At 43.0% G+C, this 140,565-nt stretch overlaps 14 protein-coding genes, 2 long non-coding RNA genes and 1 pseudogene across 23 annotated transcripts; 8 read left to right on the plus strand and 9 right to left on the minus strand.

Annotated features, from left to right (window-relative positions):
- Positions 1-3,719: 3,719 nt before the first annotated feature.
- On the minus strand, positions 3,720-8,629 carry LOC133912970 (uncharacterized). Of its 2 annotated transcripts, none has more exons than XM_062355979.1 (10): positions 8,343-8,629; positions 7,448-7,640; positions 7,209-7,366; positions 6,954-7,099; positions 6,097-6,159; positions 5,883-5,975; positions 5,164-5,325; positions 4,912-5,009; positions 4,665-4,837; positions 3,720-4,461 (listed from the first exon to the last, which is right to left on the minus strand). In XM_062355979.1, exons 1-10 carry the CDS (start codon positions 8,530-8,532, stop codon positions 4,139-4,141), a joined length of 1,599 nt encoding a protein of 532 aa, XP_062211963.1. In that variant the 5' UTR covers positions 8,533-8,629; the 3' UTR covers positions 3,720-4,138. The 2 variants fall into 2 exon arrangements, with proteins under 2 accessions (XP_062211963.1, XP_062211964.1); XM_062355980.1 differs by having other exon boundaries at positions 4,677-4,837; positions 8,343-8,628.
- Positions 8,630-12,313: 3,684 nt separating this feature from the next.
- Positions 12,314-17,248, minus strand: LOC133912971 (chlorophyll(ide) b reductase NOL, chloroplastic). Its single transcript, XM_062355982.1, has 13 exons — positions 16,920-17,248; positions 16,504-16,572; positions 15,965-16,026; positions 15,740-15,826; positions 15,311-15,378; positions 15,173-15,221; positions 14,992-15,077; positions 14,404-14,461; positions 13,883-13,933; positions 13,612-13,662; positions 13,484-13,525; positions 12,641-12,751; positions 12,314-12,538 (listed from the first exon to the last, which is right to left on the minus strand). The coding sequence occupies exons 1-13, from the start codon at positions 17,170-17,172 to the stop codon at positions 12,491-12,493; spliced, it is 1,035 nt and encodes a 344-aa protein (XP_062211966.1). The 5' UTR covers positions 17,173-17,248; the 3' UTR covers positions 12,314-12,490.
- Positions 17,249-24,183: 6,935 nt separating this feature from the next.
- LOC133910696 (uncharacterized) lies at positions 24,184-25,300 on the plus strand. Its single transcript, XM_062353004.1, has 2 exons — positions 24,184-24,705; positions 25,280-25,300. The coding sequence occupies exons 1-2, from the start codon at positions 24,184-24,186 to the stop codon at positions 25,298-25,300; spliced, it is 543 nt and encodes a 180-aa protein (XP_062208988.1).
- Positions 25,301-32,751: 7,451 nt separating this feature from the next.
- On the minus strand, positions 32,752-35,309 carry LOC133912972 (plant cysteine oxidase 2-like). 2 transcript variants are annotated; one of them, XM_062355984.1, is made up of 5 exons: positions 34,769-35,309; positions 33,981-34,111; positions 33,660-33,819; positions 33,342-33,542; positions 32,752-33,091 (listed from the first exon to the last, which is right to left on the minus strand). In XM_062355984.1, exons 1-5 carry the CDS (start codon positions 35,019-35,021, stop codon positions 32,961-32,963), a joined length of 876 nt encoding a protein of 291 aa, XP_062211968.1. In that variant the 5' UTR covers positions 35,022-35,309; the 3' UTR covers positions 32,752-32,960. The 2 variants fall into 2 exon arrangements, with proteins under 2 accessions (XP_062211968.1, XP_062211967.1); XM_062355983.1 differs by having other exon boundaries at positions 33,342-33,545; positions 34,769-35,308.
- A 4,076-nt stretch (positions 35,310-39,385) lies between these two features.
- Positions 39,386-42,317, minus strand: LOC133912973 (membrin-11-like). Its single transcript, XM_062355985.1, has 4 exons — positions 41,919-42,317; positions 40,034-40,154; positions 39,797-39,946; positions 39,386-39,680 (listed from the first exon to the last, which is right to left on the minus strand). Exons 1-4 carry the CDS (start codon positions 42,218-42,220, stop codon positions 39,519-39,521), a joined length of 735 nt encoding a protein of 244 aa, XP_062211969.1. The 5' UTR covers positions 42,221-42,317; the 3' UTR covers positions 39,386-39,518.
- Positions 42,318-51,975: 9,658 nt separating this feature from the next.
- LOC133911180 (dehydrin HIRD11-like) lies at positions 51,976-52,730 on the plus strand. Of its 2 annotated transcripts, none has more exons than XM_062353387.1 (2): positions 51,976-52,420; positions 52,562-52,730. In XM_062353387.1, exon 1 carries the CDS (start codon positions 52,100-52,102, stop codon positions 52,379-52,381), a length of 282 nt encoding a protein of 93 aa, XP_062209371.1. In that variant the 5' UTR covers positions 51,976-52,099; the 3' UTR covers positions 52,382-52,420; positions 52,562-52,730. The 2 variants fall into 2 exon arrangements, with proteins under 2 accessions (XP_062209371.1, XP_062209370.1); XM_062353386.1 differs by having other exon boundaries at positions 51,978-52,420; positions 52,553-52,730.
- Positions 52,731-59,454: 6,724 nt separating this feature from the next.
- LOC133910697 (protein FAR1-RELATED SEQUENCE 5-like) lies at positions 59,455-62,851 on the plus strand. Its single transcript, XM_062353005.1, has 2 exons — positions 59,455-59,791; positions 60,740-62,851. Exon 2 carries the CDS (start codon positions 60,749-60,751, stop codon positions 62,849-62,851), a length of 2,103 nt encoding a protein of 700 aa, XP_062208989.1. The 5' UTR covers positions 59,455-59,791; positions 60,740-60,748.
- A 721-nt stretch (positions 62,852-63,572) lies between these two features.
- On the plus strand, positions 63,573-64,402 carry LOC133912975 (uncharacterized). Its single transcript, XM_062355987.1, has 3 exons — positions 63,573-63,736; positions 63,825-63,956; positions 64,030-64,402. Exons 1-3 carry the CDS (start codon positions 63,575-63,577, stop codon positions 64,234-64,236), a joined length of 501 nt encoding a protein of 166 aa, XP_062211971.1. The 5' UTR covers positions 63,573-63,574; the 3' UTR covers positions 64,237-64,402.
- A 33-nt stretch (positions 64,403-64,435) lies between these two features.
- On the plus strand, positions 64,436-65,515 carry LOC133912974 (uncharacterized). Its single transcript, XM_062355986.1, has 5 exons — positions 64,436-64,653; positions 64,727-64,855; positions 64,942-65,072; positions 65,155-65,230; positions 65,320-65,515. The coding sequence occupies exons 1-5, from the start codon at positions 64,489-64,491 to the stop codon at positions 65,491-65,493; spliced, it is 675 nt and encodes a 224-aa protein (XP_062211970.1). The 5' UTR covers positions 64,436-64,488; the 3' UTR covers positions 65,494-65,515.
- A 169-nt stretch (positions 65,516-65,684) lies between these two features.
- Positions 65,685-67,542, minus strand: LOC133912976 (uncharacterized). The gene is made up of 5 exons (XR_009908933.1): positions 67,045-67,542; positions 66,774-66,928; positions 66,498-66,679; positions 66,125-66,243; positions 65,685-66,018 (listed from the first exon to the last, which is right to left on the minus strand). It is a non-coding gene; the product is annotated as an uncharacterized LOC133912976 (long non-coding RNA).
- Positions 67,543-67,606: 64 nt separating this feature from the next.
- On the minus strand, positions 67,607-72,360 carry LOC133912977 (uncharacterized). The gene is made up of 3 exons (XR_009908934.1): positions 72,254-72,360; positions 71,999-72,164; positions 67,607-67,720 (listed from the first exon to the last, which is right to left on the minus strand). It is a non-coding gene; the product is annotated as an uncharacterized LOC133912977 (long non-coding RNA).
- A 6,411-nt stretch (positions 72,361-78,771) lies between these two features.
- Positions 78,772-81,038, plus strand: LOC133912978 (protein VAPYRIN-like). The gene has a single exon (XM_062355989.1). It carries the CDS (start codon positions 79,043-79,045, stop codon positions 80,705-80,707), a length of 1,665 nt encoding a protein of 554 aa, XP_062211973.1. The 5' UTR covers positions 78,772-79,042; the 3' UTR covers positions 80,708-81,038.
- Positions 81,039-99,525: 18,487 nt separating this feature from the next.
- On the minus strand, positions 99,526-102,224 carry LOC133910698 (pentatricopeptide repeat-containing protein At3g16610-like; annotated as a pseudogene).
- Positions 102,225-109,510: 7,286 nt separating this feature from the next.
- Positions 109,511-120,057, plus strand: LOC133912979 (protein FAR1-RELATED SEQUENCE 5-like). Of its 3 annotated transcripts, XM_062355991.1 has the most exons (4): positions 109,511-112,250; positions 112,341-112,405; positions 117,500-117,620; positions 118,967-120,057. In XM_062355991.1, the coding sequence occupies exons 1-4, from the start codon at positions 109,844-109,846 to the stop codon at positions 119,485-119,487; spliced, it is 3,114 nt and encodes a 1,037-aa protein (XP_062211975.1). In that variant the 5' UTR covers positions 109,511-109,843; the 3' UTR covers positions 119,488-120,057. The 3 variants fall into 3 exon arrangements, 2 of the variants coding, with proteins under 2 accessions (XP_062211975.1, XP_062211974.1); XR_009908935.1 differs by having other exon boundaries at positions 109,511-112,405; positions 117,418-117,620; positions 118,967-118,994; XM_062355990.1 differs by having other exon boundaries at positions 109,511-112,405.
- Positions 120,058-123,219: 3,162 nt separating this feature from the next.
- Positions 123,220-128,845, plus strand: LOC133912980 (5-methyltetrahydropteroyltriglutamate--homocysteine methyltransferase 1-like). Of its 3 annotated transcripts, none has more exons than XM_062355992.1 (14): positions 123,220-123,374; positions 124,495-124,848; positions 124,937-125,024; positions 125,819-125,946; positions 126,027-126,218; positions 126,320-126,519; positions 126,603-126,766; positions 126,887-126,967; positions 127,058-127,224; positions 127,302-127,407; positions 127,557-127,807; positions 127,889-127,961; positions 128,046-128,174; positions 128,252-128,845. In XM_062355992.1, exons 2-14 carry the CDS (start codon positions 124,499-124,501, stop codon positions 128,618-128,620), a joined length of 2,298 nt encoding a protein of 765 aa, XP_062211976.1. In that variant the 5' UTR covers positions 123,220-123,374; positions 124,495-124,498; the 3' UTR covers positions 128,621-128,845. The 3 variants fall into 3 exon arrangements, with proteins under 3 accessions (XP_062211976.1, XP_062211977.1, XP_062211978.1); XM_062355993.1 differs by having other exon boundaries at positions 123,265-123,374; positions 124,499-124,848; XM_062355994.1 differs by having other exon boundaries at positions 123,298-123,480.
- Positions 128,846-128,981: 136 nt separating this feature from the next.
- Positions 128,982-129,961, minus strand: LOC133910699 (inactive protein RESTRICTED TEV MOVEMENT 2-like). Its single transcript, XM_062353006.1, has 2 exons — positions 129,841-129,961; positions 128,982-129,721 (listed from the first exon to the last, which is right to left on the minus strand). Exons 1-2 carry the CDS (start codon positions 129,959-129,961, stop codon positions 129,081-129,083), a joined length of 762 nt encoding a protein of 253 aa, XP_062208990.1. The 3' UTR covers positions 128,982-129,080.
- A 4,152-nt stretch (positions 129,962-134,113) lies between these two features.
- On the minus strand, positions 134,114-135,762 carry LOC133911181 (inactive protein RESTRICTED TEV MOVEMENT 2-like). The gene is made up of 2 exons (XM_062353388.1): positions 135,341-135,762; positions 134,114-135,191 (listed from the first exon to the last, which is right to left on the minus strand). The coding sequence occupies exons 1-2, from the start codon at positions 135,561-135,563 to the stop codon at positions 134,305-134,307; spliced, it is 1,110 nt and encodes a 369-aa protein (XP_062209372.1). The 5' UTR covers positions 135,564-135,762; the 3' UTR covers positions 134,114-134,304.
- Positions 135,763-140,565: the final 4,803 nt, after the last annotated feature.

Genomic DNA, 140,565 nt, shown 5'->3' on the forward strand with positions numbered 1-140,565 from the left:
CAGAATCCGAAGTTTCTAGGTTGACTCAGATACTCCAGGTTCAGCAAAAAAGAACTTAAAACTAAATTAAAATATGTATAAAGAGTTCTAGTTCAAACTAAATAAAGTCGTGTGTTTCAAGTGATGATTTCAAGTAAATCCACGAAGTACCTGCAATTAATTTCACATGAGCAAGTAGACTGAGCAATATGCATAAATATTGAACGATAACACAAGAATAAGAAAATAAGAGAGGAGACACAAGATTTATTTTCTGAAGTTCGGACTCCTCCTCTAGAGGTTCCTATGTCTCTGTTGATAGGCTCGATCACACATAAACCACGATCACACATAAGCCGGGTCTTTTTCAAACTTTTTTCTCTCCAAACTCGGTCACACTTGAGCTCGACTTCCACTCTCGATTTTTCACTTCCGGAGACAAAATTGAAGCGTTCACAAACTTCTCACGGCACACCACAACCTTAGATGCTCGTTGACAACGCCTAGTTGCCTAAGGCCAACTCCAGCAGTGGAGGTATCCAGTGCTACAGTACTCCGTAAGTACTGCACCTCTGAAAATTGGTCTCCAGCAGCTACCTCATCCAGTGCTACAGTGCTGTGCCAAACAGTGTTGTAGCAGTACTGTAGCAACACAGTTCACTGAGGCTGACAGCGGGCCTGGAGAGAGAAAAGGAGGAGTAGAAGGTAGGAAATGGGGTAGCTGCTGGAGATGAAAAAAATAAGGGATGCTGTAATAATGATAGGGGATGCTGTAATAGTATTTTTGATGATGAAAATTTGAGGTAGCTGCTGGAGATAGCCTAAGAGCTCAAAGCTCTAAGAGCAACAAACGCTTCATAAACTTCTTGCCGATGAACTTGAGTGCTCAAGATAGGAGATACGCTCAATTGCACTCGAATTTACAATCTCTCAACCTAACTCACTTTTTTCTCAAATCACACACTAGATTGGAGTGGGAGGGAGTTTTTTTTTTTACTCTAAAGATGTTCTTTTTCATGCTTTTTCAGCAACAACAAAGAATAAGGTGAGAAGGTATATATACTCAACCCCCAAAACTAGCTATTACACAGCTTTTTTACTGACCTGGAGTATTCGGACCAACTTAGAGACTCCGAGTTGACACTAAAACGCTTAACCGAAAACCGTGGCTGGAGCTCATCCCGGAGACTCTGAATAGAACACCAGAACCCGGAGTATCCGAGTAAAACACTTAGGCCCTAATAGGCCATCTGGCTCGGAGCTAAACCAGAAGACTCCGGTGAACTCAGAGTATCCGGGTCAGCCCGGAGTGTCCGAGTTCAGCACAACTGACCATTTGAAAACGACGATAACTTTTGATCTCGAAGTCCGATTTTGACGATTTTGACGATTTTAGAATCTATGGAAAGTTTATTCAGATGGCCACACATCCCAACTGAATCCATGATCTCAAACACATTGGATCAAATTAGGAACACTCTAAAACCCAATTCAAACACTTTCACACTTTCCGCACCGGCCTCCTTAAGCTAACTCACTTTGTGTTGATTAGAAAACTCTTTAGCACTAAGACACAATAATTAGCTCTATGTTGCATCCCTCTTAATAGTATGATATACCTATACTCAAATTCAAATGTAAAACTCGTTTGAACCAATTTGAGAATTTGAATACTTTCAAGTACCGCTTCTTTCTTTCAAACTTTGAGGGTTGCCAACTTCCATATAATCTTCACTCTATCTCCTCTTGATTCTTCATATGATTGATGCAAGTCACCTATAGCTTCTCATGGCCTCACACGGTTCATTGGCGCAAAACCTTCACTCGCTCTTCACCATCACCTTAGTCCTTCAGCGTCAAACCATTTGCTTGCCCTTCACCACCAAATGGTCTATCGTAGCCGAGTCTTGCTTGCCCTTTACCGTCTTGCCATAGAAAACCATTTTGTATCCAATATTTACAATAAATTCACTTTATCATATATAGAGTCTAATCTTGTTCTTCACTCTTGGTATGTATGATTTCAATTCAACTTATACCTTCTTATGAATCCTAACCCAACCCACTCTTAAGTATAAGACACGTGGGTTAGTCCATAAAACTTTATTGACAATGACATATCTTTAATTACTTGATCTCCATAAGTAATTTAGTATTCATGCTTATCGTCAATCTTATATGAGTTTTTCTTTCTTTTTATGAGCATTACTAAGAGCTCATTCATCTTGATGCATATATCTCCTCCATGCATCATCTATGGAACAACTTACTAACGAACTTAACAATATTGTTAGTCCATAGGTATTACCATTAATTACCAAAATCACACATAAGGGCTAGATACACTTTCAAAATGCTATAGCTACAAAGAAATTTAAGAAACAATAAGAGATGCAAGCAGATACTTTTTCACAATGATTTACCTGTTTATACATCTTTGCGATGATATTAAATTTGTTCAGGATGATTAGTCTAATGTTTTAATTCTATTAAGGGCATGTTTGAAAGAGCTCCCAGAGCAGCTTCCCGGCTGGAATCAGAGGGGAGCTCTGCCAAACAGTAGCTTTCAGCTTTTAGCTTACTGAGTGGAATCCGTGGGAGTGATTCTCTGAAATGAACTAAAAATTGGGGAGCTGAAAAAAGCAGTTTCCGCTGATTCACTTTCCGCAGAGAATCACTTTCTCTATATATTGTATTTTAGAGAATCACTTTCAGCCACAGAATCACTTTCTCCAGAAAATCACTCCCTACAAAGAATTTGAATTAGAGAAAACTCTACCAAACATGCCCTAAGGCTGCGCCATTGGGTGCATCAACCATGCAATATCGTTCCGATCCTATTTATGCACCAGATTGATGTGGTCCCTTGTAAAATTATATGCCTCAATATTGTTCTGAATTAAATAGATCAAGTTAAATTCATTTGTTTCAATCCATGCTGCTATGCATGGCTCAATTGCAGCGCATCCTCAAATTCAAATAAGTTGCATGCAGTGGATGATGCATTGCATGTTTAAATTCAATCTAGCATTCAGGAACACCAATCGACATTGTTGTATAGGATAACGACTGATTTTACAAAGCAAATAGATAAATGGTTAAGCAAATAGACAAATCAATCCGTTGTGGCATTCAATCTATGGCATCCCTTGTCTTCATCGTCTCTTCGTCTATGCCTCGTTCTCTCCATCCCCAACCGAGATCTACAAGAAAAAAGTGCAAGGAGAGGAGGAACCCTAGTGGGGGCAGCAAAGGAAGATGTGGAAGACTCACATCTTCGCTGGCTAGACAGATGCGGAGGTGGAGGTGAGGGTGCCATAATGGTCGTGGAGGTGGAGGCGACAGCCTTGCTCACTTGCGTCATGGACCACAATCAAGTGGTGCGAGCGCAATAGGGAGCAATGCCCTAACCTATCTAGACAAGGCACGTTTCCTTGTGGAAATCGAGTGGGTCGAGCCAAAGAACCCGTGAAAGGAGCTGGTTCATTAGCCCGTGAAAATCTTCCACACGGGCTTCCTACCTGGGGAAAAGACCGGGAACCCGACGGGGTTGTGGGCTTCCAAACTAAGCCTTAGGAATTTAAAGTTGTGGCGTCCAAGAGAAGGATATCTAGCTCTAATATCATATTAGAAGTAGCAACTTGTATTCAATTACAGTCCTAACGAGATAATATATATAGTATATGAGAAAGTACAGGAAAATGACTACTAATATATACGTAAATGATAGACTATATATATTCCTGACAGCAACAAGACATGCTAAATGACCAAACTTTCAACAGGATCAGCTCTGGCCGATCAAATCGTCATAAATTACATTGGTTAAGCCCTCTGATGCATAAACTCTAAAGAACTACCAATCCACAGATTACTGACAACAAGCTAAACCTAGCATTAGTTGATTTGAGATGCTTAACCAACTACTGTCACCGAGCAGAATGAACCGTGGCAACAACAATGGAAACAATTAAGTGCTACCAGCCTATTCTCTACTGCTAAACTAGTTCAATCGCCGCCTCCTACTTTGCACACCATGCACAACAGCAGCACGCTTAGATTCTTCCTTTAGTTCAGATTCATCGCCGCTTCCTACTTCTTCACACGTGCACGGGTAGCAGCATGCTTCTTACTCACTCTTATAAGTTCAATCAGCATGCTAGGCCCACAATCTGAACAGACCAGGAGCTTTATCGGCTTCCTCCCCAGTTTCTTCCGAGGAGTTTGAGGAGCTCTCGATGGTGTCATCCTCCAAGTCGTCATCATCTTTCTCTACTTGCAGCCGATGAGCATTGTCAGCGACCCACTTGGCAAACTCTGGGGTTCCTGTGCATTCTGCCAGTGCCTTTCTGGTCGATTCCTGGGTGAAGTCGTTCCATTCTTTCTTTGAATATTTCCGAGGTTGGATGTTGTGGAAGGTGGAATAGTGATCTTCATCTTGATTAGGTACCACCCGCCTTGTAAGTGTTGAGGGGACCAATCCTGCAAAAACCATTACTAAGTCCTGTCAAAAGCTACAATGTGTCAAATTTTAATCAAGAAATCACGCCTAAAAGAGCATCATTAGCTCTTAGACAAACAAAAACAAGATTTCAAACATGTGAAGATTTTTACAACAATATCCTACAAAGAATGTGGTGACTATAGTCCAATAAAAAGAAAAAGTTTCAAGTTGTAAACAATACCAGTTATGTTACCTCCATTGGACAAATTGCTCCAACCATACTGTGTGGCTGAACTTCTCGATGCGGTTCTTCCGATATCCATCCTAGAAGATGGACTTAAGAACTGGACCTGGGTATTGGGTGATCCTTGAGTATACCTTGGCTGAGAAGAAGCCTTTGGCTGCTTTTGCTTCCTGCAGAAGAACCGGTATACTCAGTACTTTAAGTACACACACAAAATCAATGACAACTAATTGAAGGGACTTACGGTGTCATTGCCTTCTGAACTTTGTTTGCTGTCAACAAAAAGCAAACCCACCAGCAAGCAGCTAGAGCAACCAGTGCTAGAAGAGGATCAAGTGTGCTCTGGAATGATTTTGTGCGCGTAAGAAAATTCGAAGAACTGAACAACACAGGTAATCTAATTCACGCAATAACCAAGATTCAAGTGTGCTCTGGAATGATACATGGCATGAGAGGAATACTAGGCATGGGAAGGGAAAGAAAAATAGAACCAGACCTGCATAACAAAGAATGTAGCGACAACACGCATAGCCCACTTCACAAATTGTGCTATCCCTGCATCTACACTGCCATCTTTTGAAAGGATAAATCTCCTGACCATCCAATAGCCAAAACCAGCTCCAGTCAAGACAATTGCTACCAGCAGGAAGATTGAAACCTGTAATTCATCATTAACTTCCATTAGTTGAAGAGCTTAAAAGTTGGATTAGGTGGCCTTACTGTAATTTTGACTTGTGACTTGGAAACACCAAAAGTGGCATAATATAATGGGTATAACAGCACAACTCTGTCGATTAGAAGCATGATGCACCAGAACAAGTAATGTAAAGGCATTACACCATACAAGTCAACAAGTGCAACAGACTGTTCTTACAAAGATAGCTATTGAAGATACACATATGGCTATGTGCAATGGTGTTACATTACGTTTGCTAATCAACAAACAGCCAAGCTTACCATGTGCCAATCGAATCCGAATTATAGGGTTCCATAAAAAGGCATAAAATTACATTTTTAGTACATTATGCCTTTTCAGAGACGGTAGGTTTTACATGCATGAAATAAAGAAAAAGATCTCTGAGCATAATAATATTTCCCACAAATGCACTAAACAGATAAACAGAGCAATGGAGCCTGTGGTTATTGCTTTTCCATGAAATATAAGCTCTACAAGACAAAGTATCAAACTATTAGACAGTTCGTACATGTACTTACAGGGTTGTGCATCTCTTCACTCAAGCCAAAGTTTTCCAGAATAGAAGTAACCAATGTGGAGAAGTAGTGTACAGCATAGGAACCAATACCTAACTGAACATCAGGAGAAGAGAAAACAAACAAGTACAACGGATTGGAGACAACTGAGAACTGCCCAAACAAGTGTTTCAAATAATGAAATAACAGCAAAATGGTGTGGGCATAAAAAACTTACCACAGATCCATACACTGTAAGGTAAAATAAACTTTTCTTGCCCATCGGTAGCAGTTTCATCCCCTATAACAAGGCAAGGTCAGAGCATCAATACCATATCATAGAACATGGTGGCCCATCAACAAATAAACTGAAAGTACATTGAATTGACTGTTCTTTATCAGTATTTAATAACTAAGCACTATGGGCTAATCCAAGCAGCACATGACTACATGTTCAGACTGCGGGGGGAAATGCAATGAATTAGAAAACTACATTGTATCACCACATTGTGGGACCACTGAATACCAGAGCAGACAGCAAATTTATTTAGCAAAAGTGCAGGCATGGAGGTAACATCAGTGCCAAAATGCAAATAACAAGAATCAGGGACATTAACTGATCATTCTTGAAGTTCCAATAGTATTATATTCTAATGCATGGATCTATTTCACATGTTATCTGATGATTATAGGCAAGGATGCAAGGTGGATCTCAAACGGACCAGAAACTAGACAGCGAACAGCATCAAGGCAATATCAGTATCTAACAAGCAACCAAAAAACATAAATTACTAGTTCATCCCTCCACCATAATACGTCACAAGGAGCTGCTGAATCCATTAAGACAGTAAACTATGTTTATCTAAAAACTGAAGCAAAATTTTGGAAAGAATCACAACATTTGTAAGTTGAAACTTGAAATATTTCTTGAGTAAGGTCTGCTAAGGGGCTAGTAAATTAACATAATGTTATGACGCAATCTCTGAGGCAATAAAGCACTACATTCCAATTATTTTAATAATGAAGCGGTCATGTCTGCAAGTATCAACGAGGATAAATCATTGAAAGATATAAATGTGTTTGAGAAAAACATACCTGAAAAATGACAATCAGAACAACAAGCATGATTCCAAGAGCCATAGAGCTGCTATAGTAAAAGGGTGCCCATTTGCTAACAATGGGTGACAGGAATAACAGTACAAATCCAATACCAAGGCAAGCTAAACGCCATCTCTGAAACTCTGCATGGATATCCAGAACAAGAACAAATAATTTTAGAGAAAGAATAGGATAGATGCTCTTGGTTTAATACTGACAGAAAAAAAAAACAATTTCACAAACAATCCTGACCTTCCTGAATGGAAAGAGTGAAGCTAGAAGATTTCTTATCAGCTAGTTTCACATCAACATATTTGTTTCCATATGGAGACTTTACACCATTCCACATGCCATTTTGCAAAACATGCCATTCACCCATCTCACATTGGCATAAACCCATAGAGATATTCCTGCAAAGGTAATTTGCATCAACTTTCTGAACACTAAGAATGCCTACATTTGAAGTCTGGAAGAATCAAAACATGACTTACCGATGAAGGCAAACCTCTATTTTCCAATGGGACTTCTCTGGCATTGATTGAGAAACATTCATTCTAACATGCATTTGACTTGCGTAGCTTCCCAGATGCAACCTTGGTATTCCAGATAGGCGGATTCGCTCACAAAATTGTCCACCCATGGATGAGGGAACAAATGTAACCTCTGGATTTTCTAAACTAACATCTGTAGCAATAACCAATTAATTAAACAGCGTTAGACAGAAGACTATCAAAGACAATACAAGAAAACAGATATCCGAAGTTATCAACAAGAATCTCATGAAACCATCAGACACCAATACAACTTCGAGTGTTAAGCTGGAAGGAGCAGATAAAAAGCAAAGAGGCCATAGCCTCTAGCTATTAAGACATGCTATTATAGAGAAACCAATCTATTAGCATCTAACACTTAAACACCCATACTTGAGATATATCGAACTCCAGGGCACCCTGAGACAATTAAACACGACAACATTTAAGATGCTAGCACCAGAACGAATCCAGCACTTGATCAACAGGCGCCTCCCCACTATGCGGTCTACTTCGAAGACCTTTTGGGGTGCGGAACGGAAATCGAACTCCCGCCGGCTCCCTCCACCCATGGAGTTTTGCCACTGGGCTACAAGCCCGTCCGCAGATCCGCAACGATTAGCTCAGCAACAAAGCATATTACTGAATATTTCTTCAAAAAACTTTCACATCATTGAAAACTAAACCAATCGCAAAATTTAAAGCTCTAACTAGCTACGGGCCACAACCGTACAATCTAGAGACAAGCCAACGCAAAGCCCTAAACCCTAGATGACGCAATCGCCGCGCCCTCACAAACACGAGCCCAAGTCCCAGTATAGAGAAAGATCACGGAACAAATTAGAGCGTATGGTACCTTTGAGGGGCTGCGCCGCGGCGTCGTCGCCGGAGGACAGGATGAGGAGCGCGGCGAGGGAGGCGAGGAGGAGCAGCGTGGTGGCCGGGCGCCGGGACGACGGCGGCGAGGGCGAAACGGAGGCGCCGTCGTCCGCGCACGATGTGGCGGGGGGCGCCGCCGACGAGGAGGCCGCGGCATAGGAGGCCATCTCGCGCGGCGGCGCTCTGGGTCGGCGTGTGCCGTGCGGGTGCGGCGCTTCAATTTTAAGCGAGCCTTTTGTTCGTGGAAAGCGTGTGTAATGAAGGGGCTTGTTTTTTTGTATACGAAGAAGCTTAGGTGCGAAGCCTTAGGAGGCACACTCTGACGGGTGGGTCCCCAGTGTTGCTGACATCGTTTGTTTGTTTTTTTTTCGACAAAATTCCCACTGGTTTTAGTTCGGGTTTAATTGCGGGAAAACAAGCAAAGTAGGCGGATTAGCGTGCCTACGTCACGCTTATTTTTTTTCACAGAATATAATAAAAAAAAATTAAAAAAATTATGTTCATCAATTTTAGTATCTCAATATTTATTTATAAATTTATTAATATTTAATACATTTATTTAATTACAGTGAAAATAGTATTATTTTTATACATACACATAATTTAATATGTAGACGATAGTAATACGAATCTAACAAAATTTGTTTTATATTTTTTTGAGTTTTAGATATTTTTCTGTGCATTTTAGATTATTTCAACTGATTTATCAATATAACTATTATACCTTTTGCTATATTTTTAGATTTTTCCAAAAAATTATATTATACATGTAAATATACGGATACTGTCGGAGGGTGAACTCCTGTTGCAGGGATTCGGAGGGATCCTTTTTTGAGATTCGGCCGGGGGATGATTCTGAACATGTTTACGGGAGAAATAACTGGGTGTAAATGCGATGGCAGGTGGGATGGAATGATCTAATGCAGAAAGAAGTAAATGCACTGGAGGTTTTTAGACAGGTTCGAGCCGCACTGAGCGTAATACCCTACTCCTGTGTGGACACTATAAATGCCCTGAGAATGTTCCTTTGGGATGTTGCTGGTTACAAGAATGTTTGCCTATCCTAGAGCTTCGGGCTCCTTGTTCTTCGGTGGTCTCAGCTTCTATGCTTGTACTGAGGTGTTCTTCTGTGTATCTGAGCCTTTTAGCCTCTGAGAGTCCTCTGATTTGTCTGTGCCCACCGGTTCTCTTAAATACCCGCCGGCGGTAGCGTACCCCGAAAGTGAGGGCACGAGTTCCAAAGCACCATAAATGGAAAAGCGGTCACCATGGGCTGCTGCGCGAAGTGACGGGGGGTTGAAAACACGCCCCTCGCCCGGTCTCGGACGTCATGATGGCGTTCCGCAACGGGCGCCGCGGAGAGAGCCCACCGAGCAGCCACCGAGCGGCTCGGCGTGCCCGTTCGGTCTTGTACGCCTGCTACAGCAAGGCGGCAGGCGGAGCGCCTCGGGCCTCATGATGTTATCCCGAGGCGTGCCGGATGACGCAGGATGGGGCCCGCGCATTAAATGTCCCCACGCTCTTCTGCCAGGATACGACAGGGACTGACACCGAGCATGGCAGGAGCAGTTGGAGGTGACAGGCCACGCGCCCTCTTAAATACGGCATCGGGCCTTTCTTTGGCTGACACCTCACCGCCAGACCCCTGTGGGGGCCACCGACGAAGGACTTCTTGGGCCGTCGGGGAACCGAGTGCTCGGGAGTCACTGTTCACACCCTCGAGCACTCTCTCCCAAAAACGCCCTCTCTTAGTCCTCGGGGAACCGAGTGCTCTGGGGCCATTGTTCACGGCCCCGAGCACTCTCTCCCGGAATTGACTGTTCGGATCCTCGGGGAATCGAGTGCTCGGGGGCCGCTGTTCGCAGCCCCGAGCACTCTCTCCCGGAACTACCTTCCTTGGGTCCTCGGGGTACTCGGGTGCTCGGGGGCCACTGTTCATGACCCCGAGCACTCTCTTTCCGGCACTTGGTCTTCGCAGATCATCGGGGAAGTCGAGTACTCGGGGACCACTGTTCATGGTCCCAAGCACCCCCTCCCAGGACTTAGTTTTTTCGTACCTCGCGGAGATGATCCCCGCGGGAGGGCGCTGCGTGGCGGATTGCTGACCTGGTCTCGGAATTCGAGGACCTCTGGTTCCTGATTCACCGACAGATATGTATATACATACATACACGTATATGTACATATATATATACATATTAGTATTCGTATATATACATATATATAGACGCATGACAAAAAATAGTAGCTACAGTACCTTGGACCCCTAGAATCACTCCAATTCTTGGAGATTTAATATATAGCATTGATAAGCATGACATCATGCTTGAATTCAAAATTTAAATGGAGTATAAAAAATGTTGCTTAGGGCAACTCCAATGTATAGAATCCACATTGGTTCTAAGGCGGGTCTATTTTCTTGCAAAAATTACCATAATGTATAAAAACTATCTGCATCTCGATTGAAAGATAAAAAATATCCTTATTGTATGCCACTGAAAACTAGTTTATCTCTTCAGTGCCACTCTTCTTAAATTCTATACCCGGAAATACCACTTTTGATCATATTTCAACCGACGGACGTGGACATGTGAAAAGACCATTTTGCCCTTGGACCCACATGCCAACAACTTTTTTCCTCCTCTTATCCTTCACTGCCTGGACACAGGTTCTGCATGGCGACGGTCGTGGATGCTACAGGCTTGTCGTGGCCACGTGATCGAGTCGCCCACGTTGGAATTGAACACATGGCGCATGTTCAAGGCCAACCCCATCGTGTCGCAGGTTCAAGGCATGTGGACGAGTCCGAATAGGGCAACCGCACGGCGTGAGCTCGATAGTAGCAAGTGGCGCAGCGCGTTGGCTGAGAAAAGTGGCATGAGGACGAGCACGCGATAGAGAGCATGTCGATGTGGGTCTTGCCGACGACCCCGACCGAGGTGGCTGGCGTCGAGCGCCCAGGCGCGGCGATCCTCGGCCGACGCTGTAGTCAACGCCGACGACAGGCCTAAGGGAGAACAACACATGCTTAAGCAAACACAGATCATGAGGGGACTCACCACGAGTGGGATTGAGCAACAGAGCAACGGGGAAGTGGCGTGACGGTGAGGGGCGGAGATGTGGCCGGACTTGAGGAAGAAGATGCTCGGGGATGACCTTAGAGTCCCTCCTCCCTGCTCCTTGAGGTCAGCGGGGGTGGATCTGCACTCAATGGTTCAAGATTTGCTGCCACCGGTGCTGAGCAGAGGAGGTGGCAGGAGGACGTTCCTCGTGAATGTGCTCACGTCCATCGCCCTCCCCGACTGCGTCGCCCTCGCCTGCTCCTCAATCATCGCCATGAATCCAATGTATAGTCGCCACTCCTACCCAGCCGGGTGCACCGTGTTGGCGGGCCCCAGCCCCGACCGCACGGCATCAGACACCATATTCACCACGTGCACGTCGAAGGGCCGCAGCTCCACGCGCAGTGCGTCAGTCGCCTCGTGCACCACCCGCCTTTGACGTGCAGTAGGGCGCCGCCCAGGGCGTGGCCACTTTCCCTACCATGCTGCCCATGTTCACCACACGCCCAGAGCGTCGCGCCACCATGTGCGACGCTATGACACGCACCATCCGAACTTAGCCTAGGAAGTTTACGCCCATGCCGCTCGATCATCGTGGAGAGGTCAAGCTTGATGGTGGCTGAACCCTCCCTCCTCTCTCTACCCCTCTCTCTCGGTTGGTGTCGTGCTGATTCAAAATGAGGAAGAAGAATAGTCGGAGGTAGGATTGGTATTTTTAAGTTTGACTAATGGTCTAACTAACAGATCTGACAACAGTAACATTTCCGGCCATCAAGTTTAAAAACAATAGCATTTACAAGATTAGCCAGTTTCCAATAGCATGTTCAGGATATGGGCATTTTACAGTGACAAGGAAGTAATTGTTCCAATGATTTAGTATAGGATGGAAGCTTTAATGAGGTAATCAAATTGATAGTACTGTACAGAAGAGGAGTACATCACTACGTTTTCTCGAGATGCCATTGGCAATACATTCAATCTTTAAGAAAAAGAAGTGACTCAAAATAGATAATGAAAAAATTGTTCCTAGTCTCTTCACGTTGGAAGATGGAAGCAAGGACAACTAATCCTCAACAACATATTTATTTCTTCGAGCACCAAAAGCAAGTCTCTGCAGGAGAAATCAGAGAACCATCAAATGCAGAATAATCTGACATTGTCGAGGATATAAAAAATAATTAAAGACAGCACCCATGGCCCAGAGAGTTCTTACCGAAAAAATTCTTGAATAGGCTTTCAAGCCCGTGAGAAAGCGAAAGTAGGTTGGCTTCATGGATTGATTGGTAGGGATTGTTCTGATGTTTGGAACAAGGTAATCTGCAACCTGTTATAACAGTGAGACAAGAGTAACTACTAATAGAAATCAAGCGAAAATGAGCCTAGATTAATATCTGGCACAAACAAACCATGCATGTTATGGTCCATGGATACCTTGTTAGCTTAAGTTCAACTGAGCTACACTGAACACTGTGAAAAGCTAAATTTGCAAAGTTACACCTCTGGTCTGATTTACTTCGTTTAAAACGTCAATGCAGTATCCACCCAACCCACTTTTGACCATTATTTTCTAAATATATGTCATCAAAAATCAATAAACTATAATGACATAGGCGTACTTTTGACAAGGGATAATTAAGTAATTTTCATGTGACAAAGCTAAGTAAGTAAAGTTTTGAATGTTTGACTACATGTATTATATGATGAAATCTATATTGGACCCGAGAAAGTATATCATACGAGCTACCTTCTACTGGATGTCTAAAATAAACATGTCCAGTATGCCCTTATGGCATCATATTAAGAGGTCAACAGATGCATATGCATGATGAAACTCGCTACTTACTTGCATGTTTAGACTTATGTAATGCAAGCAAACATAGCAGGATAATTAATCTGTTCGTCAGTAAACTGTCTCTGAATTGGTTGGACATTTCTGGACAACAAACAGATACAGGGATACAACAGGTGATAAATGATTGCTAATTTGTCCATATGGAAGCTATCGAATAAGAGCCAACACTGCGCTGGGAAAACGAAATAATGATAAAGCTCTTACCACATCAGGAGGTTCAGCTAATATATTGATGAAAAATTTGGCCTGCCATCAGTAGAATTCATAATTTAGTAACCCTGAATTCTCTTATTAGCAATGGTGAAAAGGAAAGGAGATAAGCTGATCCTTACTTGTTTTGTTGTAGCACCAGACATAAGAAGATCTGTTGTAACCATGCCAGGCTGCACAGAATATACATATCATTTGCATAATTGCTCTTTCAATGTTATTTATAGATTATACAAGCAGAATGCAGTCCATTAGTTATGCATTTTTGCATGGCCCAAAGCCTACAGAAACTAGCTAGTTAAACTACTTCCATGACTAAATGTCATTCAACAAGGGACTGATGAAGAAGTCTGGAATATTCATGGCATGAGAAGAAATGGTGGAGTAATGTACCGATAAGTTGTGCACCATGACATTATTCACTTCATTCATCTGCAACTCAGCCTGCAATTATAATCAAATTATTTTGCCCCCCATAATTCTAATAAAACTGGAAGGATGTGATTTCTATAACTACAACTACCTATTGCTATCAACATTGGAAAAATAGTGCAAAATAAAGAAAAGAAGCCACTGTAATGAAAGTTGTGAAGGCTCAGGGAAACTCTAGTCATTCAAGATATAAAGAAAATACAACTCCAAGGGCACAGCAATAAATATCTTCTCATTTATACGTGTATAATTACAGTTCAGCTACTACTTTGTACCGACTGACTATTTTGATAAATCTCAGAAGATTCAGGACATTGAGAAATAGTTGCAGTATAGTGATATAGTCCTCATGTCTCAAGGCAATCAACAATTCTATGAGGCCAGAATAATCAAATGGTTCATCATGACTAAATACTTCATTGGGAATTTCAAACAGAAGCAAAGCACTTGAGGTTGTTACCCTCATAAAAGGCTATCTTTACCTGTAGTGATTTTGTAAGATGCACAACACTTCGCTTTGTTGCACCATATGCAGCAAACCTGGTTATTATCGATCAAAATCTGGATCATATATCTGTGAGGCAGCAACCTAGAATTCTAAGGTACCATTTCACAAAAGTATTAGGCGTCAACAGACAAATGAGCCTAGCTCAGTTGGTTGAGGGTGTGTATGTACGCCTAGACCACCCAAGTTTGAGTCCTCTTCGACGGGAATTTGGGTGCCTATTTCTTCTTAATATAAAGTCACCTAGTTCCTCCTTGGTTGGTCTAGGAAAAAAGTTCATTCTTAAATGATATTTGTCTTTGTCCACAACAAATTCACTACATCCAAATTGCTGATCCCCTCATATGGCTGTCAAGTATAATATTGTCAATTACAACACACACATGTGGAGAGGGAGGGAAGGAGTTTCTCTCCCACCAGCAAATAAATTCAGAATATCATGCACTATATCAAACTCCACAGCATCATGCTATTTGAGAATTCAAAGAAAGCTGAAATCATGCAACAGCATATTCCTCAGCTGTGTGTCCACATTACGCTGCAAGAGACAAATAAAAACACATACCTTGGGGTTGGTCTTCCATCAGAACCAGCACCATCGATGTTAAATATGTGACCGCCTCGAGATTGGTTCCGCATCATATTTATTGCCTAAGATGGAAAGAAGATGATGTTCGGGAAATGATCATTCATTCTCATCATAATGGATGCAACAAAGCTAAGCTAATATTGAGCGTAATTAATACCTCACGACAACATATCATCAATCCGAGGGTGTTAGTGGTGATGACCTCCCTAGTAAATCAGAGAAAAGGGTCAATTGATCATTGGTGCTTGAATAAAGATGTGCTTGGCCAAGCTTCCCCAAATAGGACAAAACATACATGAGTGCCTCATCAGAGGTCTCCACCAACGGTTTGTAAATATATGCATTTGATCCAGCATTGTTGATCTGCGCCAAAATAAAAATATCAAAAGAAAGACATGGTTTCTGTTTCTGAATTCAGATTTTAAAGCAAACTGATTCAATAGGACAGAACATAGCACTTTTTAATTAAATAAATGAAGTTAGAACAATCAAGAAGGCAAGCTGAAAAGACATGCATATGACAGGGGTGTGCCATACACAAGCTGCACTCGTGTTTCATATCTCATGCACAGGATAATGAAATATTTCGAATATGGCAGAAATTATGCAGCAAGCATCAGTATCATTTCATTGAAAGCGGTTGTCATGTTTGTATATTGAAAAGAACAAGCATGAAGATGAGTTCAGATGCAACTATTTTGTGAGGGAGGGGATGGACGTGTACCCATATATCAATATACTTAAGTTTGTCACGTGCAAACTCAACAAGTGCTTTTACATCCTTTCCTTCTCTAACATCACAGACAGTTCCCTGTAGTAATAAAAATGTCAACAATTCAACAAGTAAGAAGCAAAATGTGCAGCTCTGTAATATTTTCAAGCAGCAAACATCATTTGTGAATAGAAAATTCAATGAAAAATAATAACCAAGTAGCTCAGTAGTAGGTACCCACACATGTTGCTCTCCATATTCCTTGTTCAAGTCACCGACCACAGATTCTACCTTTTTAGCTGTAGAGGATAGACTACATGTCAAGGGAAGACTAAACTGGTATCAATTGTAATTGAATGCTCTCTCTTTCATCCTCTTTTTTAGAAGTTGCTTAATAACATTCGAGCATTCCCTTTATTTCTTCATTAAAAAATTCCATTCATGACTTCTTTGACAGATCAAACAACAAAAACAACAGCCTTTGTCCCAAGCAAGTTGGGGTAGGCTAGAGATGGAACCCACAAGCTTTGTCTAAAAGAGCTGGCACATACATCGACTGCCTCTTGTGACATGAAACCAGAATAGTGCACGAAATGTTAAATGGCAATAGATGGGTCATACATAACTAATGATAGATCAGTATACCATCAAAATGAAAATAAGTGGAAAAGAAAGAGATAGGCAAACATGAAAATCAATTTGCGAACTGTAATGCATGTTAGGCTCAGTTAAGTAACCGTTTCAATGCATAATATCAATGACAGTTCCTTCTATACCTGATCTTGAGCAGATTATAACATTATCACCGGCCTCCAGAAACTTCTTTGCCAGCGCATATCCTATACCTGCGTAAGAATACATAAAATAATTGAATAAGATCCTGTGAAGAGCGATGAATGAATTATACCAAAGACAGGTTCTCCCCTCATATACACTTCCTTTGATTTGTTTGAAACCAGTTCTCACAAGGGAAAGTAATTAGGATATGTCTGTACTGACATATTGTGATTTATTTATTTATTTGCAAGGTGTATCTAAGATTTCTTTTCCTGCAAACAGAGCATCCAATTAATCGTTCTAAAGTTTCAAGCTCAAACTTGCACCGATTAAGAGGTCAAGATTGCAAGCATTCATTTTGATAACTCCGACTACAAGCATGGGGGAGAAAAATTGTAAGAACAGAACTGCTCACCTTTCGTGGAACCGGTGATGAGGACATTGAAAGGAGGCACCATGGGCTCCCTCCTTCCCCCTCCCCCTCCTCCGCCGCCAGAGGTAGCCTCCGCCTGGACCCCGGCAAGTTCCCGGCCGCCTCTCGCCGCCAGCCGGCGCGGCTCCGGCCGGCTATGTAACCTGGTCCCCGCGGCGACGATAGACGGCCGGAACGGCGCGGGACCCACGCGGGCGGGGGCTCGGAGTGGACGGTGGGCCGCGACGGTGGCCATTGAGCGCGGCCGCCCGTGCGAGCGAGGGCGCGGAAGTGCCTGCTGCGGTTGGGGGTTTGCGAACTGCGATGATCGCAGCGCCGAGTGTTCTTGTAGATAACGAGCCAGGGCCACCTGTCAGGGACGCAGGCTTCGATCTGCAAACACGGTATTAATGTTTTAAAAAAAGTAATTGAATTGAACTGTTTCCCGTAAAATTTCCGAAAAAATGTAATGTGAACTAAGGTGTTAACTAACATGATTTGTCACTCAATAACTTATTATATTATTTATACATATAGCTGTGTTGATAGCAAGTACGTTCAGATCTTATATGTAATGATAATATATTAAGGATTAGGTAGTTATTCGGTGGTTTGTCATGAATTTAGGTTTTTTCTAAAATTATGTTATTCAGTTGATATTAGCAGTTGGCCCCTCAAATCAAAACCACTTATACGTCAATTGAAAAGCTAACAAATCACTATAGCATCTGAATGTCAAAGCATAGATTGCTTCATGTTTGGCTCCCCTCCAACTTAATAAATGTAAATGTTTACCCATAACAGTCGTATGTGAAAAAAAAAATTCCATAAATGAAGCTCCGTTCCAAGAGCCCAATAATGCACTAGACCGGCCCGGTGAACAAGTTGTGCAGGCAAGAAACACTTGGGCACGAGCTCTGGACCGTAGCGTAGTAGCCAGTTTGTCGTCGTGGACAGATTACGTGTTCCAGCGGTGAAGGCGGGCATCAAGATCGCTGTTGCTGTTGCTTCCGCCGAAGCGCGAGTAGCTAGCGACACACTAAGGACTGTTGTTTTATATTTACATCGCGAGAATTCAGTTTAATCTGTAGAAGCCTATTTTCATCAAACTGTAGATTATAAGATTTTATAGTAAAAATTGAGTTATAAATTATGAGAATCAACTTTTATATTATAAATGTTTATTTTTACTTTTATTTTTAAAGCTAGAATCTATAATTAGAATCTAAAACAAATATGGCATAAATCCTTTGAGTTTTGATCGCGTTCTCCGTGAGTTTTGCATTGCTTGATTGCTATGGTCAATTGTGTGCATATGTAGGGACGGATCGATAGGGCCTCAAGAACTCTAGCCCCAGGTGTACCTCGGAGCCTCCTTTATTTTTTAAGTACAGAAGGAAAAGTAGAAAAAAAGAGAAAAAAGAAAAATATTTAAAAGAGAACACTTACGTGGTTTTGGATCCGTCACTATAGATATGCATGCCGGATAGATGCAAGGTTTTCCTTCTCACCAGCTTCGCTTTTCACGAGCAGGTGTGCACTGACGTGCTGCTTCCTCCTTGCGTGGCCTTTTTCTTTCCCTGCACTGGCCTTGCAAAATCTGTCCATTGCTTCAGTTGCGACGTGGCTAGTACGTGATCGATCTGCATCAGAAACTTCAGCACATCTTGTGCACGCATGGTGCAGTTGCTGCCTTGCTGCCTATGTTACTGCGAGCATGTTTGACTTGCAGCCACAAGCTCCATTTCGACACTGTTCCGCAGCTCACACGGGCCATGCATGGCCAGGAATCGCGAAAAGATTACACATGATAACGAGGAATTATATATACGATTGTCAACTCAAACAACACGAGAGGTTACCTACTAGATCCTCGGGCATGGATATTTACACATAACCTGCGAAGGTGCATGCTACACAAGTTTATTTAATTTTGGAACATTGTCACCGTCGTCGTCGATCTTCACGTCATCACTGCTACATTCTTATTCAGGGCGCAGACGCAATTTGGATCGGCACCAGAGAGCTAAACGAAGGAAGGAATCGGCCGGGCAGCCAGCCGAGCTTAGACGATCGGCGAGCCCCGGTACGGCGGCAAGTTGAAGATCCTCAGGTCCTAAGACCATCTCCAACCATATTCCCTTCATTTCGTTCCCTTCCCGATTCCCTTTCCCGTTCTCATTCCCTTTATTTTCTCTCATCTCCAACAGCTTCCCCTCGAGGGGAATCGCGAAGGGAAAGGAGAGAGAATCCCGTCCTGAAGGGAATGACCCTGGGAATCCCGTCGTGACGGGAACCGTGAAGGGAATCCGTTGGAGCGCTGAAGGGAACGAAAATCCCGTCGTGAAGGGATTTTGGTCCCTGAAGGGAAACCGTTGGAGATGGTCTAAGGCTCGCCGAGGTCCTGCAGCCACGCCAGCCGGCGCTTCTCCTCCTCCGTCACCTCGCCGCTCACAGCATCTGCCAGCGACAAATAAATTCACAAGAGCTCATACACAGGGTAATAAATAGCAAATAGCGGGCTGGTAGCGGATTGATATCGGGTAGTAGATTGCGGATAGCGGGTGATATTGCGGATGATAAGTTTCAATAGCAGAATTTTAAAAATACTCACAATTTTAAGTATAGATCATGATATTTAACTTAATAATATAGTAAAATAGCAATTAGCAACTAGAAAACATACGGTGACAAATTAATACGAAGTTACGAATGTAAGTATATAACTTAAAAGAAGAAACAAACATCAAGTTTTCCTCGTAAGTCACAGTAATGGAAGTGCTAAGTCCTAAATCCAAATATGTAAAGCCAAAACAAATCAACGGTATCTGGAGACCGGAGTTGACCCCGCAATAGCGGCCTGCTAACTGTTATTGCAGCCCACAAAAGCGCTCGCTAACTGCTATTGCGGTCACTAAGTTACAGATTGCTATATTTGATCCACTACCGCAATAGCGGGAGCTATAACGGCTGCTATGAATGTTATTTGTTACCTTGCTCATACACGTTACCACTAACATCAATTTTCAGAGCGTTTGCACATATTCATTTTTAACTTTTATTTCTCAGAGCTCGTAGATTAGGTACATTCTTCCCTGAACTTACAACTTCTAGAACCTTAACAACTGATTTGCATGTCTATTTTCCACTGGGACATTAGATATATGATCTTCTCCCATCTTCTTTACCTGTATTTCAGTCATAACAATGTGGTTTATACTCGTCCAGGGTTCAGGACGTAATAGACTGCGGCCTCGGAGCAGTTAGAAGTATATTCTATTTAAAGGATTCAAGAAGGTATGAAATTAAAGGTATCGTTTTATTTATCTTGATGTGTGGTGGCCAAAAATATGATGCAAGATCAATAAAGCAAAACCAGATTACAAATACCAATTTTGATAATATGATGAAATATATAGTCATTTCTCAACATTGTCTATTTACGTCACGTAATTATTGTGTTGCGTTTTTAGGTATATATATATATACTACAGATCCGGCCTTGCTACACATGTTCTTTGCGTAATTGCACGAATAACCATATGAGAATTCCTGTCCTGATCACACCAAACATACAAACTCTTTTCTCTCTCTCTATATACTCCTATAAAATATACGAGTTATCGTAGAATCAGAGAATCTCCACTGTTCACCCGAGTTGATCAAACACTCGCCGTGCAAAGATTCTCCCTGTTACTCTCTACTGTGTAAAGCAACAATTTCATTCCGCTCTGCCCAACTCATATCATACGTAGGATTCGCGCTTTCCGCTCTGCCCAACTCGCGTCCAGTGCGAGATTCACACGGGGGACGCCCCGCCACCTGGGTGGGATTTGTGTGGGGTCTCGTGTCACCGCCAAGCCGTCTTCCCCTTCCCTATTCTAGCTCCATCGTCGTCTCACCAACCGTTGGATCCGCCATTACTTCATAGGCCCACTGCCCCACTCATCGGCGTCTTCGGCCACATCGTCGGCCCGCCACCGCACTCCTCCATGTCTCAGGCCTCGCGATGGTGCAGGGAAGATCCGCCGTCGTGGGACCATGGACATCGTCACCCCGCTCATCTGTGTCTCCGACCCCGTCGTCGGCCCACCATCGCTCTGCTCGATAACACAGGATTCGTGCAGGGGCATGATTTATGACGGTTGTTTCAGGTCATAGCGATGTGCAGCTTCTGGCGGTGCCAGATCCACCCGCGTCTAGTCGTTTTGTTGCGTGCAGGAGGAGGAGGTCAGCCGCATTATCCAGCCATGCGACGTCATTGCTGAGTGGGTTTGGCGTCACACCGAGTTCGCCGGTTAGGAGCGGAGGTCTAGATGGGTGGCAGGAGAGGACCCTGGGACGATGCCGAGTGGCGGTCCATCAGGGTTGGTGATGGAGGGCACGACGACAACATTCGTGCCCCTAACGGTGGTGGCCTCCTCAAGCTTGCAAGATCCCGATCGCCATTTCTTCTTCCTCTCATTTTCCCTTCCTCTTATTCTTTTTTGGGCCATCAGCTCACAAGATCCCGGGCGCAGCTCATGGAGCTTGGGCGGAATCCGGATGTGAATCAGATGGATTCAATCTACATCCATATCTCATACCCTCTCGTTCGGCCAACTAGGGTGCAACATCATGTGCAGGGGTGTGCCAAATCCACCTGCAAGCCACCCGCCCCTTCTCCAGTGGCTTGCTCCTGTGTGGCAAGCCATCGTGGTGGTTGCTCGCTTCATTGCGTGCTGTAGTGCAGTGATATCATGCAACACATTGGCCAGAGAAAAGAAGCGCTTCCTTTTCTCCTTGCCCTGACTCCTCACTCCTGCCGCTATTCTGGCCTGGCTTGACACTACTAAGTACAACACGCCCACATGTTGCTTTGTTCCCTCCCTACATCCTCCACAAATCTCTCAAGAGTCAAGAAGCTTCATGATTGCATTCTCTGATAGGTAAAAACAAGATACATCTAGATTGCATCCTCAAAGAGTTATTGCAATAAAGGTAGGATGCCATGAGATTATGCAAATGCTTATAGAGGACTGCATCAAGTAAGGGAAATGTTTTATCAGCTAACATGTTATTGCATGGAAAGATTCTTTTCTCATCTGTGTGAGTGGTAGATTAGTAATAGAAGTCTCTCTTTTTTTTCAATTTATCAAGTTGATATGATGCATCTATGATTTCAGTACATGTAGCCCAACCATAGGAACAAATATAAGCTCTCTATGTGCATTGATATGCAAGTGCAATTATATACTCTCTATTTGCATGTCCATGTAAGTAAAAAAAAAAAAAGATTGTATTGCCATGAATTCTGAACTATTTTTTGGCCACTTTGATTGGTGTTACTTTTCTGTCAATAGCTTTGTGTATATTCATCTAGGTTAATATCATGTTGCTTCTTACATCCAAGTACCTGAGCTTGACTAATGCTTAAGGACTAAAGCCTTTTGATATGATCGTTGAGTTATTCTACTATTATTGCTACTAATTATTGGTGAATTCTTACATTTGCCTACTATCCAGTTATAGATCTACCGACAAGAATGCTACTTAGGAAGTGTTAAAACCATTTTAACATTATGTCTGATGCATGTTTCAGGTGCTTAATTTATCTCCCCATCTTCGAGTGTCATTTCGATGTCGGTATTGGTAAGGCAGTTTATGATTTTCCTCATGATCTTGGCTATTTACTCCTATTCCAAAGGTGGAGTTCTCCGATTCCATTGCAAATGAAAGCAAATATATTGTAATAAGTTTGTGTTCGGCAAAATACCGAGGGCTCCTCTCTTCAGGTATTGGGAATATATGTCAGATAATCAGGAGTCATTATGGTAGTGATGTGTATCTATTATGGTGTATGAAATTGCTAATTACTCGACTCACTGAATCGATGGTTCCTCTTCTGTCGTCAGGTTGAGGTCACCATGAACGTCACTGGCCTGTATTGTTGCATCAACGAGAATAATATCCATGGCTACTGTAACACCCTGAATTTTAGCATATAAAGATATAGCAAAATTCGCTCCAAATTAAAACTTTTTCTAATTATTAAACCAGTATAAAATCAAGGATATATATATTTGATGTATATACTTGTATGTATATATTCAAATATATTATTTTGGCTAAGTATTCCAAAGATCACTAAGTTAATTTCTAAATTAATCGTTGCATAAATTGAGCATATGCATTTTGGTTTATTGTTCTTATGGTTCTTTGTGTGACGATTCGAGTGTTGTATGCTTCTCAGTTCGAATCTATTCTAGTTCTTCTCGGTAATTTCCTAATCCAAATCAATTCGTAAAGATCGATCTTCCAATCCAACTCAAATCTATAATTCAATTATTCAATTGAGTTATCCCCATTTAATTTTGTTCGACTCGAACTGAATGTCTCTCAAATTCGAATCTCAATATTTATTCTTATCAGCTCAAATACAAATTGAATTCAAGCCTCTCTCAAATACCGAGGTTTCCAGTTCAAATCTTTCTCCTAATTCAAATACCCTTATTTGAATTAATGCCAAACTCATATTCGAATACTTCTATTTGAGTTTAATCCTATATATCTCAAATCCATTTTCAATTCGAACTCGTTTTGAATTATCACAAATCCATTCGATTCGATTGCATTCAAATTGAATCACTCAATCTCAATTTGAATATTTCCAAATCCTATTACCAATTAAAACTATTCAATTTGATTCCTTGCAAATACAAATACAATTCAAATATATCTATTTGAATTATCACACATTTCATTTACAAATTCAAATATATCTTTTGCAATTCAAATACACAAATATCTCTCACCATCTCTCCCTCTCTCAGATCTTTCCCTCTCTCTTTATTCTTCTCATGCCCATCCCCTCCCTCTGCGCTCTCTCTCCCTTCCCTGGCACACTGCGCCGGCCACCATCAGCCCATGCCGTGCTCCCGTACCGGCCTACTCCCTGATCTCCACCGAGCAGCAAAAGCCAATCGGCCAAGCTCATCCTCCTCTCAAGCCTTCTCATGCAAGCAACCGACCACCACACAGCAGCACATCTCTGCACCTGCACATACATGCATACACAAAGCACAGCAGTAGCACCTTCCTTGCTCCTCTCTCACACGAGCATTCATACACACAAGCATACATACACACAGGTGCTCAACCATGGCTCCTCTGCCTCTCCTCTTCGCGCCCGTGCGTCCTCCCGCACCGCCGCGCTCAGCTCCTCCGCGCCGTCTCGGCCGCTCGGCCACGTCCAGCCAGTGCGCCACCCCGCCGAACCGAGCCCGCCATGGCGTCAAGCCGCTCACACAGAGCCGCCGTGGCCCACCTCGACTCCAATCGTCCGCACCGACCCAGCCGCGCCGAGCCACCCTGCTCACCGTCGTCGTGCTCGGTGCCGGACGCGCCACCGTCGTGCCCGCGCGCCTCGTCATGCCGCACCGCTGCCGTCACTCAACCACGTCGCGCCGTGCGCCGTCCAGGTGAGCTCCCTGCTCGGTTCGCCTTCCCCCTCTCTCTGTTCAGGGCAGCCGCCCGCGCGTCTCCCGCACCGTCGTCGTTGTTCGCCCGTGCGCGTCGGCTGCCGACTCACGCCACGTCGCTCGGCCACCGTCCGCGCGCCGCGCCGCAGCTGGTCAGCGCGCCGCCCGTCCGCGCCAGTGTGCGCCGCGCCGACGCGCCGTCCCGGCCGCCGTCGCCGCCGCCACCCTCTGCGCCCGACCGTGAAGCCCGAGCGCCCTGCTCGCTGCTCCGCCGCCGCCAGGCCGCCGCGCTCTCCCTCCCCGAGCTCCGGCTCCCTCCTCCTTCTCCGGTGTTTCCCCCTTCTCCCTCCGGCGCCGCCGCCGCTCCCTCCGGTGCCGACGCCGCCGCTCCCTCTGCCTCTCTGTGCCGCACGGGAAAAAGGCCGATCGGCCTTATCCTTTCCCCCACCGGCCATGGTCCGCGGTGGACCGCACACCCGCAGCCCACACCGGTCCACGGACCATGAACTGAGTCCATTAGCCTCTGGTGCACCGTGAACCACCCTCAGAGCCGACCACGGTTCACCAATCCCGTAGACCAAGTCCACAGAACAGTACTTATTTTTAATTTCCTGGAATTATCCTTTCCGGCAAATCTTCCGTCGTCCGTAATTCATCCGTTTCAACTCCGATTTTGGTGATTCATTCGCCAATATTCCTCTAAAATCATAATCTATCTCCATGCCAAATCTTGTAAATTTTGGAGTTCGTTTAATTCTCGTTTGGTAATTATTTGTATTGCAGCATTTGATCTAGATTTAGATTTTCTCCTTTAATAAATAAAGTCGAGTTTAGATAATTTCATAAATGTGTTTGAGATATAATCGTATTTAAGTTGCTTATATTAATCTCGCTTAAGTGTAGGTTAATCATCATATGAGTTAAAGGGTAGGTTTTAGATTAATCTTTTAATCAATGTTGCAATGTATTGTTATTTCATGTGATATTTCATGTGATGGCTTACAATTAATCTTAGCTCAATTAAGGTAATCAATTAACTCGTGTAAATGATAGATAAATAGATATTAGTCATTAGAATGTGATAGAATAATTGAACATTGGTAATTAATTAATTGAATAAACTTTTGATAATTAATTAATTAGATTCAAAGAATAGATTAGCCAAATTATTAATTGCATGTATGCTTTTATGATAGCAATAATACTGTGGCAATTAAACAACATTAAGTAATTAAATTAGTTGCTAAATAACCAGGTTTAATGCTATAGATTAGAATAATTAATCTCCACACTTAAGCACAGATAATCATCTAGAGTTATACTTATGTATATATGTATATATGCTCACATACATATAGGCGTAAGTATTACACATACGTTAGGTCGATACACGTGCACTCACCTACTTATAGAATCTCTAGCTGTCGTCCTTCGACAGTTAATTTAATAAGAGTTCACCTAGTTAATCGTGATTTGTTCAGGTTTTCTCTTAAGTTGATAAAACAACTAGGTTATCAGCTTATCCTAGCTTCGCTAGATTATCCTGTTTTTCTCTGTGTACTAGCTTCATGTTGATTAGAGTTGCCGATCGTCTTCTGCTAGGTTTAGCTTCTGTCGTTTTCTCCGTTGTTTTTCTTCCGTTTTGGTATTTCTTGGTTTTGTTCTGGTGTTCAATTGCTTAGTCATTGTGCGCTTTTAATCGTTAATATGCGTAGACTCGAAGTCAAGGTTCAAAGCAAGAATGCGAGGAAGGAACTGAAGGCAAGATCCAACGATGAAGAAGAACCCGAAAGATGTGAACGACAAGACCAATCGTGAATTGACCCTTCAAGAAGGCAAGTCCTATTTCTTTGATCATATTGAACCTATGTTTTCGAATAATATACATGATCAACTAAAATCGGACTTATTATCGCATGTGCTATATATTGCATTTTCCTTCAAACTATTTGTAGTAGTTAATCCTATCAACACTGCCATGCCATACATGTCATCATCCAGAATACATATCACCCTAGGAATACCTGTTGTTAAATATATTAACGATGGACGACGTCTTGATATCTAGCATGCTTAGGATTGAATACATCTCCCCGGAGATGTCGCTTTTAAAATACGTCTCCTCGGAGATATTCCTTTTAAAACACTTCTCTTCGGAGATAAGATTTACTGTTATCAACAATAACTCATATACCATGATTCCTTGATGGTTGTGAATTCCGTGATTGTGGTGAAATCCTTGATGTCGGGTGGGACATGGAAGGTGATGTGTAAAAATAGGTGAAAACTGTTTTGGCGTGGGCAGGTAGAGTGGTCCTCCGGGGAGGATGCTCTTGGGGGCTTGAGTTACACGGTGGTATTCATTGCCCAGGAAGATGCCTAGCCCGGCCGCTTAAGGACCGAGTCTTGCGCCGTCATGCTTAGCCACCCCGTGCAACCATGCGTCATGTATGGGCAGGACTTGACTTCTCCCTTCACCAGACTGGGTTGGGCATAATACCAGGAGACTGAGAGCAACGAGCAGTCAAGTGACTATCCTGTCAGCTGTTTGGAGGTTTCAGGTACCGACTTAGGCTTAAAAAGGGATGCTGGCCTTCGGAACATACAGCTCTGGTCCTTGACGCACGTCGTGGAAAAGCCCGGCAGGGAAGGTGTTGGAAAGGTCTCGGTATGATTCGCTCCTCCCCTTGCAACGGATGGAGGCTGAGCATATCGCATGGGTAAAGCTGTACAACCTCTGCAGAGTGTAAACCTATTCGAATAGCCGTATCCGCGGTCATGGACATGCGAAGGCATGGTCACGCTTGACTAGACTCAGGGTGCATGTGTTTTGATGAGTGAGTGTGTGGACTAGATGTCCGTGTGATGTGGTTCCTGGCTCGATCCACCAGAAGCTGTGTGGTACTAGAGGTACATCAGATGTGATAAAAGGGACTGCGGAGTGAGGTATAGCCCCTCCCAGGACTGAAAACCCCCAGATACAAATTGTTACCCTGGTTTTGGTTTTAAAACTATTTCGACAGCTTTGCTACCAGGTCACCTTCTAATACGTTGGGGACTTGAGGTGATACTCAGTACCAACAGAAGATGCCTGAACCGTTTTACTTCTAAACCGTTTTGAAAGCTTTGTTATCAGGTTACCTTCTAATGCGTTGGAGACTTGAGGTGATACTCAGTACCAACAGAAGATGCCTGAACCGTTTTACTTCTAAACCGTTTTGAAAGCTTTGTTATCAGGTTACCTTCTAATGCGTTGGGGACTTGAGGTGATACTCAGTACCAACAGAAGATGCCTGCCTTTGTTTTCAAAAGCTTTGTTACATTTATTTCAAAAAGGTTAACGGTGGAGAATATAACTGGATATCTGCATAAAACCTGCTTTACGCTTAAAACTATGCCGTAAAGCCTTATCCTTGAAATATTCATTATGCATCTATCAACCCCCTTGAAGTAGTATATGACTTATTGAGTACCTTCCGTACTCAGTCTTGATGCTTTCAGATTGTTGAGTTGGAGATCAACCTCAACCCAGATGAATTCGAAGAGAAGAAGTCTAAGGTCGCGTCCGCACCCGAGTTGCCTGTGGCATTGGGTTGCATCGTCGTTTCGCTCCGCTGCACTGTAGGCTCTTCTGCCTGGCTGGTCTGCTGTGGATTCTTGTCTATCAGACCATCTTTTCTCTTTTCAGGTATTTATTTTACTTATTTATATTCGAAGTATGTATTTGATATCATTCTGTTGAATTCTGTGCGTATCAGCTACTTGATCCAGGAGGCACAGGGGAACCCGGGATCAGGGTCCTGACAGCTACCACCTACAGTAATTTCTCCACCCACTGCAGCAAACTCAAGAGGGGGTGTGACCACGAGGGCACCATGGAGTTTGACAATCTGAGCAGGCAGAACGAAGAAATCTACTCATACATCGACGAAAATGCCACCGTTAGTACTCTACCTTCCTCTCCTTCAAAGTACTATTCCTATGCTATATGTGATAGTTTTGCTTCAAATTAGGGTGCGGTTAAGTCTTACAAGCATTGTTGAGTCATCTCCTCTTCCATCCCGTCTTTTAGATTGCACATCGTTGTTGAGTCATATATGTTACAAATTTATACAATATTGGTCAAGAGTCTCAACTATTGATCTTCATATATGCAGTGAGCAACTAGCAAGCATTTATTTCTCTACCAGTCTTTACTTAAAATTCAATTATTTTTCCTTTTTTAAGTAATACTCCTAATTTGTTGCAATTATGATCTGCGCTTGCCTTACTTCTACTTCTATAGCCTTTTTGTCCCAGTCTTCTAATTTCATTGCTTATCTCAATTGTAGCATTGATCAAGTAAGACCCTTTGCTATTTGCAGATTGTGTAAACCTTAAGTTCACTGTATGAATTTGGAAACTAGGCTGGCTAATTGCCAATTTGGAAAATTGCCATGGTGGGATGTGCCTTCAGCCCCTTCAAGCAACCGTGGAAGCTGTACAATATGGCAAAGAGGGTGAGAAAAATGAATTATCACATATAAGAAAAAAAATATTCATACACTTGCAAAATAATTTCATGTGAAAGAACTGGAACACGATGTTACCATTCACCCCCATATTCTGTTTTCATAAAAAATGCATTCTTCATATGTAATATCTTTTTTGTTTGCTCAACTTCTATTTTTTGTCGGTCTGCACACTATCACTTATGCAAAGTTCAATTATCTTTTGCAGATATCTGGTCGCACGACTAATCAACTTTAGAAAATATACGTCTCTAACAGTTATATCCCTCACGGGGTCCATTTACTAGGATACCACTTTACTCAATACACCGACAATACTGCTAAAATTTTAGTCATTTTTTTGTTTATGTTATGTAGATCTCACATGTTAGTGATCTTTTTCAAAATTAGATATTCGGTTCTTTTCCAAAAATTATAAAATTTTATCAAAATTTCGATAAAATTTTAATCGCTAGTATGCACCTTAGGGTAGAAAGATCATCTCACAATCCGTAGAGTAAACAAGAAGGGGAAAAGGACAGTACCCACCCCACCCAGCACCCACACCTACAAAGCCTTGGCAAAATTTGGTAGGAGATATGAGCCGTCGGGTCCGGTGGTTGAGGGACTATTTTAGTTCTCAACTTTAAAAAGTCAAGTCAAAATTTGATCATGTTAAAATTAAAGTTCTGTTAAAATCGGAGCAATTAGAATAATGTTTAGTTTAAAGTCAAGCTAAACTTTGATAGGTCAAAATTCAGGACTGCCATTTTGTACATTAAAATTTACCTAGCTTTGCGATAAAAAAAATCTAGTCGGCTAAATTTTTTGAGGCACAAATAAATTTTGATTTTGATCTAAATTTTCTAGACGTGATCAAAGAGCCAAACAGCCCCTGACTCCACCGAGAAGAAAAGCTAGAGGGAGGAGCCGGAAGGCGTGCTGCGGACGGCCGACCCATGTTTCCTACCCCATCCCATACACGGGAAATCTCTCTTTTTTTATTCAACGTGAAAGTATCTAAAGTTCAGGCACTAGCATTCTGGATTTGGGCCAAAACAGAGTCTAGAATATACTTAGACTCAAAAGTAAATGTTTACAACATTAAAAAACATATATCAAAATAGCTCATTGTATGCATCCGATTTCAAAAAGATTCTAGATCTATAAAATCGAGTTTCCCACCTCTAAATACAACATCAACCACCCTAAACAACTGCAACATCCAAAAATTACTATTGCAACATCTCAAAACACATATTACAATATCTCAAAGCACCTAATTCAACATCAGTCCAACCAAATCACATATAGTAACATCTCCAATTATCTATTACAGCATCCTCAATTATATATTGCCACATCCGAAATTATCAGTTGCAACATCCCAAACACTTGAGCTCCTTTACTTCATTACTATTGATTTTTAAATATTTTACTTAAAAGCTATTTATACAAAAGAGTCGTGTTAACATATCATTATCAAGTCTTCATAGGTATATTATTTTATCATGCTTGCTGAGTATGATAAGTGATGATAACAGATCATAGACTGATTAGTTGTATGAATTGAAAGAGAAAGACAGAAAAAGAACATCAAAAATACCAATATCCATCTTGACAGTGAGAAAGAGTCACGGGAGGAAACGAAGGGGAAAAGATAAAGGTAAAGAGAGCGTTTGATTTTCTTTAAGTGGTTAGGGGCATGGGAGCCGAAAAGTCCGATATTTTATGAACGTTGGACAGCCGGCTAGGAGCATTCCCGAATCAAGAATGATAGCGAAAGAAACCAGGGAGCAGGCCGCACGCCGGATTGCCAATTCCGGGAAACCATGCATGCGCACTGCTCACCGTACAAGAAAAGCAGCCATATTATAATGTCAATCCACTTGTAGATTCGGCGAGCAGAGCACATCGAAGCAGTGTGCCCAACTGCTGATCCGTGCATGAACCCACGTGGATAACAGTGATGTATCCGTTGCAATTGGACAACCCATCTTGTTTTAAAAAAAATCTTATGAACATAAGACTACTCTAACTATATTTTCTTCATTTCGTTCACTTTTCGATTTCCTTCCTGTTTTCCTTCCCTTTATTTTTTTCTCATCTCCAACAACTTCCCTTCAAGAGGAATTACGAAGGGAACAGAGAGAGAATCCTGTCCTGAAAGGAATAACCCTGGGAATCCCGTCGTGAAAGGAACCGTGAAGGAAAACTGTTGAGAGCGCTGAAGTGAACGGGAATCCCTTCACGACGAGAATCTGGGTCGTGAAGGGAAGCTGTTGGGTTTGGTCTAATGGTAGGAGCTTATTTAATTTGCGTCTAAATTTATCATATTTATGGCTAAATACATAAGATTATAGGCAACTGTCTAGTTAATTATTATAACTATAATAAGTTCATACTTTATTAGCTTTCTGATCATATATTTAGTTTTTTTAATTAATTTTACCACACTTGTCACTAATAATTTGTTAGCTATATTTTTTTATAATAAATCATACTTGACTAATCTTAGAGACGATAAATTTAAACGTGAAACAAACATTCCCAAAGTTAGTTAGTAATAGAAACACCCACTATGGATGGAGGATAACAAATTATAAATTAAAACCTATCAGTTTGGAGTAAAGCAAACTGTGGGCACCGAGTCCTGGAATTTTCCCTTGGTCAAAACAGCAAACAGACGCGAGGCACAATGCTAGGTGGCCTCACCTCGGGCGTCCAACTGCTGCGGCCCACCGACGCCTGAAGGGACACCGGACACGAACGCGGTTTCGCAGCGAACGGCGGGTGGTGAATGGGCCCCAGCTCCACAACAAGCAGCCTGCGCGCCATTACTGCTGCAAGGTTCCATCCAGGACTGAATGATTTGATTGACGGAGCTGGAGTGGCAACGCAAACCAGGCCTCAATCACTTAGGTCCTGTTTGTTTCAGCTTCGGATTCTGGCTTTCAGCTTTTATAATCCGAAGCTGAAACAAACAGACAGCTTTTGGTTATAGTTTTTTAAAATCTGTTGGTTGGATTGCGAGAATTTGAGAAGCTGATTTTCCTCAGTTTTTGATAGATTGTGAAAGTCTATTTTACTAAACTGTCCATTAAATTTTTTTAGAATCTACAGTCTAAAAGCTTTTCATAATCCAGCTTTTCACAATCCAGCTTTTTACAATACAGCTTTTATAAGCTACTTTTCAGAATCTCTAGCTAAAACAAACAGACCCTTATCCTCCTGTGATCACACACAAATCACTCAGCAATTACTTTAAGGGACGATTGTCACCCTGCCATTAGTAAAATTGCACTCTGTCAAAATATACACATAGAAGTGGCACAACAAATACCCAACATTAGGTCCGGTATATCTTTATTTTTAAAAAATATTATACAACTCGTAGATACATGTATATACTTATATCATTGTTAGATATAAATTGTCCACGAGACTGTTATAAGTAAGATAAGATTAGTTTTTATTTTACCTTTAAGATTATTTAAAATCTAAATAATCATATACTCTATATAAACAACTCACGAGACCCATAGAAATAATCCGCTTAGGTCAGACACATGGAGCCAACCGAAAGCAAACCATGCATGCGCACTGCGAAAAGGAGCCATATTATACTGCCGCTGCGTGTTGAGACGATCAATCCACTTGTGGATTCCGAAAGCAGAGCAGAGCAGAGCAAAGCGAAGCAGTGTGCCCAACTGCTGATCCGAGCATGAACCCACATGGACAACAGTGATGTATCAGCTGCTTCAATTTTGTTCCAGGCAAAACACTCGAGCCAAGTCAAGTTTCTTAGAACGCAGCTGCCACGCTAGCTACATACGTTGACAATCAGCTCAGGTTCGGAGCATGCATGAGAATTCATACTTCAGCTGAGAGGGGCAAAAGAACAGTGAATATATGCACAGTCCAGCTGTGCCCGTACTTATCTACTTATTTACCAACAAAACAACCGATTGGACGATTGGTCCAGACATTTGCACTCACAACCAAACTGAAGTATCTGCAATACAGAAATGTTAATGAAGACGCGAGTACTGCATCTGCTGCATCATCTCATCTCTGCTACCAGGCCAGTTCTTCTACAACATCAGAGGTCCTCTGTATGTCACTTCGTACATCTTCAAATCCTGGGGCTTGACCGTCTCCTTCAGCCATCCCAGACGGGCCTTCTGCTCATCCGTGACATGTACGTCGCCGGTCTCATCTGCGCCTGTAAAAATAAATTTCGTTTTACAATTTTTTCCGGCGAAAAGAAATTTCGGTTATTTTTTCGTCGATGCTCCGTAGGTATATCAATTAAAGAAAATTTTATAATTAGATATTTCGTTTCTCTTTGAAATTTCGGCGACAATTTAATTCCTGATTGACATTAGCTCATGTTCTTTGTGATCTCCATGATGTAGAAACAAATCTCTGTGCTTCAGATTGTGTTCTGAGAGGACCAGGAAGGAGTAGCTTACTTGGATCATGGTGGGAGTAAGGGAAGTCCTGGTAGTAGGTGCAGTCTCGGTTCTCGGAGTACGGCGGGCCGAGTATGTCGAGTACCGCGCACGGCGTGGCCGCCGTGAACCGGTGCATGTTCCCGCCGGACTCCGGGTACAGCACCAGGGCGTCGCGCGGCGCTACGAGGTCGGCGTCCAGCACCAGCTTCGCCAGCCTCACTGCTGCCCATGTACATCAAGCAGAACTCAGGCGTACTGTGCAATGTGCAGTGCAAGAACGGGCGGCGTTGCAAGATTGCAAATGGATGCATGGATGGATCGGGCGGAGAAGCTTACGGCGATCGTCGGGGGTCGAGCCGCCGACGACGACGGGAGGGTCGGCCCAGTCGTATGACTTGACGTGCATTGATCCGAGCAGCAGCTTGCTGAACACCGTCATCCCCGGGTGGTTGTGGAGAGGGATGACAGCACCTCGGGGCAGGAAGAAGATCACAATCTGCAGAGTACCGATCGATACAAAGGAAAAAGAAAGATCATTGTGAGTACGTGCAGGCTTCAGAAAAGTACTAATATCGCGATTCAGCATGAGTGAGTAAAGCATAGTTCTTATAGAAAAGACAATGTCAGACAATGATCAGACATCAGTTCCTTTCGTACCGAGAAGTTTCTGCATTTGTACATGGTAGTCATTGTGATTATTGTCGGATTCCTCTGAAGGCTATAGGCATCCGTGGCCTTGACGATCTTGCTCCTGGCTCTCAGATTCACATCTTCAGGCCCGATCTTGTCTGCAAATGTCACAATTAGCGGAGTAAAGGCCGGATCACTAAGTCCCAATCTTGGCGCAACGAACAACGCGTACCGAGAAGTCCCAAAACACTCATATAGACTTCTAGTAGACCAGTATTACCAATCAAATACTGAATCAAAATTCAGATTCACCACCTAGTACTATATGCAACCTTGGCCATACAAATGTTTGTTAAGAATATAGAAGTACTCCGTACTTCATAGGATCGGAGCACGCCCTTCCCAATTCAGAGTCACAAATGAGATCAAATGTTAGCCGGTACAGACAAATGGAGCCACAGAAAAGGAAAAGACACCGCGCTGGTCCAAAGCAGGGGGCGCCAGCAAATCTACGTTCTGAGATCAACATAGTACTCTCACACAAGAACAGCTGAGCTGTGTATATAGGTCGATTCAAGTTAGCTCTCCAACAAATCAGTAGGCAAGTTTTTCTTTCTGAATTCTAGCCTAGTACTCCATAAGCATATGATTGCAACTTGGCATGAACGATGTTGCTCTTCTTTTTTTTTTTTTTGAAGTGTGAGACCGGAATGCACCACTGAGGACTCAAGGCTCAAAGAGTGAACAGATTCACTGGATTGAGAACCATGCAATGCAATGGTAGGAGTGGCGTACGTACGCAGCCACGTACGTACCGAGGATGCCTCTGATGAGATCGACGTCGGCGGGCGCCGGCACGGTGCCTGGTCCCCCGAACGCGGCGCGGCACGCCGCGAGAAGCCGCTGGAGCGGCGTCGCCCTCGCCCGCGCCCGCGCCGGCGCGGTCGCGTCAGCCTGGACGCGCCACCTCGTGCGCCGCCGAACGCTCGCGCCGCCCTCGCCCCGGGGCCTAGCCTCCTCCCCTCGCCTCTTGGCCGCCACCGCGCCGCCACTCTCCTCCACCTTCATCGGCTCGATCGATCGCCGAGAACGCTTCGCCTCCGTTCAGAACCAAATCCTGCAAAAATCCAATCTTGCGGCGAGGTAAAGACCAGCCCTTTCCCACAACCCGTCGCGCCGACGATACCAAAACTGCGGCGCAGCAAGGAAGCTAAATGGATAAGGAGCGTGCAGGGGAAGCAGGGACGTATATACACAGCTAGATGCACGCGATCCCGCGGCGAAAAACCATGGGCCGGGAGAGCTGGAGAGGGAGAAGGTCCACAACGACGCCGCGCGCGCGTACATACCAGTGGATTCCAAGGAACTGTGTACGTGGTCAGGAGGAGGCTTTGGTTGGTCGCTCGCCGCCCGCCTTTTCGCGGGGAAACCGCTCGCGAGAGCCTGTCGTGCTTGGTGACTTGATCGACGGTCAGGATGTGCTCGTCCGGAGGAGGACGAACGACAGAATTTGGTTGCTTGTCACTTGCCATGTCACACGCCACGGCTAGCTCCGTAGCTCCGTTATTTCTTTTTTTAAATAAAAATCTTGTTAGGTTTGAACACGCTGGATGGTTAAGTTTTTTATGCTTTATCATTCACTAAATGAATATATAGTGAAGACACACTAGAGCATCCTACAAACCAAGCAACATTTTTTTTTTTGAAATCTTATTCATTGATTTCTAAAAACCTTGTATCAATTTCTAAAACCTGCCAACAATCTTGAAACTTAGTTCAACATTTCTTGAAAATCTATCAACAATTTCTAAATTTAGTTCAACAATTTTTAAAACCTCATGGCAAAAAAACCTAAAACTTATGAACAATTAATAAAATCTACTTAAAAATAATTTTGAAGAAATATCACGTACAGCCTACTGTGTTGTGGGATGCCCTTGACTTTCCTGCCTCCCACCACATTATCTCAGGGTATGTTTATTTTTTACTGTAATTATCACAATCTATAATATAGATTGTTAGAATCTAGATTGTACAATCTAAAATAAATAACATCAGATTATTAGAATCATTCATCTCTCTCTGGAGTCTCTCTCTGCTTACGACATTGGTGGCTGAGCGCGATGCCGATGGCGTTAGTGACAGCAGCAGCGCCAGTAGCGAGGCTCGAGCTCAGGGTCGACGGATAGGACTGAGGCGGACTTGCCGGTGGTAGTGCGGTTGCCAGAGCTCGCTGAAAACTGACGGCGCACAAATTGAGCAGCAGCATGAGGGCTCACACTGCCAACATGCTGGGGACTTGCGCAAGCGAAAGGGGTGACATCATGGGCTTCAGTGAACTGTCGTGAAGCTTGTGGAGGTGGCAATTTAGTCGGACGAGCTTCGAGGTGTGACGGCGATGGTAGACCCAATCGATCGAAATATAGGAAGCCACCGTGGATAGCCTTCCATGACGTGTCATAGTGGTAGCAGAGTTTAGGTAGACTCTTGGGATCATGTAGACGGTGTTAGAGTGAGTAATTGGATGGCGGTGGCTCCTGGCGGTGACGCGATGACGGGCGATGGTGGTGGGAAGCAGGCGCATGGTGACGGCTCACCTCAATGACTTGCAGGGAAACCGATCGTGAATGCACAAGAATCAGCCTGACTTGCTTTGGGGAGGAGGCGCACCGGCGGCTGCAGTGCGTCGGTGACCTGGTAGGGAGGAGAGGGCGACGACATGGAGAAAGAAGTGAAGGGAGAAAAAAAAAGAAAATGTTATTTTGTAATAGTATGGTGGGTAAATATGTGTCACAATCTATAATTTAGAAACAATCTTTTTTAAGATTATAGGTTATGACAATCTTGTCATAGATTATAGATTCTGGATCGTAGAATCAACATGTTTATTTTCAATTTTGATCTTAAAAACTAGAATATATAATCAGAATAAAAAACAGACAGGCTCTGTCTATAAAAGGCTTTACCTACACACACCGAGAGGGAACGATGATGCAAAAATAGCATCATCATATTACTATGCTTTCAATGAAAAATGTTTTGATGTGCCTCCTTCCAACATATGCTTTAGTTATAAATGTTGCATGAAACTCTTTATTCTTGTTTTATACTTGAGAATCATATATTTCATCATTACATCATATTTGGATTATTATTTATTTATTTATTTCATAATAAAGTTGCTATGAACTTTCATGGACCAACCACGATGAACGGAGTTAAGTTGGAGCGAAACCATAGGAGTTCCGAGCGTCCAAAATGCTACTGAAGATTATTTCATTTATTTGGGTCCCGTAACGAATTCAAATAAAAAATTCGCAATATAAAAATTGTAGACCTCGTCAAGAGGTACAATATTTATAAAAGAAATATCTCCATGCTGCCGCGCGATGGAAATAAAAAAAATGAGAGCTGCCCATACCAGCTCGTACCAGGGGTTGGGAGCAACCCTAGAAGGCCTGTATCTTCGCCATGTCATAAATATTATTCTCTAACCTTACCAAATAAGCTATTTTTCTATCTAAGTTTCTCATATAAGCTTATAATAAGATATAACTAATATATATCATATCATTTTTTTCTTACTTTTTTATTATATTTTAAATAAGTTTTAATGGCATATCAATATACTATTCTCTCTTATATTTTTTTCACAGGATTTTAGAGGAGTTTTTCAGCAAGAAGTTTACATTACGGACAATTGATCAAGGAGAAGTGTTATAAATAGATATCTTTTTGGTGTTAGTCATATGATCAATTATCAATAATTGTATTTATTAGGAAAAGATGTATTCCAATAAATATATCATTTCATTATATCCATTCAACATATATAAATATATAAATACCCTATCTACTATCTACTATGTTCCACTTTCTACTCGTAACAAATACATCCAAGATGGTCGGGTGAGCACTGCACGGAGCGGAGCTCAAACACAGGTGGGTTGGAACGCCACGCGTTCTTCCTAAACGAGCTGCAGCTCATTCTCTCAATTTATTTTCTTCCTTATCTCCAAGATTAACTCCTTGTTCAGGTGGGCAAACGTATCTAAAAGAATAGGAGGCTCCAGCCATGCTACTTGATCTGGATGCATACCAAATTTTTTACCGCTTGCATGAATATTCTCGCAACTTATTTTGCTTTGCATACATGCTGAACTCCTAACTTGTTTGACCTTGCTGCATACAGGTATATCACGTCCTCCTGACTCCCATGTAATATCCACACCTCGCATATGCGCACCTCCTCGCGCATAGCAGGCAAATATATGTGCATTCCTCCTTTCAAACAAAATTCTGTAAGTAATTCATGTGAAACAATATGTGCACAAGAACTAAATTTGGAGACAATTTTTTCTAGTCTCAGTCACACCACACATACCCCCGCATGATCGGGAGAAGGAATTATGTATACGGACTCACCAATATCATTTCCATACAAAGACTTAAAATCCATAACATAAAGATCAAAAGATCAAGAAAGGGACTATAGTTGTTATGACGGTGTCACGAGACACGACGACTCACTATTTTCACAACTTTACAGCGTCTATAGCGCGCGAGTGGCAACACCATACACATATTATCGTGATAAATACACACATTATAATCTAAGATACGATCATCCACATTGATATCTTCTTCCTCTCCCTCTTTCTCATCTTCTTCATCTGAAAAAATAGTGTGCAACTAAACTGCTATGTGCTAACCGCTATATGGCTGCAACTTAGAGCTTGAGCTGAACTAGTGTGCTAAGTGCTAACTGCTATGTGCTAGTGTGCTACAAAGCTTGAGCTGAACAATAGAGCTTATCTAGTTCTGAAAGTAGAGCATAAAGCCTTAAACACTTGAGCACAGTAATACAGCACAACAGAGCTTGAAGCATTGAACACTTGAGCAGATCAGGGCAGAGCAGTAGAGGTTGAAGCTTTCAACACTTGATGTGCAATAATGTATTATGAGTAAAACAAAAGGAAAAAAGAAAACAAAGACTAAAAGAGCTAATAAGTGGGTTGCCAGGACCATCCAGCCCACTTAATCAGCCCGCAAAACCAAACCCCTCACCTCATTCTCTAACCTTAGCCCATCCAGCCTATGTTAGCTACCGCTCCTCCACTCACGCATGCAGCAAAATAGCAACCGCCACTCATGTTAGCCACCCCTCCACTCACATACACGCACCTGGGCAGGAGAGGCAGGCAGAGCGACTGGCCAGAGATCAAGGCGGAGCGTAGAGGCGAGGTGGCCGGAGATCCGAGGCGAAGGGAGATCTAGGCGACGTCTCGGCTAAGGTTACGCCTGGCATCCCCGTGACAAGACACCATTCTCCATCACGTTGATATATCTACGTATCTCGACACCATGACAAGTATGCACGGGATGATCAAATATTGCTCTGACCTAACCAATATAACGTACATGTATTGTGCTGGAAAAATCACTTTTTTTGGACAAAAAATTATGTACACCCATGTCCATATGCTTGGGCTGGCCTTAGAGTGACTGTTCCCGTGATTTACAAATATATCTCAACTAGAAAGATATAACAAACACAGTGCAGCACTAATGTGTTAACCGCCAAAACGCAATCATCACCACTACGGTGATGATCATACCAGCATATGCAATCCACTTGTCGACCCGGTGCCGCCTCTCAATAAGCTTCAGAACGGAGTTTGATAGACCGACAGTATTCAGGATATCCAAGGCTTTCCTTTGAGCACTCTGCAAGTCAGTGACGCCATGAAGATTTATTTTTGTGGACCCAAAAAAAAAAAATGCCATGAAGATTGACTGCCTTCAGCAATCTCCTGTACACCTTCAGTATATATTTTCTTTACCTTAAGTCGGTCCCTCTGGTCTGCATACTTATGAAGGATAGCCACGCCTGTCTCATAAGCTTCTTCAAGCATACGTGAGGAGCTGCTAGCCGATTGCATTGCCTGGGCTTCGTCATCAAATATTCGAAGGACATGTGAGGACTCACCATTCTGCAACAACAGTTTTCGATTCTTTTATCAGTTGAATTTATCATACAGAAAAGAAAAAGATTCTAGTTTGCTTGAAGGATTTCTTACAGCTCTCTCAAACAGCTCTGCCCTTTCTTTTGCTTCCAGAATCTGCTTTTGTTGACGAAAGGAATGCCTGTTAAGGGTTTCCTTCAGTGAATCAACCTCTTCAGACAGCTGCTCCACTTTTCTGCCAAGACAGCACAAAACAATGCGTCATAATCTTGAAACAATACTAAGAAGCTCCTAGCATGCAACTTCACAAACACCGAACTTTCTGCATGCAGCAGCACTTGATGAAATTCACAACCTAATGCATATCCTAGAAGATTTCTCTGACATCCAACACATCAAATGTTAGGCTCAGCAGGACCTCAAAAGCATGACACAAAATGCATCCTTAAGTTCCAGCGTAGTATTTCAAAAGTAAAAAAAGAAACAAAAACATATTTCAAAAAAGGGGGAACCTACTAAACTAGTTTCAGGACCCAGTGCTTGTCTATAAAGTTTTCCAACTTAGAATGTTAATGGGACAGGGATAGTCCTCCTGACAGTAACGTTGTTTCTGATAAAGGTCAGGACCGGCAGTATGAACAACTCAGGCAACCCTGTTATAGACAAGCCATGCAGTATTGTTCTACAAGGCTTAGCATATCAGTTTAGTATAGATTAAAGGTTCTAAAAGGTCGTAATCTGTATTTGTTCAGTCCGACAGCCACCCACCTAGTATACAACAAATCAATGTAAAGCACTGCAACAAGATCCTATAAATCGTTAGATCACTCTCACATGCAATTTAAGGTCCAATGGTACTATTTAGTAAAAACATGAGGGTAAAATTCAAGGGTGTATAGTATAGTGCATAGTTAAAAAACATTTGTATCACATCCTGGAGATGGAGATACAAAAAAGAGAACTGCTAATCAATAAGTGATTAGGAAATGTCTGCTTGCAGAGTCGGCCATGTCAATTTTTGTAAAATTAAGTTAAATTTGCTGATATGTGCTATGAAGTTAAAATACATCAAATATTTTTGTTTACTGGTTAATCTGAGAATTAATCAATGTAAGAAGAAAGAATTTTGCACATTGTTCGCCTTATGCTGCAGAGCTAAAGCACTACCTGACATAGACTCTAGACCAACACTAAAAACAGATCCACTCGGTGGTGGTTCTCACGCTGGATCAGTAACATTGCAACTTTGATTTGGCATCTCACGTTGAAGTTGACAATGTAAATTGCTAGTGCTCAGTATTGACACAGCATAAATATTGCATAGGATGTGCTGGTAGATTGAGATTCTATGAGTAGTTGTCCCCCTGGCAGACATCTCGAAGAGCAAGATCGAACTTGAGAATGATGATAATAGGCACACTACGAATGGATTCAACAAGCCGATTCTGTTAAGAAAATTACAGTTCTATAGCAGCCGCCTACATGGCATGCCCTAGCACCTAATTGTTGCCTAGACAGGCTAGGCACCCACCTAGCATTAATTAGGCGTTAGAAGCCGACCCACTACCCGCCAAGAGCCTAGCGTTATTTAGAACACTGATGAAAATATTTGATCCATGCATAATGAAAAAATTCATTTAGCTGCACAAAAAGTTAAACAGCAGCCTACCAAGTAGAACTCTACCTGTCTACAATGCAAGACCAACGATATGTGTAATGACTCGCAGAAATGCCTAAGGGAAGTTCATACAAATAAGCTGCAGAATACAATTTGCAGATTAAACCTCTTAATCATCACCACTGACACAAAAATTCGCGCTCAACCAACCGAACTAACAGATATGACGATAAAATGGTCGTGCCATCAAGCTGTCATCTGCGCCACACCCAGAACCCAAGCACTGCGAGATCTCTCTCATCACATCATCAACTCACGTTGCATACAACCAATTATAACCTAGCAGCGGTAAGTCGGTGATCTATCTAAGGAGATCCTCACCTCTTCCAGAGGTCGCGCTGGCCCTTCGCGGGGATGGACCGCCAGAGCCGGTCCATCTGCGCGCACAGCGCCTGGATCTGCGCCACCTCCCTCCGCACCCCCTCGGCAGCTGACGGGTCCCCCGCAGCGCCGCCCCCGACGAGCGGCGCAGAGGAGTAGGAGGACGAGGTGGGCACCGAGGCGAGGCGCTCGACGCGAGCCACGCCATCGCGGGCCGACAGCAGCAGCCGCCTCGCACTCCGGTACATCTCCGACAGCGTCGCGTCGCCGCCGCCGCCGCCGCCGCCACCGGAGAATTCCATCGCCGCGTCGGTCGGGATCGAGGAGGAGGAGGGGTTTCTTCCTCGCTTTTCTCCTCTCTTTTTTCCGCTTTTGTTTTGTTTTTTTGAATTAATCTGGAAGGGAGGGGAATTGGTGGGGCCATCATGGCGCTATGACGTGGGAGGCGACAGCTGGCGAGTATCCATTGGCGCGCCGCTTGATGCAATCGGACGACGGGGTGGTGGTGCCGTGTGGGCCCCTTGTATGGCTGCCTTCCACTCGAAGTCGAAGGCACGGGCTTGAAACCAGGCCTTCTTGACTGAAAAGCGTATTTTGATAGCCTCATATATTCGGTATTCGCTATCTTGCTGCGAAGACGTATTGTATAAGGTAGAGCAGAGGCTGGTAAGGGTAGGGAATCCTTTCAACACACAGGGCAGTTTCGAAAGTTTACTATTAAAATTGATTTCAGTAAATAGCTAACGTATCCTAACTAACAAGACCGAGAGATAGGGTAAGGCGCAACCAACACATGGTTGCGGTCCCGAATCGAGCAGCGTCATGTAAATAGGAGGGTCAGGCACCTAGCGGGCTAATCAATCTCGTGAGGTTTAAAACGCCCTAATATCTTCTTCCTGATCCTAAAGAGGCGCTAGATCAACTTGAAGGTCATCGTCGCCGCTGTTTGCGCTGCATCAACCGAACGGCATCGACCTCCTTCACCAACACGTACGACTATATGAAAGGGATAATGATGTCGCCTAGAGGGAGGGTGAATAGGCGTTTTACAAAATTTGTCCACTTTTACCGTTGGCCTAAACTTGCAACAGAATATAAATTAACGAATTTTTCACAAGTGAGAAACCTAAATATGCTAGGCTCAACTAGTGCACAATCACCCTAAATAAGTGTGGAAATTACAATCCTAAGGTGACAAAATTACTCTTATCTAGCGAGAGATATACAATAAAACTTAAATTGAAAAAGGCTGAAAATACTGTTCACATGCCTGAAATTACTGTTTATCCGAATACTCCGGTGAAGGCCAGAGTCTTCGGGTTGTACAGGTCCGGAATCTCCGGTAAAGTCCAGATTCTGTACAGAACTGAACTCGAAACTGAATATAAAGGATAGGTAGAGAGTTCTAGCTCAAACAAAGTGATGTCGTGTGTTCCCGGAGATGATTTCAAGTAGATCCACGGAGAACCTACACTCCAATACATACAAACAAGTAGATCAAGCAATATGCATAAAGATTTGAATAAAACTCAAAAGTAAAGAAACAAGTGAGGAGACACAAGATTTGTTTCTCGAAGTTTGGATTCACCACCGTGAATCTTATGTCTCCGTTGAGGAAGGTCCAACGAGTCAGGTCTCTTTCAACCGCTTTCCTCGATCCACTCTTGATTTCTTCCCTTGCGGAGGCGAAATCGAGCCCTTCACAAACTTTCGCGGCAACCCACAACCTTGGGTGCTCGTCGGCGACGCCTAGCCGCCTAGGAGGCTTCACCTCCAAGAGTAACAAACACGATGACGAACTTCTTGCCGAGAACTCAAGTGCTCAAGATTGGATTTTAGCTTACTTGCACTCAATCTTCCAATCTCTCAATCCAACTCACTTTTCTTCTCAAATCACACACTAGAATGGAGTGGGAGAGGTTCTTTTGGCTTAGAGGATGTTCTTTTCGTGCCCTTGCAGCTGCCCCAAAGGATGGGATGAGTGGAGTATAAATAGTCCACTTCAAAAAAACTAGCCGTTAGGCTCTTTTCTGGACTTTACCGGAGTATCCAGCCTACACCGGAGTCTCCGAGTACAACACAACTGACCTCCGAAAAACGGCGATAACTTTTGATCCTGGAGTCCGATTTCGACGATTTTAGACTCTATGGAAAGCTTATTCAGAGGGCTACATATCCCAACTGAATTTATGACCTAAAACATATAAGATCAAATTAGGAACACTCCAAAACCCATTTTGAACACTTCCACACTTTCCGCTTCGGACTCTTAACAAGAAACTCTCACTTTGGGTTTGGTTGTGAACTCTTGAGCACTGAGACACGACAATTAGCTCACGTTGCATACCTCTTAATAGTGCAGCATACCTATACTCAAATTCAAAAATAAAACTCATTTGAACCACTTTGAGCTTTTGAAAAACTTTCAAGTACCGCTTCTTTCTTTCAAACCTTGAGGGTTGCCAACTTTCATATATTCTTCACTCCATCTCTTCTTGATTCTTCATATGATTGATATGAATCATCCATAGCTTCCCATGACCTCGCACGGTCCATCGGTGCAAGGCCTTTACTCGCTCTTCACCACCGCCTTGGTCCTTCGGTGTCAAGCCATTTGCTTGCCCTTCACCACGGATGGTCCATCGCAGCCGAGTCTTGCTTGCCCTTCACCGTCTTGCCATAGAAAATCACTTTGTATTCGACATCTTCGAGGAATTCATTTTATCAAATATGGAGTCCACTCTTGTTCTTCACTCTTAGCATATATGATTTCAATTCAATCCCAACTCACTCTCAAGTGCAAAGCACATGGGTTAGTCCATAAAACCTAAATGACAACATTTATACCTTAAGTTACTTGATCTCTACAAGTAACTTATTAGCCTTCATGCATATTGTCAATCTTTATATAGAACCTAACCCCACTCATTCTTAAACACATAGCACACGGGTTAGTCCATAAAACTCTATTGACAAGTCATACCTTTAGTTACTTGATCTCCACAAGTAACTTAGCCTTCAAGCTTATTGCCAGTCTTATTGAGCTTCTTCTTCTTCTTCTTATGAGCATCACCAAAATCTCAATGACTTTTGATGTAATTCTTTGGACTCATGGCATTTCTCAAAGAATCCATGCTTCATCATTTATGTATCTCCTATGGAATAACCTAATAGCAATTCTCAATATGATTGTTAGTCCATAGGTATTGTCATCACTTACCCGAGCATCACCTAAAGCTCATTCATCTTGATGCATTTTCAATCTCCCCATTTACCTAGAGCTCATGCATATCTCTTATTCATGCATCACCTATGGAACAACCTACTAACAAACTCAACACCATTGTTAGTCCATAGGTATTGTCATTAATTACCAAAACCACACATAGGGGCTAGATGCACTTTCACTATATCAAGTCGGCCACTTCAACTACACCGACCGATCACGCTCCTCACCTTTATCTGATGGCATCTTGGAACGCTGGTATGTCTACACGCTTTCGCAAGATGTGCCTGTCTTAGAGCTAATGATGATTTAAGATGAACATAAGTGCATAACAATAGTATTAGAGCTAAATTAGCCCCATAATCAGACCTAATTAGGCTTAATTAAGGCTTGGCCATGTTTAGATGATGCCAATTTGTGAGTAATAAGGCTTAATCATGTTAATTAGTGGTAAATTGCTCTAATTGTTCTCAGTTTGAGTGTTTTACTTTTGGATTAGATGCAATTATGCCTAATTTTTGTTTTGGCTCATGATTAATATTGATGAACGCCGTCCCACTTATGTTCAATTAGGTTTGGATTAATGTGAATTAGTCTCAAAGTAATGATGTTCTAGCCCTTTATGCCTCAGATTAATGCAATTTCCACATATGTTCATGAATTAGGAGTTTAGGTTCGAACTATATGTTTTTAATGTATGTATGTGTGCTTGTGTGTTATTTTGGACTCGGGATTGGATTATTGTGCTCGGCGGGGTCCCTTTGGTCTCGGACAGTAGTTAGAAGAAGGGGATTTTAGGGAATCCGAAAGAACCCTAATAAAAAAACCTAAGGAAATTCCATAAATCTCCAAATTTGAGCCCTTTTCCATAATCCCGAAGACCTAAACCCGCAAATCCCCAAAATTGGAACCCAAAATCCCCAAATCTTGCCCCTTTTGGACCATAGCACTCGCCCCCATTCAAACCTAAGATCTAGAGGGAGAAGGAGGGAGTTCTTATGGATTTTCTTTGTTCATACCGTCGTCGTCGGAACTTTTGCGAAGCTCCTTATGTCATTGGCCATGTGCGGATGCCTCAGCTCTATCATGCTTGTGCTCCTCTGGTATGCGCCTTCCCTCTTGCCGCATGTGCACCACCTTCTCCGCGCACCACCGCAAACGCACTCGACGGAGTCGCGTGCAATATCAATCGCGCGCATGCGCCGGTGAGCGAGCCCACGACAGCGCCGCTCCATCTCTCCGGCGTCGCTATCCCTCCGCTCAGCTCCGTCTCTCTCTCTCTCTCCTTCCCGGTAGCCGAGATCTCCTTGTCGTTGCTATCACCTCTCTCAGTTAGCCATGTTTTTTGGAAGGGAGGAGACGAATTGGATAGGGGTAAGGTTTCTATGGAGGGATCTATACCGTCATGGTCGTCACCATAGCTTGAGGACGAGTTGTCTTGCAAGGAGGGGTGAAGTTGTTATGTGCAAACGTTATTGTCCACGTGCAGGAATTACTGTTCACGCATATAAATGGTGCCAACAGTCTTGTATCATGAGTTATGTTATGGCAGGAGATCAAGACTTACCATTTAATTAAGAGATAAGTTTGGTAGAAGTTAGATTTGCTTTGAATGAGGAGATAGAATTTGATTAGTTTTCAATTCAGCTAGAGATAAATTAGATATGGTAGGATTTGGAGTTGATTTAGGATTGTAATCTCCTCTCTCTATATAAAGGGGCATCTGCACATCATTATACGCAAGCAAGAAGAATATATCTAGTTCTCAGTCCACTTCTCTAGTCTCCCCTAATATGATGTCTCTTCAATCTATGGTGTAATCCCTCTAGTAACAGCTGACGCTGTCCGGCTATCCTTCCAATGGATATTTACCCTAACATTTGGTATCATAGATGCCAGATTTCGAATCCAACGAGGGTTCAATTGCTCAAGCCGTGGAGGGATTTACACCGTCACTGCCATCACCACAGCTCGAGGACTAGCGGTCTTGCAAAGAGATCTGAAGCTGTTATGTGCTGGAAATATTGTTCACGGATGTGAACAATAGCATCGGCAGTATTGTAGCGTGAGTTTAGTAGATGTTGTGGCCGGATATACAAGCTTGCAATTTAATTAGGAGATAAGTTTGGTATGAGTTGGATTTGATTTAGTTAGGAGATAAGTTTTATTCAGTTTTTAATTTAATAGGAGATAAGTTTGGTAAGTTAGGATTTTGAGTTGATTTAGGATTGTAATATCCCCTCTCTATATAAAGTGGCAGCCGTGTATCATTGTAATCAAGCAAGAAGAATATAATACTATCTCCTTAATCTATGGTATAATCCCTCCCCTCGCAGCTGACGTCAATAGTTTTAAACTAGCTTAAATTAAAAATGAGTTCCTATATTATATTTTGGATGCAAAAAATCTTTTTTTTTTGTTAAGGTGCCCTTTCTATATTTCCCATATCCAGTTTGTTTTATTGAACTCCAGCCAAATCATATCTCATTACATTAGTGCTATGGGTGGACCATACCGCTGCCAAAGGTCAAGTGCATAACACCTATGCCCTTAGGTCGTGATGTATTACATGATAAACATTGTTGGTGAAAGCTTAAATAAGTTATATTTGTTTGCTTCGTTTCGAAGTAGTTTAAGTGTTAAATGCGGTGGCTAAATAATCTACAGCCTCACCATGGAGCCTGTTAATGGCACCTTCTAATTAATTTCTTCACCTGTATCTGCATTTTAGTTTGAAATGTTGTGTTCTTTCGTCTATCCAGTCATACCTAACGAAAAAATCACTTGCAGAGGCCTCAATGGATTCAGATGATGACTTTGATGGGGTATGAACCTTTTTTGTTTAGTTGGATGCAGTGCTTACCTGTAGCCTAGAGGTACTTATTGAAGTTTTCACACTGTTGCAGGCAAATGAAGGAGAAGAAAGTAACAGTGATGACGGAATGCTTTGTGAGTGCCCATCTTATACTCGAATACCACACCTAGGTTTTACTTCTTCTCCTGCTGCTTTATCAAACTTAGACCAGATGTTTTACTAACGTGTAAATGACTTCCTATAAACAAAGTCTATCCACTAGGCACTAGGCCTAACATGCATGTCCTGCTCTTTTCATGGCTATTACCCCGCCCGCCCGATCATAAATACTTGTCATTTTAATTGAGATTCGATCAAATTTTTAAAATTTTGATCATCAATAATTTTTAGAATAATTAGTTTGGAAACATAAAAATCATACATGTAGTTTTATCTTTAAAAATATTTTCATAATAATATTTTTTATTAGATATTATAATAATATTTTAATAGAAAAAGTCGTACATCGAAGACCGTAAAAAATCAAAAGCAGTATTTATGACCGGTGAGATTATAAGCTAATTTTAGGTGGGGGCATTTTGATTTGGATTTTTCTTTCAGAGTCTTACCAGTTTTCTTATTTATTCCGTTATTATTTTCATCTACTACATGGTAGTAGGGTACCTCTGTTGGAATTGGTTAAGGAGCTCCTTTTTTCAGTGCCTACACTCTACACACTTCAGAGTTATAAGATATTTAAATTTTATTTTTGTAAACTTGTTAACGATCTTACGTTCTGACACCTACCTAGTCGACTAAACTAGTAACCAGAGCTTCATGCTTCTAACACCTTTATTTCTTTGCAGATCTCCCTGACCTTGCAAAGTTAAGAGGCAAATGACCTGGCTGCTTCAATGAAGGAAGCATATTTTCAAGTGACCGTTGACGTGACAGAGTAGGCCCGTAATTGACGTAGTTGGTGTTACCTGCTAATCATCTGTGATGGCATTAGACTCTTGGCAAGGCCCTAACTTGCCTGGCATGTCTTTAATCTTTGGAGTACTATTTTTGCTACGTCTAAGTTTAGTCAGTCTCAATTTTGTAAGACAGTGTTTGGTTACCGTCATCATTTCATTTTACCTAACTTTTTAGCCTCATACCCACTTATCATAGACATAATATTTTGTCAAAATTTATCTAAAATTAGTTAGTCAATTTTCTTATCACAAAAGTATAGTAAGACTAAACTTAAGTAGCAATATGTAACAAAATTACTCATGAACCAAATTGGCCCTAAGTTTACCCATGAGGTGGCCCTCAAGAAGAAAAAAGAAATTTGGTATGAGATCTGTTGTTTTCGATCTATCTGCTCGAAAATAGCGTGAAGCTAATATCACAATGCATCATTATGTTACGGAGTTGTGAATTTTGAGCACCTTTTGCGGCCTCTCGTATCTTGATACGAATTTCCATTGGCAGGCAGTATAAGTGAGGCATATAGGTCACTTTGTTGATGCACCGAATAATGTTTCTATGCTTAAGCATTTATTGGGCTAGATTTCTCACAAATGGAAATATCAAGACTTGGCTTGCGCGCGGGCCGTCGGATCTAATCATCTAAAGTTGGATATTTAGCCATAAATAATGTTGCGGTGTTGCGCGGGATTCCGTTATGGATGGATATATCTTTGAGAGTCAAATGCATCATACATGTCGACATGCATCAGATTCCGTTCTCCAATTATTATATAGTAAAAGGTGTGTGAGATGTAAAATTGGTATCAGATCATCTTCGGTAGATATTTAAAAAATTATTCTCTATAACACTATTACAATATCCTCTATTTTTTTTCATCTCTAACAGCTATCTTATTTTCTACTTTCTATTACTCTCCTCCTCTCCTTAGACCCACACACATACTCTGCGAACAATGATATAAGCTCCTCTTTCCATCCGCAAAAATGCCGCCGATTTTGCTGATCCGGCTCTCATCCATATCCCTGTAGAGTGAAAACCGATACTGCTGGAGCTAGATACGAATAGGAAAAATTCGTACAGCACAGTGATACGGCTACCTTTACCGTTTCTGCTGGTGATGTCCTCATGCATTTTGGCGGGAACCCATGTCTCGAGACTACCATCTTTGCTTCATGTTTTTGGCTGGAGTGGAATCAATCGTCCAGGAACGGTTGTGTCTCTCGAATAAATTGGACTGCCCTTTTTTTTATCACAAATTCACAGTATGATTACAATGCTCGGGATTTATTGTACTTTAGAATTGGTGGAGACTTGCAGCTAGGCTAGGTATACAGCAGCACTTCTAGCCGTCTGACCACAGTCCAGCTTAGAACAAGTTACGTACCCAAGTAACACTGACACAAGAATTGTTGAGCAAACAATTTGACCATAGATAGCATCCGACGATTGATAGGAATAGCTTGCTCTCTCTTCGGTTTCGTAGCAAATCGACCTGTGATATGAAAGTTTTAGATGCCGTCATTGATAATAAAACCCAGTGTTTGTACCTAGTGCCACGTTACCCTAGATATAACATTTCACAAAGCCGCATGCCAACCAAATCCCCTAGCTTTTATGTAAATTCGTCAGAACCTACTGCAGTTCAGTGAACTCAAACTCTCATCAATAACATTTTACAAACTTTTTGCTACCAAAATCGCCCCCTTCTTCCTCTTTTTTAAACATCCAACTCAAACCATATTCCTAATCGGCTTGAATCTTACTGGCTTGGATTTTGTGTAATTAAATCAGAACCTAACGCTATGCATCTTGCGCGGTGACCGTCACAAGGCTTCTGTGGTTCTTGCACCTCCTCGGCTTTCATTGATGAATGTGCAAATATGCTCCCGATTCTTCAAACATAGCTGAAGAGAGAGAAAGGACGGTGCCACCGCCGGCGCCGAGTCCACGCAGATAACGTGATGCCCACACACAGGCCGACGGCTACTGGCCGGCACCGCCTCGACAGGACGGCAGCTGCACGACCCCCGGCCCCGGCGCAGGACGGACGGCTCCGCTTCCCCCAACCTGCTGCATGCTGCCGACAACGCCGTCGGAGTCCACGCGGCGCACGTCGCCGGGCGGCCGGTTAACGCGGTGGGTGTTCTGGCTCTATATTGTGTCCCACTTGGAGGGAGGAAAACGCTAACCATCCCCCATGTCACTCTTGGGCGATCTTTTCTGGGTTGTCGGGGATAATTGCTCAGTTGCCACTCTAAAGAAGTGATAATTGCTATTGAAAATGACATACGGACCGTCCTAAGTCTATACGTATGGGGGCATGGTGGCAAATGAGCGATTACCACTTTCTCAGAGTGGCAAAAGCGAATACCCTAGGTTGTTGAGGCTCGACTGGCTGCTATATTCCACTTGCGCTGCTACCATGTTACTAGCTTTCGAAGATGAGCGAGAATTCAGCGTCGTGGATTAAGGTCCCGATCAAGCTTGATGGCTCCCAAGTAGCACCCACAATTTAAGTGTTAATTGCTTGGCGTCGTAGCAACGTTTTCTAGTCCAATCAAAGAACAAACCGATGGTGATGGAACATGTTAACCAGACTCTTCTATCGGTGAATTTGATAACATTATGTGAACTTATTGTACTTTCTCATAGTGCTCTGATAAAAAAGTTTTCTATTTATAAACCATTATTATATGTGAGACAACATATGAGTGTACCTCCTAATTGGCCACTTCTTGAAAAAAAAGATCCAAGAAATTAGTTGCTTCTTATTATATTAGTGGGATTCCCGCATTAGTGATAGCAATTTTCATGATATTTGATCGTGGGCTCTTTCTATTAGCTCTTTTTTTAGATGTCTTATTAACTCTCTTGAAAAGAAAAAGGAAAAACAAACCTACTGCTTTGAAAAACACGATGCGGCAAAACGGTTGGTACCCGGCAGTTGGTACACAAAGAAATTGCTCTGTTCATTTTCTTTTTTATTCCTTTTTGAAGTCGTCGCTTCCTTCTTATCCAAGTGGCCTTCCATTTATTCACACACCCCACCGCAGGCCACGAACCACCACGGCTCTCTATAAAATACCGGCGCCGAAGGGACCAGTAAGATCATCACCGCATCACATTGCAATCTCATTTCCATTGACATTTTTCCTTGAGAAGAAGTAGCAAGAGGCATCACCATGTCGGGCATCATCCACAAGATCGAGGAGAAGCTCCACATGGGGGGCGACCACAAGAAGGAGGAGCACAAGAAGGCAGAGGAGCACCACAAGAAGGAGGGGGAGCACAAGGAGGGCATCGTGGAGAAGATCAAGAACAAGGTCACCGGCAAGCACGGCGAGAAGTCCAGCGAGCACAAGGACAAGGACCATAAGAAGAAAAAGGACAAGAAGAAGAAGGAGAAGAAGCACGGCGAGGGCCACCACCACGGCGGCGGCAGCAGCAGCAGCGACAGCGATTGATCGGGCCGCCGCGCCGTGCGCCATGCTTGCATCATACAGGTATGATGTACTTAAAAAAATGCCACCGGCCAAGTTTCTATTTTATAAATAAAGTTTTTTTTTTTGTTTGGTCTCAATTGTTCTTGCTGGATCTGAAGATATACGTTCGTTAATTTTTTGCGATCTTTGCAGGTGAATCAGATGCTTGGAGGAGTACGTACCAGATGCTGATGTAATGTTTCATGAGTTTCACGCATGTGTGCTAATCAAGGGAAAAAAAATAGCAGAGACGGCATGGTTTGCCAATGTGACGTGTACTACTATTGATGGCTGCATGGTGCTAGTTTGTAATAAAACGTTTACGCTGAAATTGGTCTATTTGTGTCTTTGTCATGTCCTAGCTAAATTGCCTGTGCAAATTACGCGATTAGATTTGAAATTAATTATTTCCTTCAATAGAGAGGTGAGAAGAGAATTAATTAAGCTGGGGGATAATTATTAATCAAGTAGAGGGGCCTAGTTGGGGAGGGGAAAGACCATCCCGAAGTTCTGAGCTGTTAGATGGTGCAGCGGACCATCGAATCGATCTAGATTGTCGGATATGATGGAATCAATAACTAGCTGTGTACACCAAATAAGGTGATGTAGGAATCAATAATTTTTGAGGGAAAACTGTGAGGGATTATATTATTATATCTAAATAAAGATAAAGAGGAGAACATTCAGCACTTACCTAAGTAATCCGAAAAGTAGGGATGGGCAAAAATCCTCCGGAACTGAACTGAAACTGAGACAACCAAATTATCGGTTTTTTATGTTCAGTTTGGTTTTTATTTTTGAACTATTTGGTTTATGGTGTTATAACTGAAAAAACCTAAGAAACTAGCCTATCCCACGTTCCCACCCACCCACCCACGGCCCACTCCATCAACCACAGCTTACAGTCCATTAAAATATGAATTTCGATAAAAACCAAATTGTAAAAACCAAAACCGTACTAGATTGTTTTTCAATATTTCCTAGCAACTTCGGTTTGCATATTCTAAAAACTGAATTTTTCAAAAGTCGAAAAAACCGAATGTCCAACCCTACCGAAAAGAGGGAGGGATGAGATTGTACAGGGAAGGAAGGGGCAATTGAAGTAAAAGAAAAGAGATATAATATAGATTATAAATATAAATATAGATTAGTATAGAAGTATAGATATAGATATACATACCACATGATGTATCTTATGTGTGTGCTTTGGTTTATGTGCTCGATCTCTGTAAGTCTTCAACCTCACCGAGCCAACACAAGTCTTCAACCTCACCAGCCGGCACCGACTGCTCGCCCAGCTCGCCCATTGAGAGTATTGGCCGATCAACGTCATGGATTGCCTCTAGGATGGCCTCGTCTTAAGATCCCTGCATGTTCAGCTCTAACATCTCGTCCCAAAATCCGCTTCTAGCTTAGCCCCGCACGGGGTAACCTCACGTGAGCATAACACATCTTTTATATTTTTATTATCGTTTCGTGTAAAAGGATTAGCCGAAGATACTATGTTTAGAGTACGAAGACTTACAAGCTGGCTCCAACCCATCAAACTAACAAACTGTTACTGAACCCATCACTCTGAAATACTTAGACCACACGGACTGAAACCACAAACAATAATGGATCAGGTATTACACACTCTCTCCCTTCAGAGATGACACCCTCGATAGCTTACCGCGTACATAGCAGACAAATATATAGGATCTCCCCTCGGTGCAACAGTCATGCCATGTCTTCTCCACGGACCAACACGTATGCACTCATACGGTGAGAGTTGGCTCTCAATACCATGTGTAACACCCAACCTCTAAAATTCACTTTATAGCTCAACCCACCTGTGGGGCGGTCCTGCATACACGTAGTACATCTCTTAAATTTTCATCCTCACTTCGTGTAAAATAGTTAGCCCGAATGTGCTATATTTGGATTATGAAAGCTTATAAGCTATCCCAACCTATCAAAACTACTAAGCTGGTACTAAACTCACTACATCGAAATATTTGTGCCACACAAACCAAAACCAGAAACAATAATGTGTTAGGTATTACACTATCTCTCCCTTCAGGACTGACGCCCTCGACAGCTTACCACGTACATAGCAGACAAATACCTAGGATCTCCTCTTGATGCCATGGTCATACCATGTCCTCTCCACAGGTCGACACACATGCACTCATGTAGCGAGAGTTGGCTCTGAATACCATGTGTAACACTCCGCTTCTAAAATTCACTTTATAGCCTAACCGACCTACGGGGCGGGTCTGCATATGTATAGCTTCTCTCTTATATTTTCGTTTTCGTTTCATGTAAAATGGTTAATTCAGATGTGCTATATTTAGAACGTGAAGACTTATAAGTTGATCTTAATCTATCTAAACTAACAAGATGTATTAAACTTATCATACCAAAATACTTGAACCACACGAACTAAAATTAGAAACACTAATAGATCATAATATTACATCAACCGCCAGCGGCACCATGCATGGGCGACAGCCAAGCCATCCCTGCCGAACAGATATTAACGTCCATCGGTAGGACTTGATTGTTGTCAATGTCGTCATTCATGCCCCCGCCGATCATGTCGGAGATCTCCACGACCCCCACCACATCTACATGCCCCTGTCCGGCGTCAACCGCTGCAGCACTTGTTGCATCCCTTTTGAGCTAGTAAGGGCGTGTTTGATATCCTGGATGGAGCCGACCAGGCTCACCGTGTGCAGAGACATGGTGTTTGGTTGTTTGGACAGCTCCCTCAGTCAAACTCATCTGATGTAAAATCACTGTTGCAGCTTGACTCTTAGGAAACAAATTTTATCCGCATTTCTTCCGAGCCAAGCTACACTAATACCATGATTAGCATATAATTAGTAAGTATTAATTCATAATAGTATATTTTAAATTGGATTAAGACTTAATATGATAAATCAAGTATTGTAGAGTGTATTTATACAAAATAAATATCATGTTAACACTTGTTTTTTAATTTAGTCTTATGAAATATATACTCGTGCGGACAACCAAATATAATGCTGAGCACATATAGCTAACTAAACAAATAACACTGTATGCACCTAGCCTGACTCAAATAAGCCTGACTCACTAAATACGAGCCAAGCTAGACCATGCAAGCAACCAAACATGCCCTAAATGTCTTTGCAATTTCATAACTCCATAGCCACAACCTCCCAACATCTCCATGAGTGCTTCATAGTGCAACACTATTGGCGGAAGACGTTTTCTGATGAAAGCCCGAATGTATCGCCCGAAGGGACCGCAACATACCAACGATAGCCTTGGGAAGGGATGCACCTTAGATGCAACTAAAGCCTAATGGCCCTTGATACGGGTCCCTAGTAGGGTTGAAAATGGGCGGGAAAAATCTCATCACGTCCTGTTCCGTTTTCTACTTTTATCCGGCCCGTTTTTGGATTTTCGGGATTTATGCAAAAAGGGGACGAAAATAGGAAAGTTGATGAAAAAACGGGTCCAAAAATGGTTTTGTTGTTTTCTCGACCGTATTTTTTAAATCCTGTTTTTAATCAGGATACTCCCACGGGAATCCCATTTTCAGCCCAGATATGACATGCCAGCACGCCAATAGCCCAGCCTACCCAACACCTCAACCTCAAACCTGGGCACCACCACCATGGCCGCACAGGGCACCTCTGATCTGACACACTCTACCCTAGCCACCCCGCCTCGCCCTCGAACCCTAGCCATTGGGCAGCGCTGCCACGCGCCACCGCCGCCCACCCTGCACGACTTCCCCAGCTTGCATGTCTTCCCCGGCCTATGCGTCTTTCCCGGCCTGTGTGTCAGCCTTGGCCTGCTTGCTGTCGCCCTCTCCACCGCCTCCCGCGCTCTCCTCTCCTTCGCAACCCCAATGAGGAGCCGTCTGCTCCTCTCTGTCATCATTGCCGCCACCATGTCCGCCGCTTTTGGCTCCGCGAATGAGGGCTCCGCCTCTGCTTCCTCTTGCAAGGTCATCGACTCCCACCTCCACGTCTGGGCCTCCCCCTAGCAGGTGAGCATACGACGCGCTTGCCCCCAGTTCCGGTTTCCTGGCGGGGTAGTGTTGGGTGATTCTTTGACACGTGGTGTGACTGGTGTTTCTACAAGCCTTTCTGCTCAGACGAAGGAGGGGTACCTGGACTTCCCCAGCCAGGAGGCGACGCTCCGGGCTAACACCGACTTCGTGCTCAAGGTTAGTCAGAGAAATGCAAAACTGCATGTCTCAGTTCATGGCTTGTGGTTGACTGGAGCCATGTTATTTGTTTCTGCAAGTAGTTGTAGGTGGAGGATATCATAGTCTCTGACAATTGGGAGCTGAATTGTGCTGGTACTGATGATGAATTGGTGGCTAATTGTGTTTTGTGCTTTGTATCCATGTGCAATCCCTTAGAATTGGTGGCTAATGGTATTGTTTGGTTGTCCCTCTTATGGTCCTTTTAAATTTCAAGTGCTACCAGATTGAATTATCATTTCAGTTATTTGATTACACATATAATTAATGTTTCCGAATTGAATTATCTGTTCCCGATCGATACCGGTGTGTTTCCGTTCGGATTAGTTCGTTTTTGATATCCCGACATTCCGAGTTCATAACTATTTCTAACTTTCCTATTTTCGATTCCGTTTTTGAGAGAAATATGAAAGTGAAAATGGCTAGGAATATTTCCTAACCGTTTCCGTCTATTTTCATATTAGTCGCGACGGGGCGAGGCTTCGTCGGAGCACTGAGAGGAAGCCCACAGACGCCAAGATCCGAGAAGTCCACAAGTTCCGATCAGGAGATGGCTCACCAGCGAAGCTACTATGGGGGGACCACCCTACATTCGGGCCCAAAGACCGGCAAGGCTTGGGTCACTTTCCTCGCAGCTGGGCACGTATCTAGGCACATGCACGAGAATCCAAGGTGATGGACCTAGGGTTAGAGTGTCAGAGCGGGAGCTCATGCTGACAGGTGTCCAAGGTGCTGACTCTATGATGTGACGTGTAAAGTAGACACTTTGTCATAAACTAGTTGAATACATGTGTGTTGTAACGAGATAATTTTTTTTACAAGAGGATATAGTTGGTTGGATGATCTTGTTCGTCCACAAAGCATTAGACGCGCACTACATATGGCAAACCAATAAAATTAAAACCTTGTTATATCCCAACAAATATACCATGTACTCTTAATCTAGTTGTATCCTAACAACAAATATACCATGTACTCCTTAATCTAGGTGCCACATTAATTTGTCACATTTACAAGAAACCTGCACTACCACATGTATACGTTTTCATGCACGTCCATCCGAGTGTTTCTACGGGCACGTGAATGAGCTACATGAGGCATCAACATGGGCCATGCATGAACCTTGCTTCAATATGCAGGAAAAAAAACAAATTCGGACTCACTTTCAGACTTTCTTAGGTAAATGGTGACCACGGCTCAGCCCACGGGCCTTCTTCAGTGAAGCAGCGCATGTTAGACACATATCGAAAAATGGCGACCGCGGGCCAAAATTAGTTCAGCGCATGTAGCCCTCCCCGCAACAAACAAACTGGGCCAGCCCGACATAGCAAACGTGTGTGTATTTGTTTCTCTTACTGAATTGGGCTCCAAGAACATATATGTTGTTTGTTTTTGCCTTTTGTAATCCCTAGTTTTTTTCCCCGTATTCCATTCAAGATATAGTTAGCAAAAACAATTCCCCAAAAACTAAAAATATGATGAGACCGTTTATTATCAACCTTGGGGTAGCAAAACCTAAAAAGTAAAAGAAACCCATGTTCCATTTATTAGAAGCACACAAATGCAAAATTTCTGAAGCATGCGCTATAGAAAGCCCTGAAAATTTTAACCATCAGAGTCAGGAAAAGTTGGCAAGAATGGGGGTCAAATACGGAAAATGCTAAAGCAAGCAAGAGGCAACAATGCAGGTTTTTTCTCACCATGCGGAGTAATGATAATTAAAAATAAAAAATAACCAGTTCACCAGACAGTAGCTAATCAGCAGCCCATTTCGAGACCTCTCCCCAGTAAAAGTAAAAGTTTAACTTTCAATGCTCCTAGAAATGCAGTGCATCAGGTGTTCAAGAAGGATTTCAGGCACAATGTGATATGCCCAACAAAGAACTATTGAACTAAAGTATGAAAGAAAGGAGACAACACACATGGTGGATTTGCATCTTTTCCATCAGAGCTAACATATATACTCAACCCAACCAATAAGATAAGAGACTGAACAGACAGATTCAAAAACCAAATCCACTTCAAATAGTCAGAAGTGTAGCTTATGATAATGTCACTTGACAGAACCGCTTCAGGAAATTTTAATGTTTGGATAACTACTTTTTCTTTAAATCTAAGTTGCAAAGGGAGATATTTAATGTATTTCAAATTACACATCAAGTGCGTCAAGCTCGTGGAACCTGTATTGCTCGTTGAACACCATCCTCCTGTAGGAGTCCCTCCAATCGTGGCTGCACAAGAGGATGAGTAGAACCCTTTGTTGCTTACATTGGATAAAGCCACACAGTTAATAGATGATCCTTACCATGTATGTTCATATACAATTTAATTTGAATTGTGTGAGGCAAACAAACTTTAGGAAAAAAATAAAGATAGATACTTAATGTTCAAGGTAGGAATATAAATATCATATTATGCAATCTAAATTAAACTGAATATCCCAGCGGTGGACAATTTTTCTAAACCATTATAACTGAAATTCAATTACTGGTGTCTAGTACTAATCTGAGGTAAAAAAAAAACACATGGCACAACAGGTTTGTTTAAGGAGCGCTTTTACGGTGGTCCATACTACCTGTAGATAGAAAGTAGTATAAATATAATCTGACCGTCCAGATGATTGGATATTTTAGTAATTACGATAATAATTTTAATATTTACCCACCATGCCATCAAAGGGTATTATAGTCTTTTTTGTTTTACCTTTTACCTGATGATGGAATAATGGGTTCGGTGAACTGATAATCGGATCACGCAGATCTCGCGAGAGAAGGCATCGGCTACGGCTTCTGCGGCTACGGCTTCTCGCGAGAGAAGGTGGCGGCGCGGGAGAGGGCGGCTACGGCTTCTGCGGCGGCGCTCGCGAGAGAAGGTGGCGGCGCGGGAGAGGGCGGCTACGGCTTCTGCGGCGGCGCTCGCGAGAGAAGGTGGCGGCGCGGGAGAGGGTGGCTACGGCTTCTGCGGCAGCGCTCGCGAGAGGAGGTGGCGGCACGGGAGAGGGCGGCGGCGCGCGCTTGCACGTCGTTGGCGAGGGCTGCTACAACATCTGCGCAGCGGGCGCGATAGAAGGTGGCGCCACGCGAAAGGGGCGGCGGCATCGTCTACCGCGGCGTCTTCACCGACGGCTACCAAGTTGGGCTCACTTGCAGGTTTTTTTTTTCCTTCCTTCCGTGCGGGTTTTTTGGTATGGTCCTTTGATGAGGGATTTTGGAGGAGACCGATCCAACAATTGAGTTCGCGTGTGGAGAGATGATTTTTGTCGGCAGACGGCGGCCGGAGATTGAGCCGGTGGATCGCCCCGTAGTGGAGCCGTGGTGCGATTCCCCAGCGTTTCTTGCCCTAAAAATGAATGTTTTTCTTGCAATCTGTTGGGCTACGACTACCAATCCTACGGTGTTGCCCGATCTCCAGCTTATTTGACATCAGGCTCCATTTGTTTCCCAGCGCTTGTTGCCATGAAAATGCAAGGCTTTTGCAATCTGTTGGTTTGTTTGTGGCGGAACAAAACTGAAAAGTGCAGTTCAGGTGGAGTGAGAAGTGGTAGATAGCAAAGCTTGTTTCATTCTCTTTGGTGGGCACTGCCGGTGGCATTAGCCTTTGCTTGCTCGATCGTAACGGGACATGATGTGGCAATGATTTAGGGAAGCAAGCAGCTCCAACGTAGCATGTCACTGGGGTCTGGATGTCCCTAGGTTAAAATCTTTGGATGTTGAGATAAAGAGCCGTTAGATAGTTTACGAACACATTCGTACCATTTATATATGAGCAAATGTAGAGAACATGGCACTAATTTTCAGTGACGGTTAACTGTCAAATTTGTCGTTTACTTGGCATTAAGATGTGGTGTTAACTTGGTTCAAAAAAAGAAAAGATGTGTTGAAACAGTTAGTGTCCTATGATTGTACCTAGCAGTTCACAATGAGTTTCAAATATACCAAAGGTTTCCTTATTAAAGTGTTAGGAGTAGATTGTTCCTGAGATCAGTAGTACTTTCTAACATTGATAATAGTGATTTGCATCGAGCTGGGATCTGTTTACTTTTTATAATCTTGTGTTGAGCGACTAATAATCTGCTTGCATTTTTTATTGAATAACAGTGCGGTGTAATGGGTGGCAAAGAGCACGTTAGCCTGGAGGAAGTGGAAGAATATAGCATGGTGGTAAACAAAACTTTTAGCAGCGAGGAGGATGGCTATGAGTTTTATAATTCATATGCAAAAGTGAAAGGGTTTGGTGTTAGAAGGGGCAAGACGAGGAAGAAAGGAGGCAAGGTGATTTGGAGGAGATTATTGTGCTCGTGTGAAGGATACAGGTCCACTGAACACTTTGAAAAGTCTGTTCAAGTAAGGGAGCCACGGGCGCTCACCCGTTGTGGATGCGAGGCTAGGCTTGACATTAAGCTAAATGAAGAGAGTGGCATGTGGTTTGTTACGGATTTTAAGGATTCACATTCTCATGCACTTGCTAAGCCTGGTGAGGCTTTTGTGTTGCGGTCTCACCGGTGCCTAAGTGAAGCACAGAAAGCAGAGGCCATTGAGCTGGGAATCGGCGGCCTTCGTACTTGTCAGATAATGGATGTCATGGAGAAGAACCACGGCGGTTTTGAGAAGACTGGGTTTCTGGCTCGGGACCTGTACAATTTCTTTGCAAGGAAGAAGAAGAAAAAGGTTGAAGGTAGCGACGCTGACTTTGTTTTGAATTATATGAGGGAGAAGCAAGCAGAAGACTCGGAGTATTTCTTCAAATACACCCAGGATGCTCAAGGGCGGATGAAAAATATATTTTGGGCGGATTCGCAATCTCAGATTGATTATGATGTCTTTGGCGATGTTATGGTCTTTGACAGCACGTACCGCGTGAACCGGTACAACCTTCCTTTTGTTCCCTTCATTGGAGTTAACCATCACCGAAGTACGGTTGTATTTGGATGCGGTATCATTTCGAATGAGAGTGTGTCATCGTATGTGTGGCTGCTTGATACTTTTTTGGAGGCGATGAACCAGAAGCATCCAAAGTCACTGATCACTGATGGGGACGCCTCAATGGCAAGGGCGATTGAGATGGTTATGCCCGGGGCAGATCACCGTCTGTGCAGTTGGCATATAGAGCAGAATATGGTGAAGTACCTCAAGGGTGAAAAGCTTTCGGAGTTCAGAAAATTCATTTACCATTCAATGGAGGTTGCTGAGTTCGAGAGGCGATGGGTAGATTTCAAGGAGACCCACAAAATAACTGAAAATGACGTATGGATATGGAAGATGTATGAACTCAAGAACAAGTGGTCTGCCGCACACACGAATGGGAGACACTTCCTAGGCATGCGTAGTAACCAGCGGAGCGAGAGCTTGAACTCTAGGCTTCACAAGCATCTAGACCGGACTATGTCGCTTGTTGACCTGGTCGAGCATTATGAGTTCTGTTTGTCACGCATCCGCAGGAATGAGGCTGAGCTTGATGCGAAAGCTTCGTTGTCCATCCCATTCACTAGGATAACTGCGGACATATATGAGAAAAGGGCTGCTCGTATCTACACGCCGACAATGTTCAGGAAGGTTAGGGTGCAAATTAGGAAGCTACCTGAATGGGAGGTTAAAAAGGTGACGATAGTAGACGGAGTTGTGAGTTATCAAGTTGCATCCATAGGTAACAGTGAGAACCACTTTGATGTTAGTTGTACTTTTGATGGCTCAATGATGATGACAGCTAGGTGCCCTTGCCGGATGATAGAGTGCGAAGCCATTCCATGCCCACACATATTTGCTGTTATGCGTTCTGTGGGTTTGGACACCATTCCTACTTGTTGTGTTCAAAAAAGGTGGACAATTCTAGCGAAGCTCGCATTCGCCTCGAATAGGTATAGCAATACCCATGTGTGGTCAGAACAGATGGACCGTTTCCATGACCTCCGCATGAAGGCTACTATTGTTTTGTTCAAAGCTTCGAGGACCGAGGAGCAATCGGATAAGGTTATGAGAATCCTAGATGCTATTGGGGATGAAGACGTAGAGAACAATGGGGGCATGGAGGCGACTTACTCTGGGCCTTTGCCATCACACTTTTCTGGGGCCGCCCGATCTTCTACAACAAGAGTACTCGATCCCGAGAGGATTATTTCGAAAGGTGCTCCATCGAAGAGATTGAAGCGATTTCATGAAGCCTTGGGCAAAAAAAAAAAATTACAGAATCCTAAGTCTTCAGGTAACTGGTAAACCAAAGTCACTTGCACCCATTCTATCCAAGTATGCTAATATGCCGTATTAGCTAACGTGGTAATGGTTCTGTGCTATAAATAAACTTGTGTATGTGTGCCATTTACCACATGGAAGCTTTAGAGTTGTGATTTTCTGAGGAGTTTTGTTGATTCTATTCAGATATTGCTAATTGTTGGCTTGTTAAATTTGTAACTGTGATGTAGAAGAAACACTGCTTGTGAAGCTTGATATTATCGAATGGTAGAGCAATAGATCCTTTTTTGTCATGAAATGTGAAGCAGCTATGAATTTGTTCAAGATTGAGATTTTCATGAGTGGTGAGATAGCTAGAATTGGGTAGTGCTCATTCTTTAGTTGCAAAATGGGCATGGGATCATGAGACTCATAAAGATCATAATATTATTTGTTTCAAATGCATATATGAGCTACAATGCATATACGAGCACTCGGACGAGACAGAATTCAACGGATGTATGGATTTGGAGTAGGAAGGGTAACACGTTACTCACATCTTGTATTCGAATTCATGTTTTCATCTATGTTGCTGCTAACAGATTTATCTTATTACTTCCGAAACAGATTGTTGAGGACATAACGCGACCACTCCCATACGCAGAATCATTTGACAGCAACCAGTCACACAGAAGCAACGATGAGGTATGTGTTATTAATATCCTACAACTACAAATAAAATATTGCCTCTTATCACCATGTCCAATGATGCAGGGATCACACCATGCCATGATAGTGCTTCGCAGACTAGAACAAAAGTTTGATGACGGCATGAAAATAATTCAACAAGTTCAACAAACATGTGAATCAACAGCAAGACGATCTGAATTGACGCACAGACTATTGACTACATTCATAAAAGATTTTATGGTGAGTCCATTCATGTTTTACTTCGCATTACCTGCATACGTATGTTCAACCATTCCTAATTCATACATTAAAGAATTCATCATTGCAGGTTGACACACAACATGAGACAGCCAACACCGACAAGCAACCTGCGCTGGACACGTTCGCAGACGATAAATTTGGTCTTAATCAAAACAAAGCACACGGGAAGAAAACTGACAACAAATCATCGCAAACAAAGGTCTTGTCGTATCCCATCTTATTAAAAACCGTTTTTTTTTGGAAGCAATGTATACCAACAATACCTATTACAGGCTACTCGCAAAAGAAAGAAACAGCCAGCAGAACCACACGGTGCAAATCGATTAAGGTCTCCATCAAAAAGGCAACATAAACCAATACATGACAAGGACGGTGACTTTATTTACTATGGCAAGAACAAGCCAACGCAGCCACTATACATGCCAACAAGTATTACCAGGTTCAATTATATTAATTCCCAACATATGTTCAAAATCTAACTGTTTCCCAACCTTGCAGTTGCTGATTTTAAGTGTACCGAACAAGATGCTCCAACTATTGAATACATCAAGTCCGCACCAATAAAGAAAAAAATGGTGCATATCAACGATATCGTCATAACAAAAGAAACTATGGAAATTCTTATTGAACCTGGAAGATGGCTCACAGACCCAGTAAGTTATCCTATATGCATTGTTACAATGCATACATTAACATATCATATATAGTGAATTGTTATTTGCTTGCAGATCATGAATGCGTACATTTACTGCCTAAACGATGACAAGCGTCTAAATATTAGGGCCGGTGGGAGGGCGTTCCTAGCTGATACATTTGCTGGCCCTTTCCTGAGTTATAAAGGCTCCAACTCAGAATGGATTGTCACAAGGGCAAAACAGTATCACAAGCATGACATGGTAACTGCAACCACCCTTCCTACTGAGTCCATACTGTTTCTTCCAACAACTACTTACATCCTGCATACTACAGCTCTTTTTCCCAATCAATATCCCCCATACCCATTGGTACTTGTGCGTTATCAACGCCAGGCTACGTACCATTCAAATATTGGACTCATTGGGGCCTAGCAACAATGATCGACTGGAACTGAAACAAACGGTGAGTTACTACAACTTCTTCACCCATCCTTCGCCCTTGATGGAATTACGCCACTCCCCTCATAATTCGTATTTGCAACTGACCAGATCCGCGGTCTGGAGCATTATTTAGACATGGCAGCACATGATATGGGCCCGCAAGAAACTAAGTGGAAAGACTATAGGGTCACAACTTGGCCATGGTCGGAAGAAGTCAAGTCGGCAATCCAGAAAGACACGTACATTAGACAACCTTGCTTCATAAATTATAACATCCCCTTACTTACTAAAAGCCCCGCTAACTGTTTCGCAATGATATAGAGGCTCATGCGGACTATTCACGCTCAAATTTATGGAATGCTGGACAGGATTTGCGCTACGCCCCAAATTTGCACAGGTATTCCTCTATGTTTAGTTTATTACCCATAATTTTCTAGCATGCCAAATGATTTCTCCTGAAAATTTATTCTTATCTAACCTTCGCAGCAAGACATAGACCATTTCAGACTTAAGCTAGCGGTCATTTTGGTCAACTCTCACCTCAACAAGATCAAGGAAAGTCCTGGTTCTAGATCTAAGGAAGACGACGCTAAGCCTGACAACCTAGGAGAGGACCAACATGTTGACATTGATTCTGATGGAATTACACCTACTCTATAGCTTCATGTTGACATTGACTTTTACGTGCTTCTACAGATTTTATTCAATCAGGTATTGAGATTAGCACTCAACCAAGCAGAATCACGAATTTCAACTAAGAAAAGACACGATGTTCAGCAAAAATAATTAATTGCAGATCAGTTTCAGATGAACTAGATGGACACAACTTGATTAATAGCATAAAAACCAAATAAAAAGATGAACAACGGAAATTACATCGATTATTTCAAGCTTAGCACAAGGAGTGAATATAGTAATGTATTTGTTTCTTCCAGTAAGTTCAGGATTTAGAATAGCCACCATGTAAGGAAGGATGTCAACCTAGTACAACTTGACGCAGACATTAACTCTACGTGCAATCATGTCATTAATAATTCATAGAAACAATGCTAAAACTGAAAGCTAATATTGCCATTCGTCTTATGTACAAATCAAGATAGAAGATAACATACCACAAAACATTCCCATTTTGAACCATGCCACATGGGGTCTGCCTCTCTGCTTCCAATTATTATCCCAGTGCACCTGACAAAATGATTTCGAACGCACTATTATGAGACAAATCACAATGACCTTATTGCACGGCAAACCCATTCAAAAAAGATAAATATAACTATTGCACCATAGTAACCTTCTTTTATAAGCATCTTCACTTTCATATCTCATTCTGCATCCCATTCCAACTGAAAATGGTTGGTTCAAGCTTCTCATGAACTTCCAATAGGGTATAACGAGTTCATTTGACTTAGCCTGTCAGTACAAGTCATTTATTAAATTCAGGAACTGGGATCACGACATGCTCCAACAAGAAGAGAGATGCGTAGGAAAAAGTATATCTAAAATTATGTTCACACTTCTAACTATCAACACATTTAAATCCTCGCACACAAAATAACTAAGAAGTAGAACAAAAGGAATCCATATTATTTGACATTAATAACATCATTACTTATCAACATTTTGAAACATAAAAACCAAAAACTCCTTGAACTCTAAATGGCAACCTCAAATGAACACTGTGTTATCATTTCTGATGATCACGTGCCATAGTCAAACTTGCCTGTATGGAGACAAGATAATGTGCAGCTCATATACTAATGAAGAAACTCTCTTGTCGGAACTTCCACTCCGTGCTGTGCAAATCTTCGGCAACGAGCTCCTGACACAGCCTCTGCAGGCTGTAGTTCTGAACGCGCCAAACCAATCAGAGTCAGTAACCAAGCAACCTACTAAATCCTAATCACCATGAGATGGGACCTCGTCAACGTTAATGGCTGTACCAGCGGTGGGAAGCAGTCCTCGACGGCGCGACGCGGCACGGAGAAGCCGCCGTGCGTGCTGGTGTCGGAGCCCGTCAGCGTCTTGCAAACATGTGCGGTGTCCGCGAGTCGAGCACCTACTGTCGCGAATAGAGTTGCCGCCGCCGTGAATCGACCTGCCGCCGCCGCCGCGAATCGACCTGCCGCCGCGAATCGACCTGCTGCCGCCGCCGGTAATCCAGCAGCCTCGAATCAAGCCGCCGCCATCGCGACGCCGCCGCCGTGAATCGACCTGCCGCCGCCGCCGCGAATCGACCTGCCGCCGCCGCCGGTAATCGAGCAGCCTCGAGCCGCCGCGCCGTCGCCGCCGCGGGTCGAGCCGCCACAGCCGTGAATCAAGCCGCCGCCATCGCGAATCGAGGAACCTCACCGCGAATCGAGGAACCTCACCGCCTCCGCCTCTCCTGCCACCGGCTTCACCCGCTCCTGACGCCAGGCGGCTACTGGCGCCGCGCCTTCCCCCGCAAATCGAGATGCCATCGCCAGTCGCCGTCGCCGTAACTCACCGTGGATGGGCCGACCTCAAGCAACCCTAGTCGCCGTCGAATGGATGGGCCGGACTGGTACCATATAACATTCGGCCAGACTAAACATTGAACATATACATTAACACCATATAACTACCATGCCATTTCTTTTTTTTCCAGAAATACCCTTATACTACGTATACTCTTCTAATATACTACTTATACTACCTTTAGATAATAAACAGTATTCTAATTAATTTGAACCATCCGATCTAAAAAATAGATGACCCACGTCTCTCTGAGACCACCGTAAAATTGCTCTTGTTTAAGTACTGACAAAGCAGGTCCGAAAACTATAAGAATGAGAAAAACACGAAACTCACCTGACGCCAAGATGTTCTGTGCTTTATCAAGACTCTCCTCAACCTCCCTCAGTCCTTCCTGCCCGCATAAAAACATTTGTCACCTTGAAACAATGACACGATATAGGATCTGTAGAGACTGCACTTTTAGGCACACTTGTAGGCATGATCCTTGCGACTTTACTAAGAGAAGCTAATTAGCATCAATTCAGTACCACCATTGATACTTTCGTAACTGCAAAATATACTGTGAATGCTAGCAGCTTAAAGTAAAAATGATAGTGAAATAAATTTATACAGCTCGGGGTGTCTCAAATGAGCTACTGTCAGCGTAAGAGGTCTCTACCATTCCTTAAAGCAAGTGCATGTTCCGAAGAGCATAACACTGCTAATTTAAGTATTGAAGTATCATTTTTTTTACTCCGACATTAACCAATCTTGTTAGAATATTAGCGGAAGCACCATCAGAATCATCAAGCCAAGCACAAGATCAACACACAAGACACGATATTTTTTAACGACTTTACTAAGAGAAGCTAATTAGCATCAATTCAGTACCACCATTGATACTTTCGTAACTGCAAAATATACTGTGAATGCTAGCAGCTTAAAGTAAAAATGATAGTGAAATAAATTTATACAGCTCGGGGTGTCTCAAATGAGCTACTGTCAGTGTAAGAGGTCTCTACCATTCCTTAAAGCAAGTGCATGTTCCGAAGAGCATAACACTGCTAATTTAAGTATTGAAGTATCATTTTTTTTACTCCGACATTAACCAATCTTGTTAGAATATTAGCGGAAGCACCATCAGAATCATCAAGCCAAGCACAAGATCAACACACAAGACACGATATTTTTTAACGAGGTTCGGCCAAATTGCCTACATCCTCGGGGCATGACTACCTCCCCAACTGTTTCAGTTTTGCCATGGTTACAACGGTGGTGTCTTCTATTTAAAGGCCCGGAATTAGAGTTCGACTACAACTATAATCCTAATCTCATCCAATTACAACTCAAGTCTATCTGTAACCTACCATGTACACATATTCGACACATATTCCAACAAACTCCACCTTGACAAATATACACGCCAACTTGAGTCTACCATGTGTGAACCTCCGTGTACCTAGACTTGAGCCATCTATCTCTGCTGCTCATCCTGAACAGTCCGACGAGGATGCCTCGCCGCTAGGAACGTATTCCGTAAAATTTGCAGCTCCCACCTTCATGACTTCACCTTTCAACTTGTATTGATGACCTTCCATCTTCTCACCTATCATCACAGTCTTACCATCCTGCATCACATTCAAGGTCTTCTTATCTGACATCGCCTGATATAGCCAACCTTCTCCATGCAAAAATCCAAGCGATATTAGATTCTTCCTAAGTCCTGGCACATGCCGCACACCCTCAAGTAGCACTTCTTGTCCATCATACATCTTCAGTTTGATATTGCCGACTCCCATAACACGGTAACCTGTGTCATCTCTCAAGCGAGCAAGACCAAAATCACCTTCAGAGTATGAAGAGAACCACTCCTTGTTTGATGTTGCATGATATGAACTCGCCGAATCTAACAACCATGCTTCACCACAAGACTTTTCACTTGATAGTACGAGAAGATCACCATCGCTATCCGAGTCATCTTTCTTGGAAATCACAATATTTGCCACGCCCTTCTTCAGTTCTGGACAATCTTTCCTTACATGTCCCCAATCCTTGCATTTATAGCATTGTTGCCCCTTCTTCTTCTTTTTCTTGTTAGTCTCCCTACCTCGATCACCTTTGACGAAAAAAGCATCTCCAGATGAACTCTCATCAGCATTGTTCTTCCTCCTTTGTTCATGAGCAAACAACGCCGCAAGAATATCATCCACTTTGACTGCCTCTTTACCATACGTCAATGTTGTGACCAAGTGCTCATAAGACCTTGGCAAGGAACACAGAAGAATAATCGTTTTGTCTTCATCATCAATTGTCACCTCCACCTTCATAAGATCAGCGACAACTTGATTAAAGACGTTTACGTGCTCAGCAAGATCTGACCCCTCCTGCATCTTCAGCCCATACAGTTTTTGCTTCAGATACAGCTTCCGAGTCAATGTCTTGGACATGAATTGATCATCTAATTTATCCCAAATCTTCTTAGGTGATGTTTCATCCATGACATGGTACATGATCTGATTGGAGAGACACAACCTTATTGTTGCCGCCGCTTGTGCTTGCATCTCTTCCCACTTGTCATCATCTACCGTGACTGGCTTCTTGTCGCTAAGAGCCTTCAGGATCCCCTGCTGTGCCAGCAAGTCCTTTTGACTCTTGTCTGCCAAAGCCCGAAGTTGCCAGTCCCGTCAAATCTCATCACCTCAAATTTGGATGCCATCGACGTCATCTGCCTGTTGCCACAGACCGCCGAATCCCGCTCACGTGTACCTCACGTGTGCTGAACGCGCCTTCGCACGCTCGTACCTGCGTCCCGCCTGGACGCACCGCCACGCACACGCCGAACCGCGCATACGCCAGCCTTGTACACCGCCCGTGCACGATCCGCCGCTCTCAAGCCCTGTAGATAACCACGCCGCTTGCACACGATGAAGTCGACCCGCTCGATCGCCGCCCGCTGTTCACCGTCAACCGCCGCAAGCAACGGTTCACGAACAGCACGATTACAGTTCTCCCGTAATCCCGTGAACTCCTTTTTCCGGTTGCCTCTGCTCTGCGCCCTTGGTTCTGTTGCGCGTGTGCCTCTACTATTTATTTCCCGGCCGGCCGCACGGTCTAGTCCCGAGCTGAACTCGACTCCGACACGTTGGCACAGTACTCCAAAACCGATTCCTCACGTCACAGGAGCCTTGACCGACTCCTACTCCAAACCGAGAGCACCTCTCCTGGCCAAACATGTCCTCATAAGCCGAGCTTACTCACGTTTTGTTCTCCTGCGCACTCGCCGACCGAATAGTCCACGTGCAAAGAACCAACTCAGTCTCCTGCCCGTCTCCAAATCAAGCACGTGTCACGGCTGTAGAAAGAAATAAACACAAAACCATGCACGTGTGCCCTCCAAAGCCAATCACGCATGCATGTGGATTTTTTTAATCCAAGTAGTGTGCATGTCTCCCATGCACCCTACATGTATACATGCATGCAAGATTCTTTATTTTCTTTCTTTGTTGACCAGCGCACATGCATGCAAGTTTATTTTCTTTCTTTATTGACCAGCCGCACATGCATCAAACATATCAGCAGGTCCATATACCCCTGTCCAAGAGCAGACTCCGCATGGTGCCGTGTGGGAGTCGGACTCATCCTATTTTGCACCGAGCAATCTGATCGAGCCGTGCTTCAGTAGGAAACCGAGCCATTCCCTGATCTTCTCGATCTCCATGCGTACGGACAGCCACCACGTGAGACATGTTCACGCGTCTAGACATCCCGTGCGTGCGCTCGGCTGCCTCCGATCACGTCGCGCCTCCCGAACGCCTTTGCAACCTCCAAATTCCACCGTGACTTTTGTCACCGCTGTCGCTGCTCCACCTTAAGCAAACAACAGCCGCTCCGATCTAGATTGACCGTCCGTCAATCAGATCGTGAGTCAAAGCCGCTGCCTTGTCCGCAATGTCTTCCAGCCGCACTGTCAAAACTGGCCGTCACGTCTGACCGACCACTATCGAACAGCAGCCCCCAGCTACTATCAACCTGATCTCCACGTCTGGACGGATCCCCATTGATGCAGCCTATCAGACGGTTCAAGCCGCCGCGCTTGAAGTGTCCGAATCCACCGACCAAGTCGTCGATCGCCGCCATGCTCCACCTTGCGCCGTCCTTCCCCGGACCAGTGCAAGCCTTGCACGGTGTGGAACATATCCTCATGCCTTCCCTTGATCTTTCTTCAAGGCTCTGGTACCACTTGTTAGGATATTAGCGGAAGCATTATCAGGATCATCAAGCCAAGCACAAGATCAACACACAAGACACGATATTTTTTAACGAGGTTCGGCCAAGTTGCCTACATCCTCGGGGCATGACTACGGGCGCTCCTCCCCAACTGTTTCAGTCTTGCCATGGTTACAACGGTGGTGCCTTCTATTTAAAGGCCCGGAATTAGAGTTCGACTACAACTCTAATCCTAATCTCACCCAATTACAACTCAAGTCTATCTGTAACCTACCATGTACACATATTCGACACATATTCCAACAAATCTTCAGTAGGGACATGAAACTGAGATAAAGATATATCGTATCCTTTGAACTGCCAGCTTGTTTTCTTGCATGAACAAGCAAGAAGATCAATATGATCTGACAAGGAAGATGATCTTATCTTACAGGAAGGAACAGAGCTAATTTACTTAACTTACCAAGCTGCTGCGAGGAAGTAGAGGTGCCGTGGACGAATAACTCTCGATTTCTTTCCAAACATCATAAATAAGTTTATATGGGTGACCATTTGTAGGAACAGTTCCTGTTTCCAAAGACTGGGCTTCTATTGTCGTCAAAAACTGTTTCAGATAATTGATACCTTCACTGGTAAAAGGAACGTACAAATTTCATATTAGTTGAGGAAAAGAGAAGATAAATAGCAAAGAGGTCCGAGTTGCAATTGCTGAAAATACCTGAACCATTCAATTTGCAGCAGTGAGCACTGGTTCAGACCTTCGGTTGCAGTGCCAGATTAGCAGCAGATGTAGGTATGAGCTGAATTTGGTCCCAGGGATGTTAATGGGGACCTGATCCCTAATTTCCCACAGGGAATTTTTCTATTAGGGAACGGGAATGGGGAGATTTCGTCACCCGCGGGGATATAAATGGTATAAATTATATCCCCGTCGGGTCTAACAGGGACGGGTATGGGGAAGCATTCCCCGTACCCGTTTCCCTACGGGGACCCGTTTCGACCCATCGGTGGTGGCCTAGGCGTGCGCGATCGGCCCAGGCGGGAGCCAGATGCACAGCCCAGCCAGGCACGGTCTGGCGTCGTGGCATGGTGCGGGTCGGCCCAGTGGGTGGCCTCGGCCCAGGTGGGCGGGGACGGGTTCCCCGTCGGGTCTCCATTCCCCGCGCGAGGATGGGGATGAGGAGAAAATAGTCTCCGCGAGCGGTGACGGGAACAGGGATGGGGAGCCATTCCCCGACGGGTTACCATCCCCATTGACATTTGGGTTTTATTCTTTTTTCTCCTGAAAATTGGCTAACCTCTTAATTTTTTGGGTAAAAAATGGCTCAGAATAATTAAAATTGTTACCCTTTTCTTGTTGCTAGCATTTGGCCCATCAGAAAGGATTTGACATACTTCACAAAGGCTGGATGAGGTTTCCCGGCCCACCGCCCGCATATTAGCTGAAACACGCACACACAAAAGACCCAGTCCGTCGCTAAACATGTCATCTTTCGTCAGAAACAACGGCAGCATTGTGTCCTATGCAAATTTGCTATGGAGATGAACTCCAACACGACCCTTGCTCGACTGAGAAGTACAGAGGAAAACATACTATCATAGTATCGAACCAGCGGCAGCAACAAAGTCTGGCTCTTGCTGCCAACTGATTCAGTCAAGAACTCAGGAGTCAGGACAGACAGACAATGAACGGACGCTTGCCATGGGGTACCATTTCCTATCAGCAATTCAGCACGCATTTCACCATGCATACAGACATACAGTGCTCTTCTGTGCGCCGGCACCTCGTTTGTTTCAGTCGACGGAGTCTCCTTTGGAAACACCAAATTGCATCAGAGGCGACATTTGGAGCGTGTGCGTATTTCAGGACTCCAAGAATTGCGCAACGGCTGCAGGTAGGATCAGAACCCGGCCAGCATGATCGTTCTCTCACCCAGTTTCTGTCTCCAAGTGTAAGGCAGACATGCATCAGCATCCTTGCAGCCGAACTGAGATCCTCACCAACGATTGATTACTTATATAACCGATGCATTTGCACTGCAGCTAGCAAGTACTTACTAGAGCGCATGATTCTGCTTGGACTTGACACCAGTGTCCCCTATGCCATAGCTGATGCATTTCTCAGTGATTTGCCTGGACATGACATGACTGTATTGAGGCTGGAGGACAAATAGGAGAAGTGTTATATTCAGAAAAGAACAGAGGGGTTTAATTTTGAACAGAGGAATGGCTTCACACCTCAAGTCCTCGAACTAACTCGCTCCATTTGTCAGATTTGGTTCGTCTTCGATCAAGTGATCACTACAGCTGTGATGCCGCTTAAACTGTCCGTACAATGATTGTGAGCAAACATTACAGAACAGCGACGTATATATACATGCATGTATAATGAAGTATCATTCTCTTCACACTTAGCTGTAGTGCTCAGCCGAGTACTCTTGTACGGACAGACATCAAGATGCATGTCCTCAATGGTTAACAGCTGAAAGGCATAGCTAGGCATGTCAGTGTCCAGCAAGTACAAGATATACGGAATGTCCGGCCGTCGAGTGAGTCCAGTTCAGGATGCTCCTATCGAAGAACATGCCAAGATCACGAGTACTAATACGTTCAAACCTATCAATAGTTGTTGTATAAAACTGATACTATTAGATTTATCTTTTGAAATTATTTCATAAAAGTATAAATCTATTAGTCCACGTTAATATTTAGTTGCATAAAGTAGTTGTCAAAGGTGCACCTCAAAGACCGCGAAAAGTCAACAACTCCAAACAAAAATGAAGGGAGGAGTAAGGTAATATGTGTGGCCAATTCATCGATGTCCTCTTTTATGGTTACTTTCATTAGAGGGAAAAAACATTTCTTTGCTTAAGTGTATGCCAAACAATTAATGTTACTTCTATCCGAGGATGCTGTTCCAGAAGAATAGATAATGTAGCTAATAATGACAAGAAAATATTGTCATGACCTGGAAAAAAAAAGGATAGAGATCAGATGAACAGATAAACATGAAGTGAAAGACAATCCAATAACATCGCATTGTAAATGAACCAATGAGAGTAGATACAACAAAAGTTATTTATAGCACCAAATCTTTGAGTCATGCTGACTATCAAACGCCGGTGACACTAGCAATGATTTAGCGCATTCATTTGTGTTAAACAATTTATGTATGCAAACATAAAAGACAAGCTATCATAATTGACCTGTAAATAGGACAAGTGCAATGCTTCGATTGAAAAAACATTATGTTGTCTTGTACGGAACAATTCATGGAGGGAAGAACTTTTTTGTTTTTTTTATGTCATTTTCTTAGTAAACAAACAAGACACAATGATTCAGAAAATGCGTTAAGAGTTACTACCTCTATTCTTTTTTACTTGTCATTTAGCATATCGACATGTTCTTCAATACACATGTTTTAACATTACGTTTTATAATTATTTCTTAGTGAAATTTGTTAAACATATAATCATATGAAAGTATTTTTCATGGTGAATCCACTCATATAATTTGCATGTCTCAAATCCTAGCAATTTTTTTTGTGTGTCAAAATTTTAAAAGTTTGACTGCATGAATTCTAAAACGACATCTATTTGAGAACGGAGATAGTAATAGCGATGGAAAACCCATGTAGTATCTTATAACAATGTGTTAAGGTGAAGCTAGAGTTTATGTTTGCGCCTTAATTTCTTTCGTATGAAGTGAATCAGTGCACTCGAGAAATGAAGGATGTGCGCAACAGCTTCAGGAAGGATTAGGGAGCCGGTCAGCATGATCAATCACTCTCTCCCCCTGTTTCGGACTCCAAATGTAGAGCATACAGGCATCAGTTGATCAGCATCATCCTTGCAACCGAGATCCTTAACAATGATTGTTTACCGATGCACGGACTACAGCTAGCACGTAAATCGAATGCATGGTTTTTGCTTGGACATGATATGACTGTCTCTTAGCTGATGTATTTATCAGTCATTGGCTTGGTCTGACATTACTGTCTTAATTTTTGAGGGGTGAATTCCAGAAGTGATATACTGAAAAAGAAAAGGAAAAGGAAAAAAAGAAAAAGAAAAGAGGAGTAGCACATCAATTAAACTCGTTGTCAGAATGAGATAGATTGCATTGGGAACTAACTTTGAACTAAATCCTAAGGATTTGGATCCAAATTCCTCCTATCGAAACATGCCCTTATTGGACCGAATTGCAGTTTAGGTACACTACTTAGCTGAACAATACAGCTTTGATGTATCTTAAACTGGCCACGCAATGATTAGGAGCAAACATTACAGAACAGCGACGTGTACATCGATGTATAATCAACTTTTCTTTTTCACTCTTAGCTGCAGTGCTTAGCCTCGCACTCCGGTACGGCTAGCGCCAAGCTGCAACAAGTGACGAACAGCAGGATGCAAGCAATGGTTAACAGCAGAAAGTCATGTCAGTACTCGGCAAGTACAGATATGAGGAATGTTCGTCCAGTTCCGTCCAGGATGCTCCTTCCACGACATGTACAGAACATGCCAGGATCGCGATAGCGAGAGATGAACAGAAAAGCAACGACTCCATGTGTCTGAATGCGAGGGCAGTTTTGATCTAAACGTCAGTGATGCCATCAATTTGCAGCTTCACGAATCAAGCATAGTTTACACATATGGCCAGCAATTTGCAGTGTGCATTTTCTTTTTATTGAGAGTTGAGACCCAGTAGTTTGCATTGTGCTGGAGATCAGTTCTGTTAACTCAACAGTATATAATTTCCTCTTTGTTGAGGTCACTCCGGGGGCCATTACCTTATTCTAATGCAATAAGATCGTATCCTAATTCTGACCCATGCCTAGGAATTCGTTACTATTTTTAAAGTCAACCGCAAACTGATCACAGATGTGTAAATAAGCAAAGCAGGTTGCTGCTCTGTGTATTCTTAATTCTGGTAGAGACATTGACAAGTGGGACCCACCAACTGACAGGTCAGCCTAGCCATAAACGAGAATGAGTAATCTCGTTCTCTAGTTGTATTACTGATTATTTTTTTATATGTATTACTGATTATTCTTTTTATATGTTTTATTGATTATTCTTTTTTATATGTATTATTGATTATTCTCTATTGCTTTAGTAGAACGTACCATTTCATTTTATGCTCATGTCAAATGTCTGAATGTGAATGCTCAATGAATTCGGGCTTGATCAGTACACAGCTTGTGGACGAAGCTGTCAGATGTTATCTTGTCACATTACCCGGTCATCGGCAAACGGTTAAAGCATATGTGTGAGTGTGACCATTTCATCAAGACCTCTGCCTCCTTTTACTCTGAGTCTCTGACAGAGAAAGAAGCATTTCTTTACTCATGAGTAAGCCAAACAATCTAACTTTCATGACAGTATGTTGCCCACTGGAGACTGGGTAATGCATTCAGTAGTGACTGGAGAACATTAGACTTACCTGTCAACTATTTAAGCCATCAAATCTATCGCCTGAGCTGAATATCAAAGCTGATGACACCAGCAATGGCTTAGCAGTTTCATCAAATACTAGAGAATCCATGTGTGCCCAACACTGGTGAAAGCCATAGCTTTTCACCTGGACATCAATGTACTCTGGTCCTGGTGCAATGCGCCTCTACATGTAAATTAGTTACCAGATGCTGGGGCTGTCCGGAAACGGCCTCGACAACTCTGTTCTGTTTACCTGTCTGTATTGACAGAGAATGGTTAATATGACAAATGCAATGTTTTAATTAAGAAGCGTTATAGTGTCCTATACGGAAGATTTCGTGAAAAGGAAGAACGTTTTGTCATTTTATTGTCACTTTCTATGTAGAAAACAAGATCCAGTAGTCCAGCAAATGCGTTAGAGGTAATGGCTACGGGGAAACCAAGTGCCTCCAAGAAAATGTGTATAGAACGAAATCGGTCTCTTGTCATCGCATAAATTAATTAACGGCGCTCAGAAACTCCGAATTTTACTTTGTTGGTTCGTAACCATCAAAATAAATAAACAACAATGTTGGTCTAGAATCTAGATGCATTTCAGTGGCGCAATTGAAATTACTTGGAGTATAACGCATGAGAGAGCGAGTGGAAAGAGCTAATGCTTGTTTTACATGAAGTGATCTACCTATGAGAAAGATCACATTGCCGAGTAGCTTGTACTGTAAATTTTACTTTGATTTTGCAACCTTTAGCACACCACTGTACCAAACATACCTACACTCCCTGAGAAAATAATTTCTGAAAATCACCAATACCTTGGCTCTTTTCATCGCAGGAAAGGGTCAGTAGAAGAATGAATTCAGGGATAATTAATCTGGAACATGAGTACATGACCATGTCCCTTATAAAAATCAGTTACTCCTACTTTGTAGCAATTTTTGTCCAAAAAAGAAGAGAGAATATCCATAGGTCCTTTTGAAGCATTCAAATTGAGAAACTGAATGTCGATCGTTTGTCAAGTATCTTCTGAAAGAATAGATTGAAGCGTCTCAACCTCCGTAGAGGCCGCGGTTACGCGTTAGCATAGAGCTGACAAACCGCAGCAAATATTACACATGATCATGTTCGGCCAGGAGTCCAAACCGAATACAAATAGATGCTAACTATGTCTCTAGTCAGTTTCTGTGTTTGAATCTGAGCGAACATGTTACATATAGATTACTTGAGGGATTTATCTCTAACTTCTTTAAGCATGCTGTAAATTGCTGACCGGCAGGTGTAAGCAGAAGGAGCATTCCGAAGAAACGAAATATGCCACAGCTCAATCCACAGAAGCCTAAGGCTCTGTTTGTTTTTTTATTTTGATTATGGATTCTAGCTTCAAAAACAAAAACAAAATAAAAAACAAACAGTTATAATATAAAAATTGATACTCATAATCCACATGTCAAGTTCTACTACAAAATCATATAATCCACCTGTTAAATTATACTATAAAATCCTATAATCTAGTGAAAAAAAACTTATACAAATTCTACAAAATAAACTAGATTCTCACTTGTCTAAAACTAAATCAAACATGCTCTAACTGTCCTTGCTGTCAAATTATTACCTACTTGCCTACTTACCCAAAAGGAAACTAATATCACTATCCATCATCCAGTCACCTCTGCTTTGATCATATCATTATTTTATAGCCTACAACGACGAGCGACGGGCGACGGGCAATGTCGCTGGGAAGTTGCCGCCGCTAAGCGCCACCCCGGTCGATCTCCATTGCCCTCCGGAATAAACGCCACCATCAGACGCAACCAGACATCAAACAATCCCGAGCTGCCACCACATAGAACAAGTCCTCCTCGTTCTTCACACCCACCATGTGGCACTCCTCCATGCCGCGCCGGCCAAGCAACACGCGTTGCTAGTACATAAGACCTCGTCCCTCCTGCCACTCCTCTTGATGGTTGCTTCTTCCACCTCTGGCTCAACCAAGAATTTAGCGGAGGTGAACTAGTAGTCTCTAGGACGGCAAGAAGAGCGAAAAGTTGTAGCTTTGAATTTTGGTAGAAGAAGAGATGGATCGGTTGGTGATACCGGAGCCGTCGAGCGAGGTGGTGGTGCGGGTGGAGCCCGGGAGGCAGTCGAGGGGGGAGCTCACGCTGCGGAACGCGATGCACACCATGCCGGTGGCGTTCAGGCTGCAGCCGGCTGTGAGGGGCCGCTTCGCGGTGCGCCCGCACACGGGGATTTTGGCGCCGCTAGCCGCGGTCACAGTGGAGGTGGTGTACCTGGCGTCGGCGGCGCCCGAGGGTCCTGGCGGGGAAGGCGGCGGGAGACGCGGGGAGGACGCGTTGCTGCTGCACAGCGTGGTGGCGCCCGGCGCGGCGGTGAAGGAGCCCGTGATGGCGCTGGACTCGGTCAACCCAGAGTGGTTCTCGGCGAGGAGGAAGCAGGTGTTCGTGGACAGCGGCATCAGGGCGACCTTCGTGGGCGCGTCCGTCGCGGCCCGCCTGGTCGCGGCCGGCGCGGTGGAGGCGCTCAGGGAGGTGCTTGACCGCAGCGAGCCCGAGTGGCGCGCTGCGGACGCCACCGACGAGTCCGGGCGTACGTTGCTCGACCTCGCCGTCGGCCTCAGCCGTGCCGACATCGCCCAGGTGCTGCTCGAGTATGGCGCCGACGCCGACAAGCCGAGCCACGGCCGGACGCCCCTCGAGACTGCCGCCGCCTCCGGCGAGTGCCTCATCGCCGAGCTCCTCCTCGCCAACGGCGCGACACCCGCCGGCTCAGACGCGCTCCACGTGGCGGCCGCCGCCGGACACAACGACGTCTTGAAGCTGCTTCTTGGCAAGCCTGCCTCTGCTTCACCCGCCTCCTCCTCGTCCGCGTCCTTCTCTTGTTCATTCACATCTATCGACGCGGCGGGGAGGGATGGCAAGACTCCTCTACGGTTGGCGGCGGAAGCGGGGCGCCGGGACGCGGTGAAAGCGCTCCTCGCGGCGGGCGCAAGGGCCGAAACGAGGTGCGGCACAGATGGGGCCTCGGCCCTCCACGCCGCGGCGAGGCGCGGGGACGAGGCTGTCGCGTCTCTTCTCCTGTCCCACGGTGCGGCCGGCACGGTCTCTGTGCGCGACGCGACGGGCAAGACGGCCTTCGAGATCGCCGCCGAGGAGGGCCACGCCGGGCGGATCATGGAGTCCCTGGGCCTCGGCGAGGCGATCCTTGCCGCCGCACGCAAGGGCGAGACGAGGGCCATCCGGCGAGCGGCCGACGGCGGCGCGTCCGTCGCGGGGCGTGACGCGCACGGGTGGACGCCGCTCATGCGCGCCGCCTTCAAAGGGAGGGCCGACACGGTGCGCGACCTCATCGACCGCGGAGCGGACGTCGACGCAGCCGATGCCGAGGGCTACACGGCGCTGCACTGCGCGGCCGAGGTGGGTCGCGCCGATGTGGTGGACCTCCTCCTAAAGAACGGCGCAAACGCCAAGGCCTCGACGGTGAAAGGACGAACTGCAGCCGATGCCGCGGCCGCCGCGGGGAAGTCTAAGGTGGTGCGACTTCTTGAGAAAGCCGGCGGCATGGGGAGAAAGGATGTCAGTGAGAAGGCAGCGCCGATGGTGGCGAAGGCAGGCAGCTTGGACAGGAGGCGGAGGGTGCGAAAGGGGAGTAGCGGCGCCATACGGTTTGGTGGCGGCAAGGAGGGATTTGAAGCTGCCGCGGTTACTGTGGGATGGTCACACTAGCCAGTGCTCAATTTGAGAAAAGCCTGTTGAACTTTGGTTCAAAAGTGCAAGATTAAGAACGATTTGTTCCAATTTGTGATTATTTTGATGAGATGATAATATACATTTGTTTCGAATGAACAAGGAAGTAATATATGTGTTACACATGTCGCCGGGGTAGTGTAGTACTGAGTTATATATTTTGTAAAAATGGAATCATTAAGAGTAGGTGTTCCTAGTTTTTTCTTTACTTTCTTTGTCACGCTAAGATGATGGCATGTGTTTACTCGAGGATAATAGGTAGGCATGTCCTGCTGAAAATTGTACGATGATGATTTGATTTCAATACAGAGGCCGAAAACTATTTTCTATTAATAAAAAAAATTATTCGTGTGTATTGGGTATTGGGAGTTGAGAGTACTTCAATTTCTGTAATTGCGCATCGACGAAGCCTCCAACAGTGGACTCACTGCCAAAAAATTGTGCGGTTCAAAGGAATTTCTCCTATGTGATAATTTATCTCACAATAGTGGGAAATTGCATTTTCGAAATAATGTACGGTTGATGTAGTATCTAGGTCTTAGATAAGTGGTAAGTGTTTCAGTGATAATGACAACCGTATTATTGTGACTAATAAATTTGTTTTAAAGTGTATTAAAAAATTTAGTTTACATTGATGATTGGGTATTCTTAGTCCTTAAGGCAATTATATAGACGATCAAAGAAGATGTGCATCAAGATTAAGAATCTTCTAGTTCTAAGTGTCATAAGTGAGAGCAAGGATATTTAAAGTAATATAGACCTTCTTTCTTAGTTTTTTTGACCATACTATAAAAAGAGGGGTTAGAAGTAGTAGCTTGACCTAGATAAATTTAGATTTAGTTTGATGCACACTTGTGAATCTCTAGTGCTAGGTAGCTTATAGAAGTTCATGGTTGAAAGGTTGTGGAGTTAGAGCTCAAGAAAATATTGAATTGGACAAGTTCAGTGAAGTTAGCCTCACTGGATAGTCCGATGATGTAACTCTAGTTCTCACCAGAGTATTTCTCTTGATTCAGACAGAAAACAAATGAGAAGATCGGATGGTCCGGTGGTTAACTTGTAGGTATCACCGGAAACTTTTCTTGGTGACATGTGTCTTGGATTTTTTGAAGTGTTGCACCGGATGGTTCGGTGTTACCCCTATGAGGGCACTGAAGCTTTTTTAGCAGAAGCAATTTTTTCAGGTGAAATTAAAGTTGAACTCACCGGATTATCCAGTGATGGAAAGATGGGAGCACCGAAGTATTTCTTGCAGAAAAGAGTTTTTGGTTCCAGAAGAAGCTACTCTCACCGCATGGTCCGGTGAAGGCTAAGAGGAATCACTTGACTAATTTTTGCAGAGAAGATTATAACGGGTAGTCTGGCTTGGTTCTTCTGATCGGATGGTCCAGTGAAGGCAAAGAGGAATCACCGGTTTAATTTTTGCAGAGAAGATTGTAACGGGTAGTCTGGCTTGGTTTTTCTGATCGGATGGTCCGGTGATGAACTAAGTCGCACCGGATGAATCCACCGGATCATGTTTCAGCAATAACGGCTAATGACAGCGAGCACATTGGAGCTCTGAAGTTTGTACCCACCGGATTGTCTGGTGATTGTAAGGAGATACTTACTGAATCATCTGGTATTAACAGAAAAAGTAGGTTTTTTGGCAACAGCTAAATTTGGATCTCTAGCCTGTAAATACCCCCTCACTTGGTTTCAATTGACTCTCTTGCGACCCCCATAAATACTTATACACTGTGTGTGTCATCAAGAAGTAAGAGAGTGCACTTAAGTAAACTCCAAAGTTCTTAATTGAAGGTTAATGACATCTTTAGTGTTTGAAGAGTAGCAAATGTGTATCTAGTTATAGTCTAAGCTTGATCTTGATCAAGTGAAGCTATTGACTTGTTACTCTTGATGGTTAGCAACACATAGCCGGTCTTTGGTGGTTGGAGGTGTCTCGGTGAGCTTTTGGAGTTCTTGTGGGAGCCCCGGAAAGAGCTACGTGCTTGGTTTGATACCCATCAATCTAGAGATGAAGAAGCGGCAATCATGAGTGGGCATTTGAGACTTTGTGACTCAAGGGGTGTGACTCAAGGGGAGTAATATCCATTGTGGATGCTCTAACGAGGACTAGGAGGGAGTACCGACTCCTCGATACCTCGGGAAAAAAATCGGTGTTCTCTTATACATCTCCTTATTTTCCTGTATTTATATTTGAGCTTTTACTTACTTGCAAACTTTACTTTCCATATTTACTTTGTGTTCTAGCTTGATTGTTTTCATGTTTCCATCTAGTTTAATCGTGTAGTTGTATTTCAATTCATTTAGACCAAGTTTGATACTTATTCTAGAATTTAGTAGGAGTAGATTTCTAATATCCCAATTCACCCTCCTCTTGGGCCATTTGATCTTTTCAATTGGTATTAGAGCCTCGTGCTCTTGATAGGCTTAAAATCCTAGAGCAATGGACCTCAGAAATGGAAGTAGTGTGTGCCAAGGTTCAAGGGAAAAAAACTTCTCTTATTAGAAAGTTCGCATGGCGAGCTATATTGATCCTATTTCCCCAGAAGTTTGGCTAGCCGCTTCCACTAGGTTTGATCAACCATTTACCGAACAACAAATTAGATGGAATGCTAAGATTAAAAATGCTATTTTTGAGGGAATTAGTGAAGAGGTGTTTTCTAGAGTAAGGAGCAAGGAATTAGCTCATGATATTTAGACCGATCTTTGTGAAATTCATGAGGGTTCTATAAAAATCCAGGAGAAAAGATATAATGTGCTAATGAACAACCTTAATCAATTTAAGATGCTTCCAAATGAGCTATGCAATGCTATGTATTCTCGTATGAATATGCTTGTTGAAGAAATCAATTCTCTTGAACTCACTTAATTATCTTAAGGAGACATTATTCGTAGGATCTTGATGGTGCTTCCTAAGCCGTAATATAATATTGTCATCTCTCTTCTTCATGAGAAAGACATCAATGACATGACCGCCACCAATGTCATGGACAAGATTCATGCTCATGAGATGTTCTTATTTAGAAATCAAGAAGAATCCTATTCTAAAAAGAATCTTGCTCTTAAGGCCAAAATAATTGACAATAAGAAGAAGAATGTGAAAATCCTATCAACAAGTGAAAGCGATAAAAGTGATGATGAAGATGATGATGATGACTCTGACACCGAGCTTACCCTCCTCATGAGAATAACCACAAGGATGATATCTAAGTTGGGAAAGAAAGGCTACAACTATGATCCCAAGAAGAACAAATTTTGCTCCAAAAAATTGACAAGTTCGGTGGAAGAAGAGCTACAATTGTGGTAAATATGGTCACATATCATATGATTGCCCTTATCTCGACAAGAAAAACAAAAATAAGAGTAAGAATATTGATACAAATGAGGATGAGAATAAGCACAAGAAAAATGATCAAGACAACAACAAGAAGAAGTTCTTCAACAAGAAGGGAGGATGTCGTAAGGCTTATATTATTGGTGAATGGGTCTCTGGTGAAAGCTCAAGTGAAGATTCAAGTGATGATGAAGACAGGGATTTCACGGGCCTCGCCATCACCAATGATGATCCACTGCTACCTTCACCACCTATGTGCCTCGTGGCAAAAGGTAACAACAAGGTGAGTAGTGAGGATGATGATAGTAGTGATTATGATGGTCTTTCTCCCAATAATTTATCTAAACTCATAAATGACTATGCTACCATCATCAAGAAGCAAAAAACTAAAATTAAGTCTCTTGAAAATAATAATACCAAGCTTAGCTCTAGTCATGATGAATTACTTGCTAAATATAATGATGTGTTTAAAAACATGATGAAGTAGTTGTATCTAGCAAGTCTCTTGAAGAGAGCAACAGAAAACTAAAACTTGAGCATATTGACTTGAAACACAAATATCAAGAACTTGAGTTAGCTTATGATGCTATTGATCCTAGCATGAATAAATTGCCTACTATTGATGTTGTTAAGGTCAATGCATCTATTTCTTGTGATGATCTTCTTGATATCTCATAATCTTCTTCATGTGATACTATATCATCTTCTAAGACTAACCATGCAAAGGAGCAAGAGCTCACGAATGAGATTGCAAATCTCAATTTGTGTGTGGCCCGGTTGATTAAGGGGGAGTACACGCACAAGAAAATTCTCATAAAGAATGTCATATACTACAACAAGAGAGGCCTTGGATGTTTCCCTAACTCGGTGGAGAACATTACCAAGTCACCGAAGATCAAAAAATATTTCATCAAGGAAGTTGATTCATATTGCCAATATTGCGAGGTCATCGGCCAGCATACAAGGGAGTGTCCAATTCCTACTAAACCGGTTTCTACTTTGCCTCCTAAATACAAATCCACTTTCAATGATCATCATTTCCTATTGTATAACCTTAAAAGTAGAAAAATCGTGGATAAATTCATTGGAACTCAAGCTAAGGATAAGCTTCCTAGGCAACTTTAGGTGTCTAAAGCTCTGTGTCTCACATGAAAGGTATCAAACTTGGTTGGGTAACTAAACAAAAAGCTTGATCTCATATATGTAGGTGAACTACAAAGCCGATGAAAAATATTGGGTGCTTGATAGTGGATGCACACAACATATGACCGGCAATGTAAAGATGTCCTCCTCTCTAGAAGATGAAGTGGGCGATCATGACAAAGTCACTTTTGGTGATAATTCTAAGGCAAATATGATAGGTTTGGGTAAGATGGCAATCTAAAATGACCTCTCTATTTCTAATGTGCTTCTAGTAGAGTCTCTTAGTTTTAATTTATTTTTCATAACTCAACTATGTGATTTAGGCTTCACATATTTATTTAGTGATGTTGATGTTATCATAACAAGTAAGAAATATAATGATCTAATCTTTAAAGATTTTAGACATGGACATATCTATCTTGTGAATTTTTTCACTAATGAAGCTAGCTTGACAACATGCCTCTTCATCAAGACATCCATGGGTTGACTTTGGCATCGTCGACTTGCACACATTGAAATGAGCCAACTCAAGAAGACGTTCAAAAATGGAATTGTGATTTGTTTGAAGGATGTAGTGTTCGAGAAGGATAAGTTGTGTAGTGTTTGCCAAGCGAAAAAACAAGTTGCAAGCTCTCATCCATAAAAGTCAATGATGTCTACATCAAGAACCTTAGAGCTTCTACATATGGACCTCTTTGGACCAACTACCTATAAAAGTCTTGGTGGTAATCTCTATTGCCTTATCATTATTGATGATTATTCGAGATACACTTGGACTTTCTTTTTATATGACAAGAGCAAGGCCGTTGGAATCTTCAAGAAGATCGCAAAAAGGGCTCAAAATGGGTACGAGGCCACAATTGTGAAGATCCAGAGTGACAATAGCACGAAGTTTAAGAACACTCAAATTGAAGATTATTGTGATGATAGAGACTTCAAGTATGAGTTCTCATCAACCTACACCCCTCAACCCTTTCCCTTATCGCTGCGCTCACGACCCATCTGACAGGTATAAAGATGAAAACAAATGATAGGGCGCTTCGGGTTTTAAGGATTTAAAATGAAATTTACCTGAGATCGAACCCTAAGCATGAAAATAATACGAATTGGGATGAACATGCTATGGATTCGAGATAGGGACACTAGAAATTGACAAAATTCAAGAGGTTGACTTCAAATTTGAATAAATTTATCAAATTTGGCATGAATTTGAGGTAAATTTTCATGAATTCACTCAAATTTGAATGAATTTATCGATTCAAGCACAAACTTTGATCAACATGTCCCTAACTCAGAACATTTGAATGGAATTGCAACATATTGCAACAAATTTGCATTGAATTGATCAAATTTTGATGAAATTTGAGGCAATTTTGCTAGAAAATGGTTCTAGGGTTTGCAAAAGTGAAGAATCGGCTGAATTTGTGCTCACCGCAGCGAAGTTGAGAGAGAAGCCGGTGGTGAGGGAGGAGCTCGATGGCCGGCGTGTGTTGGATAGCGGTGGTGGAGGCTCTGGGCATGGTGACGGTGGCGTAGGGCGTGTCTATGGCGGCTAAGGGTGGCGTGGCTGCTGCGGTGGAATGGCGAAGTAGGGGCGCCGACTAGTGAATCGAGGCAGCAAACCTCATCGACGATGGGAGGCATGGTGGTGGCAAGAGGGGTACGGGTGGTGGCGCGGATCGATGCAGAGGGGAGAGCCGACCAAGAAGAGCACTTGTTATGACAGGTGGGTTCCGCTAAAATTTTAAACACCAGAAGGTCTAGTGATGCTAACCCAGATGATCGGACAAGCCACCGGACAAAAACTTGTAGAGGACATGTCAATCTTTAACTGAAACCAAACTCAAACACCGACTCCCGTGATAATAAATTGAACACTGGACAGGCCCACCGAACAAACTCTCAGAGAATTTCCAATTTTGAACACATGATTCTCCTATGACATTGCACTAAGCATAGGATAAATTCATCAGACTGTTTTTCTGACTTGCTATTTTTGACTGCCACCAATTGAACACCGGAAGGTCCAATCCAGAACACTTAGCAAACACCGGACCTTTTCTAAGAGAAAAACCATTTTCAAATACCAGATTATCCGTTGTTGGTCAACCGATCACCGAATGGACCCACCGGACCTTTATCAAGGATAAGCTAAAGTGACTGCCAAAAGCACAGATCACTGGATGACCCGATGAGGAGAAAGAAAGGATCATCAGACTATCTGGTAAGAAGAGAAAGATTCTGTTGAACTAAAAACTCTCACTAAGTCCAAACTTCAAACAAACACACAACAAAAACACATGTTTGGACTAGTTTGAGTGAAATCCTTACCCTCTCAAACACTCATTTACAAATAGTTGCCAAAGCAGCTATAGCATATATAATTTTTCAATAGACAATAAGAACCAAATAAAAAGTAGGGATAAAACTTTAAGAAAATGTATGAGCCATATTGCCTATGAACTTAAGGATTAAGACTTCAAATTTGCTAGGACATGACTCAATAGGTATTAATCACTTACATCTATCTAATCACACTTATAGAGGTGTAAGTTCACATTGAAAGCGAACAATATTCTCAAAGAGTGATATCCTCCTTTGTGATCTCTCTACCGTCAATGTACATGCAATGCATAACAAGTGCATGAAAGTAAATATGAGTGCAAGCTATATAACATGTGGATGCATATCATAAAATAAATCTATCTTGTCATATTACTTTCCTTCTTAAACTTCTTCATGGTGAACCCAACAACATACCTTGAGTAAAACTAGGGGACCACCAACTCAAACAAAACTCATATTCATCACTATCTTGAGAAGGTTAGACAAGTACCTACAATAAAATGCATCTATATGACAAGGCATCACATGACGTTTGAAGCATCTACCATATTCAACTCACTTCGCAATCTACAAAATGTGGCTTCATCTAGAGGTTTTGTGAAGATATCCACCAATTGATCTTCCGACCTTACACTACCAAGAGAAATATCATTTTTATCCACATGATCTCTAAGGAAGTGATGACGGATATCAATATGCTTTGTGTGAGAGTGTTGCACGGGATTGTTTGCAATTTTTACGACACTCTCATTTTCACAAAGGAGTGGAACCTTCTCTAGACAAATACCAAAATCTAACAAGGTTTGCTTCATATAAAGGATTTGAGCGCAACATGCTCTGGCGGCTATGTATTTGGCTTTCACGTTGGACAAGGCTACGAAGCTTTGCTTTTTAGAAGACCATGAGACTAGGGATCGCCCAAGCAAGTAGCACCCACCTAAAGTACTCTTACGATCCATACGGCATCCGGCAAAGTTTGAATCCGAGTAACCTATAGGGTATCACAAGCCTATGCTAGGTGTATATTTTAGGTATCCAAGGATCCTTTTAACAGCATTAAGATATGATTCCTTAGGATTAGCTTGAAAGTGGGCACACATGCATACACTAAACATAATATTGGGCTTAAAAGCAGTAAGTTGAAGAGGTGACCAAATCATAGAACGATAAAGCTTTTGGTCAACCAATTTACCTGTTTCATCTAAGTCGAGATATCCATTAGTAGGCATGGGGATCTTGATTGGCTTGCAATCATCCATCTTGAACTTCTTAAGGATGCCCCTCATGTACTTTTCTTGATGGATTGACGTTCCTTCCTTCAATTGCTTGATTTGGAATCTAATGAAGTAGTTGAGCTCTCTAATCATCGATATCTCGAACTCCCTAAATATCTTGTCACCAAATTCCTTGCAAAACTTTTCGTTAGTTGAACCAAATATTATATCATCAACATAAATTTGACACAAGAAAAGCTCATTGTCGATGATCTTTATGAACAATGTAGTATCCACCCTCCCAATCTTAAATACTTGGTTGATGAGGAAGTCATGTAGGCGTTCATACTAAGCTCTTAGGGCTTGCTTGAGTCCATAATTTTCTTGTGCAACTTATAAACATGATTAAGATATCTAGAATCTTCAAAACCGAGAGATTGTTCAATATAAATAAGTTTATTAATGAAGCCATTTAAAAAAATAATCTTCACATCCATTTGATAAAGCTTGATATTATGATGTGAAGCAAATTCAAGAAGGATACGAATGGCTTCAAGCCTTACCATGAGAGCGAATGTTTCGCAAAAATCCAAACATTCAACTTGTGCAAAGCCTTACGCGACTAGTCTTGCCTTGTTGCGTACCACCACACCATGTTCATATTAAATGTTACGGAAGACCCACTTGGTTCCAATCATATTCTTGTCTTGAAGCCTTTCTTCTAGTATTCATACTTCATTGCGAGTGAAGTTGTTGAGTTCTTCTTACATAGCAATCACCCAATTCGGATCTTTAAGAGTCCCATCTACATGTGTGGGTTCCAAACAAGAGACAAACGAGTAATATTTACAAAATAAAGCATATTGATGAGAGCGAGTTATTGCTCTCCTAGATGGACTCCTAATGTGTCAATTGGGTGATCCTTAAAAATCTGTGTTTGCTTCACTTGTGGTTCTTGAGGTGTATATTGTGGTGGTCCAACATCTTAAACTTGAACTTGAACTTCCTCTCAAGAGATATGGACATCTTGTGATGGAAGTGGTTGATCATCATTCTCATTATCTTGATCAACTTGAGGTGCTAAGGAGGTATATGGAGTGGAAGTAGAAGGTACATCTTCATCCTCCTCCTTAGGTTTGATATCCTAAATTGTCATATTCTTCATCACATCTCTTAAGGGTTCATTACCTACATTATCATAAGAAATACCTTCTCCTTGAGAGCTATTAGATTCATCAAACTCCACATCACAAGTTTCTTTAATACTCGATATGCTTTGGAGTTCGATGCATAACCAATAAGAAAACCAATATCGCAACATTTTCAAACTTATCTAGGCGTTCTCTTTTCTTGTAGATAAAGCACTTATATCCGAACACTTGGAAGTAGGAGATATTGGGTTTCCTCCTAATGAGAAGCACGTATGATGTCTTCTTCAAAAGTCAGTGAAGATACACTCGGTTGGATGCTGACACACCCTGTTGATTGCTTCCACCCAACTTCTCTGGCATACCATACTCATCCAACATTGCTCTTACAAAAGTGATCAAGGTCTTGTTCTTTTTCTCCACCACGCTATTTTTCCAAAGAAGAAGAAGTCAAAGGCTCAGAAAGAGAATGATTGTGTTATTGCACTGGTAGATGCAACTAACGTTCAGTGAGGTTTTGAGATCAGAGACATCGCTTCACCTCCTCGTTGATCCATGTGCACTTGTCTTGTCGCAGGAATGGACTCGATGCCTTCTGGCCAGTCAAGCAGTCGGAAGAGCGCTCGTCCGGAGCCAGTGGCAGAGGAGGAGGAGAAGGAGAAGTTTGAGACAGAGCAGAGAGAGCAGCCTCAGCCCCAGGGAGAGCTTCGTTTGCATGACTTGACTTCTTACAAGTCACCAAAGATCAAGAAACTGAGGTTTCTGAGGATCGATGAGTGGTTTCCCGCGGTCATACATGAGAGGGTCGATCACAGTTCTACACCATTCTGCAGGAGAGCTTCTTCCATTCTTATCTCAGAAAAAATGTCGAGTTGAGTCAGCACAGGACGCTCAACTGGCACTACATGCAGTTAGCTACAGGGGGAGTGGACATGAGGCAACACTTTGACACCATTTCGGGTCTTACATCTCTGCTCACTGGTGTGGACAGATATGTTGAGGAATGGGTCAGAGTCTTCTATGCCATAGTGTGGATTGCACCAGAGAGGAACTTCATCGAGTTCATGTTCCAGGGAGAGTAGTTCAGATTATACAGGAATAGGATACTTGAGGCTTTGGGGGTTTAGATGAGTTCTAGGTTTCTTCATGAGGTCGTTCATCTGAAAGCCGAGTCCCCTTGTCGTCCTCTAGCTAGTGGTGTCTTTCCCACTGATGAGGAGATCAGGCCACTGTTGAGGCAACCGTTAGCTCTAATATCACTGAGACTGCCAGACATGTTGACACATGAGGCGAAGGCCATTCACTTAGCCCTGAGACGTAGCTTGTTGCTGATAGCCTCTCCGTAGCCGATCCTCAGCAGCTTGCAGTAGTGGTTGATTCTCTCTATCCTCACTCACCAACAATTTGATATCGTGGACCATATTCTTTGTGAGATTGAGGATGTCATAGTAGAAGGGATATTTCTCGCCAGAGTAACGTATGCACACTTTATTTCACATTTTCTTGCTCACGCGATTAGGTATCCCGAGTTCCTCGAGATCTATGAGGACTCTCCTACTCAGTTCTAGGAGTATATCCCTAGTACTCCTATAGATAGACGTCAGGGTCAGCGTGCCATAGTTCACGCTCAGGACTAAATCCCAGTTGGGAGAGGGAGAGAGTAGCAGCTGAGGACTAGGCCCTAGCAAAGGCTGAGGCAGAGCTCCCTTATGCCATCTTTGACATAGACATCGACAGTAACTCATACTCAGAGGACATCGAGTATTTCCCCCAGTCGCTAGGTCTCACGACACTGAGGTAGGAGGTTCTTCTCGGTCTGCATCACTGTCGGTGTATCCGGAACCGGGGGTCCCCGAATCCCGAGGCCAGGCCAGCCATCCGCCACATGGCGCCATCCCGCGGAGTCTCTCCCGCAAGGTGAGAAAGATCGAGTCCCGGGAGAGGACGCTCGGGGCCGCAGTCGGTGGCCCCCGAGTACCCCAGTTCCCTGATGATCCACGAAATCTAAGTACCGGGAAGAAAGTGCTCGGGAAGGTGTACGGTGGCCCCCGAGCACCCTAGTCCCATGACGACCAGGAGAGCTAAGTACCGGGAGAAACGTGCCCGGGGCCGCCGGCAGTGGCCCCTGGGCACCCAAGTATCCCGAGGACCCACCGAAGGAAGTTCCGGGAGAGAGTGCTCGGGGCTGCGGGCAGTAGCCTCCGAGCACTCGGTTCCCCGAGGATCCGTACAAGTGTGCCCGGGAGAGAGTGCTCGGGGAGGTGAACAGTACCCCTGAGCACTCGGTTCCCCGAGGACAAGAAAGGGCATTCTCGGGAGAGAGTGCTCGGGTAGATGAACAATACCCCCGAGCTCTCGGTACCCCGACGACCCAGAAAGCCCCCTGGCAGAGGCCCCGAGGGGCCCACCGATGAGGTGTCAGCCAGTCAAAGGCTCGAGGCCGCATTTAAAGAGCGTGCGTGGATTGTCACCTCCAACTACTCCTGCCGCGCTCAGCGTCAGTTCCTGCCACGTTCTGACAGAGAGGCGTGAGGTTATTAATTGCACGGGTCCCGTCCCGTGCCATCCGGCCCGTCTCAGGATAACATCGTAAGGACCGAGGCGTTCTGTCTGCCGCGCTGCTGTGACAGGGGAACAAGACAGGGCGGGCACGCCGGGCCGCTCTGCGGCTGCCCGGTGGGCCCTCTCCACGGCGCCCGTTGCCAGGCCATTTATGGTGACGGATGACCGGGCGTGTGCCGTATTTTCCACCCCCGGTCACTTCGCCCAGAGGAAATGATGACGCCCTTTCCATTTATGGTGTCTCGGAACTCGTGCCCCCTCCCTCCCATTCGGGGCACGTTGCTGCCGACGGGTATTTAAAGCAGCCGGCGGCACAGAAGAAAGAAGTGGAATGCATCCTGGAAAGGTATGGAAAAAAGAGAAGACGCACAAGTATAGACAAGAACACAGCACAAGAGAAACACGGCTGAGAAGTGAGCAGCACGAGATAGGCCGAAGAACAAAGAGCCCCAGGCTCCAAGATAGACCAACATTCTTGTAACCAGCAACATCCTTGAGGGACTTCCTCAGAGCATTTATAGTATCCATACATGAGTAGGGTGTTATGCCCCCGTGCGGCCCGAACCTGTCTAAATTCAGGTGCATTTACTTCTTTTTGCACTAGGTCATTCCACCACCACCGGCAATTGCATTCATTCCTATTTATTTGTCCAACGAACATACTCAGGATCATCCCCCCAGTCCAATCTCTAAAAAGGGGTCTCTCGGGATCCCTGTGACTGGAGTTAATCCTCCGACAATCACAGACTTCAGTTCCACTCTCTTCATCACATGAGGTGACACCTTCTGTACCTCCTGTTGCACCACCTTCAGAGTTTACCCTCTTTCATTAGCAGATGCATCAGCAGCAAATGGCAGCCCAGGCAGAGATGAAGGTGAAGCTTCAGGCTGATATGCTTTGCTAGCAGGAGCAGCACACGGTCCTCATGCAGACACTCTAGTAGCAGCAGACCATGTTTGCGACACTTCAGATAGACAGGGAGAACAACGCTCGGATGTTTTCATTCCTTTTCAACATGTAGGTCTTCAGTTGCCAGCTGCACCTCCAGCACCAACTCCAGCCTCGAGTCCTCTCCTAGGTAGTGTTGGTGGTCTCTTGAGTACTCCAGCGTCAGGCTTTCCTCTTTCAACACTTTTCACCACTAGAGTCTTCTCTCTACCTACCGGGACTTCTCAGAGGCCAATGCTTCATTCGTTGACATCACCTCTTACCACTGGACCTCTCAGCTTCGAGGACTCTCTGCAGCCGCTTGTCTCTATTTAGCACCCCTTAGTCGAGCCATCTTCTATTGTACAATCAACTTTTTGCGAGTTTTGAGGCTACTCTTCAGCAGACAGCAACTCAAGGTATCGATACTTTTAGCATCGACCCCCATCTCAACACAGTATCGGCAGAGGTTCCTGCTCCTTCTGCATCTGTTCAGCCTTCAGTAGGATCGCTCTCTCCGGTCATCGACACTGCCACTGAGCTTGTCTCTTCTGACTTCGAGTCTGACGCTTCTCAGTTAGTGGTGCAACCTTCTTCGATAGCGTCGACTCCTTGATCTTCTCCGGCTCCAGATGCTTACATGTGTTCTCTTTTTGGTACTTAGATGAAAAAGGGGGAGAGTCTAGTGGTAGGGAGAGTTGAGAGAGAGTCTTAGCATAAGTGTTTAGAGAGCTTTTGTTTCAAGGGGAGTTTAGGGGTTTGGGTAGTTAGGTTCAGCTTGTTGGATCTTATGGATTTGGATGTAATGATAGACTATTTGGTTCTCTCTATTGACGTGTTTCTCTTGCCATGACATTGTGTTTAAATTTCATACGTATTTAATTCTTATTCTTCTAGCATGATAGGTTGTTATAGTGCTAAATTTTCTCTTGCTTAATTGATATATGCTGTCAATTGCCTAGTATGATAGGGTACACTTCTATATTGTGTTGTCATCAATCATAAAAAATGGAGACTGTAGCATCTAAGCCCCTGGGTGGGTGGTAAATATTTTGGTGATTAATGACAACCGTATCATTGTGACTAACAAGTTTGTTTTGAAGGGTATCAAAAAATTTAGTCCACAATGATGATTGGGTATTCTTGGTCTCTAAGGCGATTATATGGACGATCAAATGAGATGTGCATCAAGATTAAGAATCTTCTAGTTTTAAGTGTAACAAGGGAGAGGAAGGACACTTAGAGTAGTATAGGTCTTCTTTCTTAGTTTTTTTGACCATACTATAAAGAGGGGCTAAGAGTAGTAGCTTGATCTAGATAAGTTTAGACTTGGTCTAATGCACACTTGTGAATCTCTAGCGCTAGGTAGCTCATAGAAGTCCATGGTTGAGATATCGTGAAGTTAGAACTCAAGAAAAGATTGAATTGGATGAGCTCAATGAAGTTAGCCTCACCGGATAGTCCGATGATGTGACTCTAGTTCTCACCGGAGCATTTCTCTTGGTTCAGACAAAAAACAAATGAGAAGATCAGATGGTCCGGTGGTTAACTTGCAAGTATCATCGGAACCTTTTCCTGGTGACATGTCCTGAATTTTTTGAAGCGCTACACCGGGGGTCCGGTGTTACCCCCGTGAGGGCACCGGAGATTTTTCAATAGAAGCAATTTTTTCAGGTGAAATTGAAGTTGAACTCACCAGATTATTTAGTGATGGAAAGATAGGAGCACCGGAGCATTTCTTGCAGAATTTTTTTTTTGGTTCCAGAAGAAGCTACTCTCACCAAATGGTCTGGTGAAGGCAAAGAGGAATCACTGGATTAATTTTTGCAGAGAAGGTTGCAACGGGTAGTCTAGCTTGGTTCTTCTGATCGGATGATCTAGTGATGAATTAAGTCGCACCGGATGAATCCACCGAATCAATTTTTAACAGTAGTAGCTAATGACCACGAGCACAGTGGGGCTTTGAAGTTTGTACTCACCGGATTTTTTGGTGATTGTAAGAAGATACTCACTGGATCATCCGATGTTAACAAAAAAGTGAGTTGTTAGGCAATAGCTAAATTTGAATCTCTAGCCTATAAATACCCCTTCACTTGGTTTCAGTTGGCTCTCTTGCGACCCCAGAAAAACTTATACACTGTGTGTGTCATCAAGAAGCAAGAGAGTGCAGTTGAGTAAATTTCAAAGTTTTTAATTGAAGGTTAAGGACATCTTTAGTACTCGGAGAGTAGCAAGTGTGCATCTAGCTGTAGTCTAGGCTTGATCTTGATCAAGTGAAGCTATTAACTTGTTAATCTTGGTGGTTGGCAACACCTAGCCAGTCTTTGCTGGTTGGAGGTGTCTCGATGAGCTCTTGGAGTTCTTATGAGAGCCCTGGGAAGAGCTATGTGCTTGGTTTGATATCCGTCAATCCAGATATGCAGAATCAGCAATCATGAGTGAGCACTTGAGATTTTGTGACTCAAGGGGAGTGATATCCTTTGTGGATGCTCCAACGAGGATTAGAGAGAGTGCCAACTCCTCGATACCTCATAAAAAAATTGGTGTTCTCTTGTTCGTCTCCTTATTTTCTCGTATTAACATTTGTGCTTTTACTTAGTTGCAAGCTTTACTTTCCGTATTTACTTTTTGTTCTAGCTTGCTTGTTTTCATGTTTTCACCTAGTTTGATCGTATACTTGTATTTCAATTCATCTAGGCTAAGGTTGTTACTTGTTCTAAAATTTGATAGGAATAAATTTTTAATAGCTTAATTCACCCTCTCTTGGGTCATTTGATACTTTCAGTTGATTATGAACTCTAAGATATTTACCATGATTAAGATACCACACTTTATATGATGACAACAGATCCAAAACCTAACCTTGGGCTTGGGTTTCTCCTGGGATTTGGTTTTTATTCTCACCATCACACTACTACACAGTAGCAACGTGAAATTTGGGATAATTACAATGCGCTCCTTGGTTGTAGGGTGTATGCACATCCTCTAGAGACTCTTGATGTTCGGACACTGTCGTTTTCAGTGGAGGTGATACTTACGGATCACATGTAGCATATTTTATGGGATATGGAACCATATGAAAAGGACAAAATAAAGGTGTCTCATCAGATTAGAAGGTGTAACTGATTATGGGATGTTGTTATGTGGTAACTAGTGTGTTGATTCTAAATTGTTGTGCCAGGTGAAAGTTTTGCTCTTTGGTGAGTTTGTTCAAATGAAACAATTTTCTATATTTTGCATGCCTTCAACAGATTTGTGGGTACTTTTCATTGTCAATCTTTCTATTTTTAGCCACTTCATGATCAAAGGTGGGATGCTAGCTACAGATGTAAGTGGGTCAACAAAGGGTAGTTGGATCACCACTCTAGTTCATTTGGCCTCTAAATACAATGGGAAAAAATGAAATAGCAATTAGGTGCAAGTGCATTTTTTTTAGGGTGGTGCTCTTGCCAATTTTTATATGTAACGGATTTTTCGTTGAAATACAGGAGGTTCTTGTGCTACCGAGAGATTTGGTCCTCTACTAGAGATATAGGGGTGGTATCACTTACAAACATAATTTACTAATCTTTTTCGCTAGGATTAGTACTTGTATGTACATCCTTATACATACTTACATATTTCATTGAATTCATATTATGTAGATGCTGCACAAGTAGTTCTTATTTGTTTGGAATAGTCAAGAAATAACTAGCATATAATATTTATGCCCTTGTCGGTTTGTCCCCATGCGTATGAGAGAGGGGGGAGCGGGAGAGAGAGAGCCGTCAATATGCTGATGCCATTGTAAACCCATCTATCTGGTGCTTATCTTATTGCCCTTTTGGTATTGTTAGCCCACCACAATAATTTTGTTCTTGGGACAAAATGTTATTGTTCTGGTTTACAAAGGAAAAGTTGAATTTCTGTCAAACTAAACTAGTGTCAGAACTGTGAACGTTGGCTATCAAGCTCAATGCATCCAATTGAAATTACATTGCTTGCATCATACATGATTTGGATTAAAATTGCATTGTTTACATGCTACAACTAGCAAAATGCATATGAGTTTGTCAAAGAGATTTAGGTATGTTTGGTTCGCGCTTAAGTTTGTCACGTCTAAGGTTAATCACGTTATAGATTTTTAGATAATTGTTTGATTGACTATCACAACTGTGGCAAGTCATACTTTTTTAGCTCTTTGGTCCATACGTCATACACTCAATTTTTTGACTAACTTTGCTACACTTGTGGCTAAAAATTTATTACCCACACTTTTCATAGCAAGCCTCACTTGACTAACCTTAATCGTAACAAACTTAGACGTGAACCAAACATGCCATTAATCTTACATATATGCTTCTAAGAAAATAAGTAGTGAAAGAGATTGTATTTGGGTAAGACGTCACTAGAATGAAATGATAAATCACAAGACACTTTCTAGAGTTGGTATGTTTTTGTAGGAAACATTCCTAGATAGTTTATATATAGATGATGTGGGTTGGGATCTTTACAAATGTAGGAATCCAATGATATTGATCAGGTTGTAGAAGTAAAAACTGGGGGCACGCTCTCCCGGCAAGTGTGTTAAGTGTACTAGGGTGGCATGCGTGGAGAAGGAATACACGTGTGAGTAGCCACAAGAAGGGTGCAACCTGTTGTATGAAAGTTGGCTGAATAAAGCTTACTCCAGTAATGTTTAGAAATTACAAAGTGTACCAAGTTGGCTTCATCGATAAGATCGGAACTGATATCCCTTTAAAAATACAATATTTATTTTAAATCTCTTGGCTCCACCGCAATAAGAACTGAAACTAGTTATGGTGCTTTCATTGAATGGGGTTTATAAAGTTACACAAAATTCCTCTATGGAAAAACTCAGCATTATAAGCATGCATGAATCTCTCTAGTATCAACACATTTACTAGTAATAAAGATCATCTCAAGTTATTATTGCTCAAGCTAATCATAATCCTTTTCGAGGCTTAGCAATTTTTTAAGGTTCGTGAAAAGGTAGCGTGATAGTATGAGCTTCCTTTTAAAAATGTAAGCAAAACTAGTAGTACTTACTTGGAGAGATATTTAACGAGCAAGCAAAACTACTACTTATTAAATTGGGCCAAAACCAATAACTAAATGCCTTTTGAATTATGAGGAGACTTGAAGGACACTTGAGGCTTGTGTTAATGTTACTATTTCTTAACTCCTTAATAAATTCAGAAAATCATCTGTGAAGCTAGAATTTATGTAACAATAATGCAGCACAATTATTGTCTAGATATTCTTAATATGCATTAAATCTTATGTGTACTTAAGTGGTGAGGAGCGGCTTTGAATTTTAACCTTCTGATATGATTAATGGATGATCAAGATGCAATTTGTTAGATTCATAAAACGAGCTCCCCTTATATTAATTACTATCGACACGGCCTTCACAAATTACACACCCAAAGCTTAGTTAGAATTAGTGGGATAGAACGAAGCATTGGGAAGACCACCCAAATACTCATCAATTAGTTGTAGGCTCGTCAGAACCACATCTATCAATAGTGTTTATTAATATAAAAAATATCGTTGTAATATCCTTGAACACCTAATTGTACACTGATTGATCTCTCCTTCCAATCGACTTCATCCAACGGTCCTATTCATTTCCTTTTGTACCCCCTCCAGCAGTTAATAGCTATAATAATACCAATATCAGTATCATCTATCAATATATACATAATTTTGAAAATATTTGGAGGAGATAAAAAAAAGAAGTATGGTTGTCCTTTGCAAACAGAATGATTAGCCGGTCCATGGATATATTTTTTTCACCTAGAGTTGGTTCTAGTTAGAAGCAGGCCTTTTTTGAATTTGTAACGGATGTTGGTACACTCATAACTACTATGTGAAGCTTTTGAGCTGCATTTTACATACATGCATGCATGAGGCATCTCTATTGTGTGAGATGCCTACACACGCCACATGCAACCAATATAACTCTTCAAAGTTGAAATGTTAAATTTTATTTTCTTGGACTTCTGGCAATTGAAAAAAGCCCTCCACATCAATTCAGCAACGGCATTGGCATAGAAGGAAGGATGGAATACCGAGCAGACGAATCAATGGCATATCTTCATTTTAGAGTCGTGCTAGCCGCCGGAGCCCCACAAGGATGCCGTCGTGCGACCCTGGCGAATTTGAAAGACAAGTTTGTCACTGTTGCACTCCCGGCAGCATAACACATAAGTTTTTGTGATGCATTTGCATCCATACACATGCATGATGCATCAAATGTGAAGATTTATTTTCTTGGACTTTTTTTTGCGAAAAAATGTCAATTGAAACTAGGCGAACTAACAAGCACTCCACATGAACGATATGTGCGTTGCATAAATGTCATACTTTTTTCTTGTAGCAAATCCGTACAGAAGAAGGTAGCTCACATTTGTACAGCCATAACCCCAGCTAGATCCGTCCTCAGTCACACAATCTCCTCATATACCTAAACAGCTTATGAAATGGTCTTTAGTTTTGGCACTATCACCAGAAATCTCCACATCTGCATTGCCCAGTCATGAAGTGATGAAATCCATTAGAGCATCCTCAAGGGATTTCCTTCACGGACGAGAATATCTTCTTGAAGGGATTTTCGTTCTCTTCAGTGTTCCAACGATTTCTTTTTACAGTTCCCATCACGAAGGAATTCTCGTTTCCTTCAGCACTTCAACGATTTCTCTTTATGGTTTCCGTCACGAAGGGATTCCTAATGACATTCTCTTTAGTACATGATTCTCTCTTTTTTTTTCTTCACGAATTTTTTCGAAAAGAAGTTGTTGAAGATGAGAAAAAAATAAAGTGAATGAAAATAAGGAGATGAATTAGAAAGGGAATGAAATAAAACGAATATGGTTAGAATGCTCTTAGCATAAATGACAATAATAATTCTGTTCCCAACTAAGGCCATGTACTTGATGGCAGTATGGCAGTCTCCACATACACAAAGATTCTTTGTAACAAAGATGATCTTCTCTTTGCTAAGACTAAGGACACCAACAGCTATTTATGCTAGCTTTTCGCTGAGATAAAGAAGCACCTTTCCTTTTTCCTCTTCCTCCAGATCTTGCAAAACAAAACTGGTATCAGCCTGGTAACCCAATTTCTACCAGGATATTATCCAGTTCTTCATATATGTCTGGAGAACGTGGATGAGATTAGTCTCCACCAATAAATGCATGTAAGGATCCATTTATCTCAATCCAACTGCAGCTGGGACTCTTCTTAAAGCCCTTAACCTTCTGTATTATTCGAACTTCTGCTGCCTCATCGAATCTCCCAGCAGAACTGAAAATGTTGGACAGCAGAACAAAGTTACCAGTTTCTCAGGTCCTAGTTTCTGGATCATCCTTGACACTTGCTTTCCTAAATCAATGTTCCTATTAATCCGGCAAGCTCCGAGCAAGGCTCCCCATACACGAACATTGGCTTTCAGCGGCATGCCCTGGATAAACTGATAGGATTCATCAAGGAAACCACCTTTTGCCAAAAAGATCGATTATGCAATATAGTGCTCCATCCTTGGAAGTATGCCATACTTGTGCTTCATCATATCAAACCAATGCTTCCCTTTAGTCACAAGTCCTGAATGACTGCATGAAGATATTAGACAGATGAATGTGACATCATCTGGTGAAAAACCTTGTTTCTTCGTGCCTAAGAACAATGTAGTGGCTTCCATTTTGCGTACATATCTATTAAAGCATTACATATAGAGGTTTCCGATGCAAGCCCAAGGGTTATGACAGAGCCATGATTGCACCTCCCATGCTGCAAAGCGGTCAGGTGTGAACAAGCTGGGATCACCGACACCATTGTTCGCGACATCTGGCTCCACATTGCAGGCTTGCATCTTCTTGAAGACAAGAAATGCTTCCTCTACCTTGCCATTTTGCACAAACCCTGATAAAAGTGCACTCACTATAAGAGATTGTGTCCTTGATGACCATTTCATCAAAGAGTGTCGTTGCTTCGTCAATCAAGCCAGCTTTGGCGTACATCGGGAGAAGTGAGTTCCCTACTGTGAGATCAGCATGAATTCCGGATTCAGCAAGCAGAGCATGCAGTTGTGTACCCATACAAAGATCAGAGCATGCAGTTGTGTACCCATACAAAGATCAGCAAGGCTAGCGCAGACCTTAAGACTAGCCTCAACAACTTCCCTTCAGGGATGATATTCCTATCGTGAGGGGATTTTCATTCTCTTCAGCGCTCCAACGGTTTCCATTCACGGTTTCCTTCACGACAGGATTCCCAGAATCATTCCCTTCAGGATAGAATTCTCCCTCCTTTTCTTTCGCGATTCCTTTCGAAAGGAAGCTATTAGAGATGAGAGAAAATAAAGGGAATGAGAACGGGGAAGAGAATCGGGAAGGAAACGAAATGAAGGGAATATAGTTGGAGATAGTCTAATAGATGTTGGAGAGAGAAAGCACAGTCCTCCTTGAGCCAGGATGTCCTTGAACAGACTGAAAGCTTCCACCGTTCTGTCGCATAGCACAAAGCCTCCAATTAGCGCGCTCCAAGTGACCTCGTTTCTGATGGGCATGGCGTGAAACACCCAGAAAGCATAAACCAAGTGTTTGCATTTTGCACACATATCCAGCAGCACAGTGCCGATGAGCACTCATTCCTCCCTGTGATGGAGAAAGGCACGAAGGCAATAGACATGTACGCTTGTTCCTTGGGAGAGCGCCCCATGTTCGGCAAGCAGCGGGAGGAGGGAAATGAGAGTGGAGGCATTGGGCCTGAGCTGAGGGTGGGCCTGCATGTCGAGGAGGTGGGCAATGACATGGTGGTTGTGACATCATGTGATGAAAAATTGGTTTGAACGATGAAATTGTCAGAGCAAAGTGGTTCAGCATAATGACATTAGAATAATATTTATGAATTGCTAAGATGCTACTTAGATATGCTTATACGCTGGTGTTAGCATAGAGATTATGCAATATACTTGTTTGCGTTGTGTTGTGTGAACTGATTTTGAGTCAAGTCGGGAAGAACTTGTGCTCGTACTAGTTTGTTGTTTGATTCATGCGTAGGTGTTTCTCGAAGGCGAACGTGGTCAATGACGGATCGTTGAACTAAGTTTAGGAAGGAACTAAGGTTTGGTGACTAGATTCAGGAGGAACTGATGTCGTAGTGATCGAGGATGTCATGCGAGATGTTCGGACTGGAGAACAATGTACGTGAAGACAAGGTTGCAAGTGTGTTGAGGGAGTGCAAACGAGCGCAAGGTCGTGGGCAACCAGATGATGTGATTGAATGGTGGAGTCATTCGAGTATATGGCTAGGTCAGGCTACGGTTTGACAGGTTGGAAAGTCTAGTCCCATAAAGAGTCGAGTGAGAGTCGGAGTTGGTTTTTACTGGGAAGAACGCTAATAAATCAATTGATTTGATCTCTCAACATAGCATGCCTCTTATTGAATCTTCTTCATCAAGTTTTTCCTTATCTTATATATCTTCATTAACCGATGATCAGCTTAAATTGATTCCTGAAGAAGATTTAGCAGTACTCTTTACTCATTTCTTTAAAGCATTACAAAATATGCGTATAAGGAAGAGAGGAAGTAAAGGTCCTCAAAGATGCTACGAATGTGGTGATCTCAACCATATTCGTTCTAATTGTCCTAAGCTTGCAAAGAAGACATCAAAAGAGGAGAAGAAGAAAAATAAGCGTTCATTCAATGACAAGAAGAAGAAGAGCTTTCTCAACCGTAAGATTGTGCATTGAGTTCTTTCAGCGCTCGAACATGTCAACTTGAGTGACGTTAATTCGGAGAGCAGTGATGATGACACAACATCCAAGAGCAAGACATTGCATGATTTGACTGGGTAATGTCTCATAGCAAGCAACAAAGAAAGCTCAATCGAGGATGAATTTGACAACGACGATAATGAGGTATTACCTACTTATGATAATATATCTAATGATATTGTTCGTCTTGGTACACTCTTAGAGAAAAGTAACAAAAAAATTTAAGAAACATGATGTTTTAATTGAATCACTGAATTCTAAAATTGCAAGACTTAAGATTTTAATTCCTGATAATGATTCTTGCAAGTCATGTGACTTAATTTATACTGAGCTTACTTCCCTTAGAGATGTTTATGCTTCTACTCTTGAGAAACTCAGAGAAGAAAATGAGAAGAATGAGAAACTTGTTGCGTTAAATTGCAGACAAGTTAAAAATGCTAGCTATTCAACGTCTGATTTGCTTGCAACTTCTTATTCTAATTGCTCAATTCTAGAATTTAAATTGCATGATGCTAATGCTAGATTTTCTCAAATAGCTAATGACATGATTACTCATAAAGTTCTTTTATGCTCTAATTGTCGTAAACAAAAGAAACCTATGGATGTTGTTTGTAATAAGTGTCCATCTCTTTCTAAATAAGTTGAATACATGAAAGGAACTTTAGAATATTTTTTTAAGGAAAAGAAATTTTGAACTTGATTTTAGATTCATCTAAGTCAAACACATGTAAACAATATTTAAGTTTTGATCCATATGCTCGTTTTAAGACAAATGCATCCATTATTGTCAGAGCTCTTGACATTGGTAAATTTAAAACACTTGCTGAATCTGAACCTAAGAAGGCTATTTTTAAGTCTGCTGGTGTCAATATAAAGAATATAGGGGTCTTCCACCGGGATGGCCCGCAACGGTCAGCTTTGGGCACTATCCACTTTTGTTCTTTGACCCATGACCCCTGTGCGACCAGTCGACGCCAGCGCGACCACGACCAGGGCCTTCGCAGGGTTCCCCACGACCAGTACTTACGGGTCACGAGGCAGGTACTCGTCTAGGCCAGTCAAACCTCATTTAATGCCGCTACTCACGCCATTTTACTTCCCCAGGCAGTGCACTCCAGCTGAGGCAGCATGGTTGGCGCAGAGTTACTTTATCCCGTCTCACAGACATTAATTGTTGCACGATGGGCACACAGACATGACAGGGGGCACAGTAGGCGCGCGTGGGAAACCTGCAGCAGGACAGGGCAGGCCGGGCGCTTCGGGCGTGACAAACGGGGGTGCGACCGATGGACGGGATGGGTGTCACAGGGACCCAGGGCAGGCACAATGAATGTAGGCTTGTAATGATTGCTTATATAATTTCTCTAGGACAGTCATGGGTCTTCTTGTTGGGCCCACTTGTAAGACTTCTCCCCCCTAGAATATAAAGGGGATATCTTCTGTAAGAAAAGGAGGATGAAGAAGAATATACAGGATGTAGGACTATTACCTCACAATGGGTCTGAACCTGGATAACTCTGGTGTTCTTGAGCAATAAATACACACATTACATAGGCATACCCACTATCCAGCATACCCTAGAGTCATTGTCAGGTATTTTAACCCCTGACATTTGGTGCGCCATGTAGGGGGCGCGTTTTCGAGCTCTGGTAAGTGTCGTTAATTTCTTTTGGGCTATCCATGTTTGAATCCCCAACGACTGATGAGTCTCACTCGGAGGATCTGAGTCATTGCGAGGTGTTCTTCATGGGATACGACCCAGACAAACCCGATATGTTCCAGAGTCAGCACATTGGACCTCGATCCGAAGACCTCGAGGGTCAACGAAGAGCAGCAGAGGCATCCATATTCAAGGCGCCGATGGGGGCTCACGTACTGCAAGTCCCGGGGGAACCAGCCCCATCAATGCCAGCCTGACCCGGAGGAGCGCTCACCGCGTCGAGACGGTCAACACCCAGCCCTGTGGCGCAAACCGATACCATTGGCCAGGTATGATCTGATCAGGTAAAAGAGTACCCAGAAACTAATCGGTGGTGTTGTTCCTTCGAGCATGTTCAACCCAAGGACGGACAAGGGATCCACACTTTGCACTTCTGACATGGGTAACAATCACTCCCCATTGGGGACTAGGACCTCAGAAAGGTAACCCTCTCCTCCCCCGGTACTGACCACCCATTGATAGGAAGGGGGAATCCTTGTCCTACCATGCAGGATTTCAAGGCACCGTAGGCGCGGTACTGGTCCCTAAAGCGAGACACGCTTCCACCGACCACGAACGATCACATGACCCTGCATCGTCAGATACATGGTTCAATTATGTTTTTCCAATTAGTAATGGCATTGCGGAGTACGAGGGCCTCTTACCTGGAATGCGAGCAGCACCCGCGCGGAGGGAGTAACACCTACTAGCAATGAGGGACTTGCTACTGGGTGTGACCCTAACGCCAAAGGGTTTTCCAGTGCTTGGACCAGACGATGGCGGCATACCACTCTGAAGTAAGAAAGCTAGAACGACGCGCCATCGACCAGGAAGTCATGCACATCCCTCACAAGGACTACTTCTTTGGCCGATGGGCTGGTCCGTCTGGCCTCTTCTTGCGAATCCGCCCCAGTCAGAATCTTCGGGAAAAAGATTCACACGACCACCCACCGCAGTCTCAGGCCAACATGGAAGGGATGCTCTGCTGGGAAACAAAACACTATAGGCAACACCTTTGGAGGCAACGCTTCCCTCGGCGCCTTCGACCTCGGGTGGCCATCATGTGGTCGCCTTGCTCAGTTTGGGTACGACTTGGATGGATCAGATGTTAGACTACCTTCAGAATCAAGAAGACCCTGATGACGATGTGTTAGCAGAAAGGGTCACGCGAACAGGCCGCGAGAATCCTCCTTGGTAGAGGGACGCCTCTGCCACCAAGAGAGCAACAACTCTTTACTGAAATACATCGCTCAGTATAGGGGGAGCATAGCGTTCACTAACATCCTCGGAGGCATACGTGGAGGCCGAACCTCATACCGCCCTCCATGATGCTTGCGAGCAGGTGAAACGGTGCGGGTCGTGCTAATACCACGGCCGAAATACCAACATAACAGCCCATGTAAGTGTTTTCAAATCCAAGAAACCAAGCTTTTTGTGTTGCAGGACTTCATAGGCAAACGCGACCTCCCACCAAATTGTAAGCATTTTCGTTTTAAGAACTTGACCGCCTGGTCAGCAGCTTCTTCCGCCGACTAGACAGTCGGGGGCTAGAACTATTAGGATATGTGTTTTGTTTTCTTGCAACCAGGTCTGTTTATCCCACTCGCTCATGATTCATTGGACGAGATCCAAAATTGACTGCTCGCACGCTACTAGGGGATAGCGCCTAAGGATTAATGACCACAATGCCACAATCCCTAACTCGGGTCGAGTGCTAGTCACCACCGAAAGGCTTGTCGGGCTAAAGGTCATCCTTAGTGCTGGGACCTAACTAGCAAGTGGGTTGACGTGATCCTTTCTAGGCATTACGAGCACTCTGAGGCTACTCGCCGCCCGAGCACAGAAAAAATCCACATAAAGACTAGTATCCTTCGTTACAAGGTGACCACTCGAATGAGACCCAGGGACTGGCTCTAGACGACCTCTAGACAATACTCCTAGGACCCAAAAATACCCCTAAGTGGATTGAACCAGACAGTCCAAAGGCAGGAACAAACATCATACAAAAATGAATCGGCATAGGCACCAAGCTCCTCCGTGGTCATCCGAGTGCCTTCAAAACTAGCACCGACTACTAGCAAGAGGTCCAGGTTGGGGAAGCGGGCACAAATGCAGGAGAGGGCAAGGCAAGCACCGGAGACCTCGACCTCAAAAAGGTGGTCGTCGATGGCCTCACGAATCCTTTGCTCGAGGCCACTTGCCTCCTTGGAGGCCGTCAAAAACCACTCAATATGACTGCTCACGGTGTTCCCAGGTGTCGGGCGAACCTGAACACTGGCAGACCGAAGCAGGGAGTCAAAGGAGGTAAAGGCCCGGCTAAGATGGCCGTAGAATCTCACTTACCGCTCGTCGCTCTCCTTGCTCAGCTGCTCTAGGTCTTTCTGTGCCGCCAACAGATCCTCCCGACAATGGCGAAGGCGATCGCAGAAGTCCTCTCTTTGCAGGACGCATTCCCAGGTCACCCGCTCTAGTTCCCTCCGCACCGTGAGTAGCTCCTTCCGGTAGGCTGGTCAAGAAACAGATCATAAGCCACACAGGAGTCGGCTGGTTGAACCTTGCAGGGGTAACCTGGGAGTATATGTTATATATGTGACTGATCTATGTTGCTCATTATGATAAAAACAACAAAAAAATTTGACTATCTCTTTCAATTTTTTGATGAAATCATTTTCAAAGGGAGAGAGAGTTTTTATGATAAAATTCAGTCATGCTTCCGAAATTTGGTTATCGTTTAATTTGTTGTAAAATTTGAATTTGGTTAAAAAATAATTGGCATTATCAATTCAAATTTCAACTAAAGTGTGGGGTAATTAGGACTGAGAACTATGATGGTGTTGGCGGCCTCAAACCAAATATTATTTTTGAGTAAAGGATGTGAAAACTGTCACGATTTTAGCATAGTAAAAATTGTGATTTGGTTAATAGGAGCATAGAGCAAACACACTAAGTATCAGAGAAGATCGAGGCCCTGTTTGTTTGGGCGGTAGCTTTTCTAAACATTGCTTTTAAAATCTACTTTTGAAAAGCTGATTCTAGATTGACTTTTGATTTGAATGAAGTGTATAATATATATAATATTCCTTGGAACATCATCCCTCATAAGCCAAAAAAAACTTCTTATGCCAGCTTCTGACTTCCAATAGTAAAGATATCTTTTGTTTGTTTAAGCTTCTAGCTTCTAAAAAGCTATAGCCCAAACATTCAGGGCCTGAACAATGGAGGCAAGGACGAGATGTTGACATTGTTGACTCCAATCTAACATGATTTTTGCACATGGAAAACAAAGAGGGGTTAGAGGGGCGTACTTCAACACAAACAACTCTGTCTTATATTTTAAAGTATATATGGTTTGAGATTATGACAACTATGGATGAAAACTGATACTTCATTCCATAAAAATATACTTGACGTTTGGGATTTGACACCTAATATATACTTTTGACCAATATTTTCTACTAGAATATAGGTTTAAAATATATTAAATTTATGAGATTATAAAAGTGTTTTTCAAGACAATTCTGCACATATATATGATACCTAATATATACTTTTTGACCAATGTTTTATACTAGAATATATTTTTAAAATCTACTAAATTTATGAGATTATGAAAATGTTTTTCAAGACAATATGATCTTCATATTTTCAAACTAAATATTTTAAAAGTTATTAATAATCAAAGTTTTAAAATTTTAATCGGATCTTGTTCTAAGCCTCCAGGGTAGAATAGTGTTTGGCCTATGTGACTCGAAAACAGAAACACACTAGGTCGGATTGAATATTCATGTTAGCTCAAAAACATGATTCGATATTTTATTTGGTAGAAAAAATTGTTTTCGTAGATTCAAGTGCTACCTTTCTGTTTTCTTTTGTGGTTGCACGTACTCCCACAATTTAAGAGACATATATGTTAAGGTTTGTGCTAACCTAGTAACAAACCTTAACTCGGATTTTGTTGTTGGCTATCAAGTAAAATGTTGTGCTGACCTAGTTAGACTAATAGTTGGTTGACTAAAGTAAGTGGATTAACTGGGTTAGCCATAAAAAATATGGTGCAAGACATATAAACTAATATATCATCTATACTATTTTTCATAACAAATCTAATGACACAATCGTCATGCGGCCAATCTAAAGACATGTTGTACGTAAGCCAGCCAAAGTTAAAGCGCTTGGCCACTCAATTTCTAAGTGTCCCATATATTTATGCATGAGAGACCAGGGGAGCATTGAAAATAAGAAAAAGAAAAGATGGCCCTAAAATCCACTTCTTAGCAATTATTTTTCAGAAAATAAATAAATAAAATTTATATAAAAAATATACTCCTAAAATCCCTTGCTCTCTGCCAAAAAGGAAATGAAAAATGAAAATGAAACGGCCTATTTTTGGGGCCTTTTTTGACCATCCGACAGCCGGTGATCCATTCCACCCGGCTGCACGTCAAAGTACAGGCAATCGCGGTGGGCCACGGAAGAAATCCCACTTCTCAGGCGGCCCCACCCATCGGAAAGCAAACAAACCCTAGCGAGCCGGACCCGGACCCACCCTCTGATCCGGTGTGCCCGGTCAAACCCCAGACCGACCCAGCCGGTCACGCTCCCCCAACCCCCCTTCCCCTCTTCCTCCCACCCGCACCTGGCCGGAGCACCGCCCCCCTCGCCGCCGCCCACCCCCGCCTCCCTCACCCAGTCTCGTCCTCACCGTACCCTGCGTCTCCCGGTGCCTCCCCTCTCGCTCGTCGCGCTCGCGCACCGCGTACGGCTCGATCGCCTCGGCCCTTTTTTGTTTCTCCCCGCCCGAGAGGCCAAGAACCGGTTCTTGGGGATCGCCGGTGGGCGGATATTCGTCCCCTGGAGAGATGCCTCTGGCTTGATGTACTGATCTTTGGGCGCGTGGGGCTACGAAAGGCGTCGCCTTTCGGCGGCGTGCGTGGTGCCGCGGCGGCGGCGGCGGCCATGGAGAGGGGCGCGGGGAGCGAGCAGGGGTCGCCCGAGAGCGAAATGGGCGACGACGACAACGGCAGCGTCGACTACGGCGCGGAGATGGAGGTGGACGCCGGGAGCGGCTCGGCCGGGGCGGCGCCGGCGAGCTCGGCCTCGGCCACTGCGTCGGCGTACACCGCGCGCTCCGGCGCCTACGACGGCGTAGACCCGTTCGAGGGCATGGAGTTCGACGACGAGGAGGACGCCTGGACGTTCTACAATGTGTACGCCCACCGCATCGGGTTCAGCACCAGGATTAGCGTCATGCACCGGTCGCGCCGGGACGGCGCCGTCATGTCGCGCCAGTTCGTCTGCGCGAAGGAGGGGTTCCGCACCTACCGTGGGAAGAATGAGGGTGCCCGTGCAGATGCTGGCACTGGCGATGAGGATAGTGGGAGGGGCCGACGCACACGGGCTGTCACAAGGGTTGGCTGCAAAGCCATGATCCGGGTGAAGAAGCAGGACAACGTTCGGTGGTCTGTGACCAAGCTGGAGACTGCACATAACCATCCCCTGGTCCCTGCGAACCAGGCCCATTGTCTGCGCCCGCACAAGCCACTGTCAGAGTGTGGAAAGCAGCGAACCTTTGGGGGGCATCGAAATGGTGGTACTCTTCTAGCAATTGAGCCGCCACCAACACCTCTTACGCCGCATGTGCCCCACACAAGCATAGCTCAAGTAGTTCCCCGGTATGTTTCGGATGGTATTGGGAATGGTACTAGAGTAATTTTGGATTACGTCAAACGAATGCAAGCTGAAGATGCAGCGTTCTTTTATGCCATGCAGTTTGTCGAGGGGCATCCAGTAGGGAATGTCTTTTGGGCCGATGCGAGAGCTAGGATGGCATACAAAGACTTTGGAGATGTTATTGCCTTGGATGACTACTGCAAAAGGAGCAAGCATGAGCTTCCACTTGTCGCTTTTACTGGAGTCAATCACCATTGTCAGCCAGTCCTATTCGGTTGCGCCATCATTGCAGATAACACTGAGGCATCATTTGTTTGGTTGTTTGAGACATTTCTATTGGCAATGTCTGGTCAACACCCTGCCTCTCTTACCATGGAGCATGATAATGCTGTACAATCAGCAGCTTCGAAGGTTTTTCCTCTAACTAGGCTCCGTTTTTGCAAGTGGCACATCATGAATGAAGCACAGGATAAGCTATCACATTTCCTGAATGCATTCCCGTCCTTTCATGAGGACTTCGTCAATTGTATCAACATGCCTGAGACAATTGATGAGTTCGAAGCAAACTGGAAGGCATTGATTTCTAAGGTAAGCTCTCAAAGTAGCGAATGGCTTGTCTCAATGTACAATTGCCGGCATCAGTGGGTCCCAGTATACTTGAGAGATACATTCTTTGGAGATGTGTCTTTAAAGCAGCAGTGCGCAAGCAGGAGTTCATTATTCGAAGGTTACATCAGTGCCAAAACTGATTCACAGTCATTCATTCAGCAGTACGAAAAAGCTCTAGACTGTTGTTATGAGAAGGAGGTGAAGGAAGAATTTGATACAAAATATTCACTTCCAGATATCAAGACATCATCACCTATTGAGAAGCAAGGAGCAGAGTTATACACAAGGTCAATGTTTTTGAAATTCCAACAGGAATTGATCGGTGCCTCTGTTTCCACTGCTGAAATAGTAAAAGAGGAGGGCAATGTTTCCATTTATAAAGTGACCCAATCTGAAGGAAGTGAGAAGCCTTTTACAGTTGAATTTAGTTCTTCTAAAAGTTCTGCGACATGTAGCTGTCGGATGTTTGAACATTTTGGAATTGTCTGTAGGCACATACTTACTGTGTTTGGTGCACAAGGTGTATCTGCACTTCCTTCTCAGTATTACGTAAAAAGATGGACAAAAAATGCCATGGATAGAAGCTCAAGCAAGAAAGTTGATGAAATTAGCAGAGTTGACGAGCCCAAGGAGGAGCAAAGAAGTAGCGCTGAGGATGGTGAGCAATCTCCGACATGGCGTTACAACAGTTTGTGTTGTGAAGCACTTAGATATGCTGAAGAGGGAGCATCATCATTAGAGGTTTATATTGTAGCAATGCAGGCTCTTCAAGATGCTGCTAACAGGGTTAATATAGCCAAGAGAGGTATTGGACAGGTAGCACCATTAGCGGTGATGCCAATTGCAGCCCAACCACCAGAAAATTTTGGAAAAGTCCAGGAGATTAGTTCTAGTAAGCAAAAGAAGAGAAAAAGGAATTCAAACAACTCAAGGGAGAACTCCTCATCAAATCAACTTATGTATGTGCAACAACCTGTTAATTTTCTTTTTGTTGCTCCTGACTCATCAAGTGCTTTACAAGGGCCTAGTCAGCTAGTTGCTGCTGCTCCCATTTCTTTGAGTACCCAGTATGGACAAACATCAGGTGCAAATCATTTAGTCGATGACAATACCTCACCTGCTCCTGTAGCTGCTGACAAGTTTTCTGGATTGCCTGACCAAAATGCATCATCAGCACCTTCAGGAAATGTGCAAGGAGGAGAAACAAAATCTACAGGCGCTTTTTCACAAATAAAAGAGGTAGTTTACTATGCTGACTACCACAGTTCATATTCTTGTAGAGTTATACTGGACTTGGGGGGAGGGGGGACACCATGCTTGGTATATGGAAAACTAAATCTTGAGTACTGAAGTACCCATGTCCTCCGTTCTTTTATAGGTGATGTTTGGGGTGGTATCCTCGTTCGGTTATAAGTGATGCCCTAGATGTTATATAACCATATCTCCCAAATTGCCCTTCCTTGTTCAACACGTACTGTATTGTATGAGTCCATTAATCACTTTGTTCATTGGCCACTTAGACTAAAATGGTAGCTCTTTGGTTGATCAACAAATTTGATGGCTACTAGTAAGAGAAAAAAATTAAAATTAATGGGATTGTCGTCTTGCATATTTTCTTAATATGTGTTTATAAGTCTAGGATGGAGGATTATATTCTGGTTACCATCAATAACAAATACTTGAGCTATCTATTCTTGCTGGCATTATTTTGATGACATATATATATAAAATACTGATGCTGGTTACCATCGATGACAAATTGACAGTAAGTGGCATTATTCTCCTGTATCTGTTCCTTTTTTCCTTTTTCTCCAAAATGAACACCGTATACATTATTTTTGTTCATTTGAGTGTGATGCTTGATTCGATGCTGCTTTGCAATCCCCTTTTTTCCTTTAACTTCCAAGTGAATACCACATAAGTTTTTTATATGCAGCTTAGCTGGCTACTTGATTGACTATTAGCAAATTTGGAGACAATTTCAGGATGGGGTGTTAGATTTTGCATGTAGCACACACATAGTGTTGCATCCATTTGGCGAACCTTTAATATGAACCTAAAATTTAGACATTTAGTGCTTCCTTGAGTTCTTTTTAGATTTAAACCTCATTTGTAACTATTTAGTTGGAAAAAACCTAAATAGGAGACTTCGGAAGAACCCCATTGAGAGATGGCCTCAATTTTTTGAGGATCAACTGCCACTCCTTCAGCTGAAATAATGTGGCCCAAATAGGAGACTTCGGAAGAACCAAATAAACATTTAGATTGCTTAAGAAATAAATGGTGAGATCATAAGGTAGCAAAAGCTTGGCGAACATGCTGGAGATGTTCAGCCCAAGAGGGGCTATAAATCAAAATATCGTTGAAGAAATACAAGACGAATTTTCGAATGTAAGGAGCCAAGATGTCATTCATAAGAGCTTGAAAAGTTACCGGGGCATTGGTAAGACCAAACGGAATGACGAGAAACTCAAAATGGCCATGATATGTACGAAAAGCCGTTTTTTCAATGTCAGCTGAATGCGTACGCACCTGATTTTAGCCTGAACAAAGATCTAGTTTAGTAAAATACTTGGCGCCATTGAGTTCATCCAAGAGTTCTTCCACCATTGGGATGGGAAATTTATCCTTAATAGTATAGTCGTTTACTTCACGATAATCCACACAGAAGCGCCACGAGCCATCATGCTTTTTGACTAATAATACCGATGAAGAAAATGCTAATGTGCCGTAGCGAATAATACCATTAGCCAACATCTTTGTGCATTGGCGCTCTAATTCATCCTTCTGCAACTGAGGATAACGATAGGGGCGAACAACAAGGGCGATAGAAGGATCTTTAAGGTGGATACGATGATCATACCATCGAGGGGGTGAAAGTCTGTAGGTACATCAAAAAGATCTTGAAATTCACGCAGTAAAGAGTCCATCATATTTGGGGAGAACGCGTCCAGGCAATAGTTGTGGGAAAGTATGGTGATTATGACCGTGCCAAGTTACTTGATCTGTTCGCCAAAACTTCATAGAAAGTGATCGGAAATCCCAAACAATGGGGCCACGAGAACTTAAACCACTGAACGCCAAGAACCATATCAAATCCTCCCAATGGAATAATATAAGTCAACCAAAAAGTTCTCCTGACGTATGAAGATAGAAATTGATTGACAAAAACTCATACTGGCGATAGAATCGCCGTTAGCAACGGCCACACGCATACCATGTCGGGGAGGAGATATTGGAAGTTGGAGACGATGACACATATCCTCACTTATGAAGTTGTGTGTAGAGATCGAATCCAATAATGCTTGCAATGTGCAATTGTTGAGGTGTACCTCCAGTCGCATTGTGATGGTCGTATTTATCCCGGTAAGAGAATGTAAAGAAATTCGCACATCGTCCGTTGTTGATGTTCTTGTCATGGTGAGTATGTCAGTAACCAGATGTGAAGGAATGGAACGACGTTCGAAAGCCCGGGCTAGAGCAATGGCGACTTCCAAATAATGGGGATCTTGAAGTTCCACCTCCAATTTAATAATGTTTGATAGTCCCGCATTATATAGTTTGGTTTGTTGGTGAGAATCCAGATCATCCACCCGGTTGAGAAGCTGAAAGAAAGCATCCGTAAAGGTGGCCACCATTCCTGATTGTCGGAGGCAAATAAGAGCCCCCAACGGATTATCGCGGGGAGGGGGTCCAAAACGATGATTAATGGCAGCAACAAAACTGTCCCAATTTGGCATGCCCTCATCGCATTCCAAGCGCATATACCATTGGAGTGCACCATCGGTGAGATGAAAAGATACTAGAACCACTTTATCCGAGTCCGGGGTACGTTGTCCTTGGAAGAATTTTTCACAACGATGCAACCACGAAAGAGGGTCCGTGGAGCCATCAATCTCAGGAAACATCTTATAAGAGGAGGAAGACCCTGTGGAAGGTTGTGAAAACACCTCAATGAGATCTTGAGATTGAGGGTGGTCATGGATCTCAAAGCATCCTAGCTTGGAGTCGGTGACGAGGAAGGCTTCCAACGCAACCTTTTGAAGTCTCAGACGTCTCTTTTGAAGTCCGTGGACTGGCGAAGTCGGCAGACAACTCATTGACACATTGGCGGAACTCGTGGCAAAATTTCTCAAGTTGCCTGCAAAGATCTGCCTATGATGGCGCAAGATTGGATCCTCCGTTGATCTCCATGAGTGGACTAGACAACAGAGGTGTCTCTGATACCAGATGTAGTGGGCGCTTGTTGGAAGGGGGAGGGCAGCATAGATCGTAGTCGAGGGAGGTCGTAGGGTGAGGTTGGAGGGCCTTCTTGTGCCCTGTGTTGGCTCGCGACAAGGAGGAGGGGGAAGAGGTGGCGTGCGGCGGTGCTGGTGGTGCGTGGTACTGTTCACGTCGGTGAACAGTATTCGTGAGTGGAGAGGGAGAGGAGAGAGGGAGAAAGAAATTCAGGGGAAAATCCTAAATCTTTCTTGATTTTACTGATAGATGTCTCCCTCTATATATATAGAGGAGAAGACTTGACCCTAAGAAACTAAAGATTGGATCTTATAGATATGATCACAATCTTGCTTACATTCTTAAAATAAAATCTGCTAATTATATCTAATGACACGTGGACCAACCGGGTCCACCCTAATATGTGGCGGTTTTAGCCTGCCACCTTGCTCTTCTTGCGGCTATATTGTTGGCCGACCATGACAGTAAACAAGGCTATACTATTGGATTGTGACATGCTTCATGAAAATATCACTGATGACCAACATTTTAAAATCTTATTAGGCATACTATATTATGTGTATTAACAGCATACAAAAAATGATTGGGCAGTGTAGATCATGTAAAAAGTAGTGTGGCTCAAGGGTAGGATTAAGTGGGAGGGAACAAAGGTTTTACTCCCTCCATTTCTTTCTACAAGGCATATTAGGATTTGAGAAAGTCTTTCAAAGTATACTTTGTTTATTAATTTCTCTTACATTATATTATCAATTGTTACAAAACCAATATTTTATTAAAAAATCTGTGAAATACGAATCTATTGATACATCTTTTTTACACTAGACATACGCACAATGTGACTAATTGTTGGTCAAAATTTACGAAGTTTGACTTTTTTAAATCCTAATACACCTTATGTTTTGAAACGGAGGGAGTATATCATTTATTAAATATGATCGTGCATTAGTGACGGAAGTGCTAGAATGTGAAGTAATTTCATTTTAATTTATAACGCTGCGACTTTCTCAAAGTTGCTTTGACTGATTCATTAATAGCGCATTGATAAACTCAAAACTTTTCCTTGAATTTTTCTTGCATACAATATAACAATTAGCAAATTATTAAAACATCTGGGAACATAGGACTGTAGTGGATTTTGTAGCCAATCCAGATTAAGCGGGAAATGGGGTGGGTTTGGTACTCCCTCTAGTCACAAATACTTGATGCTTTGAACAATGACGTAGTCTCCAAAACATAGTTTTGGTCACTATTTTCTATTGGAACAAATTTATGAAATCCAAACATGTTATGATATTACAAAAGTGTATTTCAAGACAAATTGATACATATAATTTTCATGTTTCCAATCTATATATTTGAAAAGATATTGATAGTCTAAATTTCAAAATTTTGACAGAGCATGTTCAAAACATCATGTTTTCGTGTCTGGAGGCAGAGAGGGTAATTTTTATCAGGCTATCAACGTATATTAGTGATTTCTTGGATATGGCATGTTTGCCTGGTAACTGTCAATATTGTATGAGAATTATCAATTGTGGTATTCTTACCATTTTAAGTACAGTTACATGGCTGACATGTCAGAAATGTTGCATGCCATATATTGTAGTTATAACATTTCTCTTTCTTTTGTTTTCTTTAGATTAAATATTATTAGCTTACGTAAGTCCCAAACTTAAAAAAAAAATCCTTTGTTGTCATCAATTGAGTCCAATCTACTGAATTGGTATTAGCTGGAATCTGGTTTTCTTGACATCTAATCTGGTATTGTGTGGTGTGCTCTGTCAACAGTTGTACGGGTCTATTTCAGTTGCATCATTCAACAAACTTTGTATCTTTGGTCCTCTGTGAGAAGGTGATTTGCCTTTGTATAAGAACTTAGCACGGCAGTTTGGTTCACAGTTATTACCAGTGGAGACAACATCAAGGTCCCTCTTATACAAAGTTCTGCTCCTGCCATAGCGTTTTTCCACTTGCAGTCATAACTAGTTTGCATTTCCTTACTACATGTACAGAGTGATTGCAATTTCAATCATCATGCCTTTCCTACACTAGCTTCAAGGTTCTAACTGTGGTAAGTCCTGATGGAATCCGCAGAGCCATGAACTATCCCAAGCTAATGGCAACAGGGGATCAAATTCTAGTCCTGCACCACAGCTTGTGACTGTTCCTATCGGATTGTGCCTTCTGCCCATGGATGGCTCCAAGATATCTGCAGGTATGTGCTGCCATGATTTTACTTTGCTACTCAGATCTTTAAGTTGTTCTGTTCCAAACATCCAATACACACTGTATATCTATTATGTGCCTAGGCGCACTGTGGTTCACTGTTATGTCACCCCTAGTTACGATCCCAAATGCAGTACAATTACGATCTACAAGATATGTCAGTTACTATAAATATATATGGTCGTAACTCGGTACTTTCTCCAGTCGTAATTATGTACTTTTTGTCATGTGATCGTAACTTGTTCACCTCTGCGTGCACCCCTGTTATGATCTAAAAACAGTATAATTATGATTCACAAGATATATCAGTTGCGATCTATATAGTTGTGATCGTAACTTAATTATCTGTGCTGTCATAACTGACTATTTTCTTAGTCGTAACTGACAGATAGGACAGTATAGTTGTGATCGTAACTATCCACAAGATATGTCAGTATAGTTGTGATCGTAACTGACTATTTTTTTAGTCATAAATGATAGTTTTTTGAGTTGTAACTGGGGGATGGTACAACAGTAAACTACAGTATGCCTAGGCGCAGAATAGACTCATCGTGTGTGTATATATACGACGAGTCTATTCTGCGCCTAGGCGCAACAGTGAATTCACTGTTGCGCCACCCTCAGTTGCTGCAGCCACCTTCGCACCACTCCAGTTATGATGGCATATATAGGTGAGTTGCGATTACATGATAAAAGGTATATAATTACGAGAAACATTGTAGTTTACTACTGCGCCACCCCAGTTATGTCTAAGAAAATAGTCAGTTGCGACAGCACAAATAGTTGAGTTACGATCACATGACAAAAAAGTCAGTTACGATAACAACTATACTGCTTTTTGGATCGTAACTGGGGTGTGCGCAGAGGTGATCCAGTTGCGATCACAGTTACGATTAAGAAAATAGTCAGTTACGACAGAACAGATAGTTGAGTTACGATCATATGACAAAAAGTTAGTTACGATAGTAACTATACTGCTTTTTGGATTGTAACTAGAGGTGTGCGCAGAGGTGACACAATTACGATCACATGACAAAAAAGTACATAATTACGACTAGATAAGGTACCCAGTTCCGACCGTATATGTTTGTAGTAACTGACCTACCTTGTGAGTCGTAACTATGCTGTTTTTTGGATCGTAACTGCGGGGGACGTAACAGTGAACTACAGTGCGCCTAGGCACATAATAGACTCGCCGTATATATGTGTATGCCTGAACCTTTCTGTTAAGTTGTGGCTGTAATATACATGAGGTAATTTGAGTTTTCTTAAAAGTTATTGAATATATAATAATCCATTTTACTAAAAAGGTCTTTGACATCACTTTTCATGCAGCTGGTATGAATTCTGTACATCCCGGAGATATCAGTAGCAACGGCAAGGTCTCACTTGGTCTTCATCACTGTCAGTCATCTGCACAACAGTCAGCTGCACCTTCACAGACAAAAACACTTGACAGTATTGATTCTCGGGCAAATCCTGAGGGTTCTTCTATAAGGGCTGCAGCCATTGCAGCTGGTGCACGCATTGCGTCTCCATCTGATGTAGCTTCAATCATAAAAGCGGGGCCGAAAGGTGCCATCCACATTAGGCCTGGGGAAAACCTCCCAAATAACCTCACACCATTAGCACCAAAACCGCTCTCCTCACTGCCTCCAGTGAACACACCCAACTCGGCGCATGCATCCCCTGGCCATACACAGCCTGGACAGAGACCCTTTGGTGATTCAGCTGCAGCCAAGGATGCAATTTTTGGTTCCACAGATGGCAGTGACAATGACAAGTATGATGACAACAAAGACACTGATGACGATGAATATGAGGGGCTAACCAGCGATGAGGCGGAACACGAATAATTTTCTCTCCCTGCACTAACCTCTCATAATGGCATCTGAGGTGCTGATCTTTAACAACCTCTTCACCAATGGAATCTCTTAGAGCACAGTTGTATACGTGTTTATAACCTGTATTTAAAGGTCCCAACTATGACCTCCATGAGCCTAGAATTCTCTTTTATCTTTCTCTCTTAGTATGGCTGGAAGCCCCTTTTGTTTTTAACTTAATCGCAAACATTGAGCTGTCTTGAGCTTTTTTTGGTTGGCTCCTAATGAGGTTGGTCAGCTGGTCTGATAGTCAGTCAGTTCACATGCTGTAGCTCATTAGTAGCTATGTACAGCGTGAGTTGTATGCTGGTGAACTACTTCAACAGTCCAAATTTTTGTATCCCTATTTTTTCTCTTCTTGGAAAGAGATTTGTTGGACTTGAGCTCACGATCCTTTTGACTTGTTTTGGAAGAGTAGTTGGTTCTTGGGGAAAGAAAAAAGAGATTCTTGGAGCAGGACATGCTCTTGCGGCTTGTGGAGTTGACAAAATTGTTTCTGCACAGCGACGTCCAATCAGAAATATATGTTTGGTTTCCTTGGTAGAGTATTACTGATGCCTTTTGCTGACTATGTTTTGCATCATTCGGATCCATAAATCATGCCATGTCTGGGACGTGATGCAACTTTTGTCTGTTAAAGGTTTAACATGCTGGTACACGCATGCAGTTTGGTGTGCTGACTGATGCATTTGCTGGCGCCAGCAAACCTGAACTAATGAACTAATTGCTTAGGTTAAAAAAATGTAGTGTTTTGACATTAGCATGGTCCCTAAAATGTGACTTTGGCCACCAATGTAAAAGCAAAATTGCAATACCATGATTTTTTGTGCTCGTATTGTTTTCAAATATTAAGAATCTAAGACTGTCTTATCTTTGACCCCGTTGTGAGTGGAATGGGATCTCCTTCGGTGAAATCAGGTGACTTCAAATTATTATGCACCATTGGATCGTAAAGCGACAGATATGATATTGTTGCTACAGTACATCAGAAAAATCTGATGAAGTTGCTATAGTACCATTACTGCAATGACCGTTCTACAGTATTTTGACGTTAGAGTATTGTTTATCCTCTCGCATTTTATTGTTTTCAGTGACTTCACACCCCTGAAGTCAGGGAATCGGGAGTGGAATGGGATCTAAGGACTGAACTCGTATAGTTTTCTCCAAGCACGAGCTGCCATGAACCAATGCAACCACTAGGAGGATGGACACGCGTATGTGGCATGTCATCGTCGAGCACCAACCCCCCAAGGTAGGAGCACCTACCATGGCTCCTTTTTCTCCTCCCGTTGGTGTCAGCAAGTGGGACTATCGAGAATGACAGTCTAGCCCATGATCAAACGACCCTTTGTTCAACCCAAAAAAGAAAGAAAATACATCTAATTTGCTGCATACACTCATCATGCAGTGTGTTTTGAGTGTGATGTAAGGTAGATTCAAGGAAAGTAGCTAGATGCAGCTTTCATGGTTGGTGGGGCAGGCAGGGGCTAGTAATCTCCACTTGGGATGGTTGGAATGTTGAATTATAAATATCGTTACCGTCTAATCGGATTCCGTATAACATTTGTAGTGGCATCGCTCCTACCTCACTCCACATTATTTGGATGGGAATTTATTAGGTTTTTTTGCGCTGGCAAAAGCTTCAGAATTGACGCGTTATTCGCGAGGAATTTCGGTTGTTTGCGTTGACAATAGCTTCACAACTGATGATTGCTCGTAGTTTGCAAAAATGCATGATAAAAATAATCTTAGTGCTGCAGTGGCAGAAGAAAAGATCGTTGCAGTGAACGCTTCCCTTTCCATCGATAGGCTTATAGATATGTTCCTAAGTCAAGAGTGGATATGTGATAGAGTACTAGATAAAACCTCGCTCATTACAGATTGACCCCTATTGACGCCTATAAATTAACAGCTTTGAAAAAATCTGTACAATAGATCACAATAAATTTATAGATATTGTAGTAGGAGAAGCAATTGAACAACTAAGATGTTAAACAAACGGAATCACATGTTTTTTTTCCTAAGGGCATAAAGCTAGAAATTTGAGGATAATTTGGCAATGCTAGGTGTATTTAAGTTTGTATATATGCTCGTTCCTGTAAAAATAATAGTTGACATTTTCTCCCAACCTCTGACAGCATCTTCAGCATGTTCATCTAAGAACAGCAACGCAAGCAAGTACAAAATATGAATAGTTAATAAAGCATTCCAGTGCACCGTATATATTTATCCAAGACTTGTATCATCTTACCGTGAAGTTTTTCATTTCCACTTTCCTAAAGTGGTGAAGTGAATTATATGGTCACAGGAACGAATAATCAACAGTATTCATGAATAAGCTATTTCCTTGTATTCATGCATAAGTTATTTTCCTTTTTCTTAAAAAAAGTGGAAGAAAAAAAAGAGAGGTTTTATTAAGCTTGGACTTTATACCTACCAACCCCCAGCTGTCCTGCTCAGCACGTCTCACCAACCTCTCCATATGTTTCTTTCTCTCACTTTCGCCTACCCCCGTTTGTACTTTCTTTTTTTCCCTTATTATTCCAATTTCTTTATTTCCTTTTCGCCAGTTGGGGTTTTTTTGTTTTCTCTCGAACATTTTTAATTTGCGTTCCATTAGCTGGCATTTGCCGTGCCGAGTGCAAAATCAGCCTGTTGCTGCTTTCTTTTTCTTTACATAAATTAGGATGTGACAACTAGCTAGCACAATTATGTTGAGACTCGTATGCTCAAACATTGTGAAACTTAAAAATATAATCCGATAGCAATGCGGTCAGAGGGAGTGTAACTTTTTTTCTAGAGATTAGTGTTTTTTTAACAGTGTGACCTATAACCTATTTTCATGGTTTTCTTTGAAGGCAGGATCGGTGAGGCCGCTCTATGCGTGTTCATTTCGTGCATATCGTGCGAGGGTTCAGACTCAAACACGGACTGGCTCGAACGTTCACGTACGAGCACCATCTTTACTAATCGGGCTAGTACCTAGATGCTCTAGAGATCAGTGTTAATATCTCATGGGTGGACTATGCGAAAATTTCCCATACCGTTTCATTTTAGGACTCGATAACATATTGTTTGAAGCACAAGCCTTCCGCAAAAAATTTTGAAGGAGCCGACCATCCTCTTTTATGCCGCCCGCCATATATCGCAAACCGACGACACATTCAAGCATGATATCTTTGCTATCACCATATGAACTTTTGTTGCAAAGTAGGACCACTGGCACCCTCAAGCCGTTTCTTAAATTAAGACCTCATCTAAATTTTACCTTTTCTCATGAGAATCAATCTCTATTGTATAAAATATAAGTTGATTTTGTGTTATCTCTTGTTACTACTCTGTTGAGTCTCTTCTCATATAATAAAAACATATAAAATTTAAATAATTCATCTAATTTTACCATCCACCATCATCTTTCAATCTTCCTGCCTCATTACTCATTACAAATATAAAATATATTTTAGTAATAAAAATAAATAAAAAATTATCGAATAATCTTTTTTTATTCCATCTGAAATCAAACTATGACATCGCTTCTAACGTATTTATTTAGCGACGCTCATATATCACATTCACATCTGTATACTTAAATTTATATGTCGTATTAGTACATCCAATATTATAAGTTTTAACCTGGTCCTGGAAATAAACATGATCTCCCTGAATTTTCATTGGTGGTGCGTCAATAACGGAATTTGCCCGCTCGGATCTCACCTAACACGAGCACAGCGCCGCTTTATAAATGAGCCCCCTAAACCCCTCGAATTGCTCCCGTGCTCATCCCTGACCTCTCGTCGTCGTCGTCGTCGTCGGCCCCTCCTAATCTCCCGGGAGCTACTCCCCCGCTCCACGGTCCAAGGGTAAGCGCGCCTCTCCACCGCTCCCTCGCTCTATATAGCCCCTCGAGTCACCTAGCATCCGCTATCGTCTGTCCCCCGCTCCTTGGATCGCCAGGCTTGGCGCGCGGTGAGTTCTCGTGCTCTTGGGTCGCCTGCTCGGACCCGTGCTGTCCGGATCCGTTGCCATTGTGTGTTTCTCGTCGGGGTTAGAGCGCTTCGGTCGGTGTGCGACGCCGGTTTTCATCAGGGAACGGTTGGTTGGCTGCTTTATTGGGTTGTTTATTTGATGAGAATTGAGATCACTGGGTTGCTTCGGGATTATAGCTGATTCCTTCTTGTTGGTGCTCAAGGTGATGTTTTCGTTTCGTAGTGATAGAGAGTGGTTCGTGTTGACGTTGGTGCTTGTGTGCAATTTGAGTGGATTGGTCTGTCAGATCCCAGCATTGTGGTAGGAGAAGAATGCATAGTTGTATCTTGCGATTGATGCCAAAGATTGCGTCCCTGGACCTCAATTCTATTGTTAGATCTGTTCATACCTTAGAAATTATTTATCTTTATGTATATATGATCTGAGATTACATTGGTTGCGTCTCTGTACGGTGTACTAGTTTTATATGCATGAATCTATCTCATGTTGTTATAAACTTATACAGTAATTCCTCTATACTTTATTTCATATGGCATGCTTCCTGTAGGTGCTCACGCTTTTGAGTCAGTCTTACCCCAATTATAGTTTCTTAGACATAAATTCTCCGAATTCTAGTTACTTATGAATGTTATTTGTAGCATGACATGTCTGAGAGGGACTGTCCTCCCCTTCCGATCAATTTTAGCTCTCCTTTACCCACACCCTGGGTAGGCTAGGTTGCAGCCTAAATGGAGGACTTTAGTGCATATAAGATACATTCATGATATGGTTAAGCCTGCCCAATTTAAAGAAACAGCCTTTCTTGACCCAAGGTATTTCTTTACTTGGAAGCATTTGAATCTTATGGGAGAAACCCGTGCAGTAGGATTTTAAGACTTTTGCGTGAAAGGACAAAAAGGAACTTCAGTTATGATTTGGTGAAATATACCTGAATATGTTTACTATCTTCCCTGTTCCTGTGAATCAAATTGATTTTAGTTTTCACTGGTATAGAAAGATGGCCTCCCATATTGTTGGATACCCTCGCATGGGCCCCAAGAGGGAGCTCAAGTTTGCCTTGGAGTCTTTCTGGGACGGGAAGAGCAGCGCTAAGGATTTGGAGAAAGTTGCCACTGACCTCAGAGCTAGCATCTGGAAGCAAATGTCAGAAGCTGGGATCAAGTACATTCCCAGCAACACCTTCTCATACTATGACCAGGTCCTTGACACAACGGCCATGCTTGGGGCTGTCCCAGAACGCTACTCTTGGACTGGAGGCGAGATTGGCTTGAGCACCTACTTCTCAATGGCCAGGGGAAATGCCACTGTCCCTGCTATGGAGATGACCAAGTGGTTTGACACAAACTAGTAAGTCAACTTCCATATCTTGAATGCTTGCCACAGGTGGCCTTTTCTGGTGTTAGTCTAACATTGTTTCTTACCTTACTCATTGCAGCCACTTCATTGTCCCCGAACTCGGCCCAAACACCAAGTTCTCATACGCCTCACACAAGGCTGTCTCTGAGTACAAGGAGGCAAAGGCGGTATGTTGCTATAACCACAACACTGTGTCAGCTATATCTGTAGTTTAGTTCATTTACCCTTCTTGCAGTAGTTTGTATACCTGCACAATTTAGTAATAGGAAAAATTGCACCAGCCCATATTATATGCCCTAGCTATCTGAATCTGATTCGACATATATTGTTAGTTTAGCATGTCTCCTTTTTGTTAATTGAATCACAAGGTCGTGCTAAACCTTCAACTTATCCAGTCCTTGACTGGTTTGATGCCTTCAGTTTACATATGGAATAAGTGTTTCGTCATATCTTGGTTGACTGTCATAAGCAAATCAACATTGAAGTAAATTATAACTTAACTAGTTAGCTTCTGCAAGCCTTTTTTGAGATCGAAAATGGATCATCTTGGAACAAACAAACTTTGCTATCTTGACAACAGTAATGCATAACCCTTTGCATACTTACCAAATACCAATGTTCAGTTCAAGGCCCTGAAATTGATCTTTTATTTCTTCTCCCTGTTTTATGAACATACCTTTTGTGATAATACTTCTTTTATGTGATGGAATCATGTCAACTTTATCATATGTCATTACTTGTGATTTTGGTGCTTAATCACACCTTATGTCTTAAAAGGGCCATGTGAAACAATTCTCTCATTCCATATTGCATGACAGTAGTGACACACTAGGAACCATGGGGATGCTCTTTTACTTCTGTGTTGGTGATTTTTACCCTATAAAGGAACTGACATACTGACATTCTATTTTCCCTTGTGGAAATAATTCCTTCTCTCTTACATGTTTTTATCCTTGTGCAGCTTGGCATTGATACTGTTCCAGTGCTTATTGGACCAGTCTCATACTTGCTGCTCTCTAAGCCTGCCAAGAGTGTGGACAAATCGTTCTCTCTTCTTTCACTTCTTGTTAGCATTCTTCCCATCTACAAGTAAGCATCTACACAAATAGCCAACTATTTTTTCATCATGAGCGTCTTCAGTTGATAATGATATATGCTATGAAATGCAGGGAGGTTATTGCTGAGCTGAAGGCAGCAGGTGCTTCATGGATTCAGTTTGATGAGCCTACCCTTGTTAAGGACCTTGATGCTCACCAATTGGCCGCATTTTCTTTGGCGTATGCTGAACTGGAGTCAGCACTTTCTGGATTAAATGTGCTTATCGAGACATACTTCGCCGATATTCCTGCTGAATCCTACAAGTATGTTTTCCAGTGCTAATATATCGTCTCCACCATGGTGTTCCTTTCAAAGTAATTTTGTTGAGAAAGAAAACAAAACACTCATTCTTTTGCAAACACAGGACCCTCACATCCTTGAGTGGTGTGACTGCTTATGGTTTTGATCTTGTCCGTGGAGCCAAGACACTTGATCTTGTCAGGAGCAGTTTCCCCTCCGGAAAATACCTTTTTGCCGGTGTTGTAGATGGCCGGAACATTTGGGCTGATGATCTTGCTGCATCTCTCAGCACTCTTCAGTCTCTTGAGGTTGTTGTCGGCAAGGGTAAGCATTGAAGGATATATTGTTATTTATCTCTTTTTCTCACCACGTATGTGATTTAATGATTCCAAACACATGGTGTTCAGACAAGCTTGTGGTGTCAACCTCCTGCTCGCTGATGCACACCGCTGTTGATCTTGTAAATGAGACCAAGCTCGATGATGAGATTAAGTCATGGCTCGCATTTGCTGCCCAAAAGGTGGTTGAGGTCAATGCCCTGGCCAAGGCTTTATCAGGTCAAAAGGATGAGGTACAACACTGTTCTGTACCCTTCGTTCTTCTGAGGCTTTTAGCCTTTAGCTGGGTGCTTCTTTCTTTTATGTACTTCAGTTAACTTTTGATTAGTAATATTGAACATGTTCATGTACAGGCTTACTTTGCAGCAAATGCTGCTGCTCTGGCCTCAAAGAGGTCATCACCGAGAGTGACAAATGAGGAGGTTCAGAAGGCTGTAAGTAACACTGAGCTTTATTCATTACATGTTAGTTTCATATAGATATTAGTACACATCAATTCTAAACCAGAAATGCATTTCTTACAGGCAGCTACTTTGAAGGGCTCTGACCACCGCCGTGCTACCAATGTTTCTGCTAGATTGGATGCTCAACAGAAAAAGCTCAACCTCCCCGTCCTTCCCACAACCACAATTGGTTCGTTCCCTCAGACTATGGACCTCAGGAGGGTCCGCCGCGAATACAAGGCAAAGAAGTAAGTCTCTATAGATTAGAAATATCATTATTGTAAGATCTTACTCACCTTTTCTTATTGACAATGTATTATTTCAGGATCTCCGAGGAGGAATACATCAGTGCCATCAAGGAAGAAATCAGCAAGGTTGTCAAGATCCAAGAGGAGCTTGACATTGATGTTCTTGTGCACGGAGAGCCTGAGGTGAGCATTTTTTAGTACTGATATTGTTCATTGTAGACTATGCATTATCGATCATTAAAAACAGCAAGTTCCTTTAGCATATTGATATATCATTTTCTGCAGATGAAACATGTACTCATTTATGTAACTTGATTTCTATGTATTTATAGAGAAATGACATGGTTGAGTACTTCGGTGAGCAATTATCTGGTTTTGCATTTACTGCCAATGGATGGGTGCAATCTTATGGATCACGTTGTGTGAAGCCACCCATTATCTATGGTGATGTCAGCCGCCCCAACCCCATGACTGTCTTCTGGTCCAAGATGGCACAGAGCATGACCTCTCGCCCGATGAAGGGAATGTTAACCGGTCCGGTCACAATCCTCAACTGGTCATTTGTCAGGAACGACCAGCCCAGGTTTGTTACTGCTTCCTAGCTGCTTCATTATGTTTAGACAGTTCCAAACACCATACTTATATGTTACTTCTTGGGGTACAGGTTTGAGACATGCTACCAGATAGCTCTTGCAATTAAAAAGGAGGTTGAGGATCTTGAGGCTGCTGGTATTCAGGTTTGTATCTTCTACTTTTGTTTTCTAGTTCTTGTTTCATCAATATGTCCAATGTGTGACATTATGTTTTTTTGCTCTTTGCAGGTGATCCAGATCGATGAGGCAGCTCTAAGAGAGGGTCTGCCGCTGCGCAAGTCAGAGCATGCATTCTACCTAGACTGGGCTGTCCACTCTTTCAGAATCACCAACTGTGGAGTCCAGGACACCACTCAGGTAATCGCCTTGAAATGTTATGAGATACCTGGAAATCTATCTTGGCATATCTCCTGATGGTCCTTTTTCTTGGATAGATCCACACCCATATGTGCTACTCCAACTTCAATGATATCATCCACTCCATCATCGACATGGATGCCGATGTGATCACCATTGAGAACTCCCGGTCTGATGAGAAGCTGTTGTCCGTCTTCCGTGAGGGTGTGAAGTATGGCGCTGGCATTGGCCCTGGTGTCTATGACATCCACTCTCCCAGGATTCCCTCTACCGAGGAGATTGCCGACCGCATCAACAAGATGCTTGCCGTACTTGAAACCAACATCCTTTGGGTGAACCCTGACTGCGGTCTCAAGACCCGCAAATACACTGAGGTCAAGCCCGCCCTAACCAACATGGTTTCTGCCACCAAGCTCATCCGCACCCAGCTTGCCAGCGCGAAATGAGTCATTTGATGATAGTACCCCGGCTTGTCAAACACAAAGCCAAAAGGGCCATTTGTTTTGAATAATTGGGTCTCATATACCCCTGTTCTATTATTAGGTTAGTCTCGTATTGTTATATGGTGTATTCTAAGTTTTGTGTGCTTTTAATTTTAGGATGTTGTCTCGGGCATGTGTGCTTGGTTATAATCAGAAATGAAATATGCAATCTTCAAATCGCATCTACAACTACATTGTTATCTCTCAGTTTTCCTTTCCTTTAGGAGAAAAATGGTTTCAGATTAGAAGCTGTTTATAGGCCTCATCTGGAAACACCCCAATGTCTTACTAAAATCGCGATGTTGAAACAGTATTTGTACTATGGTGTCCTTTGACAGTCGTTGTAAACACCCAGTTGATAACTGTTAATTGTTATGCACAGGATATACATTTACACACACAACTTTTAACTTTTAAACATGCTTCACAGCAACATTACATACAGGACAGTGGCACCAGCACCCACCAACGCAAGGACGAGAGCAAAGCCAAGAACGTGGAGAACTCTGATTTTCCTCCACCATCTCTTGCCCTCACCATCATCTCTCTCGACAGCATTTTCATCACCATCGCTTCTTGGCAAATCTTGTGTGGCCATTGCCGCCTCTTGTCCCTGTTCCTCCATCCCCTGATCTCTCTGTTCCTTCTCTTCAACCTTGTCTTTCCCTGCATCTTCTTGGGCGCTCCATAGGCTGCCGCTGCTGCTGCCTGATGAGCCATCAGCACTGCCCGGTATCTTCTGCTGTCCTCTCAGAGACTTAGAGCTCCCAGGCTGATGCTCTTTCTGCTTAGACGAGCCATCAGCACTGCCCGGTATCTTCTCAGAGATACCGGGCTGATGCTCTTTCTGCTTAGACGACGGCGGTGGTCCCTTGGGCAGAATGACATAGAGCAGGGTGTTTTCAGTGTCCATATTGGCCCGAATGGCGCCGGCGTCGCAGCTCCTCGGTACCGGGAACACCTTGAGGAAGCGCGCCCATTGCGCACCGTCGACCTGGCGCTCGCCGGTGACCTTCAGCTTCTGGTTGGTGCTGTACAGGACCTTCATCTCCTCCTTCCTGAACCCTGAACCAAACAGACCGCTTCTTCAGAAGACGCAGTGGATGATTTCTTCAGAAGACGCAGGTTCTGCAGCACTGAATCTCACGGAGCCGAGCCATATATGAGGCGCACGGCGGCGTTACCTGACACGTCGACGACGAGGGTGTCGGCGTCCTCGGTGCTTGCCCACTCGCACCGCGGGTCGACGGCCGTGTACACGCGGCGGCGCGGTGGCGGGGCGGGCGGCACAGCTGCTGCCTGCATGATGGGCCTGTGCTGATGATCCTTCAAAGCTGTTCAGCAAGAAGAATATATGGTTATGACAGAGCAAGCAATGCGGGTACACGGGGAGCTCTACAGTAGATTACAATATATTTGGTTCTTAGCTGCAGAATGGTGTTGCCTCCCAGACGGGTTATATGCTAATGGTTGTTGCTAGGCAACTCCTTGCTTTGCTTCTTCTGGTCTGAGATGTTTGCTTTAGCTCCAAGGTGTAAATCTGTGCTGGAATTTTACTACGCAGGCCAGTGGCGGACTCGGGATTCGCAGGGTGAAGTACATTTATAATAGCAAAGGTCACAAATTAAAAAAAAAATAACAGAAAAGGTCACAAATTTATAATAGCATAACTGAAGTACATTTTAGCTAATTTAGAGAAATTACAAAATAATTAAGAAAACTACAATTTAACTCGGTGTTTCTTTATAGCTTGAAAGTATTTGATGATATCATTACCCTTAACTTGCACAAAGAAGTCACGCTCTAGAAACATAACTATGCAATCATTCAAAAGCTGGCCCTATCCAATTTGTTAGCTTATTCTTCATATAATTTATTGAAGAAAATACTCTCTCAACATTAGCAGTTGTTACTAGAAGAATCAATACCAGTTTGAGAAGTTTTTACACGATTCTATAATGCGTGTTCTTTTTGTTTCAACAAGCATAATGGAAAGTTCAGTAAGATTTTTCACTTTTTCTAGATCTTTTATCTCTACTCATATCAATAATGAAGTGTGTAAGTTAAAAGGGAAGATGCATCAACTCTGTGCTTGAGAAATATTTAGCATAGAACTGAGTGAGTTTAACCAAGTTGTCCTTATCATAAGCAGTAAATGAATTAGCTAGATTGAATGATGTCATGCAAAAAAGCAAATCCGTGTTTACCTCATCATGTTGTTAAGCTCTTGAAGTTATCACTCAATGACACTTAAAAAATTGTCAACATGAAAACGGTGAAGATTCTTGACTTTTAGAAAGAACATCTTGTCTCTTCCAACAGACCTGTAGAAACCATCCATGCTAGCAACTTTGATACCATGCTTCACACAAAAAGAAGTGACTTCTTAAAAAAAAAAGGTTTTCCAACCATCTCAATATAATTAGCAACAAGTGTGCTATGAAAACAAACTCAAATATAGTTTGAAACTGAATTTGCCCCCATCTCAATTTATACACATGTATATACCTTACATATACTCTGTTTTTTTTGCAAAAATAATGGGTATTCAACTGAATACCCATGAATTACAATAGGTCCGCCCATGATGCAGGCAGATAGGACTTTGCTAACTAGTTAACACCAACTAACTATTTATCTGGTTAACACTTTCTTTTTTACAACTAACTTTTCCTTTTTGGCAGTTTCTTTTTAAAGAGCAATTCCTTTTTGGAGCCATGTTGATTAAATATTTTGTTTTAAAAAATGTTGATTCAACTTTTCTTTCGGAAATTATTGATTTAACATTTCCGGTTTATTCAACGTTTTTCAGAAAATGTTGATTTGACATTTTGGTATGTAGTTTACATAAATGTTGATTCAACATTTCTTGAAAAATGTTGATTCAACATTTTCTTTATGGCTAGCGACGAGGAAGGAAGCTGGGACGGCGGGCACAACTAGTGCAGACGGAGCTCACGAAGTCAGCAATAGCGGGGCTTGCGGAGCTCGGGGTAGCGGCCATAGCAGTGGAGCCTGTAGAGCTCCAATAGGCGTTGTTGGCATGGAGCGTAGCATCGTAGGGTGGCCAGGGGCGGCGGCGATAGGAGGTTGCTGAGCTCGAGGAGGTGGTTGGTGCAGGGGAGTGAGGTGGGAGTGGGAAGTAAGAAGGTACAATTCGGAGAAGGAAGAGGAAGGGTGTTAACTAGATCCAATTAATACCAACCCCATGTTGGCCCCAACAGACTCGTTTTTTGGAAGATCAGGCTGGTAGAGCATGTTACCGAGAATGCACATACATACATATCCATTTGGGCTTGATGGGCCGTCTCTGCATGAGCCTGGCTAGGCACGACCCAGTTAAGGCACTACTTGTCAGGCCTGACTAAGTAAACGGGCCATACCTTGCTGACCCGAGTGTCAGAGGCGCGGCCCACAGCACGGCTAGTGAGCAACTGTGCTGGGCTAGATCGGCCCGGGCATGGTTGCGGTACTGCGGGCTGTGTCGGGTGGCAGGTCGTGGGGGCGTGGGGACGACTGTGGCAGGGTGGTGTAGGGGTGACCGAGGTGGGTGTAGCGGAGCGGCGAGGGTGGGTTGGGGTGATAGGGGGCTGGGGTGGGGCAACCGTGTTAGGGCGGGTCAAGACGTCGACCCAGGTATGACCCGGCTAAACGTGTTATATCTGGGTCGTGCCTACAGTAGCAGGCTTCATGCCGATCCAGTTGGCCAACTTTATGCACATATATCGAGTAAATAGAACCATATGTGCTATAGTTTTTTATTTTATTACTTTTCCGAAACAAGGTGCAGCAACTTTCAAGGTGAGTAAATATTATTGATAGAACTTTGATGACAACTTGCAAAGAGCTCCAGCTTGGCTGTTGCAATGTCCTTGCCTATGACGATGACCGACGAGCTTTGAGTCATGTATCGTACATTGTGACCTAATTTAACTGTTTCCATTGTGTCCTAATTTTGGATGCGTAGATATGTACTCTAATATATGCATCCATCTTATATTTAATATATTAAAAAAAGGAGGAAGAAGAAGAAAATTGTGTGCTCAATTTTTGTTGGAGCGGAGGTGAGATGTTAGAGTGATGTGGGACAATCAGGTTGTTACTATATATAATTTGAGATGTTGCTTCCATTTATTTAGCTTCACGCGACAATAATTCTTATCTGATGTTGTGTTTGGCCGTGGATTTATTGCATAACTGTATTGGAAACATTGCTCCTCTTATGGTTTGGATGTTAGAGTAACAAATCTTGTGATTACTTTTTGTTTAGTCCATTGCAATTTGTTGCAAATGATGTTCCCATTGTTGCATGTCCATTTCCAAAAGTTGTTATAGCTGTGACGCTCTATATTTGCTCTTGGTATACTATATAAAAATATATTTTAGTGTTTTTTAGAAACTTGGCTTTTAAGTATATTTCATTATGTATTCATTCAAAGCCTCTCATCATATAAATTATCGCATGTATTTTCTCCTACACGCTAAAGGTCCCCCTTACCCCCCCCCCCCCCCCCCAAAGCAAAGTGTCCCAAGTGGGTGTCAGGTGTTTGCTCCATGGCCACATAAGCTATCTATTCTCTTTATGGCAGCATGACGGTGTTGTTTTTGCTGCCACATCTATAGAAATGACCATAGTAAGCAGGGAATCCCTGAAAGGATGTGCAATGTTGGAGGCCTAAAGTGAAATTCCAATCAAGGTTTAAGGGTCTGCAGTGCAATTTTCTTGTACCAAAATATTGCACCATTACCAATCAACTTAGTCCCCCCTCTAATTTCCACGATGAACTCAGAACTTTTCATGTCCTTTTAATAGTTACTACTTTCCATGTTCTAGCCTAACTTTCTCATGGCTTCCAGAGATCAGAGGTTATGAACTTATACGTGACAACTGATTGCACTTCAGTGCTTTGCAATACCTCACAAAAAATTCGCCTTTATGCACACCAGCATTCTGTGGTTTTGGAAGCAGGGCGGAGCCAAGTATGTCTAGACGGTGCACATGCACACGGGTAAATCAATCAGTTATTGATTATATGTGCACCCCTTCGACACAAAATTATCTATTCTCGAGTGCGATGTTACTTAGAAATTGCATATGTTGCTACACCCGTGGTAAAATGACGCATCTCTGTCATTTCAATTTTAATGTTGTGTTTCGTTGTGTTGAGATTTTTAGTTTTTGATTGAAAAGCTGACTTTTGGCTGATAGCTTTTTGTTATGGGCTTTTACACTAAATGTTTAGCTTCTCAAAACGTCAAAAATCAGAAAAATTCTTTTCAATTAGCTTCTCAGCTTTTAGTTCATTTTCTCAGAAATCAATTTTTCAAAAACCAACTTCTCAGCAGTCTGTTTAGTTACTCATAAGCAAAAGCAAAAAAGCTCACTTGGGACCTAACTTCGTCCCAGGCTAAAAGATTTATAGTTGATAAGAGATCAAGAATCAAGATAGAGTAACAAAGGTATCTGTTCATCATCTTATTCCATCAAATCGATCAACCAAGCAAATGACATGTCTTTAATCTGTAACACCAGACGATTAACAAATACCACGCATATATGTACTTGTCCTCGTACGTGTATATATACTCGCCAGTTTAGTGTGTACTCACACCGTCACACCTCAATACCCAGAGTGGATGCGATTTGCTCACATCTCGTCGCCGTTGCTCCCGGATCCTAGCTCCCCGTGGTCGCCGGCGCCACCGGTGGCGTTCCGCAGGGTGTGCCACACGTAGACGGTGATCCCGATGAGCACCACCACCGCGACCGCCACGTTCACCAGCATCCCGCGGCTCGCGGAGATCGGCCTAGGCCGGCGCGCCATGTCCATCTCTCCCATCACTGCCGCCTCCTCCTTGGCCTTCTCCTCCTCCTTCTCCTTCTCCTGTATCGCCTTCCTGTCCTCCCCCATCTTCCCCATCGCCTCCCTCTCCATCCGTTTCTCCTCCTCCAACGACGGCTTCTTGGCCTCTTTCACCTGCTCCTGCTCCTTCGGCTTCGGGATGGCGGCCACCGGCTCGGGCTTCGTGATTGCAGCGCCGCCGTTGTACGTCTTCGGGGGTTCCACCTCCGGCGCCGGTGTCGGCACGGAGGGCAGCCGCGCGGGCACCGCTGGCGCCGGCTCGAGAGCCGACGGCCTGCGCTGGGCTGGCTGCTTCTGGGAAGGGGCAGGCTGCAGCTTCCGTGAAGTAGCAGGAACCAACGGCTTCGCCGGCACCGAGGATGGCGCAGGCCTTGGCGGCTCAGGAGGCGCCTGCGGGGGCTTCTGCGGAGGCGCCTTCGCCGGCCTCCTTGGCTCCGGCACGGACGGTGGCGCCGGGGCCACCGCCTGCGGCGAGGGGCTCTTCTTGGGGAGCGTGATGGTGAGCGTCTCGTTCTCGAACTTGGCGCGGATGCCATCGACGTTGCAGTTTTGCGGAAGTTTGAAGTCCTTCTGGAAGCGGCTCCACCTGGTGCCGGCGACCGGCCGCGTGCCGCGCGCCTGCATGTGGCCGTGGCTGTCGACCACCACCTGTAACTCCTCCTTCTTGAACCCTGCAGTCAGCCAGTCACATCCATCCATTTTTTCCATGCACAGCACATGACATGATCGAATTCATCAGTCAGTCAGCGCCCACGCATTCTTGCATGCATTTCTCAGGAAATTGAGGAACAATAAGCTTGATCACTAATTTCCTGCTTGCCTGGGAGGGAGATCTTGACGGTGTCGGCCTCCGCGGCGCGGCTCCACTCGACGGTGGGGTCGTACTCCTCATACGTGCGGTTGATGCCCCTGGCGGCGTTCATGGATGCGGCTCTTCTTGATCTCCCTGAGCTAAATGTGATGCGCTGAGTCGAAATGCTTCTGCTGGTGGTCTTTGTGTTGGTGCCAGTGGCCTTATATATATATACTAGAGTCATTTGCATGTTCAGAGATCAAGAGGTAAAACAGAGGAGAAGAATAGATTCGTCCATGAACTTGGCTTGGTGGACAAGTGATCGGCTGGATTTTGTGTGTTTTCTGGGCCACCTCCCTGCTTGGGCAAGAACGAGTGATGAAGTATTCCTTGCTTGATTTCTGGGGCTGGAAAAATCCATGTGAATTTGCAGGAGATGTGGGATAGGTATTCCTAGGTAGTTTGGCTTGCTACGCTTCACCCATTCATATGACAGTGCAAATAGATATGCAAAAGAAAAATTATATGTAGAGGTAATTTAAATAACAGTATATATGCTTGTTGTCTAAAATTATTATTTTGTAAAAAATAGGTAGCACAATAATGATTAATAGAAGTACTAATTAAAAAATGAGGTCGTGAGGATTTTTTTTAGCCAGTGATTAAAGTTTTCTGAGGGAGATGCTGGATTTATCTGGTCTCATGTGTACGAGGAAATAAATAAGCAAGATAATTTGTTGTTATTTTTTTAAGAATGGAATAGATAAATTTTTATTTTTTATTAAATATTTAGGAACAATAGATACAATGGGGGAGAGGTTTGAGAGCTCCCCGATCCCTGGCCCTTTAGGATATAGGTTGGCTTGTTACGCTTCACCCATTTATATTGCAGTGTAAATGGAGGCGTGGAGGAAAAAATTATATGAAGAGGTAATTGAATAGCAGCACAACATGTAGGTTTATTGTCTAAAATTATTATTTTGTAGAAAATAGGTAGCATAATAAGGATTAATAGAAGTACTAATTTGAAAAATAAGGTCACGAGGATTTTTGGGCCAGCGATTGAAGTTTCCTGAAGGAGACTGTGAATTTCTTTGGTCTCACGTGTATGAGAGAATAAATGAGTGAGGTGTAAAAAGAAAATTTACATACAGAGGTAATAGAATAGTAGCATAGCCTATAGGTTCATTGTTCAAAATTATTCAATAGAAAATAGGTAAGAAGTGAGGAAACAATAACTACAGTGAGTGAGAGGTACTAAGAGCTCGCCGATTCTCTCTCTCTCTATATATATATATATATATTCTGTAGTTATGCTCACTGTAGTTCATGTCTGCGTATACCCTACAAGTTGTAACTCACAGTGTTTCAGGTTGTAACTGGGGATATACACAGTGCGAATAACAAGTTGTAACTGACAGTGTTAGCTTCTTGTGTTGCAATTATGCATTTATGGACGTGAAGTTGTAACTGGTCTACCTAACAAGTTGTAACTCACAGTGTTTCGAATTGTAACTGGAGGATGTGCACAGTGCGAATAACAAGTTGTAACTCACGGTGTTAATTTCTCGTGTTACAATTATGTATTTTTTGACGTGAAGTTGTACTGGTCTACCTAACAAGTTATAACTTATATTGTTTCGGGTTGTCTAGGTGCAACTGCAGTTCACGTTGCACCTAGCCACTCAGCGAGCCCGTTTCTCCTTGTGCGCGCCCCGATCGAGGCAACCTCCCTCACGCATGCTCTCCAACCGAGCCTTCCTTCCTCCTGCGTGCCCCGACCGAGCCTTCCTCCTTCCCTTGTGCTCCCGACCGAGCCAGGAGTTACGTCCATATAAGTCACCAGTTGTGCTTTGTGCTATACTGTAGTTACTGGTAATTGGTACATTGTGTTTGTAGTAACTGGTATATTGTGTTGATAGTAACTGATATATTGTGTTTGTAGTAACTGGTATACTGTGTCGGTAGCAACTGATATACTATGTTTGTAGTAATTGGTATCCTATGTTGGTAGTAACTACACTGCCTTGCATGTTGCAACTGTCCTGCCTAAATGTGTTCGAAATCCATAATGTTTTTATCGTAACCAGTGTACTATCCCGGTAGTAACTAGTATACTTTGTTGGTAGTAACTACACTACCGTGCACGTTGCAACTGCCATGCCTTTGATGTTGCAACTACCCTGCCTTTTGATCATAACCGGTGTACTATCTCGGTAGTAACTGGTATACTGTGTTGGTAGTAACTACACTGCCTTGCATGTTGCAACTACCCTGCCTTTTGATCGTAACCGGTGTACTATCCCAGTAGTAACTGGTCTCACAATCATAAAATTTCATCAAAATATAGCCTTCATGGATCTCATTTTGTTAAGCGTATTTTTTTCCAACAATATGCTTCAAACGGATCAAAAATTGGATATGTGGTTCTAGAAATATTGCATTTTAACTATTCGAATCAACAAAAAATCTCCCGCATGCATGCTCTGGTGGGTGGGATGGACCTGTATGTGGTTGTAACTGATCTTCTTAGCTAGTTGTAACTGATAGTTTTTGGAGTTGCAATTGAGGCTGCGCAAGAAGAAGCTGGCTCGGTAGCTGTAGTGGCGCAGCGCAAGTCTGTTCTGTGCCTAGGCGGAACCGAGTTGGCCCTATAAATGGGAGGACGGGAGGCCCCCTAAATCTCACCGCCACCCGAGGTCTTGTGCTAGAGACCTCCGCCACCAGCCCCCACCAGAGTCTTTCAAACAAACCCTATGGCGTTGCGCACCAGAAAGGAGGCCGACTTCCCTAAGTCCAAGCGCTGGCGCGAAGCTAAAGCATATGTATGAGAATCGACTGCATTTATATAACCAAAGCATTTAGCCTCTCATTCTCCTTTTGTAATGCTTGCAAGGATTCAATATTAGTTGTACAAGCATTTATATCAAAGTTGGAATAACGAGAGCATCCATTGCTAGTAGATGTACTAGATAGTAAATTTGCTTCACTAGAGTTGGATGAGCCTTTCTTAAGAGTATCAATTTGTGTTTCAAGAGTTTTATAATTTTCATCTAAACAAGACAATTTCTCTTGAAGCAAGAAATTGTTACTCTTAAGGTCGACAATTGAGAAATTGGCTAAATCATAATCATTAGACAATTTCTCAACTTTTTCCTTCTCTTTAGCAAAGAGCTCCTCGAGTTCAAGGTTTCTCTCCTTTTCAAGGATGAGCAAGTCCTCTTGTCTCTCGAGGATCTCTTCATGACTATCTATTGTATCCATTAGCTCCTTTATTTTAGCCATAACATTTTTATTCAAACCTTTGAACAAGTTATCACAATCACTATCATATTCACTATCACTATCTAAAAGCTTGGATTGAGATTTTACCTTGCGGCTTTTAGCCATGAAGCACTTCGGGGAGTCGTCATCATCATCACTCATTAAGAGTGATTTTCTTGGTGTAGGCTCATGAATGGCAATGGTGGCGACTCCTTCATCATCGGAGTCAGAGTCGGAGTTTGAATCCCACTCTTCTCCAATGTGTGTTTGGCCCGAATACTTTTTCTTGTACATCTTGTTCTTGTCCTTCTTGTATGGCTTGATTTTGTTGTCTTCTTTGTCCTTTTCTTTCTTCTTGTTCGGACAATCGGCTATGAAGTGACCAACTTCGCCACATTCATAGCATGCCCTCCTTGATGTTCTCTTCTTGAGCATGTCTCTCTTGTATTTTAAATAGCCTCCCTTTCTCATGAATGTTTTGAACCTTTTCACAAAGAAGGCCATTTCTTCATCTTCGGAGCTTTCATCTTCACTTGTACTTGATTCTTGAACTTGTTTGCTTTTGCTTGCCTTAAATGCAACCTCCTTGTTCTTTGAGGTTGAGCTTTGTTTTGCATGAATCTTCACTTCATTTGCTTCTTCTTCCATGAGCTCATGAGCAAGGATCCTTCCAAGCACATCACTTGGTGTAAGCCTCTTGTAGTCCCTTCTTTCTCGGAGGAGCGTCACCAAAGTGGGATTTCTAGGAGCAAATGCTCTAAGCAATCTCTTCACCACTTTGTGATCATCAATGTCCTCGCTTCCGAGCCCTCTTAACTTGTTCACAAGCACCATCATCCGATCATACATTGCTTAAGGAGTTTCATGATCTTCCATTACAAATCTTCCTAGCTTTCCCTCGAGCAGCTCTATTTTGGATTCTCTCACACTTGTAGTCCCTTCATGAGCAACTTGAAGTGTATCCAAATTTGCTTGGCTTCTTCAAGTCCATCCACTTTATTGAATTCTTCCGGACTCAAAGCACTAAGCAACACACTTGTGGCTTGAGCATTGTGATGCATATTTTGTTCTTCACTTGAGGTGAGCTCTTGATCTTCCTCCGGCAACTCAAATCCTGTATAAACAATCTTCCAAATACTTGGATTAAGAGAGATTAAATGCATTTTTATTTTGTGCCTCCAAGCGGCATAATGTGTACCATCGAAGAATGGTGCACGCCTGGAAGGCACGGAAATATAGTTGCTTGAAAAATTCAAATGATCATAATTGAAAGGAATTTCACTTCCCTTTCCTTTACCATTACCGTCATCACTCCTTAATGGATCATCTTTAAAACCCCTTGAACTTCCGGATGTCGACATAATAATTTCCTCCAAGCGGTGAAGCCTTGTAGGAGGTTAGGCTCTGATACCAATTGAAAGTGCCTAGAGGGAGGGTGAATAGGCTTTTTTGAAAATTAAAACTAAAATAGCGGATTAAATCTGCCGGACACTCCGGTGAAGGTCGGATACTCCGGTCTGGTCCGAAGTCTCCGGTCTATACAGAAAATCTAGAACAACTACGAATTAAAGCAAGTAGCTAGAATCTAAACTTGAAGCTAGATCTACTGGATATCACTGAGCTAAAATAACACTTAACACTAGCAAGATGATCACTAGAGCAATTTGTATGAAGAATCACGAATTCACACGATAAAGCAAATTGCACGAATACGAATGCAAGACATTTTTCCGGAGTTCGGCCACCTCACAAAGAAGTGCCTACGTCTCCGTTGAGGAGCTCACAAAGAGCCGGGTCTTTTCCAACCCTATCCTCTTCTAGCGACCACCAAGATCAAGCTAGAATTTCTTACTCAATTCGAAGATGTTTACAAACTTCCCGTGGCACTCCACAAGTTTGGGTGCTCTACGGGCGACGCCTTACCGTCTAGAAGCACGAAGCTTCAAGAGAAATGATCGCTGCGAATGCTCGAGGAAGAACTCAATGCT

Source organism: Phragmites australis, chromosome 3 (assembly GCF_958298935.1).
Source record: "Phragmites australis chromosome 3, lpPhrAust1.1, whole genome shotgun sequence".
NCBI lineage: Eukaryota > Viridiplantae > Streptophyta > Magnoliopsida > Poales > Poaceae > Phragmites > Phragmites australis.

Coding starts and splice junctions, on each gene's coding strand:
- LOC133912975 (XM_062355987.1), top strand. CDS start 63,575: ATGCAGGGATCACACCATGCCATGATAGTGCTTCGCAGACTAGAACAA. Junction 63,737..63,824: donor CATTCATAAAAGATTTTATG/GTGAGTCCATTC, acceptor TCATCATTGCAG/GTTGACACACAACATGAGAC. Junction 63,957..64,029: donor ACAAATCATCGCAAACAAAG/GTCTTGTCGTAT, acceptor TACCTATTACAG/GCTACTCGCAAAAGAAAGAA.
- LOC133912970 (XM_062355979.1), bottom strand. CDS start 8,532: ATGGCCTCCTATGCCGCGGCCTCCTCGTCGGCGGCGCCCCCCGCCACA. Junction 7,641..8,342: donor CGCGGCGCAGCCCCTCAAAG/GTACCATACGCT, acceptor TTATTGCTACAG/ATGTTAGTTTAGAAAATCCA. Junction 4,462..4,664: donor CAATGGAGGTAACATAACTG/GTATTGTTTACA, acceptor TGGTTTTTGCAG/GATTGGTCCCCTCAACACTT.
- LOC133912979 (XM_062355990.1), top strand. CDS start 109,844: ATGGAGAGGGGCGCGGGGAGCGAGCAGGGGTCGCCCGAGAGCGAAATG. Junction 112,406..117,499: donor CTTTTTCACAAATAAAAGAG/GTAGTTTACTAT, acceptor TGGAATCCGCAG/AGCCATGAACTATCCCAAGC. Junction 117,621..118,966: donor TGGCTCCAAGATATCTGCAG/GTATGTGCTGCC, acceptor CTTTTCATGCAG/CTGGTATGAATTCTGTACAT.
- LOC133912980 (XM_062355992.1), top strand. CDS start 124,499: ATGGCCTCCCATATTGTTGGATACCCTCGCATGGGCCCCAAGAGGGAG. Junction 126,219..126,319: donor ATTCCTGCTGAATCCTACAA/GTATGTTTTCCA, acceptor TTGCAAACACAG/GACCCTCACATCCTTGAGTG. Junction 128,175..128,251: donor GAGTCCAGGACACCACTCAG/GTAATCGCCTTG, acceptor TTTCTTGGATAG/ATCCACACCCATATGTGCTA.
- LOC133911181 (XM_062353388.1), bottom strand. CDS start 135,563: ATGCAAATGACTCTAGTATATATATATAAGGCCACTGGCACCAACACA. Junction 135,192..135,340: donor CGTCAAGATCTCCCTCCCAG/GCAAGCAGGAAA, acceptor GGCTGACTGCAG/GGTTCAAGAAGGAGGAGTTA.
- LOC133912973 (XM_062355985.1), bottom strand. CDS start 42,220: ATGGAATTCTCCGGTGGCGGCGGCGGCGGCGGCGGCGACGCGACGCTG. Junction 40,155..41,918: donor CAGCGCGACCTCTGGAAGAG/GTGAGGATCTCC, acceptor CTGTCTTGGCAG/AAAAGTGGAGCAGCTGTCTG. Junction 39,681..39,796: donor ACCAGAGGGACCGACTTAAG/GTAAAGAAAATA, acceptor ACTGACTTGCAG/AGTGCTCAAAGGAAAGCCTT.
- LOC133910699 (XM_062353006.1), bottom strand. CDS start 129,961: ATGCAGGCAGCAGCTGTGCCGCCCGCCCCGCCACCGCGCCGCCGCGTG. Junction 129,722..129,840: donor CCTCGTCGTCGACGTGTCAG/GTAACGCCGCCG, acceptor TGTTTGGTTCAG/GGTTCAGGAAGGAGGAGATG.
- LOC133912974 (XM_062355986.1), top strand. CDS start 64,489: ATGAATGCGTACATTTACTGCCTAAACGATGACAAGCGTCTAAATATT. Junction 64,654..64,726: donor AGTATCACAAGCATGACATG/GTAACTGCAACC, acceptor TGCATACTACAG/CTCTTTTTCCCAATCAATAT. Junction 65,073..65,154: donor TCGGCAATCCAGAAAGACAC/GTACATTAGACA, acceptor GCAATGATATAG/AGGCTCATGCGGACTATTCA.
- LOC133912971 (XM_062355982.1), bottom strand. CDS start 17,172: ATGGCCACCGTCGCGGCCCACCGTCCACTCCGAGCCCCCGCCCGCGTG. Junction 16,027..16,503: donor TATAATCTGCTCAAGATCAG/GTATAGAAGGAA, acceptor TATCCTCTACAG/CTAAAAAGGTAGAATCTGTG. Junction 15,078..15,172: donor TGATGATATGTTGTCGTGAG/GTATTAATTACG, acceptor TTTCCATCTTAG/GCAATAAATATGATGCGGAA.
- LOC133910697 (XM_062353005.1), top strand. CDS start 60,749: ATGGGTGGCAAAGAGCACGTTAGCCTGGAGGAAGTGGAAGAATATAGC.
- LOC133911180 (XM_062353387.1), top strand. CDS start 52,100: ATGTCGGGCATCATCCACAAGATCGAGGAGAAGCTCCACATGGGGGGC.
- LOC133912972 (XM_062355983.1), bottom strand. CDS start 35,021: ATGAAGGTGGAGGAGAGTGGCGGCGCGGTGGCGGCCAAGAGGCGAGGG. Junction 33,820..33,980: donor ACAAATGCAGAAACTTCTCG/GTACGAAAGGAA, acceptor GGTACTCTGCAG/ATTGTGATCTTCTTCCTGCC. Junction 33,546..33,659: donor CTCGACCCCCGACGATCGCC/GTAAGCTTCTCC, acceptor GTACATGGGCAG/CAGTGAGGCTGGCGAAGCTG.
- LOC133912978 (XM_062355989.1), top strand. CDS start 79,043: ATGGATCGGTTGGTGATACCGGAGCCGTCGAGCGAGGTGGTGGTGCGG.
- LOC133910696 (XM_062353004.1), top strand. CDS start 24,184: ATGGCGTCAAGCCGCTCACACAGAGCCGCCGTGGCCCACCTCGACTCC. Junction 24,706..25,279: donor GGCTCCCTCCTCCTTCTCCG/GTGTTTCCCCCT, acceptor GCTTAAGTGTAG/GTTAATCATCATATGAGTTA.